At 41.2% G+C, this 126,876-nt stretch overlaps 1 protein-coding gene and 1 non-coding gene across 5 annotated transcripts; both read left to right on the forward strand.

Annotated features, from left to right (window-relative positions):
- The first annotated feature begins 16,903 nt into the window (after nt 1-16,903).
- Nucleotides 16,904-117,033, forward strand: syde2 (synapse defective 1, Rho GTPase, homolog 2 (C. elegans)). 4 transcript variants are annotated; one of them, XM_052013088.1, is made up of 8 exons: nt 16,938-17,212; nt 18,056-18,280; nt 31,298-31,987; nt 46,796-47,901; nt 68,981-69,107; nt 90,018-90,199; nt 104,481-104,712; nt 113,753-117,033. In XM_052013088.1, exons 1-8 carry the CDS (start codon nt 17,122-17,124, stop codon nt 114,253-114,255), a joined length of 3,156 nt encoding a protein of 1,051 aa, XP_051869048.1. In that variant the 5' UTR covers nt 16,938-17,121; the 3' UTR covers nt 114,256-117,033. The 4 variants fall into 4 exon arrangements, with proteins under 4 accessions (XP_051869050.1, XP_051869048.1, XP_051869049.1 ...); XM_052013089.1 differs by having other exon boundaries at nt 18,170-18,280; XM_052013090.1 differs by lacking the exon at nt 18,056-18,280 and having other exon boundaries at nt 16,904-17,212.
- trnaw-cca (transfer RNA tryptophan (anticodon CCA)) lies at nt 94,054-94,125 on the forward strand. The gene has a single exon. It is a non-coding gene; the product is annotated as a tRNA-Trp (tRNA).
- Nucleotides 117,034-126,876: the final 9,843 nt, after the last annotated feature.

The following is a 126,876-nucleotide window of genomic DNA, read 5'->3' on the forward strand; positions in this document are numbered from 1 at the left end:
GGTGCAAGGTCACAACAAGGTAGGTCGTGAGGTCATAGTCCATCTCATTATATAAGGGAACCATTCAATAGTCTTATCACAGTAGGGTAGAAGCTGTCCTTAAGTCTGGTGGTATGTGCCCTCAGGCTCCTGTATCTTCTACCTGATGGAAGAGGAGAGAAGAGAGAATTACCCAGGTGGGTGGGGTCTTTGATTATGCTGGCTGCTTCACCAAGGCAGCGAGAGGTATAGACAGAGTCCAAGGAGGGGAGGCTGGTGTCCATGATGCGCTGGGCTGTGTCCACAAGTCTCTGCAGTTTCTTGCGGTCCTGGGCAGTTATGATGTAAGGTCATCAGCCTGTAATGTAAGCTCAGTTTTGTTCTCTCCAAAGGTGTTGTTTGATTTGCTGGGTGTTTCTAACATTTTCTATCATATCAGATTTCCAATAACTACTGTGTTCTTTCTCTTACATTCCATCATTTCTTTCTCTCTCCTCTGTTCTCATTCACCCCCTCTATTTACACCTCCTCCAGACATGTCAGCTGCAGTTAATAAACCCTTACCAGCTTCGCTAAGCTGACATGACACCACATATGTCATTCAGCTTCTCTCGGTCTCCAACCTTTGACAGAAATTCCTTTTGTTCTTTCCACTCTCCCCTTCTCTGCAACTTAAAACATGCTTTTTCTCCCTAAATTTTTCCTAGCTCTGATGAAAGGTCATTGACTAGAAACATTAAATCTGTTTCTCTCTCCACAGATGCTGCCTAAATTGTTGAGTACAGTATTTCCAACATCTTATGTTTTTATTGATAACATTTGTGTGAATAATTTATATACTGGACCTTGAGGTATTTCTGTACGAGAAGGCACTACATAATTGCAAGTTGTTGTTTTATGTATCCAGAATTCCTGTGAGATTGAATATGCTTTCTTAGATTGGATTAGATTAGATTAGAATAGTTTATTGTGCAATGAAATTCCTTGTTTGCAAGAAGCTCACAGAGTAAACAGTATACATGGTAATAATAAATGCAATGACAAGCGCAAAACAGCAGAGTGGTGCAAAGATTGTAGAGCAATCTGAGGTAGTGCAAAAAAATGCTAAAGTGACAATAACCGAATAACTGAGGAGGTAAAGAGTACAGGAATGTACTTTTCTGATTGTGCAAATCTTCTTTACTTTAGAGCAGATTAATAAATTAAGACCATGGGGTATAAACATGAACACATAGACTAGTTGGATTGAATGACCCATTGCAGCCTGCAGGCACTCAGTAATACTAAATTCAAAGACACAACTAAAATGCACAACACGTTCTACATTTAGCTATCTTGGGAAAATTGATCCAATCTTGTGGAGCCAGGTCTCATATTCTTATTCATAAATAATGAGAAAAGTGCATAGCATGTCAAAGTAGAGCAACAGTCAGCGACTATGAAAGAATAGCAGCTGAGCTGATGGCTGAAGAAATGTAATCTGCTAATTGAGGACGAGGCTGATACATAGATCAAGAACTAACACTTTATCAGGAAACTACTCAGCCATAAGAGTCATAAATAACATTTTAGAGAATGTTAGCGGACGAGGCAGTGTGGTTTTAAAGTTATAGTCTGATCTCTGTTGTAAGGAATGATTTTACAAAAAGATACAGGTTATACAGAGTCAATGAAGATTTCAGTATGTTTTAAAGCAGTTAATAACTGGTAAAGTGCTTTTAAAAACATGTCACTGTTGTATTGTATGGATATCATACAAGGTGTAGAAGGTCTAGCAATGGTTAGTTACAATTGCCAATAAGTAGTACCTAGCCACATAAATACTGTGGCTACAAGAGCAAGTCTGAAACTGGATATTTTGTCATTTGTAACTTACCTTCTGACATTCTGTTACCTAGAGGTCACAAATCAAGATTGAACTGAAATACTCTCCATGTGCCTAAATGGATAAAGTTCTAATACTCAGCGACCTAATCAGCATCCAGAACGAAGTAACTTGTTTAATCTGCACCCCATCAACCACCTTTAACATTCACTTCCTCCACTACTGGTGCATCAAGACTGCAGTGTGCACCATCTACAAAGTGCACTGCACCAAACCTCCAAGCCATATTAGTCCCTTCCAATCCCATGATATCTACTGCCTAGAAGGACAAAGGTAGCCAATACCCCCTCTGCAAGCCAATGTCTTCTAAATAACACATCATCCTGATTTGGAAATATATTAGCATTCTTTCATTAACTCTGGGTCAAAATATTGGAAGTCCTATATAACAACACGGCAGGAACAGCCGTTTAGACTGCAGCAGTTCAATAATGTGGCTCATAATCAGCTTTGCAAGGTCAGTTTAACCAGGGATGCTAAATGCTAACACTTTACATATGCTTAAGCTTTAACTTTGGTGGAAAATAAATCAATCAACATTGACATCAATGAAAATGAAGATGTTGGACATCTAAGAGGTAGGTTGCGTATGCGGCCAGAGCAAGGGCTGGGGTCAAAAGCACCAAGGGGTCAGGAATGAAGGGGGGTTTACAGTCAGAGTTGGGGTCTGGAGTGCTTGCATATTTCCTGCTTCCTTTAAACTCACTGGACAATTTATTATACTACTGTGTGACATGTGAAAAATTGAAATAAATGTGTGTTTGATATTAATAAGAGTAGCATCCATTAGTCTGAAAAATCTGCTACCTTGGCACCACCAACATCCCAGAACTGCTGGATTATTGGAGTGTTGCTATACAGGGAAAGGTTGGGAGGGTAGGAAGGAGTTAAAGGGAAGGTCTGTGAGTGGTTAGAATGGAGGTAAGGTTAAATTGCAAGAAAAATAATGATGCAATACAAAAGGAATTATAAGAACAAGTAAGACTGGTCCAGAGGAGATGTGATTGGAAAAAGCAGAATCATTAACTGAAAGTGCTGAACTCATGATTCAGTCTGAAATATTGTAATGTGCCTGGTTTAAAGATGAAGTGCTGGTCCTTGTTGCATTAAACTTCATTGAGCAGTATAGGAAGCCAAAGACAGATAGATTAGAATAGAAATGTGATAGAGAATTAAATTGGAAGGCGACTAGGAACTTGGGATCACACTTGGTACTGAACAAACTCCAAAGTGATCACCCACTTTGTGTTTGAACCTTCCAATGTGGAGGCAACTGAATTATGAGCACTGAAGATGCTATCATAAAATGAATGAAGAACAAAATAAATTGCTATCTCACCTGGAAAGAGGGGTTGGCAGGGTAAGGAAACCGTAAAAGAACAGGTGTTTCATTTGAAGAACACTGTTATAGGTACGCATTATCCACATCTGCTTCTTGCCTCAGAAGGTAGTGATTTCAATTCCCATCCCAAAGTGCATCATCAGAGCAGTAGTGAGGGATTATGGCCATATTGGAGATGTTTTTTTAGATAGGATATTTAATGGATGCATCATCTATTTCTTACAATAAAATTCCAATGTTGAGGAAGGGCAAGTGAGTTCTCCCACTCTCCATATCAATGCACAGCATTCAAAGATATATTAACATGTAATTTTTCTCATTATTGTTTGTGGGACCTTGCCAGGTACAAATTTGATATTGCCTTTGTTAATATTGCACATTGCTACACTTCAGTATTTTTGAATTAATATTAAGTGGTTTGTATATCCTGAGAACACAAAAGGGATGATATGAATGATGTTCTTCTTTTCTTTGAATTGGTGGCTCTGACACCCACCATCATGAAATGCTTCGAGAAGTCGGTCATGGCACACATTAATTCCAGCCTCCCAGACAACCTTGACCCACTACAATTCGCCTACTGCCAAAACAGGTCTATGGCAGACGCCATCTCCCTGGCCCTACACTCATCTCTGGAGCATCTGGACGGTAAAGGCACCTACGCTGGACTATTGTTTATTGATTACAGCTCTGCCTTCAATACTATAATTCCAAGCAGACTCATCTCCAAACTCTGAGACCTGGGACTCAACACTTTCCTTTGCAACTGGATCCTTGACTTCCTGACCAACAGACTGCAATCAGTAAGAATAGGCAGTAGTACCTCTACCATGATTATTCTCAGCACTGATGCCCCACAAGGCTGCGTCCTCAACCCCCTATCTACTCCTTATACACTCACCACTGTGTGGCCAGATTTTGCTCTAACTCCATCTACAAGTTTGCAGATGACACCAACATAGTGCGTCAAATCTCGAATAATGATGTCAAAGTACAGGAAGGAGATAGAGAGCCTAGTGGCTCAGATGTACCACCAGACTTAAGGACAGCTTCTATTGAACGGTTCCCGTATACAATGACCTCATCCTAGATGGACTATGACCTCATAATCTACCTTGTTGTGACCTTGCACCTTATTGCACTGCACTTTCTCTGTAGCTGTGACACTTTACTCTGTACTTGTTATTGTTTTTACCTACACTACATCAATGCAATCTGTACTAACTCAATGTAACTGCACTGTGTAATGAATTGACCTGTACGATCGGTTTGTAAGACAAGCTTTTCACTGTACCTCGGTACAAATGACAATAATAAACCAATACCAATACCAATACCAATAGTGACATGGTGTCACGACAACAACCTTTCCCTCAATGTCAGCAAAACAAAAGAGCTGGTCATTGACTTCAGGAAGGGGGTGGTGCACATGCTCCTGTTTATGTCAATGATGCTGAGGTCTAACGGGTTAAGAGTTTCAAGTTCCTAGGAGTGAACATCACCAATATCCTGTCCTGGTCCAACCACATAGACGCCATGGCCAAGGAAGCTCACCAGTGCCTCTACTGCCTCAGGAGGCTAAAGAAATTTGGCACATGCCCTTTGACCCTCAGCAATTTTCATTGATGCACCAGAGAAAGTATCCCATCTGGATGCATCACGAGTTGGTACGGCAACTGCTCTGCCCATGACTGCAAGAAACTGCAGAGAGTTGTGGACACAGTTCAGCACATTACGGAAACCAGCCTCCCCTCTGTCTACACTTCCCACTGTCTCAGGAAAGCAGCCTACATAATCATAGAAACTTCTCATCCCAGACATTCTATCTTCTCCCTCTCCTATCAGAAGATACAAAAGCCTGTAAACACATACTACCAGGCTCAAGGACAGCTTCCCGCTGTTATAAGACTATTGAACAGTCCCCTAGTACGATAAGATAGACTTTTGACCTCACAATCTACCTTGTCATGGCCTTGCACCTTATTGTCTACCTGCACTGCACTTTCTTTATAACTGTAACACTTTATCCTGCATTATGATACTTTATCTTGTACGACTTCAATGCACTGTTGTAATGAAATGATTTGTATGAGTGATATGTAGGACAAGTTTTTCCACTGTACCTCAGAACGTGTGGCAATAATAGACTAATTTACCAATTTACCAATTGTGCAGTGTATTATTTCAGGTGGAGGATTTCCAAATTTGCCCTTATTTACTCCTTCTAAAGTTGCTTTTCTCCACTGTGCTTCAAGGTCTGAAGGATAGCACAGTCTTCTGCAATAAATCTTCCAGACAGCCTCAATGTGGTCCTCTCTTCCCTCCCAGAAAGTATACCCTATAGTTTAGCTGGACAAGTCCTAAACCAGCTGAGTTGTCTGTGACTCAGTACTAAGAGATGACCTTGAAAAGGGACACTTTGCTATGAGCCCATATTGCTCCAGGCTGCTTTATTTGCAAAGACTGGTTAACTTTACAAACTCTTCTACAGCTTTGGATTGCATCATTAGCCATGACTGTATATTAACATTAATCAATGACCAGTGTAATTAACATTTTCTTTCAGCTAAATTGGAAGCTGGTTTCAAGGACCCAAAAATTTAGCTGCTAAATTCAGTGAAACTAGCCAAGACTTACTAAATGTGCAGCACATCTGTGACAGCTGCTTCAGTCTAATTTACCGTGCGGAACAGATAGTTCAACCAACAGCTTGCCTGTCTGGTTGAAAGGCTAATTTTATTTCACGCTGCACATGCTTTGTTTGCTAACAGATCGAGCAACCATTCAGTAATTAATATATAGCCTTGCTCAGTGAATAGACAGCAATTCACAGAAAATTGTAGCTTATGTTAGAGATTTCTTCAGCAGACAAAAAGTGTGCCTTGGTCCCAAAAAGCAGCAGAGTACATTAAAGACTGTTTACAGACATCTTCATTATTACAACCAAGCAATGTAGATAATTGATTTTTGGCTTCAAATTAATCTTATTTTCTTCTATTGTTTCTCTAGATATTGGCCCATTTTCCCAGTTGATCTAGATCTTCTACACTGTCCACCACATCTCCACTTTTGGAGTCATCTGCAAATTTAATACATGAAACATGGTAGCCAATTTGTAGATGGTAAGCTCCCAACAACAGTCATGACTAGGTAATCATTTTAAATGATGTTGTTCAAAGCATAAACATTAGCAAGGAGAATTGTGGTTGTGCTGGAGAGATTGCAGAGGAGATTCAGCAGGATGTTGCCTAGATTGGAGGACTTTAGTCATGAGGAGAGATTGAACAGACTGGGCTTGTTTGTCCTGGAGCGAGGGAGGCTGAGGTGTGACCTGATAGAGGTTTATCAAATTATAAGGGGCATAAGTGGGGGTGATATTCATAATTTTTTCCCACGTAGGGGGAAGATTTAAGGTGAGAGAATGGAGTTTTAAAGGGGATTTGAGGGTAAAGTCTTTTTACATGGAGAGTGGCTGATATCTGGAACTTGCCACCAGATGAGGTGGGCAAATCAGACACAATCACAATGTTTATGTGACACTTAGGCACTTGAATAGACAAGGCATAGAAGGAAACAGACCTAATGTAGGCAACTGGGATTAGTGTAAATGGATAAAAAAGGTTGAAGTAAATGTAGTGGGCCAAAGGGCCTGTTCCTGTGCTGTACATCTCTAGGACTCATGACCCTAAATGAACAGACAAGGACTTGCCATATCTTATCTGAAAGACATCACATCCGACAGTGTAATTCTCACCAGTTCTGCACTGGGAGTGTCTGCTTGGATTATGCACTCAAGTCTCTGGAGTGGGCCTCGAACTCACAAATTTTTGACAGAGGCAAGAATGCTAAGGCTTGGCAGAATAAAGTGAAACACATAACAATGTAACAGCAATTCTAATCCAATTAAAGCTTTTTTTGTGAGATTTATTTTTCTTTTGCTAATTCTTCAGGGGTGTCTTGCCTCCCAAGCTCTCCTGAACATATTGATTCCTTTCTAGATTCTGCTATAATTACTCTCTCTCTGGTACATTGCCTAACTGGCTATTATTCATGCATGACCTACCTGGTGGTGGAAGATTGGAGTTGAGCCAATTTTTTGTGACAGTCTCAAGAATCCAATACCTAATCTATTGCTTCCAGTGGACTCCAAGGGAAGTTAATGATTTATTGTAGAACCTGGCTCATTAATGGAACCTTGAGGGGTTAATCTCTCCCAGACAGCTGGTATTCTATCCATTGGGTTCCAGATAACATGCAAGCCAATAGTTTAACCAATATTGCTAAAACAGACTATCTCATCATTATTTCAATGCTGCTTATGGGAGTTGCTGTGTAAACAACTGGTTGTCATGTATATTGGTTTATTATTGTCACATGTTTCAAGATACAGTGAAAGAATTTGTTTTGCATGCCATCCATATAGATTATTTCATCACATCAGTACATCTGGGTAGTACAAGGGAAAAGCAATAACAGAATGCTTCTATTACAGTAGAAATTACTCTTTTAAATTAATTTATCAGTTATAAAACACTTTGGCATGTTCTGAAGTGGTGAAAAGATCCATAGAAGTGCAAATTTTATTTCCCTGATAAATAAGTCATCTGTTTGTTCCATTGTAATTTAGAGGAAAGAAGTCTAGGAGTACAATTCCCACCATTGTCTTAGTTAAACATAGGCTTTGACAGGAATCATAGGACTTGAGTTGGTTTGGGTTATTCACTTCATACTGTTCACCAAGATATGGAGAACTCGTTCATCCTCAATATTCAATTTGAAACAAAAATTGATGTATTAGAAACTAGTTTAGAGAACTTATTTCAATATGATTCGCTAATCCCAATAAACATCACTTAAACTCTTCAAAGGGGATTTCTTCTTTTACAAATAACATAAAAATAATATCCACAGAAATAGCTTCTGGGGTGAATTGATTAGCTGCATGAAAATTTCTGTGGTCACTAAACCTCAAAGAAGTCTCTGATGAATGGTCCCTTTTCATAAGAAATGGTGCCCGAGGCCTTGAATCTGATTCAACCACTCAGAACTGCCTCAATCTAAGCAATTTAATCTTTATCAGTTTTTGGCTCCAAAGACACCAAGATAATTGATTGCCTCAATGATTCTTAAGATTTTTTTCAAGATACTATACCTTGAGAAATATGAAACAGTGATTTATTTCTCCCTTAACTGTACACTCATTGACTGCAAGAAATTCAATATTCCTTTCCCTGTTAGATCAAAAATACCAACAACATCATAGATTCCACTAGATTTTAAGTTAGAGTGTCCACTTTGGTGTTGCTGAGGAACTTGACTATATGTATGTTTTTGTTTCATGCACATCCAATCTACAGCAAAGGAACAGGCCATTCCATTTCCAAACCATAGATTAAACAGTCCACAGTTCCAGCAACCTGGGTTCAATCCTGACCTCTGGTGCTGTCTGTGTGGAGCTTGCATGTTCTCCCTGTGACAGCATGGGCTTCCTCTTCCAGTTTCCTCCCAAACCCCAAAAATGTGTGAGTTGATAGGTTAATTGGCCGCTGTAAATTGTTCTTAGTCTTGTGGGGTAAGTGGTAAAATCTAGTGGGAGTTGATGAGAATGTGAGGAGAATAACATGGGATTAGTGTAGGATTAGTGTAAATGGGTGCTAGATGGTGAATGTGGCCTCAGTGGGCCGAAGGGTCTGTTTCCTTACTGTGTGACTCTATACTTCCTAACCTTAACCCACCTTAGGTCATCTAACCCATCTGACATACCTTTATATCCTTTTCTCTTCATGTCCAAAATCATGGAATGATTGGTGCTCGAAAGGAGGCCATTTGGCTTTTTGAGTCTGTGCTGCCCTGTTATAGTGCAACCCAGTCAGTCACAATTCCCCATTCCTTCTCCCAACACTATATTCTTTTTCATTTTCAAATTATTACCCAATTATCTTGTCAAAGTCACAAATAATTCTGCATGCACTGCACCATTAGCCAGTACATTCCAGATCACAGGTACCCAATGGATAAAAAATTTAATCCTTCCTCTTCCTGGATATTTTATCAATTGCTTTCAATCTGCACCCTCTGAACTTGATGACTTGCTCATGGTGATAGTTTTCTCTGTTCAGCCTCTGCAACCTCATCAAGAATCTGTACACTGTCTTTCTCACTATCACTCCTCCATGCTTTCTGTCTTATGCTAATTTTGAAATTCTACACGACACAGCCGTCTAAGTCATTAATATATATCAAAAATAGTAGTGGCCCCAGCAACAACCCCTGGGAACACTCCTGTTTGAAAGACAACCTTTTACCACAATCCTCTACTTTCTGTTACAAAGATTTTATTTTTACTCATGTTGCCATTGACCTTTTTATTCCATTGGCTTCAATTCTGGTAACCAGTCTTTAATCTGTGACTTTAGTGAAAACCTTCTGAAAATTCAAACATGATTTATCCCTAACAAATTTGTGCTGGCTCTCCTTAATTAATTCAAACTATTCTACGTGCCTATGTTGTAAACTGTTTGCTTTTTTGTCATATCTAACAGATTTCCCACCACAAGGTTAAACTAACCTGCCTGTTATTTCTGGGTTTGCCTTTTTGGAATGCCTTTACAAATGCATTAAGGTATAGTACATATACACCAGAGACAAGACAGTAAACTAGAAAGAACTGCAGATGCTGAAAATCTTAAACAGAAAATGCTGAAAAACTCAGCAGATCAGGCAGCTTCTGTGGAAAGTGAAAGAGTCAATGTTTTGGGTCTGTGACCATTCGTCAGAACTCGTTAAGACAGAGGTGCAAGTTCGTTTTCAGTAGGAGAGAAGAAGGGCAAGGGATGTGTAGACAAAGGGCGTGTCTGTGATAGGATGACTTGAAATGGCTTAACAGCAGTATTACAAGCACATTAACCTTGGAGACACAAGAGATTGCAGATGCTGGAAACTGGAGTAACAAACAATCTTCTGCAGGAACTTAGTGGGTTGCATATTAACCTTCTTGGTCTGTGTAATGAATTGTTAATGGTAAGGTGGTGGGACCTGCCTGGGAGGTCAGACTTATGCAAGTAGGCTAAGAAAATATTTAACCTAAATAGGTGATGAGTCTCAAAACTCCAGCTATGGAATGAGTGCTCAGTTAGTGTTACATTGTTACAAAGCAGACACATCGCATATCTCTCCTGTCCAACAGAATTACAGTATGTCCACACACATAGATACAGGGCACAATATATCCATGCATCTAGATAAACTACACCACTCCCTTTGTCTTGGAAAATACTTTGCGATATTATCCTTTTGTAGCGACTCACCGTCCGAACAAGTGAACCAGCTTGGCGGTCGGGTCACGCGTCGTTGGAGCGACGAGGCCCAAGATGGCGCTGGGTTTTCTTCTTCTCCAAGCGATGGGGAGAACCCGCGCACGGGAAAAGTTTGATGACGTAGCGCATACGTCATTTCCGTTTTCGGTGGGCAGGAACTGTCCCTCTTAAAAGGCCCACGTAAGGAGGGAAAATAAATCAGCTTTGTTCTGCAGCTCATCGACTAGTGTCTTACTTTCACATCGCGGTAGCAGCTGCTACACTTTCAACAGTGAAGTACAAGTATATTATCAATGTACACATTTCCCACCATTGTAACTGTCTTTCTCTATTAAGTGAACAACTACAAATTTGGTCTAGTAACTATTTTTTGTTCTCCTCACCCCCTTCAGGTTTGGTGTTGAGTCAGTTTTTGAGCTGTTGGTTTTTGGATTTGACCTCAAAGGATGTTCTGTTTCTTTGTTAGGATTGTTTGGATTTAATGCTTCATTGCCTGAAATTTGCACTGATTCCAACTTAGACACAACTTCATGATCAAGTGGTTTAACATCTGGACCTGGTTTATCCCCAGCAGAGATCATTCGATCAAAACCCTTTGTATTTTGTCACCAAATTCAACCAAATACTTCTTGGTTCTGCAAAACTACAAAATAGTTCCTATGTTTGAGCTCAACTTGCCAGGGTTTTCTAAAAACACAAATAGGCTTGCCTTGCTTGAAACTGCATTTTCTTACAAGTAATAAAATGGCATTTTTGATGCAACTCTCAATTGAATAAGGCTCAAAAGCATCCTCAATCTTCTCTTCATCATGAATTCAGCTGTTGTACAGCTCATGGTGTTATGAACTTGGCGGTGCTGCTTCATATGAAGTTTGTAATGTCCTTACAACACTTGCTTCATGTGAGCTTCCTTAACTTTCCTGACCACCTTCCCAGCTGCTCCACTTAAAGCTAGAAGATATGAAGGAACCAGGTCATACTTTGATACTCACTTAGGCAGTGAGAAATGTAGACATAGTCCATGGAGGGGAGGCTGGTTCCTGTGATGTGCTGAACTGTGTCCACAACTCTGCAGTTTCTTTGAATTCTAAATTGCTCCCATTCCCCAAGTTTACTGCTTTTTTCTGTCAACTTAGTAAGCCTTTTCATTAGACTTAATAGCACCTTTAATTTCTCCTGTAATCCTGGTTGGACCTCTTTTCATGTTGCATGTAATGGTTGTGCAGCCAGGAGCAACAAAGATAATATAATGAATGCAAGAAAAAGTGAGAAAGTGAAACTTTTTTCCTTCATTACAATAATATCTGTGATTTGAAGTTGGCATATGATGTGTAATTTGATGGTGTAGGTGCAGTGATATGTCACAAGATGAGTGATGGGAAGGAGAGACCCATCACTTTCTGTTCTTACACTTTTATAAGGAGAAAGCTCAAGTGAGCACAAATCATGAAGAAACACTTGGAATATGTTTGCAATTGAGATGCTTTCACCAATTTTTACAAGGCAAATCCTTTACCCTAATAATAGATTACAAACCACGACTAGCAATATTAGATCCCAAATTAGTGATACTTACTAAGGCAGCATCGGGATGCAAAGGTAAAGAAACTTTCATAGTGTAAGCATATGGTCAACCATAGAAGTTTCAAGCAGAATGCCATTGCAAATGCTCTGACACTTAATGAATGAGAAATCTTGATCTTGGAAGTGAAACTGATTTACATGTTGAATGCATTCAATGACAACTTTCCAGTAACTGTGACTGAAATCACAGACAAGACCCAGAGAGGCCCAGTGTTGAAAATGATCTATTAATACACTTTGAAAGGATGGACAGGATTTGACCAGTGTACAGATGAAGAACTGAAACTACATTGGGAGAATAAATTTGAGCTGAACTTCATACTGAGCACGCAGGAATACTTTGCAAGAAAGTAACTGAAAGCTTTGATTACTGATCCTCTTTGGACAGTGACCTTGAATCATTGGTAACCACATGCAGTATTTGCTAAAGTAGTAGGAATAAGCCACCAAAATCTTTGTAGTGTAGCGGTTGCTACCGCGGAATAAAACAAGACTCTACTCGGAGGATTGCCAAACAGAACTGGTTTATTTTCCTGCCTTGTGCGGGCCCTTTAAGGGAGAAAAACTCCCGCCCAAAAAAGCCGGCAATGACGTAAGTCCTACATCATCAGGACTTTCCCGCGCGCGGGTTCTCCCCGTCACTCGGAAAGACGAGGCCCGCCGCCATCTTGGGCCTCGTCGCTCCGACGCCGCGCGACCCGACTGCCGAGCCGGTTCGCCCGACTAGACGGTGAGTCGCCACAGTAGTCATAGTGATGACCTACTGGACTTTTTCAGAGAATACTTGTAGAAATTTTGTGAAAAGAGGAATAGCAATTTCCTTGTACTGACTGATGGTCAATCAGAGTGGACTGGAGTGTAGGACCTGGCTGGGTTCAAGGTCTCTAAGTACATATCATGGCTCATTTCTGACATTTCCCCCCAGTTTTGATCTATTTGGGGCAGTACAGTGGCACTGTTAGCAGAGTTCCAGTGACCCAGATTCAATCCTGACCTCTGGTGTTGTCTGTGGAGTTTGCATGTTCTCCCTGTGACTGGGTGGGTTTCCTTTGGATGTTCTGGTTTCCTCCTATATTCCAAAGACGTGCAGGTAGGAAAGTTAATTAACCACTATAAATTGCCCCTAATGTAGGTGAATGGCAGAATCACAGATAAGTTGATTGAAATATGGGCTGACAATATTGATGCAAATTTGCTGATCCAGTTTACCACATTATCATCTTAATCATTAATATAAATGATCAACAACAACGGACCCAGCACCGATCCCTGCGACACACCACTTGTCCCAGGCTTCCAGTCAGAGAGACATCCATCTACTACCACTCTCTGGCTTCTCCCACTAAGCCAATGTAGAATCCAATTGACTACTTCATCTTGAATGCCAAGTGACTTAACCTTCTGGAGCAGCCTCCCATGTGAGACTTTGTCAAAGGCCTTGCTAAAGTCCATGTAGACAATATCTACCGCCTTCCCTTCATCAACCTTCCTGGTAACCTCCTCGAAAAGCTCTATTAGTTAGGTTATGAGTTATCGGGCAGTGGGAAAATTATCCCTCTTGTGTTCATTGATCTCGTTACTGGAGATTCAGTCTCACTGGACCATGCCACTTTGATTTGGCTCACAATTTCATTATCCTGGTCTCGCTCCACTTGCCTTTATTGTGATCTGTGACTTATTCCAGACTCCATATATTAATAGGGTGGGAAATTGTGTTTGTGGAGGGTTTTGCTATGTGGGGGAGTTGGCTTGGGTTAGTTGGAGAGTTGGCAAGGGTTAGTCGAGGAGTTGGCAAGGGTTAGTCGAGGAGTTGGCAAGGGTTAGTCGGAGAGTTGGCTCGGGTTTTGTGATGTTAGGTTTAGGGAGGGGGGCTGGGGGAGGTGGTGGTGAATTTGGGACCCGGGTGTAAGTATTTGGGCGGTTAGGTTTAGGTTGTGAGTTAGCGGGGAGTGGGAAAATTATCCCTCTTGTGTTCATTGATCTCGTTACTGGAGATTCAGTCTCACTGGACCCTGCCACTTTGATTTGGCTCATGCCTTCATTATCCTGGTCTTGCTCCACTCGCCTTTATTGCAATCTGTGCCTTATTCCAGACTCCATATCTTAATAGCGTGGAAACTGTGTTTGTGGAGGGTTTTGCTATGTGGGTATGTTTGGTAAGGGTTAGTCGAGGAGTTGGTTAGGGTTAGTCGAGGTGTTGGCTAGGGTTTTAGAGGAAGGGGCTGGGGGTGGTGGTGGTGAATTTGGGATCCAGGTGTAAGTGTTTGGGGGGGAATGTACGTGAGTGTATGTGGGATCAGGAGGGTTAGGGTTAGGGTTAGACATGACCTGCCATGCAAAAAGCCATGTTGACTATCCCTAATCTGGCCCTGCCTACCCAAATACTTATATATCCTGTCTCTCAGAATACCTTCCAATAATTTACCCACGACTGACGTCAGGCTCACCAGCCTATAATTTCCCAATTTATTCTTAGGGCCTTTCTTAAACAATGGAACAACATTAGCTATCCTCCAGTCCTCCGGCACCTCACCCACAGCTAAGAACTTTCTAAATATCTCTGCCAGGGCCCCTGCAATTTCTGCACTAGCCTCCCACAAGGTCCGAGGGGACATCTTGCCAAGCCCTGGGGATTTATCCACCCTAATTCACTTTAAAACAGCAAGCACCTCCTCTTCCGTAATCCGGATATGGTCCATGACCTCACTACTATTTTTCCTCAGTTCTCTAGACTCTGTGTATGTCTCCTGAGTAAACACAGATGCAAAAAATCCAATTTAAAATCTTCCCCATCTCTTTTGGCTCCACGCATAGATGACCACACTGATCTTCAAGAGGACCACTATAGTTATAGAAACCCTTCGGATTCTCTTTCACCTTGTCCACCAGAACAACCTCATGTCCTCTTTTAGCCCTCCTGATTTCTCTCCTAAATGTTCTCTTGCATTTCTTATACTCCTCAAGTGCCTCATTTGATCCTAACTGCCTATACTGTATCTGATATGCACCTCCTTCTTTTTCTTTACTGGAGCCTCAATATCCCTTGATAACCAAGGTTCCCTTATTTTTATAAGGTTTTCAATAACTTTTCACACAGGAGATTGGTGAACATGGAATTGGAATAATATACTAGTGTGAATTGAAAGTTGGTTAACAGATATATAAAGAAAGTAGGAATAAACAGGTCCTTCTCAGATTGGCAGGCTTTGACCACTGGGGTAACATAGGGATTGTTGCTTGGACTCCAGCAATCTATAATAACAATTTAGTTGATGGGACCAAATGTATTCCAAGTGTGCTGATGACAAGGATGCAAAGCAACATCAAGGGGATATAGACAAACTGAGTGAGTTGATGATTACATGGGAGATGGAGTAAAATGTGGATTATTACCTGTTGGTGAAAAAAAACAGAATTGCAGAATATGTTTTAAATGGTCAGAGACTGGGAAGTGTTGATATTCAAAGCAATCTAGGGGTCCTTGTTCATGAGTTATTGAAAGCCAGAATGCAGCACAGGAGCAATTAGGAAGGCAAATGATATGTTGGCCTTCATTTCAAGAGGTTTTGAGTACAGGGCAAAGATGTCTTACTACAATTATATAGGGCCTTGGTGAGACCACATCTGAAGCATTATGTGCAATTTTGGTCTAATGACCTAGAAAAGGATATACTTGCTGTAGGGGAGTGCGTTGATAATTTACCAGACAGGTTCCCGGATTGAGAACTGATCATTTGAGGAAAAATTGTGTAGGCCAAGCTTCTGATCTCTAGAGTTTAGAAGAATAAGAGGTGACGCTGAAATGTACAAAATTCTTAAAAGGCTCAACAGAGTCAACTGGTTAAAGAGTTTAGATCTAGGGATTGTGTTTTCAAGATATTGGGCAGGCCATTTAGGACTGAAATTTCCTCACTCATAGATTGGTGATATTTTTGGAAATCTTTAAAACAGAAGTCAATGGAGGCTCAAGAGACTGCAGATGCTGGAATCTGGAGCAACACACAAAGCACTGGAGGAACTCAGTGGGTCAGGTAGCATCTATGAAGGGAAATGGACAGTTGATGCTTCCGGTTGAGGCTCTTCGTCTGAGTCATTGACCGTGTTTACAACAGATGCATAGATTATTGGAGCGACAAACAAAAGACACTGCAGATGCTGGAATCCGGAGCAACAAACAAAAATTATAGACTTTTGGAAATTAAAGGAATCAAGGGATATAGAGATTCTGCAGGAAATTGGTATCTTGGGTTGATCTTGTTGAACGGTGAGACAGACTCCAGTGGCCAAATGGCCTCCTCCTGGCTCCCACTTTGGCGCTGGAATTGGTTTGTTATTATCACTCACTGAGCTACAGTGAAAAACTTGTCTTGCAAACCATTCATACAGGTCAATTCATTACAACAGTGCATTGAGGTAATATGAGGTAAAACCATAACAGAATGCAGAATAAGAGGTAACAGCTACAGAGAAAGTGCAGTGCAGGCAGGCAATAAGATGTAAGGTCACATTCTTCATGTATTCACATTCTTCCCTGTCAGCCTTTCTCTAAGCCACCTCTTTCTCCCCAGCCTCCCATTTCTTTTCAGTGTTTTCCCTCAGCCCCTTCCCATTCCCTCCTTACAGTTACCTGTCCTCCCGACGGAGCTCAGGTGTGCTGAGGTGAGGGGCGGAGCAAAGGGGGCGGGCGCATTCCCCCCCTCAACCGGTCCTGCTCTCCCATTGGCTGAGCGTATCGGAGGAGGGGCGGGGATTGGGCGGTCGGGGCTGTCCGTCCCGGCGTGTTTGCCGCCTCGCGCCGCGGCGGTTGTGCGCCCCAGTCGCGAGCCGCGGCTCGAGGATGGCTGACGCGTGCGCGGAAGGTGCCGGACGGAGTGAAGAGCAAGGTCGAGTGGCAGCAGCGGGCAGTGCGCGCAGGGGCGCGCTGAGGGAAGAGGCTGGGGTGCTGCTGCCGCCGCCGGACCGGGCGTGAGAGCAAGCGAGCGATCGTGTTTGGGAGCGGGGGAAACCGAGCAGGAATGGCCGATCCCTTACGCCGGACTTTGTTCGCCAAGCTGAGGGGGAAGAAGCCCAAGAAGACGGCGAACGGCGGCTCGAGGAGCCACGAAGGTAAAGCGAAGCTTCTTCACCAACGGCGGCGGCGACGACAACAACAGTTCCAGGCCGGGCCCCGGGGGGTTGGGTTAGGGGGTTCGGGGGGCGGCAGTCGGGGCTCCCCGGTGCCAGCCGGAGGAGAGGATGAGAGGCGAAGCGTGTGTGAGGGCCTGGCCGGCCGAGGGCCGCCGGACCGCGGCCTGGCCGACGACGGTGACGACGATTACTATGACAACCAGCGGCCGCGGGCCTGCGGGTCTGGGCGGCCGGAGCTCCCCGTCTCCGCCGCTTCGCCGTGCCGCAGCGGCGGCGGCAGGGAGAGTGCCCGGGAGAAGGAGAGGCTGAGGAGCCAGCTGCAAGAAGCCTATTACCTGCTCCACGCCATGCACGACATGCCCATGGACAACCCGGCGGCCACCGCCTCTCCCCGGGACACTGTCCATTCGCCTTCGCCAGCCCGGGCCTCCTCCGGACAGCTCTCCGGTTGCCTGCCTCCTCCCCCGAGAGAAGTCGCCAGCCAGAGCACGGCAGCCCTCAGCCCGCTGCCCAGACCCCCTCTGCAGCGGTCAGTGAGCGACGGGGTCATTGACTACGTCTCCCTTCTCGCTGACCGGCCAGAGCCGAGGGTGCACGGCCAGGGCCAGCCCTCCAGCCAGGCTGGGAGCTCGCCCCTCGGCCACTCACCCGCAGCTGACGCTCCAGTGTGTGCGGAGGATGTAACCCAGCCTTCAGAAAGTGGTCTGATGCTGAATGACGCTAGCTTTAAGGTGGATAAGTTGGGGGGGTCCATTGACGGGGTCTGTGGATCGTATGACAAGCAAGATGGTAGGCAGGGCTGTTCTTTAAAACCACCTGCAGTGACGGTCAACAAAATGCAAGAATGGATGCACAGAGGGCGCATGCTGTCCTTGGAGATGAAAGAGCGTATTAGTGGGTCCGTAAAAGTCAGTATGCCATCTGGTCCATTGCCAGGTCAGGCAACCAGCAAAGTAGAAGTACAGAAGGCAAGTTTCCCTGTGGCTGTCAGAGTGCAAGGAAACAAAACGGCATCTTCCCCTACCAGCCAAAGGGTTTTGCTGACAGGTAGGCAGTTGCTGTGGCAACTGGATCGCTCCTTCACTGGGACTCGTGCATGGGTTTGTCTTAAAGCATCCAGCTGGTGTCTTGCTCTCCAGAACGGGCTGTCTGGAAGTGGAATTCTGCCTCTGGTCTTTTGCTGATTTGATGAAGAATGCTGGTGGAGGTTCCTTTCTTAATGCTGAGTCTGAATTTTCAAGGGTGATAGACTGCTACTAACACTATATTACAAATTAACGCTATGAATGCAATATAGTCAATCTTTTAATAAAAAAGTATTTAAAATTAATTGGTTGGCAATTCATATTGTAAGTGCTGTATGGAGTTAGTTTTGAATTTGTTGCATAACTGTGATTGTAAATGCTTTTAGTGATGGTTATTAATTGGAAGTTTCATAAAAGTATGTATGTTAAAAGTTAGTGACACTGAAGATGGTGTTGTTTTCCTCAGTAGCAAAATGATCAAAGGTGTAATCAATAGTGCTATCAAGTGACATTTAGCAACAACCTTTTCACTAAAGCTCTGATTGGGTTTTGCCAAAGTTGCTTGGCTCCTGACTTCTACAACCTTAGTTCAAACATAGACAAAAGAGCTAAATTCCAGAGGTGACATGGGAGTAACTGCCCTTGACTCAAGGCAGCATTTGATGGAGTGTGGCATCAGGGAGCCTTGGCTACACTGGAGTTGGGGGAAACAATCTGCTGGTTGGAATTATAGCTAGCACAAAGGAAGATGGTTGGAGGTCAATCATCTCAGCCACAGGACATCCTTGCAGGAGTTCCTTGGGGTAGTGTGCAAGGCTCAACTATCTTCAGCTGCTCCACCAATGACCTTCCTTCATTCTTGTCAGAAGTAGGAATGTTCACTGCACGATGTTCTGCACCATTCGTGGCTCCTCAGATAATAAAGCAGACCACATCCAAATTCAGCAAGTCCGTGACTCCTCAGAGAATAAAGCAGACCACATCTAAATTCAGCAAGTCCGAGGCAATGTCCAGGCCTGGGCTGATAGGTGGCAAGTAACATTCATGCCAGACAATGGCAATATCCAAAAGTGAAAATCCAGCTATCACTCCCTGACATTCAATGGTGTTGGCTTCACTGAATTCCCCCACTATCAATCTCCTGGGGGTTACCATTGACCAGAAACTGAACTGAAGCAGCCATATACACATTGTGGCTACAAGAGCAGATCAGAGGCTAGGAATCCTGTGGTGAATGACTCACCACCTAACTCCCTAAAGCTTGTCCATCATCTGCATGGCTCAAGTTGGGAGTGTGATGGAATATTCTCCACTTGCCTGGATGAGTGAAGCTTTAACGACAGTCAAGAAGCTTGACACCATATAAAACATAGCAGCCCTCTTGATAAGATATCTTTATTAGTCACATGTACATTGAAACGCACAGTGAAATACATCTTTTGTGTAGTGTTCTGCGGGTAGCCCGTAAGTGTCGCCACACTTCTGGCGCCAACATAGCATGCCCACAACTTCCTAACCCGTATGTCTTTGGAATGTGGGAGGAAACCAGAGCACCCAGAGGAAACCTACACAGACACTAGGAGAACGTACAAACTCCTTACAGGCAGTGGCCGGAATTGCACCCCATCCTAAACCATTCACTTGCTTTGCCACTGATGCACAGTACTGGCAGTTTGTACTATCTACTGGATGCACTGCAGCAACTTGCCAAGACTCCTTGGGCACCATCTTCCAAACCTATCTCCTCTACAGCTAGGAGATAAGGGCAGCTAAAGCATGGGGAACACCACCCCCTGGAAGTTGCCCTTCAAGCCATACCCCATCCTGACTTGGAACTATATTGCTGTTCCTTCACTGTTGCTGGGTCAAAATCTTGGAACATTCTCCTTAACAGCATTGAGTGTACCCACACCTCACGAACTGCAGTGGTTGGTTCAAGAAGGCAGCTAACTAGCACCTTCTCAAGGGAAACTAGGGATGGGCAATGAAATGTTGCCTCAGCCTCTGAAGCCCACATCCTTTTAGTGAATATGTATGTTTTTATTAAAAATTCCAGTTTGTACCCTGATAAATGTATTCTTTCATGCCATCTTTATATATCTGGCAAATAAAGTGCTAAACCTTTGGGTTTGTTTGCAGTTTTTCTTTATATACTAAATGGTTAGTAATAATGTTCACACTTAATGATGGCATTGCTTTAATAGAGCTGTCAACTTCTTGCAAAGTAAAACATTAGTGAAAATATATTGGTTAATGCAATATAATTCCTAGTTATACCCGTTGAAGTTATATGGCTTCTTGTGATAAATGCAGGTTACTTAACTGCTTTCAGAAACTAAATTGAGAACTCCTGCCCTGATTTCCATTCTGACCTATTGTGTGGATTTTTTCAAAATTGTTATTGATCTTGTGTATAATTTTAAGCAGCTTCATTTACCTTACAAATCAGTCCAAATATTTATATAATTTGAAACATTGGAATTGAGCGTTATGGGAACTGGCACAGAAGTTGAGGCCAGCATAGATCAACTGTGATCATACTGAATGGCAGGGCAGGCTAGGAGGAACCAGGTGGCCTACTATTTTCTTGTGTTCTTGTAATGCTGAAAATTTAGAATTAACAAGGTTAAAATTTGAATCTTTTCAGATATTAAAATTCTAATTAAATGTGAGCTCGATCATGCTTGGACATGTCTTTTTAGGTTGTCATTAAATGGAATACTGTAGATATGGCAGGAGAAAAGAATTCTAAAATAGTTCACGTATGAGACTTGTTTATTTTGCCCCTTTTTTACTGCTGTTGATTGAGGTTCTAATATTTTCTTTGAGTGCTGTGCTGAAATATTGTGCATTGAACATGTCTTGCAAAACAAGTGATGATATGCTATTGATGTCTGACTTCTGATTTCCAGTACACAAATTAGGACTGAGTAGGCCATTTTGCTTCCAGAGTTTGCTCCACCATTCAATAAGACCATGGCTGATTTGATTGTAACAGCAACTCTGTATTCCAGTCTATTCCCAACCCTACCCCAGAAACTGTCTACTTGTCTCATGAGGAATCTATCTAATTCTGCTTTAAAAATTCAACGGCTCAGTTCCTCAAGGATACTATTTTTGATAGCTTCTAATTGGGTTAATATGATGAGAACTTTTAGTCTTTATGGGACTTGTGTTGTAGATTGTTGAATGAGTAATTGAAGATTAGTGTTCAAATGGAATATGGGTGGAATTATATCTGGCTGCCTTGTGGTTTTTTTGTTTAATTGGTTTATTATTGTCACATGTACAGAGATACAGTGGAGAAACTGTTTTGCATGCTATCCATAAGATCATTCCAAACATAAGTACATAGAGGTAGTACAAAGGGAAAAAGCAATAACAATGCAGAATATAGTGTTAGCTGCAGAGAGTGCAGTGTGGGTAGACAAATAAGGTGCAAGGGCCACCACAAGGTAGATTTGAGTTCATCTTTATTGTTCAAGAGTTTTGTAGCTGTGGGATAGAAGTTCTCCCTGAGCCTGGCGGTGTGTTTTCAAGCATTTGTATCTTCTGCCTGATGAAAGGGGGGAGAAGAGAGAATGTCTGGGATGGGAGAGGTTTTGATTATGTTAGCTGCTTTCCTGAGGCAGTGGGAAACATCTTGTTCTACCTTTTTAGAATTTCTGTTCCACCAGTGAATTATTTTTTTTCTCCCTCCCACAGTTTTCTTACATACCTTGCTGGTGGGGTCTGTTCCACAGTTTGTAGTTATGCAAATTTTCATATTTGACTACAGTGTATTAGGGTTTTAATATATGGATGTTTGCTAGAATTAGTCATAAGTTCTGTCTATTCCCTCAGTCTAGAATATTCATTGTAGTCCTTGACACTGGAGATAAAATTGGCCAGCCAAGCATGAGATTTGAATATTGTGCTGATGAAGAACTATGTAGTAAAAGCTCTGGCAAATTAACTTTGTTTCCTTTTTATAATTATGCTTGATTGACTTGATCTGGGGGAGCTGGGTGGGTGGAATGATCCAATTTACTCACTGCTTACTGAAAAGATTCATGTATTGAAATCTTGAGCAGAAGTGAAAACCTAGGAAGGTGGTGGTGGGAATCCTTTCAAATTGAAACTTGTGCCACTGCCCTTTTGGAGATCCTATTGGCCATTTCTAGTCTGTAAAAGTACTAGAACAAAAAGCTATTATTGATAGAATTTGATAATAGATTAGCTATGTTGTCTCAATTAGATGTAATTTTTCTCTGCAAAAATTTGCTTCTAAGTTAATATATTGAAGTATTATGCAAAATTCTACAATACCATTCTTCTTTGTATAACACCTTAAATATATAGTTCTGCATTCCAAATTTAGTCTGCACCATTTTATTCTTCCATTTGGGTCATTCCACAAAATAAGGTATTGTTAGTCAAAATTAGTGTGAGAATGTTGAATGTGGCAGATACATAATGTGCAGTACCATATGATTTGCCATTTACTATTTCCAGCAAGTATATAACAACAAATGGCACACTATGGGTCTGAAATAGAAAATGTTAGAATCATTTGGGTCATGCAGGGTCTTTGGAGAGAAGTGGTAATGTGTCAAGTTGATGATTTTTTTCATGACTTGTGTGTATAAAACATACAAAAGCAAAACTATTGAACCAAATTGTATTGTTTTTCCTATTGGGCTTCTGTAGGTTAACTATATTGACCTAAGTTTTTATTCCTTAAACTGTTTTTCTAGTTTGAGATTGGATTTCTGAAAACCAAACTTAAAACATCAAAAGTGTTTAGGAAGGAATATTTGAGCCATTAAAACATAACCTTTAATTTCAACTATGCAATTCTGGTTTTAGATCTTAAATTTAGTTTTAAGGTAATTTAACATTCTGTTAAGAAACTTGACAGTTATTTCAGTACTAAAGACTGGCCATGAGAAGAATTGCTAGCCTTGGGCACTGATTCCAGACATGTATATGGTCTGTTGACTCTGGTATGTGGAATATTTTGTGGAGGTTTCTTTAGTGAATGTATGTGTTCGTTAAATTACTTGTCTTGAGCCTCGAGGCACAAATTCCCTCCTTCGTTGTCGCATGTGGCCCCCCCCCCCCCAACCCCCAAAAATCTCCTTCCCTCAGCACAATCCAAAAATATAAATTGAACAGAGGAAATGGTATGCAATGTTAGGGTAATGGATGTTAATAAAAAATATTGTCTTCTGTATGAAAGATTTTCTGAGATATTAGCAGCTACTTAACTTAAAGTATTGCCCAGTAAAACCCTAACCCTAAAGCATGAATGGCTGGGAAGCTTGCAGTTGTGGACTTGATTTTAAAAAAAAGTGAGGTCATACCAAGTATTTTAGTTCTTGGATTAAATTGCTTTATGTTCAAGTGAAGTATTTCCTTTCTATCAACAAATGGAATTGAAAAAATCTTGAATCATGATCAGATCAAATTCAAAGTAATCACTTGCATATTTGAGGTACTGTTTATGAAATGCAGCAAGTATGACCTGTGTAAATAACTTGCCACTTCACTAATGACAACTGAGTTGTACCTGGGTGCACGTTTTAGTTACACTATTGACTGCATAGAGGAAGTATGTGGTGTTATGGTATGCCTAATAAATGCAACATGATCTGTGTGCTTAAATACAATGCCTATCAGCAATTGTGCATTGTCCAAAAAGACTGGAGCAAACATGGGCAAAAAGCTCACTTAATAGACTTCAGTGCAATGCCCAGAAGTTGATGCATGACTTCCAGGCTTTATTCTGGACCACTTCTCAATACCATTTATGTCTGGTTTGTCCTCCCTGAATGCATTGCCTCATACTTGTCAAATGGAATTCATTGACAATATTGCAGTCCAGTTTTTTTTATTTCTCCAGTATCAATTTTGATTGTTCTGTGAATGGCTAAATCATGGCTCCCAGATTTGGGTCCATGCATTGATATCTACCATCATAGTCTTGATCCCTGCAGCACACCACAGCAAATAGCTCACCAGTTACTAAGCACTTGGCCATCATTCTTGACTTCCTTCCACTGCCAATTTTGGTTCCAGCTTGTAGCTTTCCCTTGAACTTCATAAGGATTTGTTTTTTTTAAATATCGGTCCACAGATAGACATTAGCAAAGCCTTTGAAAGGTTCCATGCAGACTACATTATATGGAGTAACTGATCATATCCCTTCAAAATTTTTGTCAATGGACACAACCAATCCTTATCCTTGCTGACTGTCTTAGATGAACCTGTGCCTTTTTAAAGGATCTTGATACTACCCTTGAAGCTTTGCACCATCAACATTAGGCTGCCTGGCTTGTAATCGGTCTACCCTTTTCATTTTTGAGATGAGGCCAGCACAGTGCTTTTCACGAAAGAGGACTGGAAAATGATGATTTCCTGTTTGTTTTTATTCCTCGCAATGGTGTTTATCCAGGCCTGGTGACTTTATCAATGAAAAACATGATGATGCTGGAGGAACTCGGCAGGCCAGGCAGCATCTGTAGAGAGAAACAGGCAGTCAACATTTTGGGTCAGGACCCTTCTTCCGGATGAGATGGGAAAAGGGGAAGGCCCAATATATAGGAGGCTAAAGCAGAGCAGTGATGGGTGGACAAAAGGGGAAGGTGGGGTGGGCACAAGGTGGTGAGGGTAGATGCAGGTAAGAGATAGTGAAAGGCAGGTGTGAGAGGAGGGGAGAGCAGATCCACCAGGGGATGGGTCAAAGGAAAGGAGAAAAACAAAAGGGGGGATAGGAGAGAGAGAGAGTCTAGGAAAGGGAAGAAAAGAGGCATGGTTGGGAGGGGTGGGTGTGGGGATTACTTAGAGGGAGAATTCAATGTTCGTGCTGTTGGGCTGCAAGGTTCCAAGATGGAAAATGAGGAGCTGTTCCTCCAGTTTACACTTGAAATTGTCCTGGCAGTGGAGGAGGCCGAGGACTGACATGTCAATGGCAGTGTGGGAGGGAAAGTTGAAGTGACTGGCAACAGGGAGATGCAGATTGCAGTAATGGACAGAGCGCAGGTGTTCTGTGAAACAGTCACCTAGTCTGCATTTGGCCTCACCGATGTAGAGGCTGCCACATTCGGAGCACCGAATGCAGTAGATGATATTAAGGGAGATGCAGGTGAATCTGTCTCACCTGAAAGGACTGTTTGGGTCCTTGGATGGTAGTGGTGTAGAGGCAGGTGTTGCTGTGGTGGGGGCAGTGGAAAATTCCTGGGGTGGGGGGCGGGGGTGGAAGGAGGAGTGAACTAGAGAGTCACAGAGAGTGTGGTCCCTGCGACAGGCAGAAAGGGATGGGGAGGGGAAGATGTACTTGGTGGTGATGTCCTGTTGGAGGTGGCGGAGAATGACGTGTTGGATACATAGGCTGGTGGGATAAATGTAAGGACAAGGAGTCTGTCCCTGTTGGGTTTGGGAGAGGTGGAGGTGCAGAAAATGATAGAGATATGGGTGAGAGCTCTGACCACAGTCAAGGAAGCCCTAGTTAGAAAAGCAGTTGGACATCTCGGATATCCTGGAGTGGAAAGCCTCATGGGAGAAGATGAGGTGGAGAAATTGAGAAAAACGGATAGCATCCCCAGCCTGTCTCCTGTAAGGATGCTATCCCTTTTTTCTCTGCCATCTCCAATGGGACTCCACTACCAAGTACATCTTCCCCTCCATCCCCTTCTGCCTTCTGTAGGAACTGGTCTCTCTGTGACTCCCTAGTTCACTCCTTTCTTTTTTTTTTCCCCCTCACCCCCCACCTTGCAAAAGGTGCAACACCTGCCCCTACACCACCACCATCCAGGGACCCAAACAGTCCTTTCAGGTGAGACAGATTCACCTCCACCTCCCTTAATATCATCTACTGCATTCGGTGCTCCAAGTGTGGCCTCCTCTACATCGGTGAGGCCAAATGCAGACTGTGACTGTTTCACAGAACACCTGCAATCTGCATCTACCTGTCGCTGGTCACTTCAACTTCCCCTCCCACACAATCACAGATATCAGTCCTTGGTGTCCTCCACTGCCAAGAGAATTCCAAGCGCAAACTGGAGGAACAGCACCTTATTTTCTGTCTTGGAACCCTGCAGCCTAACAGCATGAGCATTGAATTCTCCCACTTTAAGTACCCCCCCCCCCCCACCACCACCATGCTGCTTCTCCTCTTCCCTTTCCTACTCTATCTCTTTTTTTTTTCCTTTCTCTCCAATCCTTTGACCCATCTCCCAGTGGATCTGCTCTCTTTCCCCCCCCCCCCCGCACCTGCCTGTCACTGTCTCTTACCTGCATCTACCTATCACCACCCCGTGCCCGCCCCACCTCCCCTCTTTGTCCACCCACCACTGCTCTGCTTTTCCCTCCTATATATTGGGCTTCCACTTTTCCTATCTTCAGTCCTGAAGAAGGGTCCTGACCCAAAACTGCCTGCTTTTCTCCACAGATGCTGCCTGACCTGCTGAGTTCCACCAGCATTGCATTTTTCATCTAAATTCCAGCATCTGCAGTCCTTTTTCTCTGATTTTTATTTACTTGTAAAGATGTAAATATCACCAATTTGTCCTGGTCTAGCCACATGGACTCCCAGACCAAGAAATCACACTAATGCCTATACTTCCTCCAGAAGGCTAAGGAAATTTGGCATGTCCCTGATGACTCTTACTAATTTTTACAGATGCACCATACAAAGCATCCTATCTGGATACATCGCTGCTTGGTATGGCAACTGCTATACCCAAGACTGCAAGAAATTGCAGATGGTTGTGAACCATCACACAACCCAGCCTCCCCTCCATTGACTCGTTTACTCTTCCCATTGGCTCAGGAAAGCAGCCAACATAATCAAGGACGCCTCCCATCCTGGTCATTCCCTCTTACCCTCTCCCTTCGGGCAGAAGATACAAAAGCTTGAGCACGTACCACCAGGCTTGAGGACGGCTTCTATCCTGCTGTTATCAGACTCTTGAACAGATCTCTCGTGCTAAAAAAATGAAATCTAGAATTACCTCATGCCCTTGCATTTTTTGTCTACCATCGGGTAGAAGATACAGGAGCCTGAGGGCATGTACCACCAGACTTAAGGACAGCTTCTACCCCACTGTGATAAGACTATTGAACAGTTCCCTTATACAATGAGGTGGACTCTGACCTCACGATCTACCTTGTTGTGACCTTGTACCTCAATGCACTGCACTTTCTCTGTAGCTGTGACACTCTGTACTGTTACTGTTTTTACCTGTACTACATCAATGCACTCTGTACTAACTCAATGTAACCGCACTGTGTAATGAATTGACCTGTATGATTGGTATGCAAGACAAGTTTTTCCACTGTACCTCGGTACAAGTGACAATAATAAACCAATACCAATGTACTTTCTCTGTAAACTCAACTCTATATTTTGCACTTTCTTTTTACAACATTGATGTATCTGGATGGCATGCAAACAAAAGCTTTTCATTGTGTTGTGGTACAGGTGACAATAATATACCCCATAATAGTTAACTTCTGTTATTCATAGCCAGTATTTCATACTCTTAAGAGGTGAATCAGACATTCCATTTCCCAATATTGTTTATTTTAAATGCTCTAAAACTATCTATAAACAAAAGAGACATTAGTACAAACTATTCTGAAAATGAATTAATCTTTTCCAATTTGATCTTTAGAAACATAGAAAAACCTACAATTCAGGCCAAACATGTCCCTACCCTAGAAATTACTAGGCTTACCCATAGCCCTCTATTTTACTCAGCTCCATGTACCTATCCAACTGTCTCTTAAAAGATCCTATTGTATCTGCCTCCACCACCATTGCCGGCAGCCCATTCCACACACCACTCTGAGTTAAAAAAAAAACTTACCCCTGACATCTCTATACCTACTCCCCAGCACGTTAAACCTATGTCCTCTTCTGGCCACCATTTCAGCCCTGGGGAAAAGCCTCTGACTATCCACCTGATCAATGCCTCTCATCATCTTATATACCTCTATCAGGTTCTCCCCCCACCCCCCCCCCCCCCCCCCCCAATCCTCTGTCGCTCCGAGGAGGAAAGGCAGAGTTCCCTCAAGCTGCTTTCATAAGGCATGCTCCGCATTCCAGGCAGCATCCTTGTAAATCTCCTCTGCACCATCTCTATGGCTTCCACATCCTTCCTGTAGTGAGGCGACCAGAACTGAGCACAGTACTCCAAGTGGGGTCTGACCAGGGTCCTATATAGCTGCAACAATATCTCCCGGCTCCTAAGTTCAATTCCACAATTGATGAAGGACAATACACCATATGCCCTCTTAACCACAGAGTCAACCTGTGCAGCCGCTTTGAGCATCCTATGGACTCAGACCCCAAGATCCCTCTGATCCTCCACACTGCCAAGAGTCCTACCATTAAGCCTATATTCTCTCATCATATTTGACCTACCAAAATGAACCACTTCACACTTATTTGGGTTGAACTGCACCTGCCACTTCTCAGTCCAACTTTGCATCCTATCTATGTCCCGCTGTAACCTCTGACAGCCCTCTATACTATCCACAGCACATCCAACCTTTGTGTCATCTGCAAACTTACTAACCCATCCCTCCACTTCCTCAGCCAGGTCGTTTATAAAAATCACAGAGTAAAGGTCCCAGAACAGATCTCTGAGGTACACCGCTGGTCACTGACCTCCATGCAGAATATAACCCTTCAACAACCACTCTTTGCCTTCTGTGAGCCAGCCAGTTCTGGATCCACATTGCAATGTCCCCTTGGATCCCATGCCTCCTCACTTTCTCAATAAGCCTTGCATGGGGTACCTTATCAAATGCCTTGCTGAAATCCATATGCACTACATCTACTGCTCTCCCTTCATTGATGTTTAGTCACATCGTCAAAAAAACTCATTCAGGCTCGTAAGACAGGACCTGCCCTTGACAAAGCCATGTTGACTGTTCCTAATCATTATTATACCTCTCCAAATGTTCATAAATCCTGCCTCTCAGGATCTTCTCCATCAGCTTACCAACCACTGAGGTAAGACTCACTGGTCTATAATTTCTTGGGCTATCTCTACTCCCTTTCTTGAATAAGGGAACAACATGCGCAACCCTCCAATCTTCTGGAACCTCCCGTCTCCATCGATGATGCAAAGATCATCGTCAGAGGCTCCGCAATCTCTTCCCTTGCCTCCCACGGCAGCCTGGGGTATATCCCATCCGGTCCCGGCGACTTATCCAACTTGATGCTTTCTAAAAGTTCCAGCATCCTAATATCTACATACTCAAGCTTTTCAGCCTGCTGCAAGTCCACACCACAGTCCCCCAGATCTTTTTCCATAGTGAATACTGATGTAAAGTATTCATTAAATACCTCCGCTGTTTCTTCCGGGTCCATACACACTTTCCCACTGCTGCACTTGATAGGCCCTATTCTTTCGCATCTTATCCTCTTGCTCTTCATATATAGAATGTCTTGGGGTTTTCCTTAATCCTGCCCACCAAGGCCTTCTCATGTCCCCTCCTGGCTCTCCTAATTTCCTTCGTAAGCTTCCTGTTAGCCTTATACTTCCAGATCTCTAACATTACCTAGTATTACCTTTGTTCTTGGGCTGCATTATTAAAAAAGATTTTTTGGTTTTCCAGCTGTCTGGGCATTTTATTGCCATTGTTTTTGTTAAATGCTGGTCTACAAAAAATGAGTATTGATGGAAATGTGTCTATAATTGTTAGAAATTTGTTTGCCAGTGGAGTATGTTAGACTCATTGGTACTTTGTATTTTGCCACCTCAAAGCAGAATGGTTATTTGTAAATAGATACTACTTGATGGTTAATTAAACATTGGAAACTGTAGGGGTATGAGAATTATTGTTTTACTTAAACTATAAACAATATTCTAGGTGATGCAAAGATGGTATCACTAAATCAACACAATATAATCAGCAGCTAATGAATAGTGTACTTTGAGGCTAGTAAGAAAGCAGGACTAAGTATTTGAAAAGCTTTTGCATTTTCTCTAGGTGTTAAAGGAGCTTTTATGGGAAACAGTAGTTATCTATCAGCATCTTATTGCATGCGGACTATGCTGATTTGAAGCAACAAGAACTTTGATTACATGATAATTGTTTAGTATTTTCAACTTGCTTGTGCAGACATGCATATGAATGAAAAGCATGCCATCTGCCAATGAGCTAGCATGCACTTTTAAGAGGTTATTTCCATTCAGAATGGTTCAATTGTGGGTTAATTTCTGAGCTAAGTATATGTTTGGTAAAATTTACCTGATAATATCAGCATTGGGAAAGAATCTGTTATCTGGATTCTGCTGGAATGTAGTGCAAGCATAAACGTGCTTGTAAAATTTGTGGTGCCTTAAAAAGTAGTAATATACCAAAGTGTTGCAGCACTTGTGTTTTGTGACCATTGCATTCCTGTGAAAGTATTTGCCTAGAAGGCAGTATTATGTGATATAGTCAGCCACACAGAGAATGGAAGTAAACAGATTTTTGTCAAGGTGACTTGACTATGCACAGGACATGGCAACCCTAAATTCCTTTTAACCAAGCACAAGTGGATTATTTGATGTCGCATTTATTTTTTTTGCCATCTGTTGAAGGTCCTGAAGTGGTTTGAAATGAGTGAGTCTGTGAATTGTTCAAACATAAGCCACTGGCATATTTCTTTCAAGAAATGTATGTTTTCCCTTTTTTAAAAAAGATCTTTTTCCTGTTATTTCAGCAAATAAAATTAGATTGTAGTAACAATTCCCAAGCCTTGTAAGGATAATGACATTAAAGGGAGTAGAGTTTTAGTTCTGGAATTTGAGCTTTACGTATGCAACAATTGAATAAAGAAATGCTTCGGTAATTTGCCATGTTGCTTCCATTCACCAGCTGTAACCTGTGGCTTTCGACAATCTAATTCCATACAGTACACAGTTGAGTGTTTTAATTTTGGTAAATATTTTGAATTGCAAGCAATGGAATGTTATAAGTTGTGTGACAATACTTTGAATCTTTTGTAAATTAATGTTTTCACTGCTGCACTGAGCTGATTTTTCATTCCTGGTTACAGATTTCATTGAAAATGTACATGCCTCTTCAAAAATCAGGAGAGAATTGAAAACCTCTGAAGCTAACAAGATCAATGACTACAGGCCACACGTAAACAACATTACAGTGTCCAAAAAAAGAAACTGGCTGCAGCAAAGCACTCTGAACCCTTATTTGAATGAAGAAGCCAATGCCCCTGTATCATCAGAGCTAACAAACCATGTGACTGGTCCAAGCCCCTTGCAAGAAAGCAGACAACAGCCTGCAATTTTACCTCAAGAGTCTGCCCAACAAAATAACCGCAGAATTGCTACAAAGATTACTTTGGATCATAGTGAAGAAAATGATGCAGATGATGAGGGGGAGATATGGTATAATCCCATCCCGGAAGATGAAGAAGTTGATATACCACAAATACAGTCCCTTCCTGGCAGTTGTCTGGCTGAAATTTCAGACGGTATGCAGATGAAATCGCCCTCATTGCCTGTTGGTGATTTGGTTAAAGGACAAGTAATCTTGGGAATCTCTGCAAATTGCTCTGAAAACATGAGGGAAATCCAGATAACTCCAGCGATTGATGTGAATCGGGCAAATTTTGTGAATTCTACAAGTTCCACAGAATGTGTGCAGCTGCAGAGGCAGATGTGTGTGTGCAGATCTTGCAGTGGGACAAATATGGAGGAGAGCTGTGTACACAAACCTTCAACTTCAAGTAAGCCATTTATGTAGCATATTGGGGCACCTTGGTCCATAAAATATTAAAGTTTGGTGTTAAAGAAGTAAGTGGAATTTAAAAAATAAATATGTCACTTGCCCAGTCCCCTTGGAATTGTCTGGTGGTATTGTACAGCCCTGTTGTCATGGACCAAAAGCAGGCCCTTCTGGTCCATGCCAACTGTGATGTTTATCCACTTTGCCTGCGATAGTGTCTTGCTATTTTTCCTTGTGAAGTAACTCAAAATGCATTTTAAATGTTGTAGTTATATCCAGCTCTAGCAGCTCATTCGAGATAACCAATACTTGCTCCTTAGATCTCCTTTAAGTTTCTCTCCTCTCACCTTAAATCTGAGGCTTCTAGTTCTAGGCTCCCCTTCACTGGGGGGAGGGAAAGACTCTGACTCTCTATCCTGTCGATGTCCCTCATTTTTATAAACCTCTGTTTACCTTTCAGCCTTCTTGTAACTATATGCCATTGCAGGCAACATCCTAGTGAATCTCTTCTGCACTTTCTATTGTTAGCATGTTATTCCTGTAGTGTGGCGATCAGGACTGTACACAATACTCCACATGTAGTCTAACCAATGGTTTGTACAACAGCAACATTCCAACTCTTGTGTTCAATACATCAGCTTGTGAAGGCAGGCACATCAAATGCTGAACCACCCATGTCACCATTTTCAGTGATACATGGACTTGCATCCCAAGGTACATCAGTGCTCCTAAGGTCCTTATTTACTCCAAATACTCTAACTTGATAGAGGTGTACAAGACGATAAGAGGCATAGATCAAGTGGACAGTCAGAGACTTTCTCCCAGGGTGAAAATGGCTAACATGAAGAGGCATAATTTTAAAGTGATCGGAGGAAGGTATAAGGGGGATGTCAGAGGAAAGTTCTTTTTACACGGTAGTGGATGTGTGGAATGCACTGCTGGCAGAGGTTGTGGGAGCAGATACATTAGGGACATTTAAGATAGACCTCCATTTTTCTGTCATTCATGTGGCTATGTGGGAGGGAAGGGTTAGATAGATATTAGAGCAGGATAAGATGTTGGCACAACATTGTGGGCCGAAGGACCTGTAATGTGCTGCAAATGTTTTATGTTCTAAATGCCCTACCAGAACTTCCCAAAGTGCATTACCTCTCACTTCTAAATTCCATCTGCCACTGCTCAGCCCAACTTTCCACTGATCTATGCTCCACTTTATCCTTGGACAACCTTTTATTAACAACTGCTCCAATTCTTCTGTTGCCTTCTAAGGATATCCTCATTGGGGTTAAATTTGCTGTAACATCAGTAGTTTAAGTTTCTCCATTGACATTTTAATAAAACAAATTGGAGATTTTAGCTTTCACCATAAGTAGGTTTAAGCCCATATTTATTACCTCCTTTGAATTTGGGATTAAGGGTTGCCGTTATAAAGAAAATGACTGACTTAATCTTGAAATTATATTGTTTTTGGGTGTTGTGTGGCAAATCTGGCAGCTAATTTGCATCAGGTAAACAATCTGATCGGCTTTAGAGATTGGTTTAAGGGATACATATTGGCAATGACACCAGCATCTGCAGAATCTCTTGTCTCAGAAATTACTTCCTTACTCATTGAAATAATATTCTTTACATTGATCTTGAGTAAGCAGACATCATGGTTTAACGTCTTTATTAAAAGATGTGTTGGGTATTGCAGCACCACTTGGGATCTGCATTGCACATCCCTCATCTTGATGTGAAGTTGCTGTCCACTAAGCCTAGGCTGATGCCTTTTTTAATGGCTCCCTTTTGAAGTGCTTATAATTTTGGTTCTTCAATTTCATTGTCTACAAACCTTTTCATTTTCAAGTCCAGTCTACTTGGTATTTGGGGAATAGAATGACTGAGAATTATTATATAATTGCATTATCTTGTTATTGGTGGGAATTGATGGGGATCTGTGTATTTGCTGCAGTGGAGAATTTGGCCATAACTATTTAAATTAAGAACATGAGCATACAACAATTTTAAAAGGATTCTTTTGAAACATTTTTGGCTCTGATTTAGACTACTTTTGAAGTATTTAATGCATTCCATTGTCTTGGAGATATGCAGTGCAGATTTACCAGGATAACAGTGGGGCAAAATGTTTGAGGATGGGTAACATAGACTTCCAATCTTCCATGACGAATACATGCTAGTTTGTGACCAGTGCTGTACTGCAGGGGTTGATGCTGGGGTCATTGTTTGTGATGTGTATTAACAACTTGAATGTGAATGTTGAAGTATGATTAGTAAGTTTACGGTTGACACCAAAGTTGGTCACGTTGTAGAAACATGAAAGATTGTCTTAGGCTACAGCAGGATATAGATCAGATGGAAAATTGGGTGGGATGTTGGCAGGTGAACAAGTGAGGTGATGCAAATTTGGGAAGTCCAATAGTGGTAGGACATGTAGAGTAACTGGTAGGATGCCAAGGAATGTTGATGAAGGGAGGAATCTTGAGGTTCAAGTCCACACTTCTCTGAAAGTGGCAACTTGGGTAGATAAGGTGGTTAAGAAGACATGGCGTGATTGTCTTTGTGGTTTCGGGCATAGAATATAAAAGTTTGGATGTCATGTTGCAACTTTACAAAACACTGGTTAGGTCACGTTTGGAATATTGTGTGCAGTTCTGATCACCACACCATAAGGAAGTGATAGCACAGGAGATTCACCAGGATGTTGCCTGGATTGGAGGACTTTAGTAATGGGTGAGTGTGGATAAGCTGGGCTTGTTTTCCCTGGGGCGAAGGAGGCTGAGGGATGACCTGATAATTGTATAAAATTATAAGCAGCATAGATGTAGTTGATAGAATCCTTTTCCCATGGTAGGGGTATTTTTTTAAAAAAACAAGGCACAGACTTAAGGTGAGAGGAAGGAGTTTTAAAATGAATTTGTGTGTTTTTTTTGTGTGGTTGATGTCTGGAATTTGCTAGACATGATGGTGGGATTGAATACAGTCACTGTATTTAAGAAACATTTAGACAGGCACTTGAATAGGCAAGACATAGAATATGGACCTAATGCGGGTAAATGGATTAGTGTAGTTGGGCAAAAACATTGGCATGGACTTGATGGCCTGTTTCACTTCTGTACCTCTTTACAACTCTGCCTCTCGCTGACTCTAATGTTGAGGGAATGAGCTACTTTGGATTAAGTATTGTGCAATTAGTTAATCTGGCAGTTGAGAGGTCCTTGAGGAAACTGATCATAATGAAATTCGTGTGAAGATTGAATAGAGCAGCTAGATTGGCATGAGATTTGTGATAACTAATTTGGGGAAACAGTATGACAGTAAATGAGCAATGGTTAACTTTTAGAGAATTAATAGTTGTCTCTTAAGGCACTAACACAACAGAAAAAGTGATCTAGCAGTAGCTATTAAGAGAAGTTGAAGATAATAGCTGTAAGCCTTTGATATAATGTTGCCAAAAAAAAGTTAGACTGAGGATTGGGAGGGAAACAAAATATAACTTAGCAAGGAGGGCCAAGGTGTTGAAAGGAGAAGTAACGGCAGAGAAATTTAAGTTGCCTATTCTCACAGAAGAGACTATCTTTTGGTAATACTGAAGGACTACAGGTCTGATGGGCATGATGAGTTTAACAGTTTCGGCAGAATTAATAGAACTAAAGATGAATAATCTGCAGGACTCAATGATCATCCTAGGTGTTTGAAGGCGCCAATGGAAATAGTGGATGCACTGATCAGTTGTGATCTTAATAACAGAGCATCCATAAGGGACTGAATAGCCTACTCCCATTTGTGTTCTGTAAATTGTGTTTTGAAAATTGAATTGTATGCACCCACATTTATATTTTCAAACCTTTTTAAGTTTACACTTTGGAGATTGATTTGTGACTTCCAACTTTTTCCCCCTCTTCTCTGCCCCCTCATCTCCTACCAAGCAGCCCCTCTCTCCTTGCAGTCTTTGTATTTTGGACCATGAGGGAATATTTTTTGAATTTTTGACCTTGCTGCAGTTCACATGGACTGAAACTGTAATGCTATCAAAAACATGTAAATATTCGTAGGTTTCAAATTTGAGCAAATTATTTGAGCCTAATTTATGTAGGAGAAAGATTCTTAGTAATAGATTAAGAGCAATCTGTTCAGTGGTCTTTAAATGGCACATCTGTTTTCAGAAATGCCAAAATGTTTGAGCTTTCTGAATCAGGTATTTCTTGGATTAATTTCACTTCGGAGAAGTCTTTACCAATTCTATGAAAACTATTTGCAGCAGTTCACAACAAACTTGAGCATGAGCTCCATTCTGTAGAGGTATAGAATGTTCATGTACTTCAAACTGGCTGCAGTTTTGAAATATTAGCACACTCTATAGTTTATTTATTATTTGAGTATATTGCAGTCGCATGTAAACTCTTCAGTACAAAATGCTAAATTCCTTGTCTGCTGTCGTTGGTTAGATTTAACGTGACAAATGAACTCATGTGTTTGCTGGACAACATGCATTGAAATCAGATATATCTCCTTAAAGTTGAAGCAAAACAGTCATGCTGAGAACTTGACTATCATATGGAAATGATTTTCAGCAGCAGTCAAACAGGAAACTAGGCATTTTTTAAATTCCATCTGACCTCCCCTCTTGAAACTGGGAATGTAAAATACTAGCCATTTGGGAGATTGAGGCTTTTAATCTCTATGCTGGAAAGGGGCACTGATCACTTTGCATACACTCCAGTGGGCATTGCAGTATAGTGAGCCTGAAACTCTAATTGTGGAATCGGATAATGACTGACCTGTTGATCTGCCCTAAATCCTGATTGAATTATCTCTTGCTGTTCACCATGGTGAAGGTAATTTGAGTCTGCAAACTAAATACCATATCCATATAAACGTGGGGAAATGTTCGCGGGGTGGGAAAATGGTGAAGATTTTTTTCTAAAGGTAATTTTCTGTTAAGTGGCTCTCAAATTATCAATGCAGTTATTTATCTAAGCATTTTTGTACAACTGTTACCATATGAATTTGAATATTTCATCCTTTGGCCTTGAAACTCTGCCTACCACAATTTCAAAACACAGCTGGCTTATTTTCTGAAATGTGCCAGTAATAAATATGTTACTAATAAAGGCTCCCTATGTTGCTAGCAGCTGATACTTGGCACAGGACAATTCCTAACAACTTCTTTGACTAATTTAATCTTTCAATGCATATGGGGAGTTCTTGTCCTGCATTAACTACTAGCCAAGACCTAATTAGAAAATTACTCTGAAATAATTCTACAATCTGTTTGCCGGCAGTATACTTTTTTTAATCTGCTTGAATGAAACTTGAGCTCTGTGGGTTTGTGGAGAATAGTTTGTGCTTTCATACATCCCCTGAACACCTCTCGGCAGTTGTATTTTAAGCCTAGTGTAGATGCTGCCTCATAACTTACTTGTGTCAAGATGGTTGAAGGAATTTGGCTGGGCACACTTCGTGGATCTTGGGTTTGACATTTCATTAGAATTCCTTTCAGTATGATAATGCACATGGGGTCTGATTGGAACATGGTTCTAAATTGGGAACTTTCAGAGCAACAATGTAGTGCAGCTCCTCATGGTGCTGACTGACTGCTTTAAACCTTGCATGTTTACTACTTGTAAAGTGGAAATTGCTAGAATTTCCACCAATATCATCTTTTGGTCTGTGGCAACAGTCTGAAGAACAAGTGAGAAAAGGATTCCTGTGTTGTTGTTTTTGGTGCTCCCTGTCTACCATTAGAACACCACTTTCCTGAGCATACTCAAGTGATGTTCTTAATTGGTGTCTTGAGGATTTGTGGAGAAACTATATTGAGGAAGGATCCATTTGCACAGGATGTGCATTGGCTATGTGAGTGGGCAAAACATTAGACCTGAAATGTTAACTCGTCCTCCATAGTTGCTGCCTGATCTGTTGAGTATATCCAACATCTTGTTCAGATTTTCTGCACCTGTTTTTTCACCTTGAGACCATTTTTAGGCCTTTTAGAAGAAAAGATGATCTTTGAGGCAGTGTAGTGAAGGTTCACCAGGTTAATTCCTAGAATGGAGGAGTTGTCTTGAGCAAAATGAGCTTTAGTCTATAGAGTTGGGATCAATGAGAGGGGAGCTTATTGAGGTGCACAGGTTTTGAGGAGGCTTGACAGCAGATGTTGTAGAGGCATTTCTGCTTGACTAAGTCTAGAACTCGGGGCGGGGGCATTGTATCAAAGATCCACTGTTTAAGTTTGAGATGAGGGTGAATTTTGTCTGTGGTGATTTTTTTTTTGAATGCTCTATCTAGTGACCTGCGAATGGTCACGGTTTATTTAAGGATGAGACATTTTTAGGCTGGAAGAAAATCAAGACTTGTGATCAGTCAGACAAGTAGAATTGAGGCCAAGAGTATAGTTAGCCATGATTTTATTAAATATTGGAGCAAGCTAGATGCACGTGGTTCTCTCTGCCTTCTTGAGGTGAATTATAAATTCAACAGAATGGATAGAACTTTCCTGATTCTCTCACTAGATCTGAGAATCCTTTCATCTCTTCCAGCATTAATTTATTGTGACTGAGCAGTGAATAATAGTTTGCGACCAGTACTTTTTCGAAATTATGGATTGGTTTGTCAGAGGACACAATTTGTCGATTAATACTGTCCACTTGTCTGAATATTGCATCCCTAGCAGAATGAATAAACATGAAGGATTCCTGCTATTAACTCATTGGTTCTTCTATTTCCAAAGTAATATCAAAGCTTTTAAATGTTTTCGTTGATCATTGGTAACTTATTTCGATGTAAATTGATAGTACAGAAATGTAGAATTGGTTAATTTGGACTTTGTGGATCTTTCAAAACTCATTTGGTAAATTGGTTTATTATTGTCACATGTACTGATGCACAGTAAGAAACTATTTTGCATCCCATCATACAGATCATTTCATTACTTCAGAACATTGAGATAGTACAAGGTAAAACAATAACAGAATGCAGAATAAAGTGTTACAGTTACAGAGTGCAGTACAGGCAGACCATAACATACAAGGCCTTAAGGTAGATTGAGGCCAAATGTCCATTTTATCATACTAGGGGACCATTCAAAAGTGTTAACAGTGGGATAGAAGCTGTCCTTGAGTCTGGTGGTATATGCTTTCAGGCTTTTGTATCTTCTGCCTGATGGGAGGGGAAGAAGAATGTATGGGGTGGGAGGGACCTTTGATTAGGTTGGCTGCTCTACAGAGGCAGCAGACTGTGGGCAGAATCCATGGAGGGGAGGCTGGTTTCTGTGATGTGCTGAGCTGTGTCCGCAAGTCTCTGCAGTTTATTGCGGTTCTGAACAGAGCATTTGCAGTACCAAGCCATGATGCATCTGGATTCTCCTTAATTCTACTTGCCAAAGTCATTTCATGGCCCCTTTTTAGCCCTCGTAATTCCTTATTTAAGTGCTTTCCCACATTTATATTTCTCAAGGGTCTTGTTGAATTTCAGCTTCCTAAACCTTGCATGTTATTCCTTTTACTTTTTGACTAAACTTGCGATATCTTTTGACCAAGGTTCTCAAACTTTGTCATCCATTTATCTTTGCAGGAACATGCTGAACTGTAACCGACTGGCCTTTGAAAGACTGTCAAATGTCAGATATGGATTTGCCTCTAAACAGTTGCTCCCAATCTACTTTTGCCAATTCCCACAGAATACTGTTGTAATTAGCCTTGTGTAATTGCACTGTACTGCTGCTGCAAAACAAATTTCACATAATCTGTGATAATAAATCTGATTTTTGATTTTCCCCAGTTTAGCACTTCAAGACGAGTCTTATCCATAACTATCTTAAAATATAGAATTATGATCACTGTTCCCAAAATGCTTTCCCACTGAGACTTGGGTTAAATTAGATTTAAAATCAGATTAAAAGTGAAATAGCGAGGGAAAAGGGCATGAACAGCAAATGTTTTTTTTAAGTAGTGCAGTACCAGTTGTAGAGTTTGATAGCATAACTTTGCAAATTGTCCTTATCCTCATTCTTTCAAATGTGACAATAGTATTTAAGCTAAAGTATGAAATTACAATTATATTGATGCATTTCGGTAAGAACCCTTTTGGAATTGATTTTAGAGTTAGTGTTGTGATTTGGGGTAACCTGTTAAAGGCCACAATTTCTGCAATTTACATAATCTTCATTTAAATCCTTGTGCAATGCAATTGTTTTTCAAAGTAAATATTCATTTTGTGTATTCCATTCAAGATGCTTTTTGTGTGTACAATTTAAAAATCCTTTTTCAACAGATTTCATGACATATACAATTAGTTCATTTTGCATTACTTAATCTTTGGAAGATTACCAAATTTTTCCTAATTCAGAGATGCATGTCTGCAAATTTTTCTGCAGCCTCCCCACTTAAAAAAAACTTTCAAATCCTCTGATTTTACGATAATACCCTGGGGACATGCTTTTGATGGCTTTGAAATTAAGTTTCTCCGTCGTGGTTGTGATTTATAAAAAAATTAGTATTTGGTTGCTAGAATTGATGGACATCCTGGCTCCATATGTGAGAGGCTGGATGGGATTGATATGGTTTGGCTTTTGCAGAGTAGTGTGTTTTGGCAATCTTCCAGAACAGATGAAGTGTTGCAAATGCTTGACTGATTGTGGGTCCATTTGAAGATCTGAACTATAATCTGTCCCTGATTATTTTTTTATATATGTTATTTTGGTTCCTGTGGAAATAACTAATTGGCAGAGAACTTGGATCACCTGGCAGGTATAGACGGCACTTGTACAAAATTGCAGAAATTGTTGGTGTCCAATGAGATTTGGAGGGAGAGTGATGCAAAAAGGTGGGGGGGGGGAGGGGTGGGGTTAGTTGGTTTTTGGTCTTAATGATCTGTGCCATGAGCCACTGGCTTGTCTTGGAGCTTGCTTTGAGGATGGAGGAGTTGCACATTTTCAGATCTCTAGAACATATTTATTGAATCTGTTCATCAGATTGGGATGTCTTAAAGTGTAACATTTTGAGGAATCCATGTTGTTGTTTGAAAATGTTGCAGACCTGAATGCTATCAAAACTGAGTCCACTGAGTCATTGTGGGTAGAAATCAAACAGAAAGGGAGTGATCACTCTATTGGGTGTATTCTACAGACCCCCCCCCCCCCCCCCAATAGCAGCACAGATGCTGAGGAGCAGATCAGGAGGCAGATTTTGGAGAGGTGCAAAAATAATAGGGTTCTTATGGGTGATTTCAACTTCCCAAATATTGATTGGCACCTCCTTAGTGTAAAGGGAATAGATGGGACGGAGTTTGTTTGGTGATAACGGGAAGGATTCCTGACACAGTATGTGGACAGGCCAACTAGAGGAGAGGCCATATTGGACCTAGTACCAGGCAATGAGCCTGATCAGGTTTCAGATCACTTGGTGGGAGAGCATTTTAGAGATAGTGACCATAACTCCTTGACCTTTACCATAGCCTTGGAGAGAGATAGGAGCAGACGATATGGGAAAGTATTTAACTGGGAGAGGGGGAATTATGATGCTATTAGGCAAGAATTTGGGAGCATAAATTGGGAACAGATGTTCTTGGGGAAGTGCACAGTGGAAATGTGGATGTTGTTTAAGGAATACTCGCATGGGGCTCTGGATAAGTTTGTCCCATTGAGGCAGGGTAAGGATGGTAGAGTGAAGGAACCATGGTTGACATGAGATGTAGAATATCTTGTGAAGAGGAAGAAAGAAGCTTACCTGAGGTTTAGAAAACATGGATCAAACAGGGCTCTGGAGAGTTACAAGGTAGCCAGGAGGGAGCTTAAGAATGGACTTGGGAGAGCTAGAAGGGGGCATAAGAAGTCCTTGGCGAGTAGGATCAAGGAAAACCCCAAGGCCTTCTAAATGTACGTGAAGAATAAGAGGATGACTAGAGTGAGGGTAGGACCAATCAGGGATAAAAGAGAAAATGTGCCTGGAGTCAAAGAGGTAGGGGAGATCCTTAATGAATACTTTGCTTTGGTATTTACCAGAGAGAAAGAGAGAGAGACCTTGATGTTTGTGAGGATGGCATATGACAGACTGATATGCTAGGGCATGTCAATGCGAGGAAAGAGGGTGTACTGGAACTATTGAAAGACATTAGGATAGATAAGTCACCAGGGCCGGATGGGATATATCCAAGGTTATTATGGGAAGCTAGGGAAGAGATTGCCGCACCTTTGGCAATGATCTTTGCATCCTCACTGGCCACAGGAGTAGTGCTGGATGATTGGAGGGTGGTAAATGTTGTTCCTTTGTTTAAGAAAGGAAGTAGGGATAACCCTGGGAATTAAAGACCAGTGAGTCTTACTTCAATGGTGGGCAAATTACTGGAGAAGATTCTTAGAGACAGGATTTATGGGCATTTAGAGAAGCCTAGGCTGATTAGAGACAGTCAGCATGGCTTTGTGAGGGGCAGGTCGTGCCTCCTGAGCCTGATTGAATTCTTTGAGGATATAAAGCATATTGATGAAGGTAGAGCAGTGGATGTGGTGTACATGGATTTTAGAAAGGTGTTTGATAAGGTTCCTCGTGGAAGGCTCATTCAGAAAGTCAGGAGGCATGGGATCCAGGGAAACTTGGCTGTGTGGATTCAGAATTGGCTCGCTCATAGAAGACAGAGGGTGGTTGTAGATGGAGCATATTCTGCCTGGAGGTCGGTGACCAGTGGTGTTCCGCAGGGATCTGTTCTGGGACCCCTGTTCTTTGTGATTTTTATAAATGACTTAGATGGGGATATGGAAGGGTGGGTTAGTAAGTTTGCTGATGATACAAAGGTTGGTGGTGTTGTGGATAGTGTAGAAGGTTGTTGTAAATTACAACAGGATATTGATAGAATGCAGAGCTGGGCTGAGAAGTGGCAGATGGAGTTCAACCTGGATAATTGTGAAGTGATACACTTCGGGAGATCGAATTTGAAGGCAGAATACAAGGTTAATAGCAGGACTTAGCAGTGTGGAGGAACAGAGGGATCTTGGGGCCCATGTCCATAGACCCCTCAAGGTGGCGACGCAGGTCGATAGGGTTGTTAAGAAGGTGTATGGAGTGTTGGCCTTCATTAGTTGGGATATTAGTTCAAGAGCCGTGAGGTGATGTTGCAGCTCTATAGAACTCTGGTCAGACCACACTTGGAGTATTGTGTTCAGTTCTGGTCGCCTCATTATAGGAAGGATGTGGAAGCTTTAGAGAGGGTGCAGAGGAGATTTACTAGGATGTTGTCTGGATTGGAGAGGATGTCTTGAAGATAGGTTGAGAGAGCTAGGGTTTTTCTCTTTGGAGAGAAGGAGGATGAGAGGTGACTTGATAGAGGTGTACAAGATGATAAGAGGCGTAGATCGAGTGGTCAGTTAAGAGACTTTTTCCCAGGGTGGAAATGGATGGCTAACACGAGGGGACATAATTTTAAGGTGATTGGAGGAAGGTATAAGGGCGATGTCAGGGGTAAGTTTTTATTTACACAGTGGTGGGTATGTGGAATGCACTGCTGGCAGAGGTTGAGGGGGCAGATACATTAGGGACATTTAAGAGACTCTTAGATACATAAATGATAGAGAAATGGGCTATGTGGGAGGGAAGGGTTAGATAGATCTTAGAGCAGGATAAAATGTCGGTACAACATTGTGGGCCGAAGGGCCTGTACTGTGCTGTAGTGTTCTATAAAACAGATTCTGATCTCTTCAGCTATTTCAGGCATTCTGCTCTTTGTACTGCAGTGTCTGTAACAAATCAGTAATGAAGCAGGCTTATCAAAGCTCAAAGTAAAATGCTACAGATGCTGGAAATCTAAGTAAAACTTCTGGAAATACCCATTATTGCTCTGTAACTCTGCACAGTTGCTGCCTATCCTGAGTATTTTAACAATATTTCTAACTTTTACAGTACTCCTTGGCTCTGTATGTGAATGAAACACTTTGTGATAAGGAGTGTATTGCCTTAGTCGAGATAATTGGCAGATCACATCATCCAGTATTTGCACATCAAGTTTGCTAAAAGAAATGATGGCATGAAATGGAAGTGCCAGGAAGGAATCAACTGAAGAGTAGGTTCCGAACCTGTTTGTTTAGGAACCAGTGTAATTGTATTTCTGAATATGTGAACATGGGAGGAACTTTCTTTTAATTTGCTTTTTTTTAAACAGTGTGGCCATCACAGCAAGGTCAGCATTCATCGCCCATCCCTAACTGTCCTGAATGAAGTGGCTTGCTGGTCTCTACCAGTAGATATTTTAAGATTCCATTACATTCCTATAGGTCTGGACAGACTTGGGCAAGAAGAGTAGATTTTCTCCCCTGAGGATATTGGTGAACCTGATGTTCTTTTAGAACAATCCAGTCTTACCGTTACTGAGAATAGCATTATTCCAAATTTTAATTACATTTGAATTCCCCAGCTGCCATGGTGAGAGAAGAACTGTTTATTCTCTGAAGTTTTGTTGGCTGGCTGTTTATCTTAATTTCTTTCTTTTGGGAGAGGAATGGAAACTGTAACCTGTCCCATCTGGCTGCTGCACAGAATTTCTGCATAGGATCCATCAGAAATGTAGCTTTTCCCTGCTTCAAAAAAAAGATTTTTGTGCTTAAGCATGGGGCAGTGGGTGCAGTCTGAGGTGGGAGGAAGGAAGGGGAAAACGTGCAGCATATTGGTATGACAAGCGGTGCCTCTTTCGAATTGTTCAAAGGGTTGTGGCTGACACGATTGCTTTTCAAATTAATAGCTGCAGAACTGAGTGTGGAACTCAGTCAAATGGGATTACAACAAACTTCTAAACCATATTTAGTGAGTTATCTGAATGACTGCTTCCAAGAGAGATGTTGTCTTCCTATAAATAGAGATTAAGACTCCAGGAGGAATTACACTGAAAAGCAACTGATATGCAGAAATGACACTTTGCATTGGAAACCTTTGCCTTGTTTGATTTTTGTTTTGCTCCTCTCCCCTTTTTAAGTGTCAGCCATTAAAGGAAGGATTAATTTTGCTTGGTATAAAATTGGCTTGTGTTGCTGAATACTATGAAAGCAGCCTAGCTATTGGTATTTGATTTGCAGTACAAGGAGTAGTACTGTCTGACATTATCAGAAGTCCCTTTTTTGGCTATAGTTTAATGCCAGAACTACACAGCAAACAGCTGGAGTATGGAACTTTCACAGTTCGGGAAAACTTTGCAGCTCCAGTGCAGCAAATCAGATAAGGAGAAAAGCTCTTAAATTGCACTTGAGTATTGTGTGCAGTTCTGGTCACCACACTTTAGGAAGGAATTGATTGCAAGAGTGCAGAGGAGTTTCACCAGGATGTTGCTGGGATTGGAGGATTTTGATTATGGGGAGAGATTGGATAGGCTGGGCTCATCTTTCCTGGAGTGAAGGAAGCTGAGGGGGGACCCTGATCATGGTGTATAAAAAATTTATAAATGGCATAGATAGAATAGATACTCAAATCTTCCTTTGATAGGGGTATCAAAAACAAGATGGTTTAGGTTTGAGATGAGAGGAAGGAGTTTTAAAGGGATTTGAGTAGAATGTTCTTAGTGTTTGATAACTGAAACTTGCCATCAGAGATGGTGGTGGAATTGGATACATTACTACATTTAAGTTGTATTTAAACACTTAAATAGACAAGATATGGAAGGATATGGGTCTAGTGCAGGGAAATGGGATTGGTGCAGGTTGGCATGGATGTGGTGGGCCAAAGTGCCAGTTTCTGTACTATATAATTGTGACTGACTCTATCACTGTTCTAGTTTCACTACAGTAAGACAAATAGGCTAATTTGAGTTGGAAATGTGCAAGAAGATCAGATGTTTGTTGCACATATCTCTGGTGTACTTTCAATATAAAACGTAAAAGCACAGTTGGCAATATGTCGAGCTCCCAGGCCCTGTTTTGACATCCACTAATCACAGTGATGGAAATTAAGTACGACATTCTTCAGATGGCTATTGGCCATTTTATTCTATGCTGTACTTTATTTATAAAACCTGGCTGCAGATTGATTTGATTAACAGTCATTAATTTTTTATGTGCTGATGTTAGTACACATTGACAGTTAAATTATCTTGTATCTTGTATAAACTTGATGCCATTATGAAGTGGAGAACCAGGTCAGGTTTACAAAAATAGTTACTGTTAGGGGTGAATACAGCTGCTCAATTGAGCAGAATACTGGTTCTGTTACTACTTGTATGAAATGAACTTTGTGTGTGGTGTGAATTGATATTTTGAGCCACGTTAATTTGAAGCTTCAAAGTTGATTTTGAGCTTCTCCTTAATGCTAGCGCAAGCAAAGCAATATTGTAGATGTTCTTGATTCTTCCCTTACTAGGGTGCTGTCATGTGAACACAATTCCCTCCCTCCAGTAGCTTGCTGAAATTACCAGTATTTATCCATGTGACTTTATAGATAGCTGGCAAGCTGTTTCACAACTCCCACCTGAGAAATTAAGAGTAGATTTTATCCTAATTCATAATTCCGGTGAAGGCTAGTATGAACAGGAGATGGAGACTTCAATATTTTCTTTATGTGTCTTCCCCAACCTGACTATACAGAAGCCAATTGCGGCAACACCACTAAGATGATTAATCAACACAGCATTGCTTAAGGATTTCAGCAGCACTACACAGTACAACTATTTGTCAGCAATGCAGGTTAAACTGATATCGTTTCATTTTAACAAAGTAAGCAATGCCCAATAATTTGTCGATTGCTAATATTATGGATGTGTTAAATTGTGGTTAAATTTTTTCCAGAGATTTGGATAAGTTTTTGAATGGACCTTAACATGATCTTAATTTTGGTTTTAGTACATACCATGGATCCTTCCAATGGCGCTGTTTGTGCAGAGGAAGCATTAGCGACAGCAGCAACAATGAATGAGTTTTCACCGCCCTCCAGCCCTTCCCCTTTGAAAAAGGGGACTGCAATCAATTGGTCATTTCCAGAAAAGATAAAGTCTCCTCGAACTGTGAGGAAGCTTTCAATGAAAATGAAAAAGCTTCCAGAACTTAGCAGAAAATTAAGCATCAAAGGGACTTCGAGCCATAACTGTAATGATAATTCGTCATCCAAAGGCACATATGGATCCTCTTTATCTCCTGGAATTGTGACTAATGCTGCTAGTAGGAATGTCATCAGTCGTTATCACCTGGATACAAGTGTTGTATCACAGAACTGCAAAAAGAAAAGTTTAGGAAGCTCCAAATCTGCCAGCAAAGGTGGCTACCTTAGTGATGGTGATTCACCAGAACTTGTAGCTAAATCGGGTAAGCACTCCTGTGAAAGTAAACCTGCAAAGGGGAGCATTGCTTCAACGTCTCATAAGACGCACAGTGCAGAAATTGACATTGATGCTTTTAGGCATTACAGCTTTGTGGATCAGCCCAAATGTTCTCAATATATTTCGGGCCTAATGAGTGTACATTTTTATGGTGCTGAGGATTTAAAGCCACCGAGGATTGATTCTAGAGAAGTATTCTGTGCCATACAAGTGGATTCTGTCAACAAGGCCAGGACAGCCTTGTTGACTTGCAGAACCACATTTTTGGATATGGACCACACATTCAATATTGAGTTGGAGAATGCACAGCATCTCAAGCTGGTAGTCTTCAGCTGGGAGCCAACGCCTCGTCGGAACAGAGTTTGTTGCCACGGTACTGTTGTACTTCCCACACTCTTCAGGGTTTCCAAGATGCATCAACTGGCAGTAAAACTTGAACCTAGAGGGCTCATTTATGTAAAGCTAACTCTGATGGAACAGTGGGAAAACTCATTGGACAGCCCAGATGCAGAACGAGAGCCAGTGGTGTTTGGTGTTGAGGCACGAAAAATAGTTGAGAAAGAAAATACAGGCTTGAGGGTGCCATTGTTGATGCAGAAATGTATTGTGGAAATTGAAAAAAGAGGTTGTCAGGTAAGCCCCAAGTCGCTTGTTTTGATTGGGAAATGTATATTAGTGCTATATTTCATAAGTCAAAGTTGTGGGTATAAGATGCATTCCAGAACTTGAGTACATTATCAAGACTGACATGCGAATATTGGGAGCATGCTGTACTATTGGTGTATGTCCTTTGGGTAAAATCAATTTTTAGCTGTCTTGGGTGAGACAATATATTGCACTTTTCAAAGATCCTAGAGTTCTTGTACTTGTTGTTGTCTACTTGAGAGATGAGTGTTGGCTAGTACAAATTTGTGATGCCCCACTTTCATAATCCATATTTGTACTGAAAATCAAGATCAAGCAAGCTTTTGCCCTTCTGTTCCACAAGAGGTTTCTGTCCTCTGAGCTTGCCTTAGGACACCTGCATTATGGTGTGATGGGTGTACTGTCCCAGTCAAACTCCCCACCTGCCACTGTCCCCAGAGCAAGTTGTGCTTGGGCACTTCCAACCTTGGTTTGCCTGGCCACCTCACTGGGAAGGTGAGAAAATGATTAGTAGAGGTATTTCACTGGCAGCCTTGGACAGCCTACCACTTATTCTACACCTCGCTGTCTTTTCAGTGCCAAACTAGAGTCGAGCTCAACAGGGTCTCCACCTGCTGATTCTTAGTTGTGGTTTCACTAGATAGTAGATAGGGACAATGGGAATCTCATTCATCCATTCATGTGCATCACTAATTAGATGAGGCATTGGGCTAAGTAGACTTCACCTGTTTTGACTTGTATTCATAGGTCATCTACATTTTATTATGCCATGACTGCAAAGTGTGACATGGAATTTGATTTAAAATAAACACACCAAATTAGGATGCCACCCACAAGGTACTAATTTACCAGGTCAACTGTCAGGTTAGCAATGTTCACATCATCTGATATGTTGAAGCACTTACAGAGAAAACTTATCTAAATCAAACATGCAATAAAATACATCAAATATGATGCACCTGTACTATATGATGCACCTGTAACACAAGCCAATAAGGAAAAAGTAAAATTACAGATCCATTAAAAACTGTTATATTTCAATAGTCCCAGTGAGAGCTGTCTGCTCCACCAAAACAGCAAATGACTTGAACTGTTGGAGACCCAGAAAGCTCAGTCATTTTCTTGGGACTATTTGCCCCTCACTCCAAATTCAAAGAAAGCCACTTTAACTTGGCACATCCTGATGCATTCCAAGAGATGTATTTTCACATCTTCTCATCATACGCCTTCTCTAGGGAACCCTCATTGTCCTTAAATCTCTGTCAATGACTGCAGCAACTCTTTCCCCCTCTTAAGGATGACATCAGGGATCCAACAACTGCTGTCATCCTCAACAAATCTCTGCTCCTTAAACTGACCGACCATACAGTGCCACCTGCTTACACACGAGTCTGACAGTTGGGTTATGCTTCTTGATACATGGGTCTCCACTGCATGACACTGGCCAGGTAAGTGCCCCTGAGACTCATTTGCTAGACTGAACCTCCTGCAGGATTTATCCATAGTTGGCCCAGTCACGGCCAAACTGCATTTAACGGGGTAGGTGTTCTAAAAAGCAGTGAATTAATGAAGTTAGACTCAAATGAGTTGAACCCCTTGATCCAAGCATTGGAGTTAGGATCTCCCTTAAAATAAATTACCCCTATTGAATAAAGCCCTTCTGGTGATCATTGATTATAAATACCATCCATTAATCTTTTAGCTAATATTTTAGTGAATGTTCTTAAAAAATAATTGACCTGATTGGTTGCCAATTGTCTATTTCTTTCAATTTAGCTGTATCAGGCAGAAATTTAGATGGATCTTTTCAACCAGAGGGGAAAAAGGGACAATCCACTCTCTGCAGTGAACTAAGAAAGTTAAATATGTATCAGACTTAAAGAAAAAGCATATAATTGTGCAAAGATGGGTGATGGGTCAAAATATTGGACAGCTTATAAAGAAAAGCAACGATTGTCTAAATGATTAATAAGGAAGGAAAAATTAGAATATGGGTTAAAGCTAACAAGCAATATAAAAATTCCCTATTGATAGTTAAAAGAGTTGATGGAGCATGGGGAATTAATAATGGAAAACAGATGGAAGATGAATTAAACATGGGTGCGTGGAACACACAGCTGGCAGAAGTGGTGGAGGCAGATATATTAGGGATATCAAGAGACTCTTAGCCCTCCATTTTTCTATCATTCATGAAGCTATGTGGGAGGGAAGGGTTAAATAGATTTTAGAGCAGGATAAAATGTCTGTATGACATTGTGGGCTGAAGGGCCTGTACTGTGCTAATGTTCTATGTATTATCTATGTATCTCTTTTGGGGTAAGAACATTGTGGCTGTTTTTAAGATTGTGTGGGACCTTTCTACACCTTATCCACAGTGTAAAAATATTAGCTATCAAAACCCTATCCATAGAGACACAGTCCTTCAACCGCCCATCAGGACCCACAGTAGTATCTTACTTGAAGCTCTCTAAAGCCTCATTCACCTCATTCACAGTAACATTGCATCTTGCTAACATGTCGTTAGTTGTCATTGGCATGCTACATTTAGCAATGTCGGCCTTGTTGCTAGTACTAGCACTTTATCTTTCTGTAAAGCAGGCTTTTAACTCTGTAGCAAGTGGGCACTCCACATTAGAGGGACCCACCCCCACCAATGCTCTGATTCTCCTTGTATAACCTTTGGGTCCTCAAGTATTCACCTTTTGCTCCTTGTGTACCTTTTCTTAGCCCTAGAATTCCCTGTAACCATTTCTGCTAACAGTGTAGGGACCGGCACGGTAATGTAGAGGTTAGCATAACGCTATTACAGCGCGAACCACCCAGGTTCAATTCCAGCTGCTGTCTGTAAGGAGTTTGTACATTCTCCCTGTGACTGCGTGGGGTTTCCTCCAGGTGCTCAGGTTTCATCTCTCATTCTAAAGATGTGCGGGTTAGGAAGTTGCAGGCATGCTATGTTGGCACCGGAAGTGTGGTGATACTTGCAGGCTGCTCCCAGAACACTACGCAAAACATCACTGTTTTGATATACATGTGACTAATAAAGAGATCTTGTCTTATTACTGACCCTTGCATGTTCAACCCTCTTAGTACCCTTGCCTTTCATTGCTAAAGATTCTATCTGTTAAGATCAAACTCAACCTTTTACTATTTTGCATCCTCACTGGTGAGCACAACAGCTTCATTGACTATTTGTGCTAAACAAATACTCCTATACATAACATCACCAACATCATTACTCTAAGGCTAAGCTTCACTGTCATATCAACTCTCTCATTGTTATCATCTGGGGTATGAATTGTATTGACAGCACAGGCTCACTTCCACCAAATACATCTACAGTGGCATGCAAAGGTATGGGCACCCCTGGTCAAAATTTCTGTTACTGTGAATAGCTAAGCGAGTAAAAGATGACCTGATTTCTAAAAGGCTTAAAGATGAAGCATATCTTTAATATTTTAAGCAAGGTTACTTTTTTATTTCCATTTTTTTTACAGTTTCAAAATAACGAAAAGGGCCCAAAGCAAGTTTGGGCACCCTGCATGGTCAGTACTTAGTAACACCCCCTTTGGCAAGTATCACAGCTTGTAAATGCTTTCTGTAGCCAGCTAAGAGTCTTTCAATTCCTGCTTGGGGGATTTTTGCCCATTCTTCCTTGCAAAAGGCTTCTAGTTCTGTGAGATTCTTGGGCCGTCTTGCATGCACTGCTTTTTTGAGGTCTATCCACAGATTTTAGGTCGGGGGACTGTGAGGCCCATGGCAAAACCTTCAGCTTGTGCCTCTTGAGGTAGTCCATTGTGGATTTTGAGGTGTGTTTAGGATCGTTATCCTGTTGTAGAAGCTATCCTCTTTTCATCTTCAGCTTTTTTATAGACGGTGTGATGTTTGCTTCCAGAATTTGCTGGTATCTAATTGAATTCATTCTTACCTCTACCAGTGAAATGTTCCCCGTGCCACTGGCTGCAACACAAGCTCAAAGAATGATCGATCCACCCCCGTGCTTAACAGTTGGAGAGGTGTTCTTTTCATGAAATTCTGCACCCTTTTTTCTCCAAACATACCTTTGCTCATTGCAGCCAAAATGTTCTATTTTAATTTCATCAGTCCACAGGACTTGCTTCCAAAATGCATCAAGCTTTTTAGATGTTCCTTTGCAAACTTCTGACACTGAATTTTGTGGTGAGGATGCAGGAAAGGTTTTCTTCTGATGACTCTTCCATGAAGGTCATATTTGTGCAGATGTCACTGCACAGTAGAACAGTGCACCACCACTCCAGAGTCTGCTAAATCTTCCTGAAGGTCTTTTGCAGTCTAACGGGGGTTTTGATTTGCCTTTCTAGCAATCCTACAAGCACTTCTCTCGGAAAGTTTTTTGGTCTTCCAGACCTCAACTTGACCTCCATCATTCCTGTTAACTGCCATTTCTTAATTACATTACAAACTGAGGAAACAGCTACCTGAAAAGCTTGGCTATCTTCTTATAGCCTTCTCCTGCTTTGTGGGCATCATTTATTTTAATTTTCAGAGTGCTAGGCAGCTGCTTAGAGGAGCCCATGGCTGCTGATTGTTTGGACAAGGTTTGAGGAGTCAGGGTATTTATAAAGCTTTTGAAATTTGCATCACCTGGCCTTTCCTAACAATGACTGTGAACAAGCCATAGCCCTAACAAGCTAATGAAGGTCTGAGACCTTGGTAAAAGTTATGAGAGCTCAAATCTCTTGGGGTGCCCAAACTTTTGCATGGTGCCTCTTTCCTTTTTTTCACTCTAAAATTGTACAAAATAAAAATAATACACTAATCTTGCTTAAAATGTTGAAAAGAATGTTTCATGTTTAACTTTATGACTTTTGGAGATCAGTTCATCTTTTACTCACTTAACTATTCACAGTAACAGAAATTTTGACCGGTGTGCCCAAACTTTTGCATGCCACTGTATACCCACATCCTCAGTATCCCCATAATCTTCTACAGTCAACCCTCAACTGCCTCAACACAGCAGTACGATGTTTATAGAAAACCTGTTTGGTCTTGGATACTATCTCTTCTGTAATAACCATCTTAATATTCCTTTTACCCCCTAAACTTAACTTGTAAAACTTAACAAATTTCTCTTCAGTCCAAATCAATTGAAGTCTACCACACTACTATAAAATGGACTCTAGACCTCGTAATCTACCTCATTATGGCCTTGCACCTTATTGTCTGCCTGCACTGCACTTTCTCTGTAACTGTAACACTTTATTCTGCATTCTGTTATTGCTTTCCTTGTGCTACCTCAATGCACTGATGTCTTGCATACCATCCATGCAGATCATTTCATCACGTTTTTCCATTTTACCTTGGTACATGTGACAATAATAAACCAATTTACTTTGCTGGATTCCCTTCACTAACATCCGTAATATCTGCAGCTACATCCCTCTTAACATTCCAAGACATGAGATGTCTGTGCCTCATGTTGACCTAATCTGATCTTGGAACCAAACAACTGAGTATATAACTTTGATTAAAACACATCCTTGTCCAGTCCACTCACTGTTGTCCTCTCTATCTTCAACCATGTTTTCTTGCACACCTACCAACCTGACTTTATTACACTTTGGCTAATAGCATGAAATAGTGTGGTATTTGCCCTCCTTTCCACACTCAACAACCAACTCTACTTTTTAATGCTGCCTCTTGAGATGCTTTTTAAAGGCATTAAATGGAATAAATTACTCTGTACAGAACCTCCAAGCAAACCTAACTCTGGGATATTTTTGCCTTCATTTTACCACTGCACTCACCAGTACTACTACTATTATCAACTAAATCCCTCTATTATCTCCTACTGCCAATCACATCAACACTATTCAAACTATTTGCCAGATCTGTATTATTGTTAAAATTCCCACTATCTTTATTACATGTATTAAAATTACTACAATAGCCACTAAAATCAATACTATCACAATGCAACTGTTATTTAAAAAAAAATTAACCTTCTGACTGGCTACCTAAAAAGGTTAAAATGTCAAAATCTTAATTTAAATCTCAAAGCTCTACCCAGATCTGCCTCCATGTCAGCACCATTCCCACGACAATGGAGCTCTCATCACAGACTGTCTCTTATAGCCACATAAACCTGATGGTAAACTACCTATCCAGGGAGCTGTTATTTTTCTCAACTAAAATCAAGTCATCCTCATGTGTTTGTGTGAAAGAAGTTTTAAGCAGCCTTGCTAGCTAAGCATGATCTGCCCACAGTAAGTGCATTTTTTTTTGCAAGGGGCCTATGCAGTGACCTCTACAGGGGAATTAACCACCCAGGAGTACCAACTGAGTTTTAAACCCCCTAACCGAAGGAAAGCTAAACAACATTCTCATCCAATTATCATGCTCCTCACCACACCCAATGACTTCAGACTTGGGATTTCTTCGCCAATAACTAAAGCAAGAACAATAGCTGTTGCCCAGGGTACACTGTGTGGAGGTGGGGCCTGCACAACTATGAAGTATAGTTTACTGTGCCTGACAGGAAAGTCAGATTGCCCTCTGCTCGGCGGCAAGGCATCTCGCACTAAACCAATCTGATTTTGCTTTCCTTGTTCCCCTCAGTCAGGTTTACTCCTGCCATTATCTACACTAAAATGGTATTGTAGACAGTGAAGGTTATCAAATTACAGGGGGATCTTGATCAGCTGGTTAAGTGGGCTGAGGAATGGCAAACACTTTTCAATTCAGTTAAGTACAAGGTGTTGCATTTTGGGATGTCAAACCAGGGTAGTACTTTCGCAGTGAACAGTGGGGCCCTGGAGCATTGTAGAACAGAGGGACCAAGGAGTACAGGTACATGGTTCCCTGAAAGTGGTGCCACAGGTAGACAGTGTGGTGAAGAAGGCGTTTGGCCCACTGGCCTTAAGTCATGGCATTGAGTATAGAAGTTTGGATGTTATGTTGCAGTTATACAAGATGCTGGTGAGGCTGCACTTGGAGTATCGTGTCCAGTTTTGGTCACCCAGTTATAGGAAAGATGTTATTAAGCTTGGAAAAAGTGCAAAGAAGATTTTCAAGGATATTGCCAGCACTAAGGACTAAGCTATAGGGAGAGATTGGGTATGTTAAGACATGGTGCCTTGGAGCATGGGAGACTGAGGGCACCGTTTAGAGGTGTATAAAATCATGAGGGGCATAGATAGGCTGGATGCAGTCTTTTTCCCAGGGAAAGGGAATCAAAAACTAGAGGGCATAGGTTTGAGCTGAGAGGGGAAGGGGAGAGATTTAAAAGGGACCAGAGGGGCAACTTCATGCAGGGGTGATAGCTATGTGAAATGAAGAGCCAGAGGAAGTGCTTGAAGCAGGTATGATAAAACTTGAAAGGCATTTTGAAAGGTTTAGAGGGATATGGGTCAAATGTGGGCAAATGGGGCTAGCTTGGATGGCTATCTTGGTCAGCATTGGCAAGTTGGACTGAAGGGCCTGTTTATGTGCTGTATAACTCTGTCAAATTCTTTGCATCATTTTAATTGTGGGACCTTGCTATGTACAATTTGACTTGCATTTCTGTTTAGTAATTGAAATGAATCATTGTCATAATTACTTGCAAATTGGGTTGGAACATTTTGAAGATGTGAAATGTACTAGAGAAGTACATTTTAGGGTTTTACACTTTGGAGCAGAGAAGATTCAAGAATGATTAAGAAATATTTAAGATCTATTATTACTATCTAAATGGATAACCTCAAATTTACCCACATCATACTTCATGTGCCTGTCAGCTCCCTCAACCTGTCCAAATCAACCTGGTGCTTCTACCGAATCGCCAAGGTTCATCCTCCCACTCAGCTTTGTGTAGTAATATCTTCAAATTTGTGGACATTTAATTTCCTCTTCCAAATAGATTAGCTGGGGTCTCAGCACTGATCCCTGTAGTACCCTACTAATTACTACCTGTCACTCAAAAACAAAATCCTTTATTTGGTTCCATGCTCCACCGTCCTTTCCTATCAGATTCCATTTATCTGCAGCCCTTGCCTCTACCTATCACCTGCCAGCCTCTCACTATTTCCGCTCTTTTCCACCCCCCATCCATCACCCCTTCTCACTTGGATCCACCTATCACTTGCCAGTTCTCGCTCCACCCCTTCCCCTCAACTCTAATCTTTCAGTCCAGATGAAGGGTCTCAGCACAAAATGTCACTTGTCTATTTCCCTCTACAGGTGCTGCCTGACCCATTTGAGTTTCTCCAGCAGTTTGCTTTTTGCTCCAGATTCCAGCATCTGCAGTCTCATCTCCTTTTATTCATGCTGTTTTTCTGTCAGCAGTCTATATCAACATTTTGCCTCCAATCCTGTGTTCAGGAATATTTGTAAATGAGGGTTTTGAGTAGATAGGAAGAAAAATATTTCCAGCAATAGAAACATTTTTTTAAAACAAAAGCAAGTTGGCCATTTGGCCCCTTGAGTCCTCCGCCATTCAATAGCTGATCATCCAAATTCAATGTCCTTTTCCTGCTTCCTCCCCATATCTCAAACTCTCTAGCTCTTTAAAAATCTTGAGTATTTTTTTGGCTTCAGCTGCTTTTTCTGGTAGATTTTGCAGGCTCACCACTCACTGCGAGAGGAAACTTATCTTAGTTTTTGGTAAATTGATTTGTTGTTGTCACGTGTATTGAGGCACAGTAGAAAAACTTTGTTTTGCATGCCATCCGTACAGATCATTTCATCATATCAGTACATCGAGGTAGTACAAGGGAAAAACAATAACAATGTGGAATAAAGCATCACAGTTACAGGGAAAGTGCAGGCAGACAATAAGGTGCTATTCCATGACGAGGTAGATTGAGGTCAACAGTCCACTAGTGGCAGGTGCGGTAATGTTGTGGTTAGCATAACGATAATACAGCGCCAGTGACCTAGGTTCAATTCCAGCCACTGTCTGTAAGGAGTTTGTACATTCTCCCTGTGACTGCATGGGTTTCCTCCGGGTGCTCTAGTTTCCTCCCACATTCCAAAGACGTACGGGTTAGGAAGTTGTGGGCATGCTATGTTGGTGCTGGAAGTGTGGCAACACTTGTGGGCTGTCCCCAAAACACTACACGAAGATGCATTTCACTGTGTTTCGATGTACATGTGACCTAATAAAGAAATCTTATCATACCAGAGGTCCATTCAATAGTCTGATAACAGCAGGATAGAAGCTGTCCTTGAGCCTGGTGGTATGTACTTTCAGGCTTTTGTATCTTCTGCCCAATGGGAGAAGGGAGAATCTCTGGGGTAGGTGGGGTCTTTGATTATGTTGGCTCATTTACTGAGGCAGTGAGAAGTGTAGATGGAGTCAGTGGAGGGGAGGCTTGTTTTTGTGATACGCTGAGCTGTCTACAACTCTCTGCAGTTTCTTGCAGTCTTGGGCAGAGCAGTTGCCGTACTGAGCTGTGATGCATCCGAATAGATGCACCACAGAGAGCAATCTATAAAATTGGTGAGGGTTAATGGGGACATATGCAGATATTCATAATTTGAATATTTTTAATGTCATCCAGAAGACCAAAGAATTAATTCTTGTGTTTATTCTTCTAACTTAGAATATGATAAGAGTGTGCACACTTGTACCCAAAGAAGTGAACACCGTTTGTCTATAGAGGATTGTACACATTTTGAACAAAGTGGGATTTACCTTGTATAGTGCCATCATTTCTTGGGAGGAGAAACAGTATTTTGGGCTGAGAAAGCTGTTTGCTTTCTGAATTTTGTTTGAAACTGGCTGAGTGGCATTTAATTACTTTGAAGAAAATGATATACACTGAGATTCTGGCCACTGGACAAGTATATCAGTTATAATTGCAATGGAAGAATACTGCTATAGCTACAGTGCAACAGACAAAGTAATTATTATTGTCACATCAAATGAGATAGTGGACAAACTGTTTTGCATGCCATGCGGACAGCTCATTCCAAACATAAGTACTTTGAAGTAGTATAAAAGGGGAAAAGAAAATGCAGAGCATAATGTTACAGTTAAGGAAAGTGTAGGTAGACAAATAAGGTGCAAGGTTCATCTTTACTATATGAGGTCTGTTAAATAGTCTTATAATGGTGTTATAAGACTCTTGAACAGACCAAGTTCATTTTTATCATGACCCTGGTGTTCTCGAGCCTTTATCTTCTGCTGGATGGAAGGAGGGGGAGAAGTGAGAATGACCAGGGTAGGAGGGGTCTTTGATTATGTTGGCTGTTTTACTGAGGCAGCAAGAAGTGTAGACAGTCCATGGAGGGGAGGTTGGTTTTAATCATTGTGGTGTTCACAGCTCTCCACAATTTGCAATCTTGGGTAGAGCAGTTGCCAAATCAATTTGTGATGATCTGGATAGGATACATTCTGTGGTGCATCTGTAGTTTTTAAAAAAAAGTGAGAGTCATTATGGACATGTCAAATTTCCTCAGCTTTCCTGAGGAATTAGAGGTGCTGGTGTGCTTTCTTGGCCATGGTTGGACAAGACAAATTGTTGGTGAAATTTAAACCTATGAACTTGAAGCTCTCAACCATCTCCTCCACCTCAGCACCATTGATACAGATGGGTGTGTACTCCTACTTGCTTCCTGAAGTCGATGACCAGCTCTTGATTTGCCAACATTGAGGGAAAGGTTGCTGTCTTGACACCATGCTATTAGAACCCTTTTGAGTTGTTATATCACTTTTTTACCCCAAAGGGAGAGCATCACTGCTGTTGAATTAGGAATAAATAAAGCACAAGCAATGCTTCAGTGATTTGTGACTAAAAATATGAAATGTTAATTGAATGACAGCAGTGACCTTCCCTATTGTGACTAAGCAACACAATACACCCCTTTGTAATGCCACCTTTTGAGAATTATACAAAATATGGAGCAGAAAGCAATGTCCTCTTTAACCATCTGTTGCATCTTGTGCACGTATTGTGTGATTGTAATAAATGTGGTGATGCTGTGCATCTGTAGTAATGTTTTCTAAATAATGCCTGATATTTCAGCCAGTTAATTCTGATCTGGTGTTTTGGCAGATGAAATGAAGTGCAGTTTCAGCTGTAAATTGCAAGAAAAGGATGTTAGTTAATTTTACCTATTTAATATCAAAACTAATTTCACATCAACAGGTACTAATAAAATTGGTCAAATTTTAAGTTGATTTGTGCTGTTCCTTTTCAACCAACTAACTGAACAGTTTACAAGTTAAAAATAGTTATCCAACACGTGTAATGTTTTTCTAATGGATATCACGTTAGAATTAAATTCCAAATTTATTAACAGCAATTTTGGGTTGTAGGGTCCAGTAGCCTATCTAATTCAAAATTGTACTGGGAGTCAAATTTTGGTTATGGTTCAGCATATCCCTCACTTTACCATTACTATCAAGCTATTTACAAGTCCCACCAACACAAAGCTGGCTCTTGCACCCCACCTCCATCCATGCTGACCATGATGCCCAACTACACTAATCCCATTTACCTGTAGGACTATATCCCTCTATGCCTTTCTTATCCAAGTGCCTGTCCAAAATGCCTCAAACATTCTAATTATATCTGTATCCATAACCCCTCTAGCAGTTTGATCCAATTATATAGCTCTCCACATCTATGCTCTGTCTTTTAAATCTCTATATAATATTCCCTCCCCCTCAACCACCCATATTTCAGTGAGAATAAATCCAGCCTATACAATCTCTCCTTTCTAACTACAGCCCTTCATTCCAGGCAGCATCCTAGTGAATCTCTTGTGCACTCTATTGCTACCACATCCTTCCACAGACCAGAACTGTACACAATACTCCAAATGCAGTCTAACCAATGCTTTGTATAATTGCAACATGACATCCCAACTCTTGTACTCAATGCCTCAGCCTTTGAAGGCAAGCATATCAAATGCCTTTCTCACCATGCTATCCACCTGTGTCACCACTTTAGTGAGCGCACTAAAGTCTCTGTACATTAACACTGCTCAGGTCCCTGCCATTTACTGTGTCCTACCAGAATTTGATGCCCTGAAGAGCATTACCTCACTTGCCTGGTTAAATTCCATTTGCCACCACTGTGCCGAACTTTCCAATTGATCTATGTTTCACTGTATCCTTGGGCAACCTCTTTTACTCTATGACTCCACCAGTTTTCTTTTGCATCATTTGCAAACTTAATCATGCCACCTACATTCTCACCCAAGTCATGCATTACAAACGGTACTTGCAGGACACCACTCATTACAGATTTCCAGTCAGAAAAACACTCATCCACCATGATGCTTGGCCTTTTATCACTCAGCCAATCTTGCATCCAGTTTGACCATCTGGACTAACCTACCACGTGGAACCTTATCAAACTAAACTTCACGTAAACCATGGCTACAGCTCTGCCTGTGTCAATTTTCTTAGTTACCTCCACAAAAAACTTGATTGGATTTGTGAGATGTGATCTCCCCTGTACAAAACCATGCTGACTTCTAATCTGTCTCTGCCTTTGCAAGTGAACATAAATCCCTGTCCCTCAGAATCAAGGGCATAGGTTTAAGATCAGAGGTGAGATATTTAAAAGAGAAATCAGGAGCAGCTTCACGCAAAGGGTAGTGTGTATTTGGAATGAGCAGCCAGAAATAGTGTTTGAGACAGGCACATTTGAAAGCCATCTGGATAAGTGCATGGATAGGTGGAGGGCAATGGACCAACTGTGGGCAGATGGGATTAGCTCATTGGGAAACACGGTTGACATGGATGAATTGGGCTGAAGGGCCTGTTTACATGTTTTATGACTCTCAGAATCTTCAGTGACTTCCCGACCACTGATGTAAGCTCACTAGCCTGTGGTTTCTAGGCATGTCCTTCCCTTTTTGAACAAGGGGACAACATTAGCTTTCCTCCAGTCACCTGATTCCTCACCTGTAACTAATGAAGATGTAACAATCTGTGTTAGTGCCCCAGCAATCTCCTCCCTTGCTTCCCTTGGCAGTCTGGGATAGATCAAGTCAGACCCAGGGGTTTTATCTACCCTTAATGTGCTCCATTATTTCCAGTGCATCCTCCTTCCTGATACAAGTGTACTCCAGAATCTCAGCAGACCCTTCCCTTAACTCCCCAGCCTCCATGTCCTTTTCCATTGTGAGAAGTATTCATTTAGGATCAGCCCTGGCTCAATGAGGAGTGCAGAAGGGCATACAGAGAGTAACACCAGACGTACTGAAAAATGAAGTGTTATCATAGTGAAGCTGCAATGTAGAACTGCCTGTGTGCTAAATAGATCAGGTAGAAGTTCTGCAATGTATAGTTGTGAACAGTTTAAGCACTTTCTGAGCAGAGGAGGCTCCAAGAACACCCCATCCTCAATCACAGACAGCCCCGGGATATGAGTGCCACAGAAAATGCTTTCGATAAAATATCTTTATTAGTCACATGTACATCGAAAGACACAGTGAAATACATCTTTTGCATAGTGTTCTGGGGGCAGCTCGTAAGTGTCGCCACACTTCTGGTGCCAACATTAGCATGCCCACAACTTGCCCGTACGTCTTTGGAATGTGGGAGGAAACCCACGTAGTCACGGAGAACGTACAAACTCCTTACAGACAGCTGCCGGAATTGAACCTGGGCGCTGTAATAGTGTTATGCTAACCGTCAGTAGAAGTACCGATTAGATGATCTGTCTTGCCTTCCTCCTGGGATTCCCACTATCACTGAAACCAGACAGGAAATTACTGATACTCTTTATAGCAAAAGCTGTGGGAGTGGACAACATCTCATCTACACTACTAACAACCTGTGTTCCAGAACTAGCTTTCCCTGGAGCCAAGTTGTTCCAGTACTATTACAACACCAGCATCTACCCAACAATAAGGAAAGTTGCCAAAAATAACAATGCTAGAGGAACTCAATGGGTCAGGCAGCGTCTTTGGAGAAAAATGGACAGTCCAGATGAAGGGTCCCTCCACAGATATTGCCTGATCCACTGAGTTCCTCCAGCTCCAGATTCCAGCATCTGTGGTCTCTGGTGTCTCCGTTTTAAGTGTATTCTGTTCACAAAAGGCACAACAAAATCCAATCTAATTGTCACACATTCAGGTGACTCCAAACATCAGCAAAGTGATGGCAGCTATTGTCAGCAATGATATTAAGTGGCACTAATGCACCAATTAATGAACTTGCCAATGGTTCATAACAATGGTTCAAAGATTTGAGAACTTTATTCTTAAGTCATCAGCATTATTTCAGAAATATAGAACAAGTTTAAGTATCGCAGATGTAGTCCTATCTGTTGCATGGAGTTGAACAGCACAGAAATGGGCCCTTCAGCCCAACTTATCCATGCTGACCATGATGCCTATCTACGCTAACCCCATTTGCCCACATCTGCTTTCTTATCCAAGTTACTGTCCAAATGCCTTTTAAATGCATAATTGTATCTGTATGTACCAGTTCCTCTAGCTCTTTTCACATACCCACCACCCTGTGTGGAAAAACTTGCCCCTCAGATCTCCTTTGTATTTCTCCCCTCTCACCCTAAACCTATGCCCTCTAGCTTTAGACTCCCCCCATCCTGGGGAAAAAGATTCTGACTATCCACTCTATCTCTGACCCTCATACATTTTCCTTTTCTATGTCTCTTACTTCACACAGCTTACTTCACATGAACCATGTTTTATTTTAGGCATACAATGTCAGATTCTGATATTTTTAGTCAATGTAAGAAGATACAAATGATAGCATTTATTAATACACACTTTCTGTTCAGATTGCTGCCAAACTATAACAAGCCATCAATTGTGTCCCTGTTTGAAATTTAGGGAATTGTGACTAGTGGTTTTGTGTTTTACAAGATTTTTTTGTTCTAGAGGCTCTGTATTGCCTGGACCTATATTCAAGTAGTATGCCATTGATTCTAAACTCATTTATTGACTTCTCCCAAAGCCTACCTCTCAGTTCTATATGTAATGTTAACTGTATTTTATTGTCCACTGAACTCTGGCAAAAAAAACATCTTGGAGTTTCTAAATCAAAAGTTAATGAAAAGTCCAATCTTTGAATTTTTTAAAAACTTGTTCCTCTGATAACTTTGCATATTATCATGCTCTTTTCTCTTCCCCCTGCCCAACCACCGCACCGCACACCCCCCCCCACCCCTCCAAAACCACCACGAAATTGTCATTCAAAACCTTGTCCTATGGAGATGAGGGACCGCAGCTGCTGGAATCTGGCGAAAAAACACAAGCTGCTGGAGGAACTCAGCAGGTCAGGCAAAGGAATGGTCAATGTTTCGGGTCCACACCCTGCATCAGAACCAATTAGGGTCTCAACCTGAAACACTGAGCCTTCCTTTCCCTCTACAGATGCTGCCTGACCCGCTGAGTTCCTCCTGAAGCTTGTGTCTTTTTTTGCAATTAACAAGGTAAGTTTTTTTTTGACCAGCAAGTAGGTAAACAGGTTGATTGAAGAGTAAGTGCTGTGCTAGAATAAAATAGTTGTTTTTAATCCAACTCCAGTAGTACATGGCTGCTACTGGAGTTGAACTAAAAACAAATGTTTTATTCCAGCAGATAACTTGCAGTTCCAAAGTGCGGGATCAGGCTTTTCTTAGGAATTCAGAGCCCTTTTTCATTAAATAGATGGGAAATTTACTCTGGCCACCTCCCAGTATACACCATAATAAACAGCATTACGAAAATAATTCTCACAACCCCCTTCCTACCCCACACAAATCCCCAACAACTGCATCAGCACCATGTGCTTGGATGTACAATATATTAGACACTGTTAGGCTATCCAAGGGCCTAATGTAATTGTTCAAGTTTTGGAATATGAGAAGAGAAGGGAATTCTTTTAACAATTTTAACTTTAACTCTTCGCTCACCTGCAATTTTCTAACATTATGTCTATCTGCTGAGACTCCATAAACAGCATTTGTATATCTTTTGTGTCATAGTGCCTGAGCTAGAGATAGTCTAACTTTCCCTGTGCCACTACAAATAGCTGTGATGAGCTGTGTTTTGCTAGGACAACATGGGATTTTTTCCGTAACAGCAAATGGGCTTTATAGATATTAATATGTTGCTGATGATTCCACATTGTCACCAACTCATCGAAAGATGCAAAGTTTTGTGGTCTGAAATAGCCTTAGTGCTGATCCAGCAACTGGAAGCTTGTTGTTGGAAAACATAACAAGAAGAATGGTAGTTTTATTTAGGAAGCTGTTTTGGAATGTTAAAAGTTCAGTATTCACATGGAAGAAAGCTGAGCTGGCCAATTGGATCTCCTACTTACCTAGTCTTTGCTGTGGTGTTTTTGGGAAGGAAGATCTTGTGGGCTAAATGTGGCCTGTAGCCCAAATGTCAAGCATCACTGACTTAATTGGTCCCAAATCAATAAATCCCTTTCTTGTTGCTTCCCACATTGACTTTCCCTAATTAGAATGACATTGGTCTGAGTGGAAGCACGTGGCCTGAACATTGCATAAGACTAGTTCCAGTAATGCCAAATATTGTTCAGAAATTGTGATTGGATGAGTTAATAAAAAAAAAATTTTTGGTTCTTTTATTGAAAGTGAAATACATACCTCATTCCTCCAGCATGGGAATGAACATTGCAATTAAAAAGTTTGTTTTTGCCTAACGCTAGCATTTGAGTGATTGACTTCAGCTATTTATTTAAATACTTTCTCATGGTAGCAAAGGATTTTTCTCACTACTGAATTCACTTGGCATTTGAATTAATTTTATTGAATTCACAACTTTCATGTTCTTAGTGGTCTTGATATAATGTATTATGTAATTGCCCTGCCTTGAACAAGCATATACAGTAATCCTGATTCAGTGCTGAAGGTATATTGCCTTTGTCTGTTTGTCATTGGTGGCGCAGTCCAAAATGGGCTCAGGTCCCTATGTTCTGTCTTCTGACAGCACCTTTCATCTTCCTGATATCCAATAAGAAAACAGAATTGAAAACACCTTGAACAATGTCTTTTTAATGTGTAATGAACCTGCCTAAAAAAAGATGAGGGGTGACAAGGAAAAAGTAGCCATAGTGATCCCAAAATATCTTGGTCAGGAATGGCAATTAGTAATCGTACTTGTCATGAGAGAATGAGAATGACTTGTCATGAAGTCTCAATGTCGTAACCCACCAGGCACTTAAACGCAACAAAAAAAACTAATTTTAGACAATTGGGATGTCCTGTTATAGCTGTACAGGAGGTTAGTAAGGCCATATTTCGAGTACTGCGTACTGTTCTGGTCACCCTGCTCTGGAAAGATGTCATTAAACTGGAGAGGGTGCAAAAAAGATTTTTTTTATACTTTATATTTGTGTAAGTATGTTTGTTTTATTTTATAGTTATAATTGCTCTTATCAATTTACTGTTTTGGTTTTTATTAGGCAAGGGAGTGCCATCGTAATCTCGTTGTGTTGTTGTTGCAACAGTACAATGACAAATAAAGAAAGAAAGAAAGAAATGAGGATATTACCGGGACTGGAGGGTTAGAGTTATAAGGAGAGATTGGATAAGCTAGGACTTTTTTTCACTGGAGCATAGGACATTGAGGGGTGGTATTAGAGGTTTATAAAATCGGGAGGGGCATAAAGTGAAGAGGCACAGTTTTTTCCCCAGGGCAGGGGAGTCCAAACTGGAGGGCATATGTTTACAGTGAGAAGGGAAAGACTTAAAAGTGACCTGAGGGGTAACTTCTTCACACACAGGGTGGTGGTATGTGGAACTATCTGCCAGAAGAAGTGGTAGAGGTGGGTACAATGGACAGGTACATGGATAGGAAAGGTTTAGAGTAACATGGGCCAAATGCAGGAAAATGGGGACTAGCTCAGTTAGGCAGCTTGGTTGGCATGGGCAAGTTGGGCCAAAGGGCCTGTTTTTCATGCTGTATGACCCTACGTATAGTTCTGATCATTGATGACTCCAAAAATGAAGTTCCATGTAATTTCCCCTTGGGACCTGATTTTCCTGGCATAAAGTGAATAGCATAGCATGAAAACAGAACATTCAGGCTGATATGCTACGGCACTGATACTTTATGTGAGCTGCCTTCTATTCTTAGAATATCCTTCTATTCTTCTACGCTTGTACTCATCTTGTCTTAAAAATGCATCTGTGCTCTTCCTCTCAGCTACGCCTATCTTTTACATTTAAAGCTCCATCTTTATTTCACCTCTTTATTGCAGAGGGAAGAAGGAGATGGACCTTCAATGAAATTTGTAAGCATTGTTTGATGTTACCTTAGCCAGCAGTTCCAAATAAACTGCATTGATGTGTACCTGGAATCATGCATAGGCTACACTTTTCTAAATTATATCAGCATACAAGTTAGATTTTTCCTAAGCTGTGTTTAAATTTCTAAATTTTCCTGGTGAGATTTGATCCTACCTTTTCTGGATTATTAGTCCAAGTCTCAACTCTTTCACTACTCATTAAGGTTGTTGTTGCTTTGGTGTCTGGAGAATAACAGCCAGTGTAAATATTGAAGTGTGATTAACGGTCTATAAGCTGGTAATGCTCTCATTTTGTAATGTTCAGTCAATACGACAGTTTTTTTTAAGTGCTTCCACACTGATTTAAGGAGATGAGGATGTGGTGGGAATGCAATCAAATACATAGAACATAAAAACAGGAATACATAGAACAGAAACAGGCCCTTCGGCCCATGATGTTGTGCCAAACTAAATTAGTAATTAAATGCCTAAGTAAACTAGTCCCTTTTGCTTACACAATGTCCATATCCCTCCATTCTGTGCATGTTCATGTGCCTGACTAAAACGCCTCTATCATATCTGCCTGCACCATCACCCCTGGCGGCACTTTCCAGGTGCCCAACACTCTCTGTGGGGGGGAAAAAACTTGCCCTGCACATCTCCTTTAAATTTCCCCCTTTCACCTTAAATGCATGCATTCTAGTATTAGACACTTCGACCCTGGGAAAATGATACCGGCTGTCTACTCTTTCTATGCCTCTCATAATCTTATAAACCTCTATCAGCTCTCCCCTTAGCCTCTGCCGTTCCAGAGAACACATCCCAGGTTTGTCCACCCTCTCCTTATATACCCTCTAATCCAGGCAGCATCCTGGTAAACCTCTTCTTCACCCTCTCCAAAGCCTCCACATCCTTCCTATAATGAGGCAACATGCAAATATCCTTGGAGACAGAGTTCCTATCTGAGGATTAAATTAAAGATGTAGTTGGTGAATTCTATGCAATATTTCTGCCACCTTCTAAAATCAAACAACAAAATGTATTTCTAAACATGTTTATACAATACTTCAAGTTTGTTAACTTGGAAGGAGAACACATGAAATTTTATGTAGGCCTTTGAGATGTTGGCATCAACACAACCTCCTCCAATAGGGGGTGAAAAATCCCAAAAATGTTTCTACTGCATGACATGAATTTGCTTCTCCTATTGTGACCATTAATTTTGTTGGAATGCCGTGTTGCTGCTAGCCAATTGTAATAACTCTTTAGTTGGTGTATATTTTGTTGGTTGTGTCTGTCAAAAATGATGTCTTTTTGAAAATAATTTTGGAACATTGCATTGTATGCTGAGAATGACAGGCTTATAATCAGGGTCACATTGCCCTTTAATGCCAATTGGCAAGAACTCTGGAGAAGTGGTCGGTTGTACAGGATCCAAGCAGTGTAGAAGAGAAATTTTGGATGACCCCTGAATTCCTGTGCTTTTTTGCTTTCCCTCATGTTTGACTTTAGCAGAGCACTTGGCCTTTTTCCATAACATTGCTTGATACATAGGAGAGTCTGAACAGACTCTTTTAAAGGAATGGCGTGTTTCTATCCAGAGAAAGAGTAGATGGAACTTACAGAAGTTGATATGATTGTGAATTCTTTTTTTATGAAATCCAGACATGCAGAACAGTGGTGATGACAGCACCAGGGACAATGGGAAGTTGGATTGTATTGGGTTGACAATGATTACAGCTGACCAAGACAATAACGAGTAATTTCACGTACGTGGGTGGAAAAAGCCATTTTCTTGCCCTGGAACAGTTGCCATTTTAAATCGGTATACCTTATTTTATGGGAATTAAAACTCTGGAACCTCAGTACAAGCTTTTCTGTAAATTGCCACCCAGAGTCAACATAGGTTTATGAAAGAAAGATATACATGCAATAGAGAAAGCACCAAATGATCACCAGATTGAATTATGTGATTGTTCAGTGGAGAGAGAATAAGCAGTTCGGTTCTGTACTTTCTAGAGTTTAGAAGAATGAACAATGATTTCATTGAAACAAAAAATTCTTATACAGCTTGGCAGGATATATACATGAATGATTTTTCTCCTGACTGATGTCACCCTAGACATTCTCTCTTCTCCCCCTTCCCATTGGGCCGGAGATACAAAAGCCTGAAAGCACGTACCACCAGGCTCGAGGACAACTTCTGTCCTGCTGTTATAAGAATATTGAATGGTCCCCTAGTACAATAAGATGGACTCTTGACCTCACAGTCTACCTCGTTATGACCTTGCACCTTATTGACTGCCTGCAGTGCACTTTCTCTGTGACTGTAACACTTTATTCTGCATTCTGTTATTGTTCTCCCTTGTACTACCTCAGTGCACTGATGTGATGAAATGATCTGTATGGATGGCATGCAGGTTTTTCACTGTGCCTCGGTACATGTGACAATAATAAACCAATTTTTAATTTCCCAATTTAGAATCGGGGTCACAGTCTCAAAATGAGGGGTTGGCATTCAGGACAACTGAAAAGAATTTTTTTTTGCCCAGAGGATAGCAAATCTTTGGCATTCTCTACCCATGAAGGTTGTGATGGCTCAGTTGTTGAATATATTGAAAACAGATAGATAAAAGTTTGGAAAGTAAGAGAAATAGGGTTTCTGTAGGAAATTAGCACTGATGTAAAAGATCACCCATAACCGTATTGAATGGGGACAAATGATAACCTGCATTTTCTGTTTCTTGTGGAATTTTATAATGCCTCGTTCCCCTTTTTTTCTATCTTTCTATCACTTTACTGGTCCAACAGATGTATTTATTAATATGCTTTTGAAGGAAAAATCTTTGGCTACATGTTATCATCTTGTGCCTTCGTTTCTAGGTTGTGGGCCTGTATCGGCTTTGTGGCTCTGCTGCAGTTAAGAAAGAGCTTAGAGAAGCTTTTGAGCGTGACAGCAAGGCTGTTGGCTTATCTGAAAACCTATATCCGGATATCAATGTTATTACAGGTAAATGTGATGCAGGTTTGTGCTCATTGTGACATCAATATCCATAGCATCTCCAGGGCATTGTAAAGAAACGAGAAGTTCCTGAAACACCTGAACTATGGTTTGGTGTCAAATTAGTACTTTTCTGTTAATAGAGCTCGATTTACTAAATTTAAATGGTTAAACTGTTCCATTAATTATTCAAAATGTATGTTATACAAATGTTTTCTTGATTTGTTTTTGCATTATGATGTAAATGTATGTTTACTTCTGGATAGAAAAATCTGTTAAAATTTTCAGTACTGTATGTATTTCCTTTAATATTTACAATATTAAAAATATAAACACATTTCAAGCCACTTTCAAGAGCAACAATGGTCAAAAATTGGAAGTTATAATATAAGTGATCATTATTTTTAATTAATCCTGTAGACTAAGTACATGATAGCTGTGAATTTCTTTTCCAGATTAAAAAAATATGTATAAATTGAGTGATCAGAGATATTTTTCTCCTGTCTCTGCAGCTTCTTAGGACAGTATTAGCTTTGTCTGACTAAGTGATATTGATGTACTCCAGAGATCTTCAATTAAGTTTGTGTTCTCCTCTATTCTTGTGTTATAACTTGTCACTCATCACACTCAGCTTGTCCTACCACCAGTGATAAATCTGTCATCAATGACATTTCAGACTTTGGAAACTCTAACCAAATCACTTGTGTTTTATGTGGTTTAATAAGCGTCTGTTGCAAATGAACTTTTAAATTACTACAAATACTAATATAAAGAAACTTGGCTAACAACGTCAATTACATTGTTGACCATCTTTCTGTAGGCAGCTTCTATCTCCAGTACTGATTGATAGGGTCAATTTACTTTTTGATTCAGTGGTTAGTGTTTCTGTGTCATCCTTTTTGTTATTTCTGTGAACTTGCATATTAAACATTATCTCTATAAACAGAGGAAATGTTTGGTTCATTCTAGTGATTGAACAGATGTGGCAGATGGAATACAGTGTAGGGAAGTGTATGGTCATGCACTTTGGTAGAAGGAATAAAGTCGTAGACTTATTTCTAAACAGGGAGTGAATTCAGAAATCGAAGGTGCAAAGGGACTTGGGAGTCCTAGTGCAGGATTTGGTAGTAAGGAAGGCAAATGCAGTGTTAGCATTCATTTCGAGAGGACTAGAGTGTAAAAGCAAGGATGTAATGCTGAGGCTTTATAAGGCATTGGTCAGACCACATTTGGAGTATCATGAGCAGTTTTGGGCCCCATATGTAAGGAAGGATGTGCTGGCATTGGAGAGGGTCCAGAGGAGGTTTATGAGAATGATCCCAGGTATGAAAGGGTTAACATATGAGGAGCGTTTGATGGCTCTGGGCCTGTACTCGTTGGAGTTTAGAAGGATGAGGGGGGGAATCTCATTGAAACCTACCGAATATTGAAAGGCCTGGATCGAGTGGATGTGGAGAGGATGTTTCCAGTACATAGAACAAGAGTACAGCACAGAATAGGCCCTTCGGCCCACAATGTTGTGCCGACATAGCTAATCCCTCCTACCTACAGAATGCCCATATCCCTCTCATTCATGTGCCCATTCAAGCCCCTCTTAAAAGCCCCCAATGAATTTGCCTCCACCACCCTATCAGGCAACGCATTGCAGGCATCCACTACCCTCTGAGTAAAAAAACGAAATCCCTCATTTCTGTTGTGAACCTACCCCCCTCACCTTAAATGCATGCACTTTGGTATTGGATCACTCAATAATGGGAAAAAGATATTGCTTACCTACCCAATCTATGCCCCTCATAATTTTATACACTTCCAATAGATCACCCCTCAGCCTTCACTGCTCCAGAGAAAACTGTCTGCAAACTTACTAACCCACCCATCAACATAGTCATCCAGGTCATTTATGTACATCACAAACAGCCGAGGTCCCAGTACAGGTCCCTGCGGAACACCACGACTCACGGGCCTCCAGCCTGAATAAGTCCCTTCAACCACCACCCTCTGTCTTCTACGGGCAAGCCAGTTCTGGATCCACACAGCCAGTTCTCCACTGACCCCATGCATCCAAACTTTCTTGATTAACCTATTACGTGGGACCTTGTCAAATGCCTTACTGAAGTCCATATAGATGACATCCACAGCTCTACCTTCATCAATCTCTCTCATCACCCTGTCAAAAAAGCTCAACCAGGTTAGTAAGACATGACTTGCCCTACACAAAGCCATGCTGGCTTTCCCTAATCAAGCCATTGGATTCCAGATGCTCATATATCCTATCTCTAAGAATTTTCTCCAGCAATTTCCCCACAACTGACATGAGGCTCACCAGTCTATAATTCCCCGGATTTTCCCTTGTTCCTTTCTTAAATAGAGGAAAAACATTACCCACTCGCAGACATCTGGGACCTCACCCGTGGTCAAAAAGGACACAAAGGTATTGGTCAAGGCCCCAGCAATTTCCTCTCACGCCTCCCTCAGTAACATGGGGTATATCCCATTGGGCCCCAAGGACTTAACCACCTTAATACTGTTTAGGAGACCTAACACTACCTCCTCCTTGACCTTGAAATGCCCTAACATGTTTACACTCTCAGTTACAATTTCTGCGTCCTGCATGTCCCTTTCCTGGGTAAATACTGAAGAGAAATACTCATTCAGAACCTCACCCACATCCTCAGCATCCAAACGTAGATTCCCTTCTTTATCCTTAAGTGGTCCTACCCTTTCCCTTGTTATCCTCTTATTCCTGACGTATGTAAAGAATGCCTTTGGATTCTCCTTAATCTTACTTCGTGGCCCCTCCTGGCTTTCCTAGTTCCTTTCTTGAGTTCATTTCTAGCTTCTTTATAGTCCTCACGTGCTCTGTCTGATCCTAACTTCCGAAGCTCTACATACTTGTCCTTTTTTTTCTTGACTAAGTTCATCACTTCTCTGGATATCCAAGGTTCCCTTATATTGCCATTCATATCCTTCCTTCTAATTGGGACATACCTATCCTGTACTCTGTGTATTTGATCCTTAAACACTTTCCACATGCTCAACGTGGACTTGCCAGCAAAAAAGGAGTTCCCAGTTTACTCTACCTAGTTCCTGCTGTATGCCTTCATAATGAGCCCTGCTCCAATTTAAAACCCTCCCGCTAGCCCCATATCTATCCTTTTCTATAGCTATCCTGAAAGTTAATGAGCTGTGGTCACTGTTCCCCAATTGCTCACCCACTGATAGGTGAGTCATCTGGCCAGGCTCATTACCCAGCACCAGGTCCAGAATAGCCTCTCCCCTTGTTGAACTGTCAACATATTTAAAAACCCCTTCTGGATACACCAAATAAATTCTGCCCCATCTAACTCCCTTGCACTAAAAGGTCCCAATTTATATCAGGGAAGTTGAAGTCTCCCATGACCACAACCCTGTAATTTTTACACATTTCCCTAATCTGTTTGCATATCCTTTCCTCAATGTCTTGGTGGTTATTGGGAGGTCTATAGTACACCCCCAAGAGAGTGATTGCACCCTTCCTATTTCCTGAGTTCTAACCATATTGACTGTGTGTCCAAGCCATCCATTATGTCTCCCTGGGGTGCTGCTGATATATTATCTCTAACCAGTATTGCAACTCCCCCTCTTTTAATCCCCTCTCTATTCTTCCTAAAACTTCGAAACCCTGGTACATCAATCTCAACCTCAAGTGGGAGAGTCGAGGACCAGACGGCACAGCCTCAGAATAGAAGGACATCCCTTTAGAACAGAGGTGAGGAGGAATTTCTTTAGCCAGAGGGTGGTGAATCTGTGGAATTCATTGCCACAGACGGCTGTGGAGGCCAAGTCATTGGGTATATTTAAAGTGGAGGTAGATAGGTTCTTGATTAGTAAGAACATAGAACACTACAGCACAGTACAGGCCCTTTGGCACACAATGTTGTGGTCTGATCAGAATTCTATAGAGCTGCAACATCACTTTGTGGCTCTTGAACTCAGTACCCTGACTAATGAAGGCCAACACTCCATATTCCTTCTTAACAACCCTATCAACCTACGTGGCAACCTTGAGGGATCTATGGACGTGGACCCCAACATCCCTCTGTTCCTCCACACTGCTAAGAGTCCTGCCACTAACCTTGTATTCAGCCTTCGAATTTGATCTCCTGAAGTGTATCACTTCACACTTATCCAGGTTGAACTCCATCTGCCACTTCTCAGCCCAGCTCTGTATTCTATCAATATCCTGTTGTAATCTACAGCAACCTTCTACACTGTCCACAACACCACCAACCTTTGTATCATCAGCAAACTTACTAACCCACCTTTACACATCCTCATCCAAGTCATTTATGAAAATCACAAAGAGCAGGTGTTCCAGAACAGATCCCTGTAGAACACCACTGGTCACTGACCTCCAGGCAGAATATGCTCCATCTACAACCACCCTCTGTCTTCTATGAGCGAGCCAATTCTGAATCCACACAGCCAAGTTTCCCTGGATCCTATGCCTCCTGACTTTCTGAATAAGCCTTCCACGAGGAACCTTATTAAACACCTTACTAAAATCCATGTACACCACATCCACTGCTCTACCTTCATCAGTGTGTTTTGTCACATCCTCAAAGAATTCAATCAGGCTCATGAGGCACTAGCTGCCCCTCACAAAGCCATGCTGACTGTCCCTAATCAGCCTATGCTTCTCTAAATGCCCATAAATCCTGTCTCTAAGAATCTTCTCCAGTAATTTGCCCACCACTGAAGTAAGACTCACTGGTCTGTAATTCCCAGGGTTGTCTTTACTTCCTTTCTTAAACAAAGGAACAACATTTACCACCCTCCAATCATCCAGCACTACTCCTGTGGTCAGTGAGGATGCAAAGATCATTGCCAAAGGTGCAGCAATCTCTTCCCTAGCTTCCCATAATAACATTGGATATATCCCATCTGGCCCCGGTGACTTATCTATCTTAATGTTTTTCAATAGTTCCAGTACATCCTCTTTCCTCATATCAACATGCCCCAGCATATCAGCCTGTCGTACGCCATCCTCACAAACGTCAAGGTCTCTCTGTCTGGTGAATACTGAAGCAAAGTATTCATTAAGGACCTCCCCTACCTCTTCGACTCCAGGCACATGTTTCCTCTTTTATCCCTGATCGGTCCTACCCTCACTCTAGTTATCCTCTTATTCTTCACGTACATGTAGAAGGCCTTGGGGTTTTCCTTGATCCTACTCGCCAAGGACTTCTCACGCCACCTTCTAGCTATCCTAAGTCCATTCTTAAGCTCCCTCCTGGCTACCTTGTAACTCTCCAGAGCCCTGTCTGATCCATGCTTTCTAAACCTCAGGTAAGCTTCTTTCTTCCTCTTCACAAGATATTCTACATCTCTTGTTAACCACGGTTCCTTCACTCTACCATCCTTACCCTGCCTCAATGGGACAAACCTATCCAGAGGCCCATGCAAGTATTCCTTAAACAACCTCCACATTTCTGCTGTGCACTTCCCCAAGAACATCTGTTCCCAATTTATGCTCCCGAATTCCTGCCTAATAACATCATAATTCCCCCTCTACCAGTTAAATACTTTCCCATATCATCTGCTCCTATCCCTCTCCAAGGCTGTGGTAAAGGTCACGGAGTTATGGTCACTATCTCCAAAATGCTCTCCCACTGAGTGATCTGAAACCTGATCAGGCTCATTGCCTGGTACCAGGTCCAGTATGGCCTCTCCTCTAGTCGGCCTGTCCACATACTGTGTCAGGAATCCTTCCTGTACACACCGAACAAACTCCGTCCCATCTATCCCTTTACACTAAGGAGGTGCCAATCAGGAGGCACCTAAGGTTACGGGGAAAAGGCAGGAGAATGGGGTTGAGAGGGAAAAATAAATCAGCCATGATCGAATGGCAGAGCAGACTTGATGAGCCAAATGGCCTAAATCTGCCCCTATGTCTTATGGAATTTTCTTTATCATGTACCCCAGCAAAATTATTTTGCCTTCTAGAAATCTGAATGCAGAGTAACGCTGAAGCAGTGACCTCTTCATAGTCATAATGTTGCTTGCAACATTTCAGTTGTTTTAACACTCTGGTGATTGTGATCATAAATTTGTTTCATTGTTCAACAAATGTTTTAGTTAACCTTTTCAGATACAGGGTAGCTACTGAAATGAGGGATTGAAAAGGAAAAATATGAAGGTGCTAGAAATTTGAAAGGAAAACACAAAATACTGGAAATGTTTAGTGAGTTGGGCAACATGCAGAGAAAAACTGAATTCATATTTCAGGTTGATGAACTTACAATGTGATAGAGGTGTTTCAATTTCTTTCTCAGTCTTTTTATTAGTTTCCAAATTGATACAGATGAATATATAACATCGATATTTGTACATTTAATACAAAGAGATCAGGAGAACAGTCATGGCATAGATAATCATAAAGAATAATAAAATTTTTTTAAAAATCTGTAGATCCCACGATCTCTTAGTAAATGAATATAATATAATAGAAAGGAAAGAAAAAGATTTATTATGTATATAAAAGAAAAGAAAAATCCACAAATCAATAAGAAAAATTATAAACAATATATCAAATCAAACTAAAAAGAAAAATTTCGAAAGAAAAAGACAAAAAAAAAGAAAGAAAAGACTGGACTGAAATTTCTCAATAGAAACAGCAATATTATGTCGTCAACTCTGTTCCTCTAAGTTGGAAAGTTATTAAAGAGGGATCTATATCATGTGAAAATATTGAATAAATGGACTCCAAGTATCTTCAAATTTAATCGAAGGATCAACAGTACCACTCCTAATTTTTTCCAATTTTAAACACGATATAGTTTGAGAGAACCATTGAAAAGTAGTAGAGGGTATTGGATCCTTCCATTTAAGCAAATGGATCTTTTGGCCATTAATGTAACAAAGGCAATCATATGGTAAGTGGAAGCAGATAAATGGCCAGACTCTAACCTTGGTAATCCAAAAATTGCAGTGATAGGGTGAGGTTGTAAATCAATATTCAATACAGTTGAAATAATGTTAAAAATGTCTTTCCAATATTTTTCCAAAAGAGGACAGGACCAAAACATATGTGTAAGAGAAGCCACATTCGATCTACATCTGTCACATATAGGATTTATATGGTGATAAATACGGGCTTGCTTTTCTTTTGACATATGGGTCCTGTGAACTACCTTAAACTGTATCAAAGTGTGTCTGGCACACATTGAAGATGTATTAACTACATGAAGAATTTTCTTCCATGTCTCTGTAGGTAAAGCTGTTTGGAGTTCACTTTCCCATTCATTCTTAATTTTGTCCAGTGATCCTGGACGTATTTTCATAATTAAATCATAGATTATTGCTTTCAAGCCCTTCTGATAAGGATTAAGACCTAACATTTTTCCGTAATTTCAGTTTTGTATGGTGTTGGAAAAGAGGGTATAGTAGCTTTTAAAAAATTTCTGATCTGCAAATATCGAAAAAAGTGTGATCTAGACAAATTGTATTTGTTAAACAGTTGTTCAAAAGATGAAAAAGTTATCAATGAATAAATCACGAAAACATACTGTTCCCTTCCTTTTCCATATAGAAAAAGCTGAGTCAACTCTGGATGGTTGAAAGAAAAAATTAGATTGAATGGGACTTGACAAGTTAAATTTATTCAATCCAAAAAATCTACAAAATTGAAACCCTATTCGTATTGTATGTTTAACTATTGGGTTAATCATATGTTTACTTAATTTGGTAAGTACAAAAGGGAGTGAAGCTCCTAAAGTAGAAACTAATGAAAATCCAAGTACTGATTGATGCTCAAGTTGTACCCATTTGGGACATTGAATTACATCTAAATCTTGTATCCAAAAAATTAAATATCTGATATTAATTGCCCAATAATATAATCTAAAGTTAGGCAGGGCCATACCACCATCCTTTTTTAGTTTTTGTAAATATTTCTAACTTAACCTTAGGTTTTTATTCTGCCAAATGTATGAAAGAATTTTAGAATCAATAGTGTCAAAAAAAGATTTTGGGACGAAAGTTGGAATCGCTTGAAATAAATATAAAAATTTTGGTAAAATATTCATCTTAACCGCATTAATTCAGCCTTCCAATGATAAAGACAGTGGGGACCATTTAGTAAATAATTGTTTAACATGGTCAATTAAAGGCAATAAATTAACTTTAAATAAGTCCTTATGTTTCTTGGTAATTTTAACACCTAAATACATAAAATAGGCAATTACCTTTTAGATTAGTAACTGACTATAAATTGGGGTTTGCATATTTAATGGAAAAAGTTCACTCTTACTAAGATTTAATCTATAGCCAGAAAAAACACTATACTGATCTAGTAGTGATAGTACTGCGGGGATAAATTCCTCTGGATTAGAGATATAAAGTAACAGGTCATCTGCGTAAAGAGAGAGTTTATGAATCTTCTGTCCGCGAGTAATGCCACATATATTTGACGAATCCCGGAGTGCAATAGCCAAGGGTTCCAAAGCAATATCAAATAATAAAGGACTTAAAGGGCAACCTTGTCTAGTACCTCGAAAAAGACTAAACAAAGGGGATCTTTGATTATTAGTAAGTATTGAAGCCATAGGTGTATAATAAATCAGTTTAATCGCAAATATAAATTTAGGGCTAAAATTAAATTTTTGAAGTGTAATGAATAGATACTCCCATTCGATTCTGTCAAACGCCTTTTCAGCATCTAGTGAGACAACACATTCTGGAATTTGGGATGAAGGGGTATATATAATATTCATTAATCTCCTAATATTAAAATGTAAATAACGATTCTGAATAAATCCTGTCTGGTCTTCAGAGATAATTTGTGGAAGAACCTTATCCAATCTAAAGGCCAATATTTTGGAAAATATTTTTGAATCTACATTTAATAAAGAAATAGGTCTATAAGATGCACAAATCAGTGGGATCTTTATCCTTTTTAAGAATTAAAGAAATAGTTGCTTCATAGAAGGATTGTGGTAGTTTACCCACTGATAGGGCATCTTTAAAAATTTTTCCTAACCAGGGAACAAGAATATCAGAAAAGGATTTAAAAAATTCTACTGTATATCCATCAGGGCTGGGTGCTTTACCCGAGTTCATTGAAAATATTACTTTCTTTATTTCTTCCTCTGAAATGGGTGCGTCTAATGTAGAACGTTCATTTAAATATAATTGGGGAATCTTAAATCTCTTAGAAATTCATGCATTGATGTGGAATCCTCAGGGGATTCTGATTGGTATAAAGAAGCATAAAATTCTTGAAAGGATTTATTAATTTGAACATGATCTGTTGTGTAGGTACCATCTGGTTTACGAATTTTATTAATCTGACATTTAGATAAAGTAGCTTTCAATTGGTTGGCCAATAATTTACCAGATTTGTCACCACGTATATAAAATTGACTTTTGGTTTTAAGTGGTAGATTTTCAATTGAAGATGTTAATAATAAACTGTTGTAATTGGAGTTCTGTTCTCTTTGTATAAAGCTCCAGATTAGGAGTATCAGAATATTTTTTATCAATTTCTTTAATCTTATCAGCTAATATACGTATTTCATTATTAGTTCGTGTTTTTCAATCCAGCGGAATATGAAATAATTTGACCACAGATATATGTGTTTCAATTTATGAAGGGTTGTAGACCAGGTAACTGTGTTCCTGTTGTCAGAGGCATCAAAAATTATGAGACAGAATGAAGGTGATTACCAAAGGTGACATGGAAATGTTTGGTGTTTGGAATACACTGCCATGGAGGAGTAGTGAAGGCAGATTCAATTATAACTTCCAAAAAGGAGCTGGATATATATCTGAATTGAAAGAATTTTCAGGACTGGGAGAGGATAGGGGAGCAGGACTGGCTGGGTTGGTCTTTCTTAGAGCCAGTATGGATTCAATGGGCTGAACAGGCTCCTGTAACCACTCAGTAATAACTTTCAGATTTTGTGCTGTATAAAACAAATAAATACATTCTATAGTATGTAGTTAATGTCAAAAAGTTGCAACATTTTTAGCTAAATAGGAGGAAATAGCATTGAAGTGGATCCATTTTCATAATGTTTTGCAGAGAAGTTTTGTTTAATTGGTTGAACTAGGCTAAAAATTGGACAAAACCATTGGTTAAACAATATTTTCTCAGGTTATAAATTTGAAAATATTTGTCACTACATTGCTTTCTTAAGTAATGCAATTGTTCGCAATATTACGCCACTTGCATTCAGAAAATGGTTTGGGATTTCTGATGAACTTGTATTCACCCTGTTCATGTGTTTTTTTTTGTTGTGTGACTGGGTGACCTGCTTGAATGATGGGGTTGATTCTTTTCACCTAGTTGTCACCTCTCTTACATGTACTTTATCTAGTTATTTAAAAATAACATTGGTTATTTGACATTCCAGGAGTAATAATGAAATCCAGTTAAGAAAAAAATGCATAACACCACATTGTGGCGCCGCTTGTACCCTCAGAAGGGGCATAGTTCAGGTAATTGACCTTTTAAATGAATGACCCCTGGGGTACTTGAAAGTCTGTGACCCTGGAATGTGAGTCTATATCATTAAACACGAGAGGGACCAATTAATGCTAGCAGACAACAATATTGTTGCTGACTGAAAGTTTATTGTTGTGCTGGACAGATTCTGAAAACAGAGCTGTTGTTTTTAATTTTTTAATGCTCAGAACATTTTTGCCGTTTCACAATTTAGCCTGGAAGAAGCAATTCAAGTTATGTAAGTGCTACCACATTTTTTTCTTTTTGTCTATTAGCTGTGTTAGCAGTTCTGGAAAAAAAACAGAGAAATGCAGCATGGATTTATGGGCATTATGGAGCAATCCACGTTTTAATTATTTCTAGACTCCCATCGATGTTGATTCACATTGTAATTTAAAAAGCAATTTGAAATCCTCGGTATTTGGCTAGTTATTAGTTTAATGGTTGGGGAGGTGTGTGGAAGGAAATAAATCAATCTGAACTCTCGTTTTTATTTAAGTAACATCCCCTCCTCATGGAGTTATCTTTAATAACTAATTATTACTGGAGCATTTTTTTTATATTCTGTACCTTAATTTTTATTTAGATGGTGCTTACATATCTATTCAAATAAAAGCTGCAAAAAAAAAACATCTTGGCATGAATTGGAAAAGTTCATGAGGCCATGAGCTAACATGTTTTCTTTCCTGTAAAAACAACCTAACCTGTTCATGAGCAGTTCATGATAAATATGAAATTTTTGATGGCAACGTATCAGAATTATTTCCAACAAAATGGAAAATGAACTATGCTCCAGCAATTCTCCTTTTAATTTGTGATTTGTTGATTTTTACTTGATCTCATGGTTATATGTGTCCACGTAAATGCAATTTCCTCCTAAAACTGCTTGCAATTCAGAAAAAAAATTGTTATTCAGAACGAAAAGATGCTTGAAATGGAAATGAGCAATTCCATTTAGGGAAACAGTTCTGAATTTAAGACACAGATTGGGGTAGAAGGAGCTTTACCTTGCTAAACATGACCTAGAAGTCACTGACATCAGAATCAGGTTTATTATCACTGACTTGTATGACATGAAATTTGTTGTTTTGCAGTAGCAGTACAGTGCGAGACATAAAATTACTATAAATTACAAAATAAATACTGCAAAAAAAAAAGGAATAACAAGGTAATGTTCATGGACCGTTCAGAAATCTGATGGCAGAGGAGAAGAAGCTGTTCCTAAATCGTTGAGTGTGGGTCTTCAGGCTCCTGTGCCTCCTACCCGATGGTAGTAACGAGAAGACGGCATGTCCCAGATGGTGAGAGTCCTTGGCGATGGATGACACCTTCTTGTGGCATCGCCTCTTGAAGATGTCCTCGATGGTGGGGAGGGTTGTGCCCGTGATGGAGCTGGCTGAGTCTACAACCCTCTGCAGCCTCTGTGCATTGGAACCTCCAAACCAGGCGGTGATGCAACCAGTCAGGATGCTCGCCTTTGGGCTTATCCATTTTTTAATATCATATAATAATACTTCACACTGATGGAGGAAATGAGACATTTTAAGCAATGCTACTTCAATTACAAAATTGTTAAAGAGTGGTAGTCAAACATCTTATGATAAGAATATAAGAAATAGGAGTAGAAGATCGCCATTTGGTCCTTAGAGTTTGTTCCACCCTTCATCAAGATCATGGCTGTTCTTCTATCACTGCTTCATTTTCCAGTACTATCCCCATATCACTTGATTCCCTCAATGTCCCAAAATCTATCAGTCTCTGTCATGGGGAGCACAATAACTGAGACTCCACAACAATCTTGGGTAGAGAACTCCAAATGTTCACTGCCCTCTCAGGAAAGAACTTTATCCACATTTCAGTCCAAAAAGGTCTAGTGCTTATTCTCAAACTGTGACCCCAGTTGTAGACTCACTCAGGGAAAATATCTCCCTGCATTTAACCTGTCAATTTTTTTGTAAGTAATTTCCAGTCAACTCAAATCTCTCCACATACAGAAAACCCACCACCCCTGGAACCAAATTTTTGCAGTATTCCCTTTAGAACAAGTAGATTTTATCTTGGGTAAGGAGACCAAAACTGTACCAAATACTTCAGATGGGATCTCACCAGGGCCCTATGTAATTACAAAAGACCTTCTTACTTCTGTATTAAAGGCCACCATACCATTTGCCCTCCTTATTGCTTGCTTTACCAGCACATTGGGCTTCAGTGACATGTACAATTGCACTTCAGTCCATTTGAATTTGACATTACCCAATCTCTCACCATTCAAAACAAATACTTTTCTGTTATGTGCACCAAAATGGATAACCTTACATTGGGTTCCATGTGCCATGTCTCGTGCATATCATCTTGAAGCCTCTTATGTCCTCCTCTGTACTCACAGTCCCATCTAATTTAGCCTTGTCAGCAAACTTGGAAATACGTTATTTTGTCCCCTTGGCCAAATAAATAGTTGACATAGACTGTGAATGGCTGGAGCCCAAATAATGATCTCTGCATATCCCTCTATTCACAGCCTGCTACCCTGAGAAAGATCAATTTATTCCCACTCTTTGCTTTCGGTCCAGTAATCAGTTCTGTCCATGTCAGTACATTACCCCCAATTCCATGTGCTGTAACTTTGTTCACCAACCTCCTGTGTCTTCTGAAAATCCAAATGCACCATGTCCACTGGTTCCCCCTTATCTGTTCTACTGCTTCAGCAGATGCCTGGTGAAATCTAAATTTGGAAAGGCTTGGAAACGTGTTGAGTTGAAAGTAGCTGCAATATCTTGGAGTGTGGGAGACAGCATCCTATATTAGAAATGCTTATTGTCACTGTGTGCTTTTAAAGGTATATGGCATGTTCAAGTTAGAATTCAACATCAGTTTACCTTTAGTAGATCAGGAGGTTATGCTGGATGTACATCAGCATGTTTTTGTTAAAGGTTCTTAAATTAGACTATGAATCGTATGCTGTTGAGGGAATGCATTCAGAGTAGTACAGTCAACTCCCATGTTACGGCTATTTGGGTTACGGAAACTTGCCCTTGCAGAATTCACAAATCACTACCCAAAAATTTGAGGTATGGAATAAAATTTACTCTCTCAGAATTTGCGTGAAAAACAGTAAATAGATAAACAATTTTTTTCAACTCTTTCTTGACACATGCGCAGATGATGTGGCTTCACATTTCAGAAAACTGCAATAAGTACCATTTTCTAGCGATATGTACCATTTTCTATGAATGCAACCACCCTGTAACACGGGGGTCGTCTGTAATAGATACTTTGCAGCTGTTGGCTGTAGAGCTTACTGCTGTAATTTAGACATGGGAAGATGTAAAATTGACCATTTTGATAGGAAAAGTAAAAAATCTAATTACTGCAAAGTTCCGAGATGTAGCATGGTGTACCTGGGTATCTGAGTGTATGATTGGCAAAAGTCTAGAATGCAAGAACAGCAAGTAGTTAGGAAAGCTAACACACATCATGGTTTATTGCCAGAGGAATTAAGTACATAAGTATGGAGGTTATGATTCAGTTATAAAATCATTGGCAAGGCCACATCTAGTGGACTGAGTACAGTATTGGTCTCCTTATTCAAGGAAGAATGCAGTGGAACCTCTTCAGAGAAGGTTGACTTGGTTAATATCTGTAATGAGCAAGTTGTCACATGAGGAAGGCTTGAATCCACTGGATCTTAGAGTAAGAGCGGACTTGATTGTCAATCCTGGGGTCATGTGGACAGGGTAGCTTTTATGGGACTTTACACTTCAGCCAGTATTATCAGAATCAGGTTTATTATCACTGACATATGTCATGAAATTTGTTGTTCTGCAGCAGCAATACAGTGCAAGACATAAAAATTACTATAAGTTACAAAAATAAATAAATAGTGCAAAAGAGGAATAACAAGGTAGTGTTCATGGACCGTTCAGAAATCTGATGGCAGAGGGGAAGAATCTGTTCCTGAAACCTTGAGTGTGGGTCTTCAGGCTCCTGTACCTCCTTCCCACAGGTAGTAACAAGAAGAGGGCATGTCCCAGATGGTGAGGGTCCTTAATGATAGATGCTGCCTTCTTGAGGCACGACCTCTTGAAGATGTCCTCGATGGTGGGGAGGGTTGTGTCCATGATGGAGCTGGCTGAGTCTACAACCCTCTGCAGCCTCTTTTGATCATGTGCATAGGAGCCTCCATACCAGGCGGTGATGCAACCAGTCAGAATGCTCTCTGCTATACATCTGTAGAAATTTGTAAGTCTTTGGTGTCATACCAAATCTCCTCAAACTCTTAATGAAGTAGAGTGGCTGGTGTGCCTTCTTCATGATCATATCAACGTGTTGGGCCCAGGATAGATCCTCTGAGATGTTAATGCCCAGGAACTTGAAGCTACTCACCCTTTGCGGTGAGTTTGTATTTAGTACAGGTTTGGTAAACTCACCAGGTGTTTTAAGTTGTAGAAATACCAATTCATGACTTGACCAATGCCAACATTTGGGGAAGCTGAATATTCAAACAATTTTCTTCAATCTGTTACTCCTGCAGGCTAATGTGACAGCAAACTGAAAGAAGTCAAGTTGCATTTTAAAATCTTCTTCTGTGAGCAACTATAAGTGCATTCCCATTTTAAGTTGGTGTGCCCATGATTTAATTAAATTAACAAATAGAAATATTAAAATTTTCTTAATATATTTGAGTTGTGTGACAACTGAGATTCTATTCAGTGAGGTATTTATCACTTCAAAATTACTGTGCTTTAACAGAGTAGACTGTGATTTTTAAACTTCTAGTAATGATTGTGTTTTCAAACAAGGAACTATTTTGAGTATCAGAGTGAGGTGGGAATCTGATAGTCACTTATTTGACAGATTTCTGATGACCCAAACATGGGTATTAAAACAGAAAATCTTGAACCAGAAAGCAATTGATCTGACATTCGCTTACTTACAATGAAGTGTCCTGACTCCCTTCAGTTTGCCCTCACATGTTGATTTTGGGAACAGACATGTCGCAGTGATTTTGCATCATGTCTGCATTCATTCACATAAATTTGCATGTCAGAGTTAAACGTGTATACTTAACAGTTCAGTGAGTAAGAAAAATGAGAAAGCAATGAAATGGATTGTGGGTTTAACTTGCCATCTAAACGTGTTCGCTGCAGAACGTGACTGAGCTCAGGATAAAGCGTACCAGTTAATCGACAATTGGTATTTTTTTAAGGAAGGTAGCTGAAATGGAACAAAAAACAGCTGTATTTCATGGGCTAATTAAACTTGGGGAATGATACTTCTACAAAGTTCATCATGGTTTCTCTGTTTTGGTGTTGAACTCATTAGACTGATTTTGACTTTGCTTTAAGTGCTGAGTCTCATTTTTCAAGTTAGTTCCAGAAATAGAATATTCATTAATTATTCTTCTACTGCTGTCAGCTAAAGCAAACAAAACCTTTCTGAAACTTTGACGTTTTTATTTTATTACATGTTTTATAACACCTGAAAGAAAAAGAAAAATATCTTGATATATTTCCATTGTCAGGGAAACAGCAGAAAGCCAAGTTTGCAGAAGTCTCTCTCTCAGTGGTAGGGAAATGATTGGAGAAGATTCTTAGGGACAGGATTTACTCGCATTTGGAAAAGCATGGACTTATTAGGGATAGTCAGCATGCCTTTGTGTGCGGCAGGTCCTGTCTCACAAATTTGATTGAGTTTTGTTGAGGAAGAGACGAAGGTGATTGATGAGGGTAGGGCAGCGCATGTTGTCTCCATGGAATTTAGTAAAGCATTTGACAAGGTCGCTCATGGTAGGCTGGTTCAGAAGATGAAGTCATATAGCATCCAGGGTGAATTGGTAAAGTGAATCCAAATTGGCTTGGTCATAGAAGACAGCGGGTAGTGGTGACCAGTGGTGTTCTGCAGGTATCAATCCTGGGACCTCTGCAGTATGTAATATACACATGATTTGGATGAAGATGTAAGTCTGATTAGCAAGTCTGCAGACAACATGAAAAGGAGTTGTGGATAGTGAGGAAAGTTGCCAAAGGATACAGCAGGATATAGATCAGTTGGAAATTTGGGTGAAGAAATGACAGCTGAATGTTGTTTTAAAAGTTTGATTTAACGTTTATAATTGCAAGTAAAAATTGTGGCTGCTGTGATTGTGAGTGCTCCTAACACTAAATATTTCAGTAAATCTTAACTTTCAAGTTCATCCCATCCTGGTACCATGCTCGTGGTACTCCTCTGCGTCTTCTCTAAATCCTTCTCATTCATTGAAAAATAGGGCAGGTAGAGTTGGACTCAGCCCTCAAGCTGGTCTATACAGTAATTTTTAGAAAGTCACCGTAACTTCCTCGCTTTCCTTTGTGATTCTATAATTTGTCCTGAGCCTTCAAAGATGTGAATGCCTATTTTCCTACTCTGACACAATCTCTTCATTCTTCCAGAACACAACACTCAATGTTAAATTTCATCTGCCGTCAGTCTCCATATATCCTTAGGGAATCTGCTTTTCTTCTTTGCTGTTTACTGCATTAATGAGTTTTGACATGTGCAGCTTTTAAATCATGTGCCCAATATACAAAGCTGGTGCGTTAATATAAGGAACTATGCACACACTGGCTTCTCAAGGCTTCCTTCTGGTTTGAAGCACAATCATTAACCATTGCTGTACGATTTCTGTCACTTGGGCCATTTCATATAAACCTTAATGCCATTGCCTGGGGATGTAGGATTTTATTTAGTAGCTTTTCGAAAGTCCACAAATGCATCAACTGCATCACGTTTGTTAACCCTCTTTATGTCATCTTACTCAGGTTAGATCTTAATTCTTCACTCTAAGGCCTGTGTATCATCTCTGAGGTGGTGTGGTGTCCAAACTAAGCACAACATTCCCGATGAGGTCAGATGAAATGGATAGAAATGGTGATCTGTTGGAAGTGTATAAAATTATGAGGGGCATAGATAGGGTGGACAAGCAATATCTTTTTCCCATTATTGAGCGATCCAATACTAGAGGGCATGCATTTAAGGTGAGGGGGGTAGGTTCAGAACAGATGAGAGGGGTAAGTTTTTTTACTGAGAGAGTGGTGGATGCCTGGAATGCGTTGCCTGATAGGGTGGTGGAGGCAAATTCATTAGGGGCTTTTAAGAGGGGCTTGGATTGGCACATGAATGAAAGGAAAATGGTGGGATGTGGGCATTCTGTAGGTAGGAGGGATTAGCTATGTCGGCACAACATTGTGGACCGAAGGGCCTGTTCTGTGCTGTATTGTTCTATGTTCAAAGCAACCTACTTGATTGTATCCTTTCCATCACCCTAAACATTAATTCCCTCCACCACTGGCACATGGTAGCCATAGTGTGGACCACCTGCAAAATGTGCTGTAGCTACATGCCTGGGTTACTGGGACAGCACCTCCCAAACTTACGACATCTACTACCAAGAAGTACAAGGACAGCAGGTACATGGGAGCTTCACCACCTATATGTTCCTTTCCAAGATGCGCACCATCCTGACTTGGAAATACAACACTGTTCTTTCATCATCGTTTGGTCTACTTCTGGAACTCCTCACCCAAAAACGTTGAAGGAATATCTTCACCAGAAGGACTGCAGCTGTTCATTAAGGTGGCTCACTGCCATCTTCAGGGATGAGCAATAACACAATTCCCTCCACAGATGCTGCCTGACCTACTGAGTTCCTCCAGCATCTTGTGTGGTGAACATAACGGCCCTGACGTGGTGCCCATGTCCTGAAAAATGATGGAATGAAAAGTAATTACTGACATTCAACATGGATGTTTAAAGTGTGCTGGAAGATAATGGTATCACTGCAAGCATGCATGTTGCTTCATGCTTTTTTATCAATTTATGCATTCAATGCTGAAATATGCATATGATTCACTATCTTGCATTCGAATTTGAAACTTGTTCAGAAGCTATCATTTGTAAATATATCTAGACCAATTAAATTGGTTGAATTAGATTAATTTCTGTAGGAATAAAATGTTATTTTGTGCATACTATATTTCTGAAGAGGTATAGGTTAGGTAGAGGTATGAAACTAAAGTAATTGAAAACTGCATAGCTGGAACTGGCAAAGATATTAGTAGAAGATCCCAGCCCTGTGTATGCCACATTCATTGCTTTTGGACTGGTATGTGCTTCAATTTGCTTTATTTGTTTCCAGGCAAGGAAAAGGAGGAAAAAGCGGGTAATTTCTAATCACTATTGAATCCTGGAAATTTCCAGCTGTGGATGGAATAAATTGAGTGTTGCTGTTATGGTAATGTAACTGCGAAGCTGTTAGATACTTGCTTGGTCACTCTTACTTCGTGGCCTTCAAAAGAGAAGGAAGAAAAAATCTTTTACTTCCAACCATTTGTTTTGTGGGATGAAGATTGAAATACTCTGAAGAATTCTGCATTTTAAATTATGCATAAATTCTATTAATAGAATGCACTGTGAAGAATTTGCTTGTATTAAAGTACTGTATATCTATTTACTGCAAACAACAGGGCAATTGTTCTTGTCAGTCTCTTTGTGTTCTAAACTTTGCTAGAATGATTTTCTACAATCTCGAGTACATTTGCGACAAATGGACATCTCCTGACAAGATTTCAAACTCTTCCTTGCTAATTTTCACCCCACTTTTTTTTAATCAATGCTGCCTCCTCATTGCATCATTGTCTCCCCAAACCAGGCACTTTTTATGTGAAAACATTGAGAGTGCACTGTAACTGCTTATCTATTCACCAACTTGAGCCCGATTCTGATCTTTCTCCTTGTGAATGTTGAACAAGTTGTTCTCGTGAAAGATCAGGTGGTGGTCTCTGTCATTTTCTCCCAATCCGGAGAGTTGAAGTCAATTGATGTGATTTTTCTCTAGCTTGGAACTAGAGAACAAGTCTGGAATCTTGTATAAAATAAATTGCTATGGCCCAAAATTAAAGTTACAGTCTTTCCCTACTCTACATGGGGAAATTACTTCTGTGCAATGCAATTGCTGTTTGTTATGAATATTAATGCTAGTTAACTTTTAAAATCCAAAGCCCTTCTCTTCAACCCTGTGTTATGGACTCAGTGAAAGTCCCTTTAAGATAGAGAGTGCGTGTGTATGTGTGTGTGGGGCGTGCTTACGTCAATAGAAGATAAAGGACGTAATGACGTTGTTGAAGAAGTCAGAAGAAGAAGAAGAAGAGAGAGAGAGAAGGGAGAGAGACACCAGCCTGCTTGTTTTCTCTATCGATGGATGAGAAACAATAACTGTGTTTGCCACTGAAATCCATGTATGGAAGTTGGAAGTAATCCGGTGGAGTTCACTTTGTTGCTGACCTGTAGAAGGAAACAGGTATTTGTATGTGGACGACCACGGTTCGGATGCTTTTCGGGGTGAGGAAGTCACTACCGAGTAAACACTGGAGTGTCGTTTGGGTTCCATCGTGGAACATTTGGATTTCGTATGTACTCTCTCTCTATGTTTTTCTACATCTACATCTTATCTTCAGACAACGGTGGTTGTTGAAGAAGCCCTTGCTCATGTTTCACCTTATGGCTTGCGGAACTGAACTTTAAGAACCATTCAGGAACTGGGAGTTTTGGACTTTGTCACACACACACACGAAGAGTTTAGTTTTGGGGTTAACGTTCGAGGTTTAACATTCTTGAATTCTAACATACTAACATTTTTACTTTTATTTTACGTATTATCAATAGTAGTGATTAATAAAATAGTTTTTAACACTGAATCATGCTCAGTGTGTTTCTTTTGTTGCTGGTTCATGACACCTGTCACAAACTTTATGCTCCTTTCATCATCAGTTCCACACTCGTCAGCATGATGCCTAGACTGCTTCCAAATGCCTTCCTCAAAGTCCTCTGTATCCTACCTTGTCCTTCCTTCCCCCCCCCACCCTATAAAAGCTACCTCCTTGATATAGAATTTGGTCAACTCAGATAGCTTATGTGAAACCACCACTTTTCTGTTTCTACCTCTGTGACTTGCATAGAATAATTTACTGTTTGAAAGGTGCTATATAAATGCAGGCCAGAAAAGTTGAAGTTCTGCTGTATTCCAGATATTGCATTTCAGAAGCAAGTATATCAAGCTTGCTTGAGATATTGGCATTGTCATTATGACTTCCACCACTGTGTTCTGGATGTATATGAAATGCTCAGTGGTACCTGTGGTCTCTACTTATTGATATTTTATATGTTCGATCCATTATGAATTGTTTCAATGAAATATTCTTTAAAGATGTTCCTAGGTTTGCTCAGCATGAACATGGCCCATTCTATAATCATGCATAGCCTTCCTCTTTCATACAATCATCAATTTCTGTTCCTAGCCCAGCACCAGGAAGGAATTATGCAAAACCATTTGTCATTCATAAGAGTTAAACAGATACAAGATGGATCATCACATTGGTTCTTTTCTTTTGCTTGTCCAGGTGTCCTCAAGGATTACTTGAGAGAACTGCCATCACCTTTGATAACAAAGCAGCTGTATGAAGCTGTTTTGGATACCATGGCTAAGCAACCCCTCAAGATTACCTCTTCTGGGTGTGAGAATGACCTTAGTGACTCTGAGTACACAGCTGGTCTCTTGGACTGTCTACCTGAAGTGGAGAGGGTAAGCATGAAGACTCTGTGGCTAAACAAAATTCTATAACCCTTTCTAAAGAAAAAGGAACTCAGTATTTGTAGAACTGAATGATGTTTTGGGGTAACTGAAAGCATCCAGCTGTTGTCATCTAGTTATGGTATGTTACTGGGCTCAGGCCATAAACGTACAATACTTATACGTGTATCCTTTCATTATTGATCATTCTGTAAATGAGTAATCTCCACCAATCTGCCAGATATTGCTGAAAATGCCAATTAATAACAATAATCTAAGAGGAATGCAGCATACTGTAGCAAAACTTAGGTCCGCCCTTCTTTATTCATAAACTTTGAGTTATCTGTACTTGATTCCACTGATCACAACCTGTGCCCCATGGATACCATCCACACTCGCTCCAGCGGTCTTGCCACTGGTCTTAACAGACCCGCTGGACAGCCTTTGGTGCATTCCTACTGGGTGATTCTATTCACTGCTGGCTTGTGATCCACACTTGCTTTGTTACAAACTTCATACAAATGTGAAAGCGATAATCATGGGGGATTTTAATCTACATATAGACATAAAAACTTCTGGGTTAAATTGCACATTCTAGAGCCAAGAGCAGGTAATGCTGGACCTGGTGTTGTGCAATGAATTAGGGTCGATTAATTAAATGACCCCATTGTGGAGATGATCCTAGGTGGCAGTGATCATAATATGATTAAATTTTAGATTCCATTTCAGGGAGTGTAGAATGGATTCAAGACTAGTATTTTAAGCTTAAGCAAGGGCACCCATGAGGGCATGGTTAAAACGAATTGGCAAATGACATTATAGGATCACTTGGTCAAGATGCAGTGGCAGATGGATCTTTTCAACCAGAGGGGAAAAGGCGACAATCCACTCTCTGCAGTGAACTAAGAAAGTTAAATATGTATCAGACTTAAAGAAAAAGCATATAATCGTGCAAAGGTGGGTTATGAGTCAAAATATTGGACAGGTTATAAAGAAAAGCAACGATTGTCTAAATGATTAATAGGGAAGGAAAAATTAGAGTATGGGTTAAAGCTAACAAGCAATATAAAAATTCCCTATTGATAGTTAAAAGAGTTAATTGAGCATAGGGAATTAATAATGGAAAACAGATGGAAGACAAATTAAACATGGGTGTGTGGAACACACAGCTGGCAGAGGTGGTGGAGGCAGATATATTAGGGATATTTAAGAGACTCTTAGCCTCATGAATGATAGAAAAATGGAGGGCTATGTGGGAGGGAAGGGTTAGATAGATCTTAGAGCAGGATAAAATGTTGGCACAACATTGTGGGCTGAAGGGCCTGTACTGTGCTGTGATGTTCTATGTTCTAAAGGCATTATTGTGGAGCACTGAGAACATTTCTAGATGATCAGCCAAAGTTAACTTAGAAATAATATTTGTTTGGCTAATTTATTGGAGTTCTTTGAAGAAGCAACCTCTGCTATGGATAAAGAGGAACCAGTAGACGCGTTATGATTTCTAGAAGACATTTGATAAGGTGCTTCATCAAAGATTATTTCAGAAAATAAAGGGTCTCGGTGTGGGAGGTAGTATATTGTGTGGGTAGAGGATTGATTGGCCAGCATGAAATGCAGAGAAGGCATAAATGAGACTTTTTCTAGTTGGCAAGATGTAATGAGTTCTGAGCCTCAGGGATCTATGCTGCAACTTTTTAAAATTTATAAAGACGAAAGCATTGATGTTATTGCTGAATTTGACAACGATATAAAGGTAGATAGGAAGGCAAGTTGTAAGGGTGGTATAAGGTGACCACAGAGGCATATAGAGAGGTAAGGGAGTGGCAAGGATCTGGTAATGGAATATAATGTGGGAAAATGTCAAATTATCTATCTTGGAAGAATGAAAAAGAAGCATGTTATCTGAAGGTCACTGTGGTTACATGGTAAGGCGGAGTTGAGATTACACTCAGATCAGCCATGATCTTATTAAATGGCAGAGCAGGTGGCCTACTCCTGCTCCCAATTCATACGTTTGAATGCTAGAATACATTGGGCGGAATAATTGTTTATAATAACTATTCAGTGAAGCTTTGATGCAAAATGTACAACTTAAATGTAGTGATCCTATGTTCTCAGTACTGAGTGGCACTTGAGAGGGCCACCAGTATCAGTTTTCTCGCTACACTCTCTGTTCACAGTTCAATTTCAGGATAGTTAATTTTCACTTTACATTGAGTGTTGTTGAAAATTGATGCATTAATGATAGCCTGGTGAAGATAAAACCATAAAACTAAGTATGAGCGTTGCTGGAAGAAAAGTTGTGCATTTCAATAAGTGTTTTCCTATGAAATGTTGGGAATGAGAAAATTGTTTGCATAAAACCTTTGAGATATACAGCCATCTTGGATTATAAACTGGGACAAATGCTTTGTGAAGATTTGTCAATGAATTCTTTAAATAATTCTGTACAAAATTCAGAAATTTTGGATAGTGCAATTGATTTGGATTGTTAGTCCCGGTTTTGAAACTGGCTGAAGATCCAAATAATTTGCAGTTCCATTGTGTTTTACTGAAGGCTTGTCAGATGGCTGGTTTCCAAGACCTTAGTCAAATTAACTTTCAATTATCAAAGCTTTATCATATCTGTTATGTCAAAACATTGTGTAGTTTACTAACATTTGACTACGTATACCATATGATAAGCAAATACCAAAAAGTTCTGTCAAATTTCACTTGGTGAGAGAGGCAAAATATGAAGGGAATAAAAACCCCTTGATTTCATGTCACCAGAAATTCTGTAAAATGGTAAGTGCACCATAGTTGCCAGTAATGCCCACTTATAAGCTGATCATTGGATTGTGTCTCAGGGTGAATTCCGCTTTTGTTTGAAGACAGTTTGGGGTCAAATATTTAAAGCATGGATATGCATCACTCCCAATTTTGGCAGAAGATGATTTTTTTCTGTAAATGTATTGACTTGAAATTGTCATCACTTTCCTACAGCGTCATCTTCGTACCACTGATAACACCAAGCTGAACTGTTCCAATTAATACTTTGCAATTTGCTTAATTTTGCAAGGGTGTCATTAAGCTTGATGTTCTTAGGACCGAAGAATAGTGTATGATCTTTAAACTGAATGATGTCAAACTGGAGACAAACCCTATCTTCTAATCATTCCTCTTTGCTTGTCATCCCATCAAACAAGGCAGCATGCTAAATGAATCTATGCTATATCCCACCTTTTGCCTCAGTTTTCATATAATCTCCATCTTGGTTTTTCACTGAGATCCTAGCCATCAAAGTTACCAGACTTGAACAAATTTAATTTACTCCACCTGATACCAAGAAATGGCTCTGGGCAATGGATATAGCAATGGCTATGGGACCAGACAACACCCTGGCTTTAGACTTGATGATTGTGCTTCAGAATCAACCACTCCTCCATCTAAGCTCTTCCAATACAGATAAAGCACTGGCATTTACCCAACATTGTGTAAAATTACACAGTATATTTTGATCATAAAGTGCAGAACAAATCCAATCACCCAGTCTACTGTCAATCATCAGCAATGTTATAGAAGCTATTGTCGGCGCTACCTCATGGCACTCACACCAATGAGCTGCTTACAGATGACTTGTTTGCGGTTCATCACGACCACTCTGCTCCAGACCTCTTCACAGCCTTGGTCCAAATGTGAACTAAAGAGCTGAATTCCAGAGACGAGCTGAGAGTGTCTACACTTGACATCAAGGCAGCATTTGACTGAGCTTTCCATTAATGAGCCTTGGTAAAACACACTCAGTGGGCATCAAGGGGAAAGCATTCCAGTGGTTGGAGTGAACCTTCCACAAAAAAAGATGTTCCAGTCCCAAGATATCAGGAGACCTCGTGGCACAATGGTAGCGTGCCTGACTCCAGATTAGAAGGATGCGTGTTCGAATCACGTCGGGGTCACAAAGGCTGTGTGGGATTTTGGCAGGCACGGTAGTGTAGTGGTTAGCGTAACGCTATTACAGCGCCAGCAACCCGGGTTCAATTCCCGCCACTGTCTTTAAGGAGTTTGTATGTTCTCCCCGTGTCTGCGTGGGTTTCCTCCGGGTGCTCCAGTTTCCTCCCACATTCCAAAGACGTACGGGTTAGGAAGTTGTGCGCATGCTATGTTGGCGCCGGAAGCGTGGCGACACTTGCGGGCTGCCCCCAGAACACTCTACGCAAAAAGATGCATTTCACTGTGTGTTTCGATATACATGTGACTAATACATATATCTTATCTTATTACATAAATCTCAATCATTTTCATCAGCTCCATAACTGACCTTTGTTCTATGTCAGAAGTGTGACTGTTTGCTCATTATTGCACATGCTCAATTCCATTCACATCTCCTGAGCAAATGAAGTAGTCCATGCTTGAATGCAGCAAGACTAGACAACAATCAGGCATGGGTTGATAAGTGGCAAGGTAGCAGACAATAACCACCAATAAGAAAGCATCCAGCCACCATCTTAACCAGAGTCAGAACCAGTCCCCTTCCACTAACATTCTCCTCCGCCTGGCTGAACTTGTCCTCACCATAAACAACTTCACTTTTGATTCCTCTCACTTTCTACAGACCAAGGGCGTAGCCATGGGCACTCACATGGGCCCCAAGTATGCCTGTCTCTTCATTGGCTACATTGAACAGTCTCTGTTCCAAGCCTACTTTGGCCCCATTCCTCAACTCTTTCTCTGCTATATCAACAACTGCATTGGTGCCACCTCTTGTATCTGTGCAGAACTCGACTGTTTCATAAATTTTGCCGCAAATTTTCACCGTGCTCTCCAATTCACTTGGACTATCTCTGACACCTCTCTCTCCTTCCTCGATCTTTCCATCTCCATCTTAGGAGATTCCTTATCCACCAACATCTTTGACAAACCCAGACGCCCACAGCTACCTCGATTACAGCTCCTCCCACCCTGTCTCTTGCAAGGATGTGATCCCTATTTCTCCGCCTCTGTTGCATTTGTTCCCATGATGAGGCTTTCCACTCCAGGACATCTGTGATGTCCAGCTTCATTTGTAACTATAGCTTCGCCCCAACTGTGGTCGAGAGAGCTGGCATCTGTATCGCTACCATTTCCCGCACCTCTGCTCTCACCCCCACCCCTTGCAGACCCAACAGGGATAGGGTCCCCTTGTCCTCACATTATCCTACCAGCCTATGTATCCTACACATCATTCTCCACCACTCCTGCTGTCTCCAACGGGACCCCAGCACCAAGCATATCTTTCCCTCCCTACCCCTTTCTGACTTCCACAGGGACCTCTCTCTCTGAGACTCCCTAATTCACTCCTCCCCCCCACCACCCATACTGCTCCCAGTCCTGGGAACTTTCCACTGTCTGTGCCTTAGGTGCAATACCTGCCCCTACACCACCTCCGCCTTCATCCAGGGACCCAAACAGTACAGGTGAGACAGAGATTCACCTACACCTCCCTTAATATCATCTACTGCATTCGATGCTCCAAGTGTGGCCTTCTCTACATTGGTGAGACCAAACGCAGACTAGGCAACTGTTTTGCAGAACACCTGTGCGCTCTCTGTAACCGCGATCTGCATCTCCCTGTTGCCTGTCACTTCACCTCCCCCTCTCACACTATCACAGGTATATCAGTCCTCGGCCTCCTCCACTGCCAGGAGAATTTCAAGTGCAAACTGGAGGAACAGCACCTCATTTTCCATCTTAGAACCTTGCAGCCTAACGGCATGAAAATTGAATTCTCCCTCTTTAAGTAATCCACCCCCCCCCCCCCCCAACCATACCTCTTCTTTTCTTCCCTTTCCTAGACTATCTCTCTCCCTTCTACCCCCACTTTCCTTTCTCTCCTTACCTTTAACCCATTCCCTGGTGGATCTGCTCTCCCCTCCTCTCTCACACCTGCCTTTCACTGTCTCTTACCTGCATCTACCCTCACCACCTTGTGCCCACCCCGCCTCCCCCCTTTTCTCCACCTATCACTGCTCTGCTTTTCCTTCCTATATATTGGGCTTCCCCTTTTCCTATCTTCAGTCCTGAAGAAGGGTTCTGACCCGAAATGTTGACCACCTGCTTTTCTCCACGGATGCTGCCTGGCCTGCTGAGTTCCTCCAGCATCATCGTGTTTTTCATCTAGATTCCAGCATCTGCAGTCCTTTGTTTCTCCAGCCATCATTCTTTGCTCAATGACATTACCATTGCTGAATCTCCCACCATCAGCCTCCTGGGCTTCATCATTAACCAGAATCTCAATTGGATCTACATAACTATCATGACTACAGGAGCAAGTCAGAGGTATCCTGATGTGGCTCGCCTCTTGACATCCCAAAGCATCTCCAACATCTACGAGGCACAAGTCAAGAATGTAAAGGAAATCCTTTATACTTGCCTTAATGTGTGCAGCTGTAACAAAACTCAGGGTGCTCAACACCATGCAGGACAAAGCAGCCCATTAATTGGTATCCCATCTATCACTCATTCTCTCCACCAGCCAGCTGTGCCTGCTATATGTACCATGTATAGAATGCACTGCAGGTACTCGCTCAGGCTACTCTCAAACTTAGGATCTCTAACAGTACAATGGACAAGGGTAGCAGGCGCATGTGGACACTGCCAGCTACAGTTTCCTCTTCATGGAAACATAGAAACATAGAACACTACAGCGCAGTACAGGCCCTTCGGCCGACAATGTGTGCCAACATTTAATCCTGCTCTAACCCTTCCCTCCCACATAGCCCCCTATTTTTGTGTCTATCTAAGAGTCTCTTAAATATTGGACAGAGGTCTTTCATACTTTTTCTGTACTTCTCAAAATAAATTTTAAACTTAATCCTTTGACTGCAGTATTTGGGATCATTGGAGAAAAAGATATAACTTTGAAGGCTTCTGATTTACATATTCTGGCTTTTATTTCTCTTATAGGCAGGAGAGCTGTGTTGCTTAAATGGAAGGAAGTTACTCTGCCTACGCATGTTCAATGGTTATGGGATGTTATGTCATACCTGAATCTAGAGAAGATTCGCTGTTCAGGTTTTGAATCTAACTTAGACTTTCAAACCTTGTGGGGACCTTTTTCGAATTATTTTCAAAATCTCTGACTTGGTGACTAAAACACAGATATTGGCTGACATTGTTATGTTTTTAAGGATTTTTCCTTGTTTTTCCATCAAACAGCTTAGGTCTTTGGTAGTGGGAGTAGATTTTTTTAATATAATATTTCAGATTTTTTCCTTTATTAACTATTACGTGTGATTATTAATTTGGAGTATTGTGACCTTAAGTATGATTTAACACAACGTATTCAGTAGTATTTTTACTCTCTTTTTTGATGCATGTACTGTGTATTTTTTCATGGATTTAATAAAAATATTGTAAAAGAAAGAAATGTTCCTAATGTATCTGCCCCCACAACCTCTGCCGGCAGTGCGTTCCACACACCCACCACTCTCTGTGTAAAAAACTTACCCCTGACATCCCCCTTATACCTTCCTCCAATCACCTTAAAATCATGTCCTCTCGTGTAGCCATTCTCGCACTGGGAAAAGGTCTCTGTCCACTTGATCTTTGCCTCTTATCACCTTGTACACCTCTATCAAGTCCCCTCTCATCCTCCTCCTCTCCAAAGAGAAAAGCCCTAGCTCACTCAACCTATCCCCATAAGACATGCTCTCCAATCCAGGCAATATCTTGGTAAATCTCCTCTGCACCCTCTCTAAAGCGTCCACATCCTTTCTATAATGAGGTGACCAGAACTGAACACAATACTCCCAAGTGTGGTCTGACCAGAGTTCTGTAGAGCTGCAACATCATTTCACGGTTCTTGAACTCAGTACCCCAACTAATGAAGGCCAACACTCCATACGCCTTCTTAACAACCCTATCGACCTGCGTCGCCACCTTGAGGGGTCTATGGACATGGACCCCAAGATCCCTCTGTTCCTCCACACTGCTAAGTACTGCTTATTAACCTTGTATACTGCCTTTGAATTCGATCTCCCGAAGTGTATCACTTCACACTTATCCGGGTTGAACTCAGTCTGCCACTTCTCAGCCCAGCTCTGCATTCTGTCAATATCCTGTTGTAATTTACAGCAACCTTCTACACTATCCACAACACCACCAACCTTTGTATCATCAGCAAACTTACTAACCCACCCTTCCACATTCTCAACCAAGTCATTTATAAAAATCACAAAGAGCAGGGGTCCCAGACCGATCCCTGCAGAACACCACTGGTCACTGACCTCCAGGCAGAATACACTCCATCCACCACCACCCTCTGGCTTCCATGGGCGAGCCATTGCTGTTCCACACCTTGCTGTCTTGGAAGTATATTCCCATTCCTCCTCCTTTATTGTCTAAATCCTGTACTCTATCCCCAACAGCACTGAAGGAGAATGTCCACTAGAAGAACTACAAAGGTTCAAGAAGGTGGCTCATGCCCACCTTAAGAGCAGTTAGGGATTGGCAATAATTGCTAGCCTTGCTTGGGATGTCCTGATGCTGAAAAATGAATAAAGTCAAAAAAGACCCTGGAGCTCAAAATATCTGTGGTCTACTTGAGTTTAATACAGATATACCTGTCTGCTTTGACAATTACATTCTGTCTCCTGTCATGTAACCTTTTATGGTTTACGCATTAAACAAAAACAGGAAGAGAAGTCTTCCATTTTCAACTGCTCTGATAAGACTACCCTTAATTTTAGCTCATCCTTCCATTAGATATTCCCCCCCTCATGTATTCACTGCATTAGTAATGGGCCAAACGCAGGCAAATGGGACTAGTTCAGGTAGGCAATTTGGTTGGCATGGATGAGTTGGGCTGAAGGGCCTGTTTCCATGTTGTATAGCTCTGATTCATTCCTAGCACCTCCTTTAGCTCAGTCCATTTTTGCCGAACAACATTTGAATAGTGTAGAGATGTTTTCCTTTGCTGGAGCTGATATATTAAGTACAATTTATTCAGATAACTCAGCTTGGTAAGCTTCTGTTCGTTGCAGAATTACTTTTATCTTAAATGTTAAAAGATTCCTAATCTTGATTCCTTTCACCAACAAAATATTTAAACAGAAGAAGGGTGGCAAAGCTTGAGGTTTGTAGAAAAACATATCATATTGCCTGATCCATCGGTTCTGGTTGTTGTGTCAAGTCTTGTGTTTGGTCTGCTACAGATACCTTGTCAGGGTTGGCATCTTTTAGTTTTGATTAACATGAAAAATTAAATTACCCTCTTTAGGGTCTGTTTTCAGGTATTATCTGGGTTTAAATGGTTATTATCCATTGCAAATAATAGACATTTATTGGAGGCTGTTAAATTATGTGTAACTGTTGTGCAGCTGTAAAAACCCTTCCTAGCACAAAAGGAGGCCATTCTGCCCTTGTCCATGCCAGTTCTGTACCAGAAAACTCTAGTCCATATCCCAGGCCTTTCTTGGTATCCTTGCAAATTTTTCCTCACATGTATTTATCCAACTCCCTATTGAAGCACACAGTGGAACCTACCTCCACCACATGTGCAGGCAGTACATTCCATATTTCAGCCACACACTGAGTAATAAAAAAATACTTTTTCTTCATGTCACTTTTAATTCTTTTCCCCTTTTTGTTTTATACCATTCTCATAAATCTTTTCTGGACCCTCCAATGCCTTCTATAATGTGGTGACTAGAATTGAACGCAGTACTCCAGTTGAGGTTGGACCAGTGTTTTATAAAGGTTCAGCATGACTACACTGCTATTATACTCTGTGCCTCTATTTATAAAGCCCAGAATTGTGTATGCCTGATTAACAGCTTTCACAATGTGCCACTCTCAATGATTTGTACACAAATACTTCTAGTTGCCTCTGTTCTTGTAACCCTTTTAAAACAACTATTCAACACGACCCTCTGTTACTTCAACAACTTTGTCAATATCAATGTCCCTTTTATGCCTCTCTCACTGCTCACCCTCCGTGGTTTCTACTGCTCTTCTGCTCTTTGACCATGTTCTTACCAAGACTCACTACGACAGCCATGTGTCCTTATACTGGCTATATACCCTCTCTACTCTTAATCCTGATGCAGGGTTTTGAACCAAAATGTTGACAGTTCCTCTCTCCTCACAGATGCTGTTCAACCTGCTGAGTTCGTCCGGCAGATTGTTTGTTCCTCCATTTTATGCTATGTGCATTAACTTCACCGAGAAGCCTGTAATGGAGCACCAAAAGCCTCCTTTGTACATTGATTGCTTCATCCTTGTCAGCTCTATCCATTACCTCATCAAAAAATTCTACCAAATTTGTTGATCACAATTTGCTCTTAATTCAGTGCTGGCTTCTCTTACTTTATCTATTTTCTTCCAGGTGACTCTTAATCTTGTCCTGCATCAATATTTTAAAAAGTTTATCCCCTCTCCAAGGTTAAACTGGCCTGTAGTTGCTCTGCATATACTTACTCCTGTTTTTGAACAAGGGAGTAATATTTGCTATTCTCCAGTAATCTGCCACTGTCCTCACATTTGAAAGATTATGATTAATGCCCCCATTATCTCCTCCTATACTTCCCTCAAAATCTTAGGATACTTTCCATCCAGCCCCAGTGACTTGCCTGCTTTAAATTCAGCCAACTTTTCTAATATCTTCGTGCTATCAATTTTTTACATGTCCAGTGTCTCAACGATCTGCTCATTCACTACTTGAACTCTCTTCCTGATAAAGACAACTGCAAAGTATATTGACAGCTCCCTCAGCATCCATTGCAAGTTCCCATTTTTGTCCTTAATGGCCCCCATTTCTCTACATGTCACCCTTTTAATATTTATATGCCCATAGAACACTTCTGGATTCCCATTAATGCTGGCAGCTCATAGCTCTGTTTGCCTCTCATTTTAGTTTTCACATCCTCTCTGATTCTTTTGCAATGAGCCTGGTTCTTGCTGGTATTTACAGCTTGACACGTCATAAGCAGCCTTCTTTTTGCTTTACTTTCTTCTGTACCTCTTGCATCATCCAGAGAGTTTTAGATATGAAATAGGAACCTTTAATTTTGCTGCTAACGTTGTGCTTCACTGAAGCCAAGAGGCTGGAGTGTATTTGCAGACCTTACAGTACACATTTCATGTCATATTATTGATGTGTCTTTCACTGGCCCAGCTCAAACATTCTTATCACTGGTGTTGTTCCTTTGCATTCCTTGGATACCAGCAATAATCTGAAATTGACTGGGATTACTTTATGGAATGAAAGATGTGCTGGTATGTAGGTACTGTAAGTGGCTTCCATTTCTGTCAGAACTTTAAACACTGACCTCATTGTACAAAAAATTTAAGATAGCTTAACACATACTTAAATATTTTGTTTAATCCTGTCCACTAAAATAGAAAGTGCTTGAATAAATGCAGTGTGTGTGCCAGTTCTGAGAGAAAAGTGTGTTTTCTGTGTTATAAGATTGCTTATATAAAGCTGGCATTGAAAACTAGAGGTTGTTGAGTAATAGCCTGTGTGAAAGATCACAGTGGCTTTTTTGATTTGAAGGCATAGATTTTTTTTAGAGCCTTTTAAAGGAGGTCATTTAACAGCATTAAATGGATAACCTCTGCCATGAAACTGCTTTCCTTTCATGTCTATTTATAAAAATGAATATGTGAAGTAAAGCAGGGATTTGGAAGCTGCCTTTGTTGCCTAAAGTATTTTCTATAAACTCAATGGGAATGTATTATTTAAAAGAACATAGAACACTACAGCACAGGAACAGGCCCTTCAGCCCACCATGTCTGCGCCAACCGTACTGCAATCTGAAGTAATGTCATCTGCCTGCACGTGGTCTGTATCCCCCTATTCCCTCTTGTTCATGTATAAAGACCTCTTAAACGCTGCTATTGTATCTGTTTCTGGCACCTCCCCTGGCAGCGCACTTCGGGCACCTACAACTTCCTGTTTTTAAAAAAAAAGCTTGCCTTGCAAATCTCCTTGAAACTTTTCTGCTCTCAGCTTAAACCTATGCCTCTGTGTTTGACCTTTCTACCCTGGGAAAAAGACTCTGAGTATTTATTCTGTCTTTGCCCTTCATAATTTTATAATCACCCATCAGCCTCTGATGCTCCATAGACAACAATCCAAGTTTGTCCAACCTCTCCTTACAGCTAATACACTACAGTCCAAGCAACATCCCCGCGAACCTCTTCTGCAACCTCTCCAAAGCCTCCATATCCTTCCTGTAGTGTAGTATAGAAAAAGAAACTACAGCACAGTTCAGGCCCTTCAGCCCACAAAGCTGTGCCGAATGCTGTGTGCTGTGTACCTTTCATCCACTTCTGTTGCCATTTTCAGAGAGCTATGGACTTGCACCCCAAGATCCCTCTGCGCATCAATGCTCCTCCACCACTACCCTCTGTCTTCTAACCAAGCCAATCTTGAATCCAGTTTACCAATGCACCTTTTTTCCCATGTGACTTCATCTTCTGAACCAGCCTACCATGAGGGACCTTATCAAATGCTTTACTAAATTCCATCTAGACAACATGCGCTGCCCTACCCTCATCAATCACCTTCGTCACCTCCTTAAAAAGCTCAAACAAATTTGTAAGATGTAAACTCCCCCACACAAAGCCATACTGACTATCCCTAATGTCCATGCTTTTCCAAGTGAGTACATCCTGTCCCTAAGAACCTTCTCCAATAATTTCTCTACCACTAATGTAAGGCTCACCGGCCTATAGTTTCCTGGCTTGTCCCTGTTGCCCTTCTTAAAAAAAGGAACAACATTGGCTATTCTCCTGGCTAGAGGATACAGATTCTCTGTCAAGGTAGGCCCCAGCAATCTCCCGTGTTGCTTCCCTTAATATCCTGGGGTAGATTCTATCAGGATGTTTAACTTTATTTTAGCTAACTTGCTGAAAGTCATTTTTACATAAGCAGAGTTGAAAATATAGATAATAATTGTATTTTATTTTGTAAAGATTCAGAGAATAGTTTTTAGAATCATACATTTTAGCAAGCAGGTGCAGCAAGTAATTAGGAAGGTAAATGGATCGTTGGCCTTTGTTGCTAGGTAAAAATAGGGAAGCCTTCCTACACTTGTACAGGTTACATCTGGAGAACTTCATACCGTATTAGGCTCTTTTGAGGACAGATGTGTTTGCATTTTGAGGCAGATCAGAGAAGGTTCATTAGGTTGATTCCAGGGATGAAAGGCTATCTCGTGACCAGGGTGAGCAGTTTGAGCCTAAGATAAGATATCTTTATTAGTCACATGCACATCGAAACACACAGTGAAATGCATCTTTTGCGTAGTATTCTGGGGGACAGCCTGCCAGTGTCGCCACGCTTCCGGCGCCAGCATTGCATGCCCACAACTTCCTAACCCATACGTCTTTTGGAATGTGGGAGGAAACTGAAGCACCCGGAGGAAACCCATGCAGACATGGGGAGAACGTATAAACTCCTTACAGACAGCAGCAGGAATTGAACCCAGGTCGCTGGCGCTGTAAAGCGTTACGCTAACCGCTTTCCACCTAGATTAGGAGAGAGAAGTACGAGAGGACATGGCTTTAGGGTGAAAGGGGAAAGGTTTAGGGGGAACATTAGAGGGAACGTCTTCACTCAAAGAGTGGTGGGGGTGTGGAATGGGCTGCCATCTGATGTGGTAAATGCGGGCTCGCTCTTAACTTTTAAGAGTAAATTGGATAGATACATGGACGAAAGGGGTCTGGAGGGGTATGGGCTGGGGGCAGGTAAATGGGACTAGCAGAATAATGTTTCAGCACAGACTAGAAGGGCCGAATGGCCTGCTTTCTGTGCTGTAGTTTTCTGTGGTTTCTATACTACCGTGCCTGCCTCTAAGCTTGTTGGGAGTTCAGGAAAATGAGGGTGATTTTATTAAAATGTACACAGTTCTGTCAGGGCAACAAGGTGGGTGCTGAGAGGATGTTTTCCCTTGCAGAAAAGTCTACAACTAGAAAGTATGTTTTCAGAGAAAAGGACCATCCATTTGAGATGTAGAATTCCTCCTTTGAGGATCTCAAATTTTTGCAGTCCTCCACCCCACAGAACAGTAAAGATTGAGTCATTTAAAATATTCAAGACTAAGACCAGACAGATTTTTGGCTGTAGGGGATTTCAGGGTTATGGCAAATAGGTAGGAAAGTGCAGCAGAGGCCAAGATCACATCATATTTAATCTCATAAGTGTAGTAAGTTCAAGAGGGCATGTAGCCTTCTATTTCTTTTGTTTTTATAAATAACGTAGTTATCTCAGTGATTGTTGGTTTCCTTCATTTAACATTCAATATGTTGCCTTTTTTTTAAACCTTAGGCAACACTGAAGATGCTGCTGGATCATCTGAAACTTGTAGCTTCATACCATGAGGTCAATAAAATGACCTGCCAGAACTTGGCAGTGTGTTTTGGGCCCGTACTTTTAAGCCAGCGACAGGAGGCTTCTAACCATTGTAATAGGGTTTTCATAGACTCTGAGGAGTTGGCCAGTGCGCTGGACTTCAAGAAGCACATCGAAGTATTGCATTACCTGCTTCAGCTTTGGCCAGGTGAGGGAAGATTTATTTTTCGATGTGTGGTTGTAGCAGATTGAGTTTTTAATGAATTCCATGTTAGAAAAATAATAGTGTACCTCATGATATAGTCTTTTCATCTACATAAGTGATGTGGAATTTTTAATGACACCATTGAATCGAATAAAACAAAAATGATACAGGAGATTCATTTTTCAATGAACTTTGTCATTTCCATTAGAATGCATAGTGTTGTGTGTTGGAAGGTTGTGCCTCTAACAAATGGCATAATCTAGTGTTTTTATTTGGTTCTCACTGATTTTCAGCCCTCTTCCTTAAATACCCAGGCACCTGGTGTTCTCTAGTGTCTCATCCAAGTACTTCTCTGTGTTTGCTGGCAAGTTCTAAGTGTTGGGAGAACCGTGGCGGTCTTTGCACAGCAGGAGTTACGGCAGGAGCACAATGAGCGGCAACCTGGTTGACCATCTTTACCTAGCTCTCACAGCAGAGATTATTTAACTCAGAAAACAAAAACTGGTCTGATTTGTTCAGTTGCACACTGACTTTATGAATTAAGACTTTAACGCAAGCTCAATTAAACTTTGTTTAACAAACTCTGAATTGTAGCAAATCAATTACAGACATAATCCTGTATCATTCTGCTTTTGGTGGCTGCAGTGGATTTTGACCTTTTTTCCACTCCCAGCAATTCATTCAGCTTTGGGCTCCATCCCTGTACCTTTTGATGGGAGTTGCTCCACTACATCTAATGACAAGTAGGTACAGCAGGAGCAGCTTCTATCTTCATTGTATGTGCCGTCCCTCAGCTACTTGCCTGTCTTCATCTAACCTACCATGACAAGATTTGAAGGGTGTTCCTCCTGAAACATTAACATTTCTCTTTCCACAAATGCTGAATGACCTGCTGAGTTTTTCCAGTATTTTCTGTTTAAATAAACACCACAGAGTTGCAAGATATTTCCCAATGTAACTGGGTAACTGGAATCTCCCAAGCTTACTACACACATTGAAAATAATGAGCCAGTTTGTACAAACTTATGCCAGGAAGATTTTATTTAGGTCACGTTGCAAAAGTACTTTGGAGGAAAGACAGCTTGGTCAAAGGATTATCTCTGAACTTCGAGATAATCCTTTAGCTGCAGTGATGGCAAGTTGGTGTCATTGAATATGTGGCAGGATGTCTGTTGTGAGAAAAGGTTCTTTTGGGTCTTAAAGGCAGAGGGCTTCAGACACAAGTCTTTGTATTTTAAAAAGGGAAAATTTATTTACAAAGACAAACGCAGGGACAGAATGGATGGGAACGGATGCACACTCTCACACACATGGGTGATAGCAAGACGGGGAAATCGCAACGGGTGAGATGCATGCACGCGCACACACACACACACACACACACGAACTAGTTACACATGATCAAGGAATAAACAATACAATGTCTGAACACCTTGAATCTGGACAAACATTGGCTCTAACACTCCCCGGGATCTTTAACTATCTACCCTGAAGTAGTGCACAGCTTACCTCAACAGCCTCGGAAAGAGAGAGAGAACCAGTACATGCAGCACTTTTTATAGTGCCGGAGAGCTGGGTGGAGCCAGCCTAGGTGATTCAAAAACGTCCAATGGGCCATGGCCAGGTACAACAGGTATTTACATGGGCCCAATGGTCAAGGTGTGTACTAATGGATAGGTGGAGCCAGACCTTGATTGACAGTGGTGTCGCTTTTGGCCATGTGCTCAATGTTGTCATCCCAGCCAGAGGGGTCAGTGTTGTCATGGTCACATGACAGCCATGACCTTTCACACTACAATGTCTGACACACAGCCAGAAAAAGTCTCTTTAAAGTTGGACACAAGCAATAGGAGGAGGAGTAGGCCACCAGACCCCTCAAGCCTGCTCCACCATTCAATATCAACAATCTGTGCTGGACTCAACTCCTTTCCTATGTCAGTTCCCCATAACCCTCAAACTTTTAGATATTTATCTGTTTGCACCTTAAATACATCTAATGATCTGATCCGAGTGGAGAATTCCAGAGATTCATTGATGTTCTGCGAAATGACATTTCCACACACCTCACCCTGTTTTAAATGACCGGCCCCTTGTTTCATCGTTATGTCCCCATGTTCGTGACATCTCAACATCTACCCTGTCAAGTCCCATCAGGATCTTGTGTTTGAATCACCCCTCGTTCTTCTAAACTCCAAGGAATACATATCTAAACTGTCTCCCAGGATAGGTAAATCCTTCCATGTCAGGGATTACCCTGGTGGATATACTTTAGGTAAGGGGACAAAGCTGTGCACATTATTTCAGGTGGGGCCTTGCCAACATCCTATACAACCGTAATAAAGTCTTAAAGAAAAAACTGCAAATGCTGGAAATCTGAAATAAAAACAGAACATGCTGGAAATACTCAGCAGGTCAGGCCACATCTGTGGGAGAGAAACAGAGCCAATGTTTCAGGTCAAAGACCCTTCATTAGAGGGTCTGCTGAGTATTTCCAGCATTCAATTTTTATTATATAACAAAACCTCCCTATTATTAACATGCTTTGCAAAAAAGGCCAACCTGTCGTTTGCCACCTTAATTAATTGTTAGACCTGCCTGGTAACTTTGTGATTTTAAAAAAGCTACAACACCTAGATCCCTCTGAATTTCACTCATTTGCAGTCTCACTCCATTTATATAAATGTCTTTTGAATCCTCTTACCAAAACATTTCCCTACATTAAACTCCATTTACCAGGTTTGCACCCATTGACTCAATCTATTTATATCCTGTTGCAGAATTACAATGTCCTCCTCACAAATATGCTCTTCCATCTATTTTCGCACAGAACTTGGGAGTGTACAATTCAGCCCAATCATTGCATGCCATTATTTATGGTCTACTCAAGACCCTGCCCTCACTGAATCCTTTCGGCAATGGAGTAAAATCCAAAGTCATCATTTGGCTGTGGGGGCAGAGTTAATTACTTCCATGTCCAGGGGAAGCCATGAATCACTTGGCCAAATAGCTTTTAAGTTTTCAATGTGGACTGTGAAACTGAAGCAAGCAATAAAACCACTAAGTTTTACATTTCTCGGTGTGTCATTAATCATAGTAACAACTACCAAGATTTTTCCAAAAATGTAGCCAAAATTGTATTCTTTCTCTTTCTGTCATTTCCAGCACCTGGTAATTATTTTAGAATGTACAAATTTACAGAATTATCATATTGCATCTTATTAATCTTTAAAGCATAGGAGAGGATCATATACTGAAAAGGTACTCCCAGATAAAATTGCTCTACAGGTTGTCGAAGAGTGCACAGGTTTAGTCCATAACATTGTTTTTTTTGAGGGAAGGCTGGAATATCACAAGATAAATTTCACAGGAAATTAACTTGAATCCCATACGACAACCCCAATGTTACGGCCATTTGGATAACAAATATTCACCCTTATAGAATTCACAAATCACGACCCAAAAATTTGAGATACGGTTATAAACTCCACTCTTACAGCATTTACGCGGGGAATAAAAGAAAATAAACACAATCTTTTTTAACTTGCATTTCTTAACGCTTCTACAGATGATATGGCTTAACACTACTGAAAATTGTGATACAGACCATTTCTAGGAATGCAAACCCCCCCACCCTGGTAATTGGGGCTCTCCTGTACAAAGAAAGTTGAACATCCTTATTCATCAGGTTGAATTTTCCATGATCTCAGATGGGTTTCCTCTTTTAATTTTCTCTGAACTCCATTCCCTTACGTCCATTCAATGTGCGGGAAGAAAATCGACGGAAACAAATGGGTTTTGTCTTTTGAACAGGGAATTAACAATGAAAGGATTTATTTCTTTTTGTAATTCCGGCTGTAGGCAATAGAGAAGGTTTGTGAAGAACAGGAGGATGACTAGAGTGAAGGTAGGACCAATTAGGGATAGAGAAGAAAACATCTGCCTGGAGTCGGAGGAGGTAGGGGCAGTCCTTAATGAATACTTTGCTTCAGTATTCACCTGTGAGAGAGACCTTGACGTTTGTGAGGACAGCGTAAAACAGGCTGATAAGCTAGAACATGTCAATGTTTAGAAGGAGGGTGTGATGGAACTTTTGGAAAAACATTAGGACAGATAAGTCCCTGGGGCCGGACGGGATATATCCCAGGATACTACAGGAAGCGAGGGAAGAGATTCTTGAGCCCTTGGCGATGATCTTTGTGTCCTCACTGGCCACAGCAGTAGTACCAGATGATTGGAGGGTGGCAAATGTTATTCCTTCGTTCAAGAAAGGGAGTAAGGATAACCCTGGGAATTATAGACCAGTGTGTCTTACTTCAGTGGTGGGTGAATTATTGGAAAACATTCTTAGAGACAGGATTTACGAGCATTTGGAGAAGCATAGTCTGATTAGGGATAGTCAGGGGGCAGGTCATGCCTCACAAGCCTGATTGAATTCTTTGAGGATGTGACAAAGCACATTAATGAGGGTACAGCAGTGGATGTGGTGTATATGGACTTCAGTAAGGCATTTGATAAGATTCCCCATGATAGTCTCATTTAGAAAGTCGGGAGGCATGGGATCCAGTGAAACTTGGCTGTGTCCATTCAGAAATGCCTTGCCCATAAAAGGCATTTCTTGGGGTCCGTGTCCATGGATGCCTCAAGGTTGCCGAGCGTGTTGATAGGGTTGTTAAGAAAATGTATGGCGTGTTGGCCTTCATTAGTTGGGGGATTGAGTTCAAGAGCCGCGAGGTAATGTTGCAGCTCTATAAAACCCTGGTTAGCCCACACTTAGAATATTGTGTTCAGTTCTGGTCACCTCACTATTGGAAAGATGTGGAAGCTTTAGAGAGGGTGCAGAGGAGATTTACCAGAATGCAACCTGGATTGGAGAGCATGTCTTATGAGGATAGGTTGAGTGAGCTTTTCTCTTTGGAGAGAAGGAGGATGAGAGGTGACTTGATAGAGGTGAACAAGATGATAAGAGGCAGAGATCGAGTGGACAGTCAGAGACTTTTTCCCAGGGTGGAAATGGTTAATACAAAGGGGCATAATTTTAAGGTGATTGAAGGAAAGTACAGGGGGGATATCAGAGATACGTTTTTTACACAGAGAGTGGTGGGTGTGTGGAACGTGCTGCCAGGGATGCTGGTGGAGACAGATACATTAGGGACAATTAAGAGACTCTCAGATAGGAACATGGATGATAGAAAAATGGAGGGCTATGTGGGAGGGAATGGTTAGATTGATCTTAGAGTAGGATAAAAGGTCAGCACAACATCGTGGGCCGAAGGGCCTGTACTGTGCTGTAATGTTTTATGTTCTATATTTATGTGCTGAAACGCCTTGTGCATTAACTTCAAAAGTTTGAATGCCTATCATAGTTTGCTATATATTGGAGCGTTTGTCTTCTCAAATTGGATTGATTCTTCAACCACCTCACTGCAGCTATGATCAGATTGAACAAATACCTTGGCCCCATGTGCCTACAAAACAGGCCCTCCAATTTTTAAAATCATTTTTAATTTTTTAAACCTTTTCCATAAATATACATTTCAAATGTAATAAGAAAAATTGGCAAATTTTTAACCAACTGTCTTCTTGTATTTTCTGATTTCAGCAGTGGTAAATTGTACATGATTAAGAATCAGATTATAAAGTTTAGTAATTTTGGTCTTTGCATTTAAAAAAACATGGTGCACATTGCCATACATGAAAACAATCGTGTTTGTTAGCTGAGAGATCAAAGTGCACATTTTCTCAATGTTTTTGGTCATTTTTATACCGGGAAGTATTTGTAAAATGTCTGCAGGGGACTGACTTCTGACGTTTATTCAAGAACTATTTCATAAAATGTTTGCAGTTCAGTTATGTGCAGAAGGAATTGTTCTCCTAACATTCATTATGAGTTTAAACATTACTTCTACATTTTGACATTTCCCAATGGAACTGAAATTGGAGCTAATTTGCTCAGGACTCGTCATTTCACAAATCTTTCAATAACCATGAACAGTTTTAGAGCATAGAATTAATTCCTGCTGTAGAATCTATATAAGCTGCCTGATCTTATGACTCCACTAGCAAATACATTGCCTGGCAAGGAATAGATTTAAATAGCATTTGTTAATTTTTGAGAAATAAATTTCTGGGCATAAGGAAGTTTATATTTTCAGGCAGTAGAAATTACATTTTTAAAAATGAAAGCATCCTTTCACTAGTGAAGCACACTCCATTTACTTTGTTAAACTTAACCACTTCTGACATTTGAGATTTCAACAGCATGGTTTCTAAGGGTTCATTTAGCTCGAGAAATATGAGAAACTGAAATAATGTTTGAATGAATTTCTGCTGAAATGATTAGAGATCCTGCAAGTCAACAATTATATTCTTCTTGTTGGCAGTTCTGTAGTGTGGAATGTGGAACATTTGTTTTGGTGGTTTTGACTGATTTAGAAAAAAAAATGTTTTTTTGGTTCATGCTGTGTTTACCCTTAAAATTTATGAGGCCTGTGTTTGAATTTATAGCAGACTGTTAGCATGAAGTGTCTCTCTTATGTTGCAAATAGTCATTGCATTATTGCAAGCCATGTCTTGAGTTTTTCGAGGAGGTGACGAAGGTTATCGATTAAGGCAGTGGATATTGTCTATGTGGATTTTAGTAAGGCATTTGACAAGGACCCTCATGGTAGGCTTATCCAGAAGATAGAGATTCATGGGGTCCACAGTGACTTGGCCATTGAATTGGCTTGTCCATAGAAGACAGAGGGTAATCTTTGATGGGTCTGTGACTAGAGTTCTGCAGGGATCTGTACTGGGACCTCTGCTGTTTGTGATATGTATAAATGACTTGGATTAACACGCAGATGGGTGGATTACTAAATTTGCAGATGACACAAAGATTGGTGGTGTTGTGTATGATGTAGAATATTGCCAAAGGATACAGCAGGATATAGATCAGTTGCAGATATGGGCAGAGAAATTGCAGGTGGAGTTTAATCCAGACAAGTGTAAGGTATTGCACTTTGGGAGGCCAAATGTAATGGGAAAGTACACAGTTAGTGGCAGGACCCTTAACAGTGGCGAGGTACAGGGGGATCTAGGGTTCAAGTCCATTGCTTCCTGAAAGTGGCCACACAAGTCGATAAGGTGGTAAAGAAGGCATGTGGCATGCTTGCCTTTATTAGTTGAGGCATTGAGTTCAAGAGTTGGGAAGTTATGTTGCAACTTTTTAAAACTCTGGTTAGGCTGCATCTGGAATATTGCGTTCAATTCTGGTCACCCCGTTAAGTGAAGAATGTGGAGGTTTTGGAGAGGGTGCAGAATAGATTTACCAGGATGCTGCCTGGATTAGAGGGCATATGCTGTAAGGAGAGGTTGGACAAACTAGTGTTGTTTTCTTGGGAGTGGTGGAGGTTGAGGGGAGACCTGATAGAAGTTTATAAATTATGAGAGGCACAGATAGAGTGGACAGCCGGCATCCTTTCCCAGGGTCAAATGTCTAATACTAGAGGGCATGCATTTAAGGTAAGAGTTGGAAAGTTCAATGGAGATATGTGGGGCACGTTTGTTTTCACACACAGAGTGGTGGGTGCCTGGAATGCGCTGCCACAGGTGGTGGTGGAGGCAGATACGATAGTGGCGTTTAAGAGGCTCTTAGGTAGGCACATGGATGTGCAGGGAATGGAGGGAGATGGACGTTATGCAGGCAGAAGGGATTAGTTTAATTAGGCATTGTTTGCTTAATTAGTTCACAACATCGTGGTCCAAAGGGCCTGTTCCGTTTGCTGTACTCATATGTTCTATGTTCTAAAACTGGACAGTCTTTTCCTGCCTGATGTTCGTAAGAGGAACCAAAAGGCAGATTATTATCTTCATGGAGTGAGATTGCAAGTAGGTGAAGTTCAGAGGGATCTAGGTGTTCTGGTGCAGGAATCACACAAAGTTAACAGGTAGGTCCAATTAGTAGTTAAGAAGGCATGTTGGCCTTTATTGTGAAGGGGCTGGAGTTTAAGCATAGGGAGGTTTTGTTATAGTTGTACACAGTATTGGTAAAGCCACACCTGGAATACTGCGCACAGTTTTGGTCTCCTTACCTAAAAAAGGATATAGTGGCACTGGAGGCAGTCCACAGGAGATTCAACAGGCTAATTCCTGACGTGAGGGGGTTGTCCTGTCAAGACAAGCTAGACAAGTTGGAATTGTATTCCTTGGAGCTCGCAAGAATGAGGAGTGACCTTATTCAAAGATATAAGGTCCTAACGAGGGCTTTGACAGGGTGGATGTTGAGGTGTCTCCACTAGTCAGAGAGTCATGAACAAGGGGACATAACTACAGATAAACAAATGAGGCAATTGTCACCTTTATCAAAGGATACTTGTTCCAAAATAGGGTTATGTGATGGTATATAATCACTAATATTTACTTTTGGTCTTGTTTAATTATACATTTAGATAATAGTGTGAAACAGCTCTTGGCAATTAAAACTTTAAGTTCTCTCACATAGTTGTAATTGTTATTATGCTTGTGTGTACTTTCTTTATTGGCTTGGCTTGTTTGAAACCTGAAGCTCCAATTTGTTTGTTGGCACTTGTTGCAACCCAATTTAGCTTTGTAGTGCTTTGAAATTACAATATTTATATAAAAGTGTCAGCGAGGAAGGTCAGAACAGGAGCTGAGTAGTTTTAAGTTTGGAAGGCACTATACTGAAAACAGGAGAGAGTATTATTAGCTGTATCATTGCAGTGCGTTAAAGTTATGACAGTTGCAATGAATGACTGTATACGTTTGAGAAACGATCTACTAGCAGGATGTTTGATAAGCTGAAATGGAAGCATGCATCATAAAACAAGCACAACTCTGATCTGGGAAAGGTAAGTGATATCACTGGTTGCAAAGAAGCAATTTTAAATTAACTTGGGTACTTAAGGTGCACAAAAACTTTTTTAGTGTAACTGACACTAACTTGCCTTGAATTCTAGCAGCAATTGAACGTTCTTGTTGGTTTAATTTTATAGAAATATTAATGAAATTTTGGGGAAATTTTCCCCAATACTTTTCCTTCTAGTGCAAAGTGTAGGTACCAAAGAGCACGGGGAAAGTGGTGGATTTTCAGAACCAGCTAAACCAGTGAATTACGTGAGGAGGAGGAAGCAGCGACCTACAATGTTAAACTTGACAAACACTGAGATGACTGGGGTGCTGCGCCCCAGACAGATCAGGCTTGACAGTCCCAGTAATCGCTATGCTGGTGACTGGAGCAGCTGTGGTGAAAGCTACCTGCTGAGACCAAAGGAAGATAGCATTGAGGCAGACTACGATGATGTTCCTTCAGAAGACACTGGGAGTGAAGAAGAGAACCTAACAGCAGACAGGACAAGTCATGTGCTGGAACCACATGCAGAGCCTGAATCCAAAGAGCAACCATACGAGGCCTATGTACAGATGCAGGAAATCAATCCGGCACTAAAGCATCGAGTGAACCTCAAGGATCTTCAAGAAAGCATTGACACACTGATTGGAAATTTAGAACGAGAACTCAGCAAAAACAAGCTAAATGCCACTTGCTAAATTACTCCCATTCGGGCAGAGGATTGAGACTGCATGCAGGTCCAGCCCAACAGTTTTATCAGCTTTTTTCTTTGGGAGTGCTCTTCTGGTATGAGAAGTAGCATGAACTATCTTGGGTCAGCTGACTCATTTTAGGCATTCCAGGACATTTGTACATGTAAGTTTTTTTTCTTCATATTGGAAGAATTCCAGTGGATTGACCCTTAGGGGTATGTGGTGCCTTAAAGGCATTTTTTTTTACAGTACTGTAGACTGAGCACTGTGTTCAGGTAGGAATGTCAACTGATGCACTTATAAAAGAAACTTTTGATGAGGACTTTTTGAAGGAGACTAGCCATTGCCACTCAGCATCCATTCTAGGGACTGAATCCTGAGTCATCTTAAGCTAATCTGTTTAATTCTGATCATCCTCATTATTGAAGATGTTTTGATGCTGCTTGGCAGATCTTTCTGCAATGAGACAGAGTATTTGTTTTTCCACAGCAATAATTACCAATTAAAGATTTGCTGGTCACCTTTCATTTGCAATGTAATACCAAGGCTGCTATGAAGAGACTATATACACAGGAAAAAAAGCCCTGCACATTTTTTGGGTGTATATTGTAAACTGTTTTCTTTCTTTATTATTAACACGTCTCTGTAACTGTATTTAAAGGCAAATCAAAACAAATGGTATATTTTTCTAACCCATTATATTTTTGATAAAGTGTGATCACGCCATTTATAGTGACACACATACCAGAAGGCCAAATACCGTTAGATGTACTGCCTGGGAAATGTAGTATATATAAATATATATAAACGCACGATAATGAGAGCTGTGAGGAAGTGTTCTCAATGTAACGTGGCTGATTATTTGTAATACCTGCTATGGCATGATGTTTGCTTGTGTCAGGTCAGTAAGTTTATTAACAAAGCATTAAAACGGGTGTCGTAAATTGGAATGGTCCACATCTTTACACAGGTAGGAAATGTGAATGAATAATAACTCTCAGTTAAAAGTGTCAGGCCACATTTTCAAAGGAACCTTTTCAGGGGCTGGTTTGTGTGTGGAGTTGAGTACATTTTACACTTATTTGTATTTACTTCTGTTCATCTTTCTGCAATGTTAACTGAATTTTAGTTTTAATGGCAGTAGGATAAGCAGCTACAAAGATTGACAATGTTTAAATTAGCTCTCCACTTTTGACAATTACTGCAGTAGCAAATTAAATGCAAAATTTGAAACGTCTTCAAATCAAATATTTTGTACAACCATAGAATAGATTTTCATCCCAAAGCCTTTTTTATTTGTAAATTAATTATATTATAACCCACACAATTGAGTCAGCTGTAGCCTTGTGGTCAACACACTCATCAGGAGGTTGTGGGTTCAGGTCCCGCTCCAGGGACTCGATACAAATCTAAGTTGACACTCAGTACACCACTAAAGGTGCGCTGCACTGGTACAGATTCCCAACCTTCTGATGTGACTTCAAACCGAGGCCCTATGTGCTCCCCAGTTAGACTTAAAAAATCCCTTGGTACTAATTCAAGCAAAGGTGTCCTAGTCAAAGTTTACCCCTTAACCAATGATGTTTTGGCTAGGTTTTACTTTAAAATTTTAATGTCCTTTGGTCATCCCAGGACATGGAGAGGGCAAAGTTGAACATTAATTACTGACTGTGATTTAGTTTTATTTTGTGCTTTTTGGTTGGGTTCTTTTGTAAGAGTGTTTTTAATAATGGTGCTTTCCTCTGATTTAGGGGGCAGGTGGCCCATTTCTTCCTGCTGCAGTGATTACTCACAACTTTTTTGTCTAATTTGAACCTGATGTAGAATCACTTCAACTTTAATAGCCTCAAAATGGGGCCAGACCATTGAGCAGATCTGTCCATTGCATCCACAGTTACTCCTGTCTCTTTATTTCTTCCACTTAATTATTTCCCTCTTGGACCTCCGCACTTCCTGCCCTGGAAAAGCTTCCATTGAATTGGTACGGCAGTGGCGTCTTTCACCATGTGTGTCCCATAGTGATGCTCCTGTCTCCTTACATTTAAATTCTGCTCTAATCATCCATTTACATATGCAGCCTAATTGGGGTGATGAGCTGACCACAACAGATCCACTAGAAACGGTACTGTTACAATTGAGACTGTCCAACAGGCCAACTGACATAACCTTAAGTCAAATAAGGGTTAACATCTGTAGTTAAAAATTACAGGCACCTTGTGTTTCCCAGTCCCCTGAACCAACATGTGCAAAAGTACTTAAAGAATGAATAAATCTGTGTTTGAGGGATCAGATTTTTTAGTTTCACCTCTGTCCAAATTGTGAATGATGGATTTGATATTTTAAGTTATTTAATACTGCCGCTTCCATTTACAAAAAAGTTGGCCTTAATCTTTTTTAAAACTGCAATGTTTCCAAGACCAGTCTTAAAACATTTACTGAAGATATCAAGACTTTTGTCAGAATAAACTTGATAAACTTTGCCACTGCTATATGTCACGTATGTTATCATGTGTTTCAACTTGCTTTTAAAATGATCTACTAATGTGTATACCATGTATAATGTGAACACATTTGGCCGTGTTAGTTTTAATTAACACTCCTCACAGCTTAAAGATTCTTTGTAAAGGGTTTTCAGGCTCTAATTTATCTACTGAATTGTTATTCATGTGTTTTAGTAATCCCGTATGCATTATCTGTTACACAGAAGTATAGTTGCCTTGAAATGATAAAGTATCATTAAACATGTAAATATGACTCTATATACTGATTTGAGTACAATGCTGTACTGTGATACCAATATTAAAAGTTGCATATTTAACAAATTCACTTTCTCTGATCCTATTAAAAATATACAGTAATACATGGATAATTTCTAATACATTATTTTGTGGCAATTTAGTTTAGTTTAAAGACCTATTTTTATATCTATGCCACAAGATATATGTATCTATCATTATGCAAGTAATCTTTTTAATGAGGTTACAAGTGTTTACTTACGTGCACAATTTATTTGTAATTGAGAGGGTTTTATTGAAAGTTTTATTTTTTAGTTTTACACCACATATTATTTACCCCAGAATCATTTTAATGGCCATTTCAACAGAAGGCTCATTCAGAAAGTCAGGAGGCATGGGATACAGGGAAACTTGGCTGAGTGGATTCAGAATTGGCTCGTCCATTGAAGACAGAGGGTGGTAGATGGAGCGTATTCTGCCTGGAGGTTGGTGACCAGTGGTGTTCCGCAGGGATCTGTTCTGGGACCCCTGCTCTTTGTGATTTTTATAAATGACTTGGATGAGGATGTGGAAGGGTGGGTTAGTAAGTTTGCTGATGACACAAAGGTTGGTGGTGTTGTGGATAGTGTAGAAGGTTACTGTAGATTACAACAGGACATTGATAGGATGCAGAGCTGGGCTGAGAAGTGGCAGAGTTCAACCCAGAAAAGTGAAGTGATACACTTTGGAAGATTGAATTTGAAGGCAGAATACAAGGTTAATGGCAGGACTCTCAGCAGTGTGGAGGAACAGAGGAATCTTGGGGTCCACGTCCATAGATCCCTCAAGGTTGCCACACAGGTTGATGGGGTTGTTAAGAAGGCGTATGGAGTGTTGGCCTTCATTAGTCGGGGTATTGAGTTCAAGAGCCACAAGGTAATGTTGCAGCTCTATAGAACTCTGGTTAGACCACACTTGGAGTATTGTGTTCAGTTCTGGTCGCCTCATTATAGGAAGGATGTGGAAGCTTTAGAGAGCGTGCAGGGGAGATTTACCAGGACGCTGCCAGGAGGTTTTCAGTATCATTGCTCTCTGAAGATGATGGAGGAACACGGACATTGGAGGGTCAGTTGTGGAGTTAAGGTTGAAGACAAAGTTTGAATCTCCATTCAAACCTCAATGGACTGAATTCTCTGTGTGTGTGCCAGTAACCTGCTCCGCAGAGTGGGCCGAAGGGCCTGTCCCAGTAAACTGAACAACCTGTTCATGTCCTGGATCACTCTATTAATCTCACTAGCCAAGGGAGCTGGAAAATGAAGACGCCATTTAATTGACTTCACTTCAAAAATACTTCACTGACTGTAAAACATTTTGGAATGTCCATGATAATTGCCACTTTAATACCACTTATTTTTTCCAACATTAAAGTAATTTTTTTTCAAACTTCCAGCAAACCAGTGCCCCTTTCAGTCTGCAGAGAGCCATGAGTGAGGGAGAGCTTGTGGACCAGACACTCTCCATGCCGGTGGGGAACAATGTGCTGTAATAATGTTGAATGGCTTTTCACCGTCCAAACACAGACTGGCACATCCACCCACCAAGCACATGACCCAATTACTGCCGAAAAGTGGCCTTAACAAGTTGGAAAATGTATGATGTGTGTCAAAAGGAATGCACGAACATTATTTACCAACAGGAGAAGTTGCTTCAGACAAACACTGTAGTGTTTAAAGAGGTTCCAGCTCAAATACATCTGCAGGACTCCTGTGGTGATTGTAATGTTGTTGCTCTAAGTTTAAAGGTACTAGTGTCATTCAGCACAGAAACAGGCCCTTCTGCCCAACACGTCCATGCTGACCAAGGTGCCTCCCTGAGCTAGTCCTATTTCCCTGTCCTAATTCAATACTTGAATTCACCGGTGACTCACTGCTAGCTGGAATGCCACAGGGTCAGGTTCTTGGAGTTAAGCACACAGCAGAATACTCAGGACGTGTTGTGTTATCAGAGGTGCTGTCCGGTAGATGGGCCATCAATCCAAGGCTGACTCTGGTTGCAGTGTGGGTGTTAAAAGATCTCACAGAGTCACAGAGCAAGGAAACAGGCCATTTGGCCCAACTGGTCCATGCCTACCAAGATTCCTATCTAAGCTAGTGCAATTTGCACATGTTTGGCCCATATTCCTCTAAACCTTTCCTATCCATGTACCTGGCCAAGCACCTTTTAAATGTTGTCAATGTACCTGCCTCAACCACTTCCTCTGGCAGCTCGTTCCATGTATGGACCACCATCTGGGTTAAAAAGTTGCCCCTCAGGTTCCTATTAAATCTCTCCCCTCTCACCTTAAACCTATGCCCTCTAGTTCTTGATTTCCCAACCCTGGGAAAAAGACCGTGTGCATTCACCCTATCTATGCCCCTCATGATTTTATACACCTCTATAAGATCACACCTCAGTCTCCTACACTCCGATGGAAAAAGTCCCAAACTGCTCAACCTCTTTCCAATAACTCAGTCCCTTTGAGTCTCGGCAACATCCTCGTAAATCTCCTCTGCACTCTTTCCAGCTTAGTGGCATCTTTCCTAATAGCAGGGTGACCACAACTGAACACAATATTTCCAAACACAGCCTCACCAATGTCTTGCAACATAACATCTCATGGCACTATTTAAAGAAAACCAGTGATGCTCCATGGGTGAGAAGGTTTCAGATTTGCATCTCCTATGGACTAACAGTTCATTTATGTCTGTGGGATCTTGCTCTGGACACTAACAGACAACGTAACAATGTTTGATTACCACTGCAATAATTTATAAGACACTTGTATAATGAAGATGAACTCTTGTTCTCTCAATCTACTCGTTATGACCTTGCACTTTATTGTCTGCCCGCACTGCACTTTCTCTGTAACACTTTATCCTGCATTCTTTTTTTTCCTTTTGTATTACCTCGATGTATGGAATGATCTGTCTGGACGGCACACAAACAAACACTTTTCACTGTATCTCAGTACACATGACAATAATAAACCGATTACCAAGCAATTTAACCCCCATGTTTCCAAATGAACACAGCTTTGGAAGGAGACCTTGTGGTAATATAGCTCATATTTTCTGGGAAATGTAGTTAACACAACCAGATATTTAAAACAAAGATTGCACATGAATAAAATTGAAGTGTAATTGAAAACCTGCAGATGTTGCAAATCAGAAAATATTGGAAACACTGAGCAGGTCAGGCAGCATCTGTGGAGAGAGTAACTGAGGTAACGTTTCAGGTTGAAGACCATTCACGTTCCTAATTTGGATGGTCTTCTACTTGAAATGTTAATTCTGTTCCTCTCTCCACAGATGCTGCCTGACCTGCTCAGTGTTCCCAGCATTTACTGTTTAAGTAGGAGTTTGAGGCCACACAACTGTGAGGGTTGAGGTTCAGAAAGTAGATTAAACATCTTGGAAGCCCAGAGCGTATTGCATGAATCAGCTTAGCACAGATTGATATTGTTGTCATACAGGGCAAGTGAGAAATTTCAAATCCTCCACAAAAAGTTCAGAGCTTGCACACAATATCCTTGAATGAATCCCAGGAGCTGTTTTGAAGGACCACTGAGATGTCAGTCTTCTTCCTTCAGGTGCTGATCAACTCTGCTCTGGGTTCCAACATCAGCTGCTTTCACCACATGAAAGGCTCTCTCTCTTATTGTACGGGGAAGATTTAATTAAACATGATTCATGTGTTTGCCAAGCCTCGCTGCCTTTCCTTACCTCCCCCATCCACACTGCCAACATTAGAAAAGTAAAAACTGGAGTAAGTTCAAGTTTCGATCTGCTTTTGGTTGGACATGTACCCAGAGCAGTGTTAGGCACTAATTATCACCAACTCAATAAGAACTGTGTGTTCTACATCAGACCTCACCGGTTGCTCTGCAGAGAATATTTGTCCTGCCCGTTTCCATCTCTGTGGATCAGTTGCCAGAATAATGGGGGGAAAACATGGACACTGCTTCTTTACTGGGAATGCTTCGGAAGAGTTGGGTGGGAATTGTGATGGATTGACAAGGTGAAGGTCTCACCTGAGCAGAAGCAGCATGCTGGCTCATAACCCAGAGGTAGAAGGAATGAACCATTCACACCGTCACCATAGAACAATACAGCACAATACAGGCCCTTCAGCCCACGATGTTGTGCCGACCTTTAAACGACGCCAAGACTACCATCAACAGTTCTCCAAGGTAGCATTATGGGAAACTCTGCCAGTGCAGTTCAGATTCCAACCACGCCCTGGGTGAAAAGATTCTTCCTCCGGTCCCCTCGAAACCTCCTACCATTCACCCTAAACCTATGCTCTCTGGTTTTAGACACCTCTGCTGTAGGAAAAAGTGCATGGTTAATTTTATGATTAACGGGAGCATCACATGGACTGCAAACCATTTTAAACAGGTTTCAGTTTTTGACGAGGAGCTTAACGGTCACTTGGAATGGTGATTGTCAACAAATCAACTGAGTGGATTTATATAACCCACATTCGCTGGTTGGCACCCTTACTTCCGAGGTGGATGGGGTTTCCTCCAGCTGCTCTGGTTTCTTCCCGCATCCCAAAGACGTGCGGGTCAGTGGATAAATTGCCCCCAGTGTGTGGGTGAGGGGTAGAATCTGGGGGGAGTTGATGGGAATGTGGGCAGAATAAAATGGGATCAGTGTAGGGTTGGTGTCAATGGGTGGGTGATGGTTGGCAGGGACTCGGTGGGCCGAAGGGCCTGTTTCCATGCTGTGTGACTATGGCTCTAAGGTGGTAGGTTTAAGGTGCACTTCAATGACTTAGTGTCATACAGCACGGAAGCAGACCCTTCGGCCCAACTCGTCCATGCTGTCTGTGGTGCCCAGCGAGCTAGTCCCAGCTGCCCGCGTTTGGCCCACAGCCCTCTAAACCTCTCCTATCCATGGACTTATCTAGAAGGCTTTTAAATGTTGTTAATGTGCCCGCCTCAACCACTATTTCTGGCAGCTCATTCCAAATACGCATCACCCTTTGCGTGAAGAAGCTGCCTCTGATGTCCCTTTTAAATCTCTCCCATCTGACCTTAAAAAGTTCTCTTGTTTTTAGCACCCCCTCCCTGGGAAAAAGACTGTGTGCTTTCACCCTGTCCATGCTCCTCATGATCTTATACACCTCTTATCAGGTCACCCCTCAATCTCCTACATTCCAGGGAATAAAGTCCCGGTCTACACAACCTCTCCTTGTAACTCAGGTGCCCAAGTCCAGGCAACATCCTGGTAAATCTTTTCTATGCTCTTTCTAGTTTAATAACATCTTTCCTATAACAGGGTGACCAAACCTGTACGCAGTACTCCATGTGCAGCCTCACCAGCGTTTTATACAACTGCAACATAACTTCCCAACTCATATACTCAGAGCCTTGACTGATGGAGGCCAGCGTGCCAAACGCCTTCTTCACCACCCTGTCTCCCTGTGACACCATTTTCAATGAACTATGCGCTTGCACTCCTACATCCCTCTGTTCCAATAACATTCCCTAGGGCCCTACCATTCACTGCATAAGTCCTCCCCTGGTTTGATCTCCCAAAATGCAAAAGCTTACCTGGATTGAAAGCCATTTGCCAATCCTCAGCCCACACACCCAGCTGATCAATATCTCCCTGTAATTTTTCATAACCTTCTGCACTGTCTGCAACACCACCTATGTTAGTATCACCACAGACTTGCTAACCGTACCTTGTACATTCACATCCAAATCGTTTTATATAAGTTACAAACAACCAAGGTCCCAGCACCGACCCCTGTGGCACACCACTAGACACAGGCCTCCAGTCTGAGAAACAACCCTTGACCATCACCCTCTGCTTCCTACCACTGAGCCAATTATGAATCCAATCAGTTATCTCCTCCTGGATCCTATATGATTTAACCTTCCAGACTAGCCTGACTGGAGTACGTGAACCCACTCTGATGTACCCAGGGCAATACTGAGGGGTGCTGCCGATTGGGTGAGACATTAAACTGGACCCTCCAGGCTCCCTCTGGTGGACACTGTTGAATGTGGACACTGCACCGTCACAGAGAACAGGATGGTCACCACCAGGTAACCCTGTCATCAGGTGACCTGCTTGGTGCCATCTTTGGAATTTTGCTGCACACACATTGACTGCCCGATTTTCCACATTACGACTTCATTTACTTTATACAACACAGAGCTTCAAGTTCCTAGGAGTGAACAAAAATGAAGGAGCTGGTCATTGACTTCAGGAAGGGGGGCGGTGTACATGCACCTGTCTACATCAATGGTGCTGAGGTCGAGAGGGTTGACAGCTTCCTGGGAGTGAACATCACCAATAGCCTGTCCTGGTCAAATCACATAGATGCCACGGCCAAGAAAGCTCACCAGCACATCTACTTCCTCAGGAGGCTAAAGAAATTCGGTTTGTCCCCTTTGACACTCACCAACTTTTATCAATGCACCATAGAAAGCATCCTATCTGGATGTATCACGGCTTGGTACAGCAACTGCTCTGCCCAGGACCACAAAAAACTGCAGAGAGTTGTGGATACAGCCCAGCACATCACGGAAACCAGCCTCCCCTCCTTGGACTCTGCCTTTACCTCTCATTGTCTTGGTGTAGCAGCCAGCATAATCAAAGACCCCACCCACCCGGGACATTCTCTCTTCTCTCCTCTTCCATTGAGTAGAAGATACAGGAGCCTGAGGGCACGTACCACCACACTTAAGGACAGCTTCTATCCCACTGTGATAAGACTATTGAACGGTTCCCTTATACAATGAGATGGATTCTGACCTCACGATCTACTTTGTTGTGACCTTGCACCTTATTGCACTGCACTTTCTCTGTAGCTGTGACACTTTACTCTACTGTTATTGTTTTTACCTGTACTACATCAATGCACTCTGTACTACCTCAATGTAACTGCACTGTGTAATGAACTGACCTGTATGATCGGTATGCAAGACAAGTTTTTCACTGTACCTCGGTACAAGTGACAATAATAAACCAATACTAATTTTTGTTGTGATGGGGGATTGTTGTTGTGATGGGGGATTTTAATTTCCCAAACATCGATTGGCATCTCCAGACAGTGAGGGGTTTAGATGGGGTGGAGTTTGTTAAGTGGGTTCAGGAAGGATTCTTGACACAATATGTAGATAGGCCTACAAGAGGAGAGGCTGTGCTTGATTTGGTATTGGGAAATGAACCTGGTCAGATGTCAGATCTTTCAGTGGGTGAACATTTTGGTGATAGTGATCATAATTCTATCTCCTTTACATTAGCACTGGAGAGGGATAGGAACAGACAGACTAGAAAGGCGTTTACTTGGAGTAAAGGGAATTATGAGGCTCTTAAGCAGGAAATTGGAAGATTAAATAGGGAACAGATGTTCTCAGGGAAAGGTACGGAAGAAATGTGGCAAATATTCAGGGGATATTTGTGTGGAGTTCTGCATAGGCATGTTCCAATGAGACAGGGGAGTCACGAGAGGATATAGGAACCATGGTGTACAAAGGCTATAATAAATCTAGTCAAAAGGAAAAGAAAAGCTTACAAAAGGTACAGAGAGCTCGGTAATGTTAGAGATCTGGAAGAGTATAAGGCTAACAGGAAGGAGCTTAAGAAGGAGATTAGGAGAGCCAGAAGGGGACATGAGAAGGCCTTGGCGGGCAGGATTAAGGAAAACCCCAAGGCATTCTACAGGTATGTGAAGAGCAAGAAGAGCCAATGCCTCTTTCCCAGAGCACCAATGCTCAAAACAAGAGGACATGGCTTTAAGGTAATGGGTGGGAAGTTCAAGGGAGATGTCAGAGGGAAGTTTTTCACCCAGAGAGTGGTTGGTGCATGGAATGCGCTGCCTGGGGTGGTGGTGGAGGCTGATACATTGGACAAGTTCCAGAGATTGTTAGATAAGCATATGGAGGAATTTAGAATAGAGGGATATGTGGGAAGAAGGGGTTAGATAGTCTTAGGTGTGGTTTCAAGGGCGGCACAACATGGTGGGCCGAAGGGCCTGTATCGTGCTGTATGGTTCTATGGTTCTATAAGATGCGAAAGAATAGGGCCTATCAAGTGCAGCAGTGGGAAAGTGTGTATGGATCTGGAAGAAATAGCGGAGCTACTTAATGAATACTTCACATCAGTATTCACCACGGGAAAAAGATCTGGGGATTGTAGTGGGGACTTGCAGCAGGCTGAAAAGCTTGAGCATGTAGGTATTAGGAAAGAGGAGGTGCTGAAACTTTTGGAAAGCATCAAGTTGGATAAGTCGCCGGAACCAGATGGGATGTACCCCAGGTTACTGTGGGAGGCGGGGAAAGAGATTGCAGAGCCTCTGACAATGATCTTTGCATCATCGATGGAGACGGGAGAGGTTCTGGAAGATTGGAGGGTTGTGGATGTTGTTCCCTTATTCAAGAAAGGGAGTAGAGATAGCCCAGGGAATTATAGACCGGTGAGTCTTACCTCAGTGGTTGGTAAGCTGATGGAGAGGTAGGAATAGTCAGCATGGCTTTGTCAAGGACAGGTCCTGTCTTACGAGCCTGATTGAATTTTTTGAGGATGTGACTAAACACATTGATGAAGGGAGAGCAGTAGATGTAGTGTATATGGATTTCAGCAAGGCATTTGATAAGGTACCCCATGCAAGGCTTATTGAGAAAGTAAGGAGGCATGGGATCCAAGGGGGCATTGCAGTGTGGATCCAGAACTGGCTGGCCCACAGAAGGCAAAGAGTGGTTGTTGAAGGCATATTCTGCGTGGAGGTCGGTGACCAGTGGTGTACCTCAGGGATCTGTACTGGGACCCTCGCTCTTTGTGATTTTTATAAACGATCTGGATGAGGAAGTGGAGGGTTGGGTTAGTAAGTTTGCGGATGACACGAAGGTTGGGGGTGTTGTGGATAGTTTGGAGGGCTGTCGGAGGTTACAGAGGGACATAGATAGGATGCAGAGTTGGGCTGAGAAGTGGCAGATGCAGTTCAATCCAGATAAGTGTGAAGTGGTTCATTTTGGTAGGTCAAATATGATGGCAGAATATAGTATTAATGGTAGGACTCTTGGCAGTGTGGAGGATCAGAGGGATCTTGGGGTCCGAGTCCATAGGACGCTCAAAGCGGCTGCGCAGGTTGACTCTGTGGTTAAGAAGGCATATGGTGTATTGTCCTTCATCAATCAAGGAATGGAATTTAGGAGCCAAGAGGTATAGTTGCAACTATATAGGTCCCTGGTCAGACCCCACTTGGAGTATTGTGCTCAGTTCTGGTCGCCTCACTACAGGAAAGATGTGGAAGCCATAGAGAGGGTGCAGAGGAGCTTTACAAGGATGTTGCCTGGAATGCAGAGCATGCCTTATGAAAGCAGGTTGAGGGAACTTGGCCTTTTCTCCTTGGAGCGACAGAGGATGAGGGGGGACCTGATAGAGGCGTATAAGATGATGAGAGGTATTGATCAGGTAGATAGTCAGAGGCTTTTCCCCAGGGCTGAAATGGTGGCCACAAGAGGACATAGGTTTAAGGTGCTGGGGAGTAGGTACAGAGGAGATGTCAGGGGTAAGTTTTTTTACTCAGAGAGCGGTGAGTGCGGGGAATGGGCTGCCGACAATGGTGGTGGAGGCGGATACGATAGGGTCGTTTAAGAATCTTTTGGATAGGTACATGGAGCTGAGAAAAATAGAGGGCTATAGGTAAGCCTAGTAATTTCTGAGGTAGGGACATGTTCGGCACAGCTTTGTGGGCCGAAGGGCCTGAATTGTGCTGTAGGTTTTCTATGTCTCTATGTTTCTACATCACCAGTAGCCTGTCCTGGTCCAACCACGTTGACACCATGGCCAAGAAAGCTCACCAGCACCTCTACTTCCTCAGGATGCTAAAGAAATTTGGCATGTCCTCTTTGACA

Source organism: Pristis pectinata, chromosome 3 (genome assembly GCF_009764475.1).
Source record: "Pristis pectinata isolate sPriPec2 chromosome 3, sPriPec2.1.pri, whole genome shotgun sequence".
In the NCBI taxonomy this organism is placed as follows: domain Eukaryota; kingdom Metazoa; phylum Chordata; class Chondrichthyes; order Rhinopristiformes; family Pristidae; genus Pristis; species Pristis pectinata.

Bases quoted from the DNA above. Each gene is read 5' to 3' on its own strand.
- syde2 (XM_052013088.1), top strand. From the start codon at position 17,122: ATGGCCGATCCCTTACGCCGGACTTTGTTCGCCAAGCTGAGGGGGAAG. The intron at 17,213-18,055 runs GTAAAGCGAAGC...AACCACCTGCAG, and splicing joins CGGCTCGAGGAGCCACGAAG to TGACGGTCAACAAAATGCAA. The intron at 18,281-31,297 runs GTAGGCAGTTGC...TCCTGGTTACAG, and splicing joins CCAAAGGGTTTTGCTGACAG to ATTTCATTGAAAATGTACAT.